The 124,111-nt window shown below is 39.2% G+C and overlaps 2 protein-coding genes across 2 annotated transcripts; one reads left to right on the forward strand and one right to left on the reverse strand.

The window, feature by feature from the left end:
- Window positions 1-14,084: 14,084 nt before the first annotated feature.
- HS2ST1 (heparan sulfate 2-O-sulfotransferase 1) lies at window positions 14,085-93,060 on the reverse strand. The gene is made up of 7 exons (XM_035537517.2): window positions 92,774-93,060; window positions 34,160-34,398; window positions 27,832-27,917; window positions 25,390-25,528; window positions 22,432-22,529; window positions 20,950-21,107; window positions 14,085-18,721 (listed from the first exon to the last, which is right to left on the reverse strand). The coding sequence occupies exons 1-7, from the start codon at window positions 92,895-92,897 to the stop codon at window positions 18,495-18,497; spliced, it is 1,071 nt and encodes a 356-aa protein (XP_035393410.1). The 5' UTR covers window positions 92,898-93,060; the 3' UTR covers window positions 14,085-18,494.
- A 339-nt stretch (window positions 93,061-93,399) lies between these two features.
- SELENOF (selenoprotein F) lies at window positions 93,400-115,150 on the forward strand. The gene is made up of 5 exons (XM_035538270.2): window positions 93,400-93,792; window positions 95,533-95,700; window positions 104,643-104,706; window positions 112,293-112,342; window positions 114,110-115,150. Exons 1-5 carry the CDS (start codon window positions 93,400-93,402, stop codon window positions 114,239-114,241), a joined length of 807 nt encoding a protein of 268 aa, XP_035394163.2. The 3' UTR covers window positions 114,242-115,150.
- The last annotated feature ends 8,961 nt before the right edge of the window (window positions 115,151-124,111 follow it).

Genomic DNA, 124,111 nt, shown 5'->3' on the forward strand with positions numbered 1-124,111 from the left:
GGTTTAAACTTTTTCGCCTGCTTTTCCTTATTCTTCCTTTTCCTCCCAAACAATCTACGTTGGAATTCATAAATAAAGACATATGCACGTTTGGAGCACGTTCAGATCAATTATCCCACATCTTTTTTTGGAGCTGGGAAGAAGGTATATTGCCTAAACGCTAATGCCTATGGATCTTTAATATTAATGTGATGCTCAAGAGATAATTACTTCTCATGAACCGGAATGAGTCTGGCCAAAAAGGCTGAACACATCCAAAATTCAGCTGATTTCAGTGCAGCTAATTCTGGTCGAGGCTTTTTCTCCCCCATTGGACATACTGCCAGATGTAATAGAAATAAGCCCCACTGAAACTGGCTGAGGTTACGTATCATATTCTGATTGGTACCAGATTTGCCGATTATTGGAGAGTTATTTACTAAAAACAAAAGCCCCTTAAAATACCATTATGCTTCAGACATAACTCCCAAAGAAGTAACAGTCCTTCCCAAGGAGGACCCTCATCAGATGGATGTAAACCTTCTGCCCTGGCACAGGATCCCAGAGGGAAGCGAGAGGAAATCACTTCTACAACCCCTGCCCATGGCTGAATGAAAGAAAATGCTGGCACCAGTGGGGCTTCTGGAGAAAGACGAAAAGATTAGGTTTGGATTGAACTAAAACCTAGGAGCAGCAGACCTGTGGCTGTACATTTTGAGGGCAACATGTAGGGAACAGCAGGGTTCAAAGCTAGAACGAATAAAGGTTTCCTGCAGCCTCCATCACTTTACAGAGAGGAGATCTGGCCTCCGGTATCAAGGCGCTGGAAGGGGACAGCCCTCGTGTGCCTGGCCTGCAAAGAGATGCTGAGCTTGGCTGGTGGGTTCCTGGGGGGTTAACTCCTGTAGCCTGGCAAATGGCTGCTTGCCATGGGAATGCCTTGCAGAGAACTGCCCAAAGCAGGGCTGGGAAGTGGGGAAAGGAGCTCTCTGGCAGCCCAGCTCTGTCCTCACTCCTCCATCCTGCTGCGGATGAGTCATGTACAGAGCCGGAAAGGCAATAAATGCAAACACATGGCAGTCAAAATGGCTTTCACAGAAAAGAAAACACTGGGCTGCGGCTGATGTCGGTGTGCAGCACGGAGCTGGTCCCTCGTGGGACGGGCACCGCTCAGCGCGCAGCTTTGCGCAGGCGCCCGCTGCAGCACGAGGACTTAGGAAAGTTTCCTGCCTTGCCAAAGCTGCGTGCCAAGGTTGGGCCGAATACCTCATTTCTCCATAGCTGTGTTTCAAATGTTTAAGTTACACGGTCCTGCTTAACCCGAGGAAGGCTGGGAGAGGGAAAAAGGCAGAACAGCAAAGGTAAAAGGCAATGGTGGCTGCCATAGGGGAGGGGAAAGGAAAGATCTAGCTGGAAAGAATACATCTGTCATCTTCTTGTATTAAATACAAATATACACCTAAACGTATAGGCTACAAATTCAAATCTGGGAACATCACACACTTGTCCTGTGCCACTGTTATTTGGCTTCCTTACACAAGTATTGTGTAATGGTATGACCATATTCTCACCTTTCCCCAGCACCTCTCTGCAAAGCAAGGCGGCAGCTCAGACACACGGCGGTGGAGCAGCAGCTGAGGCCCTGCTGCAGGACCTCTTCCTCCTTTGCTTTGGAAGAAGGCTTTCGGCCCAGCAGGTCTGCTCCTTCTCCGAGCAGTGCCCCTGCAGCTGCTGCTGCTCTGACTGCAGTGCAAACACACCTATACAACATCTCCACAGCTTGTATTTTGGTAGTCTGACAGCACCTCCCCAGTGAGTAAAAGGGGGAAGAAAACGATACTTTCAACAAACGCTCACCAAATTTGATGGGACAATGGAACAAAAATAAAATAAAATAATAATAAAAAAATAAAATCACTCTCTTGGCAGACATTTTCTACTTTCCTCCCAGACCGATGTGACTTTTTACAAACCATGCAGGTACTGCAGCTTCCTAAAAGGTCCTAACAGTTTTTCTCAAAGCGTTACTGGCCAACATAATGATTTTTACCATATTCCTTTACAGAGGCACACCGGAGCTTGCCATGTGTTCTAATGTCTTATTCCTTTTACCACCTAGGAAGGCCTTCTCATAAACAAAGAAGATGCCCTGTTTTAATACCACAATGTGTCAAATAAAACTGTCATGATTAAGGATACTCACAGAACAGGGCCTCAACTTTCTAAATGCCTGAGTGATAAAATATTTCAACCCACTAGTAGTAGGACTTAAAAACTGAGAGGAATTCAGTACTTATTCCCATGAATACTTTGCATTTGCATAGAATCCTCCAGGATCTCGGGCTCTTATTTGATGACGAATCCACACACATTGCAGGTGTAAAGGTGGAGGAGAGCAGCCAGTCACGGTGTGTTTTCTTAGCATGAGGCAAGATGCTCTGCTCAGCTTTTGCATAATGATTCAGCCATGATTTTAAGTATTCAATTCTACTTGTATGACTTCTTAAAATTCCCTGCAATATAATTATACTGATGGGAATGCAGAAAGATAATTGCTTTTAGAGAAAAGTTTCTCTTTTGTTTCACATTCATCTGGCTTCCATAAATAGAACAAGAGACCTTGAACAGCAGCAATATGCATCCATGTGTCTCTAGCTATTTATTTACAAAGCTAGACCTTGACAAATGTAATTTGTTCAATAAAATTAAAAAGGATGCACAATAATTCATTTAGACAAAAAGGCTTGAAAAGGAACGTCACCGGGAGCGTGCCTCATCACTGGAAGTGATCAGCTGATTCCTGAAGAACTGGCAGATGCTCTCCTTTTGGAAAGCAGCAACAAGGTAGTACTTAGGAGAGGACAGCAGTGAGCTAGGAATCGGAGCAATTCTTTATTCAGGCAATAATTATACAAATTAGATCTATGAAAGCCAGAGAATGACTGTGCCTTGAACCCTGTCTGTGTGCATAGAACAATGGAGAAATTAATAATTAAATCTATTACATATGCTCGTAACTCAGCACAAAAGATACTTCACTAGCTCTAACAATTCTGCATTTTCATTTGAATATAGCTTTCACACATTTTTTCTCATTATATATGTATTATATTTTAAATTTAACAGCTTATTTTGTTGCCTTTATGTCTTGAATTAATAAGGCCACACTTTAATGCACTAATGTTGAATAGCATTAGCATGCTTTACAGTCATTACTTGGGGGAAAAAAAATCCCTGGTTTCCCAGTGGTGAAATCAATTTGCCCATAACTTCCTGTCTCTCATAATCTCTGCTAGCATAACTCGAAACTTTGTGCCGCTTTTCCTACAAAAAGACTTGTTTATACGTTCTGGCTGCGGACAGGGCAGGATCTGAAAGTGAGGCTATTCTGTAAGTTTGCACAAACAGTTCAAGAACAGACTGAAATCTTTTCAGCCAGTTAAAGCAATTAGCAGGCCAGATACACCAACCGAATGCTATTTCCCTTACAAGAAGTAATTTAGCCTCAGAAACACAGATGGCTCCATGGGTTCTGACCCAGGATTATTTTCGTTTCGGCAGGCGGCGGGACAGCACCCGTGGCGCACAGGCAGGCAGAGGCTGGAGGCTGGAGCCTCAGCTGCAGCCTCCAAACACCAAGGCTGGAGGGAAGAGGAGCTAGGGGAGAAAAACACCGAGAGGCTTCCTATGTAAGAATTACCATGAGTTCCTCCCAAGTCCTGCTTCCTAGACAGAGGCTGACTCCAGGCCCTCGCAGCCTGCGGCCCACGCAGGCCCTCTGAAGGCTGCCAAGTCAAATAACGCTAATTGCATTACAGATTGCGAGCAGAATTCGCTGTTCTTTTCAACTAAACTGAAGCCTTTCCATTTCCATTTTGTTTGGGGATTTAAGCAGCGTGCATATTCCCACCGCTGAGCAGGATATCGGGTTAGGAAAGGGGTGGCAGTCGCTCGTTCAGAGACCAAAAGCAGATCTGCAAACTTGAGAAACCAGAGAGGGGAGCCGAAGGAGCACATTAGAGGCTGCCAGCTGTGGAAACAGCCGCCTCGGCGGAGCCTCGTGCCCCTTGCACGCGCAGCCCAATGGGGTGGCTGGGCCCTGGTGTGGGGAGTGGGGATACTGCTGGGGCTCAGCCATGGCAGGTGCCCACAAACCTGCTCCCCGACACAGGGCAGCCGCATCTACAATGATCCCCAGGGCCCCTGGGGAGGGGGAGATCCCCAGCAAAGCAGCCACCTCGGGGGCACAGCCACAGAGAGCGCTGCGTCCCGCAGCAATGTACACAGAGTGACTTCAAGCTCTTGGTAGCAACAGGACACAAAATTCCTCCCATTCCCCAGTACTTTTGGGGACAATTTAAAAAGGTTTAGAAACTTCAGTAGGAAAAACAGATGCCTGTATTTAACTTCAAAACGACATCATCCCATTATTTCCTCAAAAATCTGTAGTAAAGTAATGCACGCATGTGTCCCGTCTCTTTTTGCTTAGCTGCACATGTCACATTCAAAACCCCCTAACGCTACCCGGTCTTGAAGTACTTTGCAATTATGAGGCTGGCTCTCACTATTTGGCAGCTCCAAGGAGAAATGAACTCCAGCTCTTGGAGAGAACTGAAATTTTGACAAACCTCTCATCATTCTTTCAATATGGGGATTCTCTACCCCTCTCGAAAACCTATTCAGGATTGCTCACCTCCCTCCATCAGCTACAATGCAACACACATTTCGCGCCGCAGCATCCCTTTCATTGGTGTCTCGGCTGAACAGAGATGTTATACTGTCATGCTTATTTAAGCAGAAGGGTTATCACTGCTCCTCTGTACAACACTATATAGCTCAAAGGTGCAGTAAGAAGCCAAGAAATATGCCAAAAAGCTTTGGGAAAATAAACAATGTCAATTTGCTCCTCTAAGTATCATCATGACAAATTTACCGTGCGGCTAGTGAGATAAAATGCAGCACTTTAAATACCTAAACTAATCAATAGAGAGAACCAAGTGTGCAATCCATTTTCCGAGAAGGGCAACCTTTTAAGGTTAATTCTTCATTCATATAAATACAATGCAAGGGCCATTATTTAACTTCAAGCGGCCCTTCATTATAGCAAGGCAATTAGGCTCACTTTAGCGCCAAAATTAGCCACAGAAAGCCAGCAGAAGGTTTTGCTTCGAGTAAGGCAGAACCCGGGAAACAAGAAAATAACGCTGGTGGGTTTTTTTTTTGCTGTCGTGTGGTGCCTCCCCCCCCCCCCCCCCCCCAAAAAAAAAAAACCACCCACCCCGATGCGGGCCGAGGAGTGCAGTCCTGCCCGCCTCGGGCCGGGGCGGTGCGGCCGGGGGGAGCTGGCGGCGGCCGGGCCGGGCCGGGCCGAGCCGTGCCGGGCCTTGTGCGCCACCTAGCGCCGAGCCGTCGCCGGGTTCCACCCCCCCCCCGGCCCGTTTCTGTCGCCCTTTGGTGACAGTTTTGGCCGTCAGGGTGGCCTCAAAGCGGCACTCGGCCGGGGCCTGGCGTGGCGCAGCGGCCACATGCCCGGGGCTGCCGTGGGCACCGCGCCGCGGGTGTTGTTGGCCGGGTCAGCCCCTGGTTAGGCCAACTGCGGAACCTTCCAGTGTGCCCTCAGGGGAGCTGCTGGATTTTGCCCTGCCACCATTTTCCCCTTTATAAAACAAAATTAAGTACGTTTTTTAACCATAAAGATCCACTGCTGTTCCCATTACCATTACCTTCAGCTCCAAGTACTCCTGCCGTTCCAACATGGTGCCCGACCTCTGTCCCCTCACGGGCTCAATGCAGCACTGTGAGCCTGCGGCCAGGGGCAGCGTGTGGCCTCCACTGCTCCGAAGGGCCACAGCTGTCTGCCACGGGCAGAAAGATCGCCCTCTCCCCATGAAAACAGAAAGGCTTCTTTGGAAGGGGGGGCATAAAGCAACAGGCAAGGAGAGACGGAAAGACATGGGTTCACGCCGAGGTTTATGAGGCGCGCGCTCAGGCTATAAGACTGGATGCACGGCCCTGCAGAGGGACCCCAGGATGGGGCACAGCCATGGTGCACAGCAGGCTTTACGAGGGGCACGGCTGTCAGCAGGTGATAAAATGGCCCCGTGCAGGAGGGCCAAACCACGGCCTCGCCAGGGAGCTGCGGGGGAGGGACAGAGGCGCCCATTTACCTTGACATGTTTCTTCCACACGAGCCAAGCTAATTGCACACGTCAAAAGGAAAAAGCAACACATGGCTTTCGTCCGCTCCCGATAAGGATCAGATAGGGCTCTTCCTGTCTTCTCCAGCAGCCTTTCCTCCCGCGTTGCATGCAGAGGAGGAAGAAAATACAGCTTTGAAGGTTAGGTAATGGCCTAATTAGTGCAGAATTCCATCCCCAATGCTATGGCCCTGCCCTCTTAAAGCACGGTGCTGGGTCAGGCTGTCAACTTTGGGTTAGCGCTCTCGTGCGGTTAGCACACCCCTAGTAATATGCTCTTTGGCTTAACGTGGGCCATTTGACACAGAGGTTTCTAAATAATTGCAGCAAGTGCAAAGCAACATATGTCAGTTTTAAAGTTATTGCCCTGTAAAGGGCACCAGCCCCTGTCCCCTGGAGATGCAGCAAGCTTTTGGAGGCCACAAGAGCAGCTCTCCCCTGCAAAAACCAAGCTGCAGAGCTGGTGATCGTGTGTGCATGTGTGTGTGAGGGGGGAACAAGGACGGTATGACAGACAGCACTTGCCTGTGCAGCATGTGATCAGGTAGAGTTTAAGTCTCTTGCTTGAGAACCCCCAAAAGCATGCAGTGATCCAGTGGGCACGTAAAGGCCTGCGAGCATCGGTCCCAAAAGCAGATGTGATGCTGCAGCACTCAGCTTGCATAGCAGCATATTTATGGCATGGAAAGTAAGGGAAAGTATTATGCCTTTTGAATACTGTGTGGCAGGGACACAGGTACCGCTGGGCATGTTTTTAGTTAAATATAGGCCTGAATATACAGCATAAAATTAAGTTTTATTTATTTAGTGTTTTATTTTTATTATTTTGGCATGATCTCAGTCCAATATCTTCAAGCTTTAATTTTGCCGATGCAGGGGGTGACTCTTTCAAAATGAAAAGAAGGTAACCTGTCTTTACCCTGTTCAACGTTAGCAGAGTTTGGACAAGAGGGATGTTGGCCTGGAAATGCAAGCGGGCAGATTCCATACAATGCACTGTTTTTTGTCTCCCCAGTTCTTCCCACCTGTTGCACATACTTCACCACAAGGCTATCGCAAGCATTCGCTGAAGAAGATTCTGAAAAACCACTGCTCCCAATGACTACAGATGTCTAAAAGGACCTTTTCTGATCTTTATCCCCTTGGTTATTAAAGGGCTTATTACAGCAGACACATGAAGAATGTAATCGTGGCAATTCTTTCCTCCAATCGCACAAAACCACAGAAGCAAGACTCAGATATAGGGGGAGGAAAAGGCCCAATTGCTGTGCTCCCTTCCCCTAGCATTGCAGCACACAGCTGTTTCTGTTCTGACCCTTTTCCAAATGAGTCAAAGGAGTTAGTTCCAACATTCACAAAGTTGCTGTTTGTTTCTTTATTTTTCACTTCCGGCACTAGAACTCTGTTTGGAGTCTTGGGGAACAAGACTTGTACCCTGGTACAGCTTCAGCCAGCAACAGCAAGCTCAAGGCATCTGTAACCTGTGACCAAAGGGAAAGCTGCAAGCAGAGTGCTCCCCAGCACCCACACCTGTTCCTTGACCCTTCCCACTGCCTGAAACATGACAGGCAAGTACAAAAATTAAATTCTGTATTAAGACATAAATTATGTTATTATATTGAAACACTAGAGGTTAGTATACATTAATTTGAAGCATTAGTCATGCCAAGGTAGAAAGTTATATGAGGGGAAGGTTAGTGAACAAACGGGACGAGCCCTTCTGCAAGGGCTCGGGAGATCTCAGTTTAATTCCTAGCTTCTCCACAGTGTTTTCACACCGAAGACTGCAAGAACCAAAGGCAATTCACCTACACCAACATTCTTGCTCTATTCCCAAGCACTGCATTCCTGGATTAGGAGTGCAACAAAAAGCCTGTTCCCCCAACCCTGCTGTTACTTTAGCATAGTATTTCAATATTAAAACACTACAGCAGGCATACCCCCCAGGTCAAGGCCCTGTTCCTCAGAACCATTCAGTTTGCTGAACCCAGTGGCAAGCAGAAGGAGCGATGCAGCTGGCCATTCCCTCCCCTGTGCGGCACATCCCTGCTGGAGCACCAGCGGGCCCCACTGCATCTGGGCCAGGGCCGAGCCTGCACGCAGGCAGCAGGGAGGATAAATCCCACCCGTGCTTCAGTGCCTCACCTCCAATACAGATAACTACTAAGTTTTCTAACAAAAACACTGCAAAGGATAAAGAAGATGCTATTCAATGCTATCTGGTAATAATCAGATATTATGGCAGCCACATGCCAATACTGCTTACCAACACAGGCTTCCTTTTGATCTGCAGCACTATTGATTTATGTGCCAATAAATTTATTTGTGTGCAATAATACTAACACGCTTCTTACACCAAGTCATCTACAACAAACAAGAATCTGTTGTACTGCTCCTGACAGGAAAAGAAAGCTCTTACCTGATGGAGAGACTTCTCTCTAGTGGATAGATGATGATGACAACAGATGCCCAGAGAGGGACAGAAAGACAAAACGCACAAGATACAGGAATTCACCTGCATCTATGTTAGTCTACTGGCTTTGCACGTGCTGGGTGAAATATCCATCTCTGATGAGTAACAACAGGGAAGATGCTTAAACTTCTCAGTTATGTGCTGTCACCTGGCAGACTGGTAAATCATCTTTCCTAGAAGCAGACGTCAATATTCCACAAGTAGCCTCCCCACTGCTTTTCAATAGGTAAGCCTTTGCCCAGCAGCCAGTTTTGCTCATACGCTGCATATCCTTCACAGAAACTGGGGGGAGGAGGAGGAGATGAGCAAATGCTGCTAATAAAACTTACCATTTGATGCATTTCTTACAGAAGGCTGATATATATGCAACTGCAGCTTAGAAACCAAACTGCAGAACCCTAAGAAACACTCCTTCTAATCTGAACAGATCTTCAGAGTGGAAATCTATTGTTTTTTTGAAGTGATGTGTGTGGATTTTTTGCCCCAGCTTTGGGCAGGTGGAGAATTTGGCTTTGTTTTTCATTTACATTGCTTTAACAATGTTTCTCAAAAGTCCTGAAGATTTTGTTTTTTTTTATGGCAGTGACATCACACAGAAACCATCTATTTATTCCTTTAGGGTTCCCCCTCCCCCCGTCTGATTTGGGAGGAACAGCAGATTTTTTTTTTTTTTGATTTATATGGAAAGAGGAAACCACCCTAGGCAAAAAGTCTACAGTCAGCAGAAGCAGCACTTTGTCTTCAAAGTCTTAGATACAAGACTCCCAAATGATTAATGTTCCTAACTCACATTTTTCTTGCAGATGTGATTACAAAAGAGAATATGTAGAGGAAGTGATTTTTAAAAAATTGTTGGAAATATATTTTCATAACAAGGAGCAGGAGCAACAGAAAACAATTTTCCGGCTGGTTTTAAAAGAATAAAGTCAACAATTACAAACTCAGATGCCAGGCTGTGGGCAGATGTTACTACTTTGTAAAACTAGATATACTGCTTTCCTTGAAAGTTATTAATATTTGCTCAACGTGAAGAAAAAAGTTAGATAACTACATTAATCTAACAAATATCTAAATTTGGCCTCCACATTTGAAAAATAGACGAATACTGTTATCGCAATACTGTTAGAATATCTTGTATGGCTATGATACCCAGTTCCCATTTCCTAGTCATTTACAACATCTTTGGACTAGACAGTAAGACTTCCAGTTATCAATCGTTATTTGAATCTGGATAAACAAAATGAGACTGTCATGGAGGAGGGTCTACTACCACTGAATGGATCAACGCAGCATACAGAGAAAAGCACTTTCTTTTGCTTATCAAATTTCTTCAATGAATGTGAGAAAACAGAAGAAAAAGAAAAATGAATTTAAATCAACATGCATAGGCAAAACATAAAACGCTGAAATATACTCAAATATCCATCTCAATATCTATGATAAACCACATCAGGATTTCTCCCTCCTCTCAGTCACAAGGTACACAATTGTCTTGGAAACCGTGTGGTAAAGGAGCAATAAGCTTTACTATAAGGATCTTTCATTGGAGAAGTATCTTTCAAATTTGTTTCTTAGATATTAGAACCAAGTAAAACCCAAGCTGCACTGCTTAACAAATGCTGAGAGGACATTCAGATACACAAAGAAGCTGGGTTTTGAAAGTGCAATGGAGCACCGACCTGCCTAGGCATGCTTTGTTCCTCCTGACTACTGACAGTGTTTTCAAACTTGGCTTCCAAAGATGCCTTTAAATATGACTTCTCCAGTACAATAGAGCAATGAGAACTATGACTGTATGTGTGTGGGCACACACACATACATATAAATATGAGGACATTCCTGGACAGGTACATTGGAGATGAGGGGTTACAGAACCAAAACAATGCTTAAAGCTACACATGAGCCAGCTGCAAAACTTTTGTTAATAAAACTCATTTATTGCAGTCTGATTCTCAGCTTGTCATGCACTTGTCCTGCACAAAGACTAAAAGTAATAAATAAATATGCAAGCAGAAGTTAGATACCTTTACTGGATTAAGTGACCATCAGATGCATTGGGCAAACTTCCCCAATGCTGTACGCACGTTCAGTAGTGCTCACAAGCCAGTTCGGCACAACATGTGAGCACTGCCTCTGACACACAGGACAGGGAGCGCTGCTGCCACCACTACTCTCAAAGGTGATCCTGAGTAAACACAAAGTTTGATAAACTCCCCATTGGAGCGTGACCTCATGTCTCACAACAATACCTGCGAGATAAGACTTGTCCTTTGCAAGGCTTGTGAATGAATGAAACCTATTACGCTATCTCCCAGAGCCAGCTGAGAAAAGGGAGAGGCTGAATGCAGATGTCATACTCTCATACATTTTTCCATCCACTTGGGGAAAAAAAAGCATTGACAAAGAACGTTCACTGGGGTGGGGGGTACTGACATTTTCCTGTTTTGCTCTGTTTTTAAGGGAAAAAATCCCCAGTTGTCTTAGGAAAAACAAAACAAAACAACCCACATTTGTTGAAAAGTTTTTGTAGAGAAAACATTGCGTATGGCAATTTGTGCTGAAAGTAAACCTCAGTTTTCCAACCATCTCTCAGCAGTAGCATTTAGTATTAACAGATGTCTGGCTAGAATCCCTGAGCTCATTCTGAATGGACACCAAAAAAAAGTGTAATTTTTGTTTCCTGTAATGTGAGAATAAGATGCTTTCTCCCAGACTTCATGGATTTGACTTCTATTATGCCATTACTGTCCATTTTATCTTCGAGATGCGAGGATCTCAAATGAAGAGCATACAAGCCTCCCGGGCAGCACAATCTGTTTTTCCAGATCTATAGCTTAGCATTTAGAAGTGCTGGAAGTAGGCATTTGGACTGGGGTTATAAATAGGAGAGATTTTATTCGTTGGTGCACAGGCCTTGCTTATAATAGCAGTAGCCTTGATGGTTGCAACCTTGAACTCATTAATTCAGTCTAGGGAAGGCACTGAAGATCCAAAGCAGATAATTAGGCCAAAGATAGCCATCATAGCTGAAAACATTATGACGTCTACAACCTCATATAATGGTTTGTATTTCTGCCTGCACTTCCACTCTACTCTGTACCTATTGTCCTCACAGATGCACATACACCCTTTATTACCATACTGACTGTGTTACAGAACTTTTGCCCATATATTCAGTTATCATTACACAGAGGCAGCCTTGACAAAGCCAGCCTATAACTGAACAAGTCTCCAGCAGTTGAGCATTCCTTTTCCCCTTGCCAATTCTCCAAAGTCACGCAACATTTTAAAAGTTATTAAATTCTAAATAAAGGAGATTAAGGATGCCAAATTCTATTCTGTGCTAAAAATTGCAATCAATATTTGTCAAGACAATAATGTCTTTAGGGCCAGAAAACCATTATTCTCTAGACTGCCTTTTTTTTTTTTTTTTTTTTTTTTTTTTGGTAAAGAGACTGTTCATAATATTTTCCAGTCACTGCTGCATCAAACCTAGAAGTTCTGGTTGAGTTAGAGCATTTAAGTTATCATACCAAATTGGGTATGTTTCTCTCTCAAAACAGAAAAAAAAAGTGTTTTTTCTTATTAATACCAAATGTGTTTGAAATACAATGTTGTTTTTTTAGTTGGAAAAAAAAAAAAGATGAGTTCGTACTACTAGTGGGGTGAAACATTACACGCGTCTACCAGCAAGGCAGCAATCCATTTCTTAAAATATTATACGAATGTGATACCTGTATGCTTAAACTACAACCCCAATTCCCACCAACCACCTTTTTAATGTTTTGTTCTTAGATCTTTCTAATTTTTTATTTTTTTAAATAGGGAGATGGGTAATTGTTCTTTGTGCAATTATTGACATCCATGTTTGTTATGAGAAGGTATTGCCCGCATGCAGCAAATCAGACCGGTATTCAGGACAAGCCTTGTAAACACGTAGAAAGTGGGCAGAGAATGTTTATCACAGTATTTTCCATTTTTATGAGGATGCAGTTGGTTATTATGACAAGGTGAAAGGTCTCAAAGCCTTCATTTTTAGGCCACAGGTGTTCTTTGTAGAGGTTTTTTTAATAAAGAGTATTATTAGTCCTTTAAATTAGCTCTTATTGAAAGTTACCACATCTGCGTTATGTGGTAATGAAGCCAGGGGGAGGTCATAGCAGGGGACTTGTGCTTGAAGAAAACATCTGGACATTGCTTTGACATTCACTAGCAACTTCTTGTATTTTATTAAGTAAGGAAATCATACTGAAATCAAATGCAAGATTCAAACAATAAATAATAAAATGAAAATACAGGACCTGCAAAAAAATCTAGCTTTGAACACGAAAACCTCTCCCTTCTTTCACACCCGTCTCACGAATTTCAACTGATGCGATTAATTACCTGTGCAAATGGCAGCATCGGTTAAAAAAAAGGTTCAAGCAGTACTTACCTCATACCTGTAAGAGCATTCTGTCTTTCACAGGAGAAGCTACTGTAATTTTAAATAAAACATTTTTTGTATTGTAAATTTTTGGGGCTGCCATTTTGTTTACTTCATCATTTTAGGAAGAGGTACAGTGACTGTAGAATGCCCTGTACCTCTAGATAGGCCAGGCAATTTTTTCCATTCACTTCCCACTGGCTGATAGGAGCAGAAACCTTGTTTTCCATACAGCAATTACACTTATCACTTCCAGTGATGGAAATAAGGAAAAGTCTACTTGCAACAGAAGTGGGATTTAAGGTCAGCAAAATCCTCAAGTGGAAGTTGCTGAGTAACTGCATGATGGTTCTTAATCATCAAGGCTGACAACTAAATATTTAGGAACTATCACATTAGGAAACTTGGCCGGGACAGACAGTTGTTCAGCTCCATAGTGTGTACAGCTAGGAATGTTTATAGGGTGATGTTTATAGTATGCATCAGAAATCCTAAACAGTGTCATCCCCATGCTCACTACATTTTCTTGTTTTAAGTGCTTGTCTACAAATGCAAACCACATTTCTATTCCACTCAAGTTCTTACACCATGCTCATCACTGCAGTAAGCAAGCATCTTCCAGCACCACGGTAATCAGTCATGTCGTTTGTTCTCTCAGCCAGAGACACACGAATGCATCAATTCATTGTTTTAATGCTAATTTTCTGCTCTTACAAATCTCAGTTCTAATATTAAGGAACTTTTCATTGACACTTCCAGCACCATGTATACCCACTAGAAATTTATTATGTTTCTGGCCAGAAAGCCCAATGCAAATTCTAAAGGCTTATAAGTATATTTGGTTGTAGCTATATGAAATTATTGCAGATGAACTGCGCTGCAGCTCACCCCTCCCCTCCAGAATTGCAATCGCTGCAAATGAAGTTCACAATGCTGCATGACAACATGTTCCAGAAAAAGATCCTTTCATGTGAGTGTGACATACAAATATTAAGACAGGACATCAGACTCTTTTTTTCCCCTTCCCACTGGGTGTTTTATTTTATAGCATTTGCATTAGGTAATCAACTGAAACACTTCAACAACAGAAAGCTGGCAGCATAATAAGGAAAAATGGAGATTATTTCTCAAACAGCTGTGACAAAATGGTTTCAAGTCGGAATAGTATTGCACAAACGAATCAATTTACGGAGGGTGAGAGGGAGCAAACATCTTCAACATGGATTGTGAGGAAAAAAGGCACTAGTCAGCTGTGTGTATTTAAAAAGAAAAAAGTCATGAAGCACAATCCATGTTTTTCAAAATTACATTCAGTACTACTTTAGATATGCTCACAAACCTGTCTTTTTTACAGAAGCTACAGAAACCTGCTGATGTAAATATAAGACAGTACAAGTGTATAAACATTTATAATTATGCTCCAGAAAAGTCTTCTTGAAAAGGGCTCTTTCTATAAATACTGCTGTAAAGGTTACATAGTTGCATAGGCTTACAGTAAAGGGTGCTTCCATGCAACTCCGTAGCCCTACAGTTTCCTTAAATTTAATCTCTAGTAGTCATAAAATATGCTCTAATTTTGAAGAGCTTCATTGGCAGTGCACTTGAATCAGCTTTTTCCACTGACTGCTTAAGCAGCACAGTTCAGACAGCGTCATCACATAGCTTTCGTCACAGACACAGTTAGCAACACCAGGTAAGCCTAATGGAAAATGTTAACAGAATTATAACAGAAAATAACCGAATTCTCCCTGATATTAAAATAGGACTGCTCTGAGATCATAAACAAGGAAATGTGTATTTCTGGAAAGTAAAAACAGCTAAGTATCTCCAGAAAAGCTAAGTACCCACAAAAAGGCATTTCAAATGACCAGGATGGACTGCTGCTTCCTTCGCCATATTGTAGAGCTACCAATTTTCATGCCTGTTTGAAAATAATGCCATGATCAGCATACCATTAAGAGAGACCGTATGAAAACAAACCCAGAGCAAACAGAAATGTACACGTAGGACACTCCACACCCTAGCATTTTATCTGCCCACAGATGCACTAAGAAAATAGGAGTGAAATTCTTGTTGCACGGATGCAGGATTATTACGGGAAGGAGCCAAAAACACTGTTGCTCTCCCATCAACACTGCCCAGGAGATCCCAAGTGCTCCCGGCATGCTGGGGTTATGGCTATGTAGCTGCCAGCACAGCTGGTCCTAGTGCCATTACACTGACAGTCAGGAGTTTCAACAGGGCTAGAATTTTGCACAAAATCTGAGCTTTAGTTTTGTACAAAAAGTACAGAACCATGTAACAAAACCTACTCTCAACTACATATATGAGCATTTCAGCACCTTTCAAATGAACTCAGCCCAGCAAAAAGCAAGTCTCACTCCTGTGCAGAGACTACAGTGACTTCAGTTCAGAGATCTGTGTTCAGGAGGCTGCATAGTAAGTTTACTGATCATACAGCCTGCAACAACAACAGTCCATGTATTGTTGCTTTTCACTCAAACTCATTAAGGGAAAATGCACAAGATAAATTCTGTTTATATACTGTAAAATGTTTTTAATATCAGATTGGATTGATTCCTTTTCTGAATAGAAGATGAGCACAGCAAGTTTTTGAAAAATTTGTAAGTTTCCTTTTCCTAAACTCTCTGCTTTTAGGAAATCAAAGATCAATAGTTCTTAATTCAAGGGATTCTAAAAAGTTCACAGTTGGCCAGATGGTAGCACTACATACAAAAGTACAGTCTCAATTCCTTTCATGTTCCACAGACAGTAACATTTTCAGAGTACATCTAGAATGAATTCACCTCTCCAACTGTAGCTAACGTTAAAAAAAAAAGTCTTAAACTTTTGTCTCAACGTGGTCAGTTCACAGCAAAGAACAAGAAGTAAATAATGTGTGTTTACTTATATGCGCTATGAAAAAATATATTGCTCTTAGAAGTAAACAAAAATACAAATTTTTCTACCATTCCTGAAGCCTTATATTTCAGAAATCCTTAATCCGGGGCGGGGGGGAATACAACTTTAAGAATTGCTTATGAAATAGAATAGGTTTCTGTAGGCTGTACTGAAATCAGTAGCAGCTTTGCTTATTTTTTTTTTCTTGTGAATACAGAAGTATTTGCGTACATAACTTTTTTCATTACTTAGATGAACGTTGTATGTTTTTACTTAGTAAATGCTTCCTTTCTCCCAGAGGTGCTCTTCTGAAAATTTTAAAGAAGACTCAAGAAGGTAACTTACCAAATCATACTGAAGGAAAACAATGTAGTCAAAAACACCTAAAATAAAACTATCACCTAGTAGATAATCTTTACTGGGTTTATAAATATTCCTCTTATTTCAAAAAGGCTACTGCTTTGTTTTAGAAGTTTTTATATCTCCATTAGCTACTTCTTGTGTACAACTCCTCAGCTCCTTCCTTTAGCTAGAAACTGTCTTCACGTGTGAACACATCTCATTCCCAGGCATGTTGGCATTATTAATGACGTCAATAGACAAGAACTAGCACAGGAAATCTTATGCATGGTTCACACTATATAAATGGTAAGCTACCAGAAGGAACTTCCCTGATTATTTGGGAAGAACAATGAGGTCTATTTTTAAAATTCAAAGAGAAAATTCAAGAAAACAAAGAAAAGGCAAGATGTACTTGATAGTCTGTCATTATCCTGTCTGTAACTGGACTGTTGCTTTTGGCTGCAGACACCCAGTTCACAGACCATTTTCCATTTCCTTTGTTTTCATTACAAGAACAAGCTGGTTAAAGAAACTCCAGTTGGTAATTTTAAACTAAGCCTTCAGCATCATCCCTTAGGAATTAAAACCTTTACAACCATTTTTTACTTTGTCTCCTCAGTGCCTTCCCCCATCAGACCCTGTGCAAAGCACTTTAAGAAAAGGCAGGTGTAAGATGTGTAAATACTCAGATCTTTACGAAAATTCAATAGGAAACAAATTCTTGTAGTTCTCCACTGCCATTTGCTATAATGCAGTGGCCCCAAACATCTGTTCTCAAGTTTCAATTTACTTGATTTACCAGGTGTTTCACATTGTTAATAATGGCAACTCACAAATTTACAATAGTCACATAAGGCAGTTACATAAATACAATTATGTCAAGCTCACTGCATCTTTCTCAACCAGACTACACATCATATTTTTCTTCTTTTCCTCTTAACATAACAAAGGATGACAACAACATTTCTGTAAAGAGAATCCCTGGACAACATTCTAGTATTAAAGTCATAGAGGTCACTGAAGTGCATTTCTGCAATGTCCAACAGTTAATTCAACCAGGAAGTACATGTGATGGTTTTTTTTACTTCACACAACCAAATGGGTGCAAAAAAAAAAAAACAAACCCAAAAACCAAAAACCCACTTTGAACGAGTTACTTTAAACCTTTTGGTCCAAATACATAAAATAAGCAGTATTTACAGCATTTTACTCTTTTTGTAAATGCAATGCTTTAAAACACATTATAAAGCACCTTAGTAAAAATATTCTACAGGTAAAAGTCTCGAAGTAGTAGGAAAACCCTAACCATACCACAGCTCACTAATGGAGTCATAATATGGATTCACCAATACCTCAGCTTACAATTACTACAAAGAATCCATGGAGAAACTTTATATTGAATTTACTATTTTTATACCACTGTAAGCATCAACTAGAACTGCAGACAATACCAACTTTCTTTGCAGTTTTCCCAACCTCAGTCAGGGGTGGTGTGAATAAAAAACCAAAAGAACTCGCCCCTCCCCCCCACTGCTCTGATTCTTTAACTTTTTACAATATTAATTTGAAAATGATGTTGTTTTAACACTAATGCTTAGTTGTAATTTTTTAATAAAACCACATATATAAATATGGGCAATTCCAGCAGCAGCATTTCTCAGCAGAACATGATTAACCATCCCAAATAATATCATGTGACATGATTCACAAAAACAAAGCACAGATGTCAACCAGTTATTAACACTACTCATATAGTATACAACCAAAATTTCCATGTTGAAAGCTGGGAAAAATGACTTCCTCTTCACAGAAGTATAAACAAAAATAAATTGCTCTGAAAATTAAAGAGAGCATTAACAGAAGCATTTTTTGTTTATATTTTCAACTAGAACTGCTGTGTGTTAATTGCTCCAAATTAAAGTGTAGATTTCTTCAGGTAAAGGGTATTAACTCCCACTGAAAGTATTAGTTAGATAAAAGAAATGAAACTTTTGCTTCTGGATTACCAACATGATTAGTTGGTATCCAACGCCCCGGAGGTGATCCACAGCCCACTTTTCTCAGATCTAGAGAGAAATGTCTTGGAGGTCTACAAGCAATCTAATTTCCATGGCTGAGGACTGTGATGATGATGTGACCAAAGATTTAGGTCCATAAATCTACCAGTACTGTGTTCTTAGTTTGATTTAGGGTAAATCTTTTCATAGAAAAAGTTTTGAGCCAGAATATACAATTCTCCATCTTTTTCCCGAACTGCATGTGCTCTGACGAATTGAAATTGCTCCAGTGCAAATTCATAGAACTCATTTTCCATTTTCCAGATTTCAGACTGTTGTAGCTTGGCAATAGTTTCTTTTGTGGGAAGTTTTTTCTCAGTTGTTTTCCTAAGATGAGACTTCTTTCCTAAATGCAAAATGAAAGCAATAGCTTCACTTTAACGTTCACGTGATGAAAAAATGTATACAGTCCTTTTATTTACAGAGTTTTCACACTCTCAGCACACTGATAAACTGCATTCGAAGTGACACAACTTAATCCAGAATTTATTAACGCAACATGTTGGGCTGGAAAATTGCAGTCTCTCACTAAATGTTAATGAATTTTGCAACAGTTCTTTCAAGTCTTTCTTCTTACTCTAATAAAACCAGGGAATGAACATTTCATTTAAGGAACAAGATTACTCCACGTAATGTACTCCAAGCACAATTAGTCTTTCAGAATTTATTATTTAGATGTTAATATGGTATCTAATGTTAAGAGTTTTATAAACTGCAGAGCCAGAGACTTAGGTAATGAGACAAAGATGACCAAAATGATGAATATATTTTCCTTAAGAAGTGCTATCTGCTGTTTTATATTAAATTTGTCAATAGTACTTATCTAGGGCTTGATGCATCAGTTCCATTTCTACCATTTGCAGAAAGAAGCCCTACTAATAAGGATCTTTTCCTCATCATAAGTTGCATGGCCAGCTCACAGAAAGGGATCTACCTGTATAGCAAAAATCTTACTGTGACCCCAGAAGTACTTGGACCTTTGTATCCCAAGTAAACCAATGGTTTGGGGAAACAAGATAATCTTGGAGAGAAAACACTTCCATATAGGCAGGAAGAAATAAATTCACAGTGAACCTAAATCTCAAATATTGTGTGAAGGACAGTGGTCTGTGAGCTGGAAAAGGTACAGAGAAAGGAAACAAAGCCAATCACAGATGTAAAACAGTTTCCACAGAGAAAAGACTCAGGTTAGAATTCTTCAGCCCCACCACCTTAGCAAAAAACAAAACAAAACAAAACAAAACTTGGAAAAGACTGCGTACTACTGTTCTCAGATCCTTCATAAAGGAATGGGGGGCCTCAAATGGAACTACACGGTATGTTCAAAGCACAAGCATGTTTTGTCATACTAAACTGTAGGCTTTTTCAGCTTAACTGTGGAACTTCCTGTCACAGGGTATTGTGGCAAGTTTAAGAATTTTTTAAAAGTCAGTTGATGGCATAAAAACTCTCCAAAGAAATAAAAGTTATCCTTCAAAGTGCATTTTACTCATTCTTCGGAACTGAAGATAACCTATAGTGATGACTATCATGTACTTGCCCTGTTCTTACACACTTTTGCTGACGTTTGCTGGTGACCACTGCCAGATACCACACACTGAGCTTTAAGTATTTAATTAAGTATTCATGAGCCGTATGGATCTTCAGTCTGACCAAGAAATCCTATGATACACACTGTGTAACAGGAGTCGGAGTTCTCCAAAAAAAACCTTCATTACACTCACTGTTTCTGAATACCACGTTTAGCATTTTTAAGTTAACTTTCCCAGTTATTGAGATACCATTTTGCTCAATCTGTCCTGACCTTCCTTAATGAATAATTTGCCATACTGGGTCAGAAATCCCAGGTTATCCAGAGGGGGTCTTCAAAACATCTTCTGCATGATCTGTGACTGAGTTTAAGAATGCCTGAACTAAAGAATAATTATTTCAATTTTTGAAATCACTTTGATAAAAGCAAATTTAAGGAAGCCATCTGAACAAAAAATGTTTCAATTTTCTTGTTTAAAACTCATTTTTCTTCCCCTTTGTCATTTGAAGATCTAAATTTTGATCTTGAACACAGGTGCAGACAAGATGAGGGTTTTTTTTCCCTTTTTGTTTTAAAAAGAAAATGCATTCAAATCAAAACTGATTTTATGCAGATAACAAGGTTGCATCGAGAACAGATAATTTCAGCAGGACTTCTGAGGAAATAAAAATCTGCTACTACCAACTTAATGTAACTGAAGTCCCTGCAAGCCTTTTCAAAAATATTCTGACAAACACCTGCTGCAATTTCCTAAATGTATATTTTGAGCTTTCTGTGATTTGCAAGTGTAGCATACCTACAAAACTGCCCTTAGCCTAGTCTTCAACATTTACAGTTTATGTAAGACAGTAAGACACTTGGGTAGCCCTCAAAAATTTGTATGGAGAGTTTTCTTGGAAGAATTTCTCTCTTCTGTAGGGATATCAGTCAACGGAGAGGCAAGCTTGGTAGAGACTCAAAACTATTCATCTAGGTTTAAATAATTCACATAAAAAAGAGTGATAAGAGCATGAATGGGATATGGAAATCAACCATTTAAATACCTGTCCGGTACAGTTCTGTGGCACCCCTGAAGAACCGGGGCAAAGCTGCCTCCAATAACATGATGAAGTCTTCAAGCTCTTCAGTAACTCCCACTAGGAAGTATTCATTAATCAGGTTGTACTTGGCTTGTTCCAAAGCCCATCTACTTCCCACATTCCTAAAATGGCAAATAACAATTACGGCAAGCTCTGATGTCAGCCAGCAATCCTTGGTCCCTAGGTGGAGATCACTTCATACATAACAGGACATTTGTACAGGAAAGGCAAGATTCATTTCAAATTTTAACCATTTCTGTCTTCATTTCCCTTTCCAGTTTCTCTTACCTGTGTTCATACCTAAAACATCATATCTATCATATCTAAAATTTCACTTCTCTAGTTATTTTGAATAACAACTTATCCATTTAAAGAGCATATATGTACATGGTTACTGTCTCTATTAAGGCAATTTTTGGAGGATTTTCTCCACTTTCACATTAGACACCAGAAATGGTTCTGGTAAGAACGCACCTTCCTTTTTGCATTGTACAAGCATAATTCTGTACTAGAAAGTCATTGCAGTTAATGGGAGGACTTCCCTATTGAACAACAAAGACAAAAATTAAACTGGCATTTTCCTCCTTTCTATAGCTCTAGACAGGGTGAAAATATAGGCTCAGACATATTTCTTTTTCCCTGCTTGTTCACCTGTATGACCAAGAGGCACTGAAAGTTCCCAAGTGACCATTTGCTTTGCTTATGCTTAAATTAATTCCATTTGGATGAACAGTACCTGTGACAAACTAAAACAATTCCCCTTGATTTCACTCAGAATCCATCATATCATTTGTGTGTTTTTGTTTGTTTTTAATTTATCATCATTTTCTCTTTTACATAGTACTTGCATGTGATTTGTTTTATGTGACTAACCATTTTTCCAAATTAGGGTTTGCTAAACAGTTCTTTAAAGCCTGTGCCATTGTTATAAGACAAGATGCATTGACAGATGGACACTATTTGCTTTTGTTTCAGTTTCTACTATGTATCATTGACTACTGATGTCTGGTAAACGTTTAAGTAGATAAATTTATCCAGATCTCAAATACTTCATTCTCAAAAAAAACCACAACCAAACAACAACTCCAGGAGCTTGAACAAAATATCTCCACTCAGAAAAACAGATATTGTAACCTGACATAAATGAAAAATGTAAAGATCCCAAATCTACAAATAATAATTTTTTAAAACAAAATTAAGTTTTTCCTCAGAACACTGCTGATGCAGAATCCTAACATATTGCTTGTTTAAAGGACTTCAGTACTGCTTCAGTAAAAAGCATTTTGAGGCGCCTTCAAAGAAAATACGTAATAAGAAGAATTAGTAAAGTACCTTCTGCTACACTTCATCCAGTCCCCCAACTGTACTACATATTCAAATTCGTTACACTTATATTTCAGCGATGATATACTTGACTAAGAACTTAAGCCACGTTTATCTCCCTACCAGCACTCGGAGCTGTGGCCACAGAAGAATGGAATTTGAAGCCAAAGTTTCTCCGGAGCACAGTCTGAACCTCCAGCTGCCACACATTCATCGAAGGTCTGGAACAAAGACAGACGGAGCTGAGCTTTACAGTTGGGTATGTGTATCACACATACCAACCTGCTTAGTTGCTAAACGTAGTGGGGACACAGAAACACAAGATATGACGTGAAAGAATGAAAATAATGTTTTCAAGTCTTGCTATTACAATATTTTATTGGGAGGACCTACTTGTCTAAATCAAACTACTATTCGGAAAACCTTTTATAAATAGAGGTAATCAACAACTGGATCCTACTTGTGTCCCCTGACAAAGGTGCTACATCAAAACTAGCGAAACCAGTCAATAAGTGTTGGTATTGTCATTTTTCCCCTCACAAGAGAAGTTACTAAAGATATGTCAAATATCATCGGACTTGCGTAATACTGGAACAGCTGGATCTTTAGAGCACAGAACACTGTGCCTTTTGTGTTTTAGATTGAAGTCTGTTCTATTACATTTTAAATATTATGACAAAGAACTGATGTTTCAGAGGCAATCAGAAGTGAAAGCAAGTTGTTCACTGGGTAACAGAATATTCCAAACAACATGGACAGACAGCTGTAGCCACACAGAGTTTCAATTACAGCAACAGTTACAATAAAAAACTCCATTAGCATTGTAAAGAATGTGCAAGTATTTTACCCAGCCACCATAAAATGAGTAATTATGATATTTTTAGTCATCATATGAGCTACTTATCTAGACTTATTTTGAGGTAAAGATCCTGAGATAACTTGAAAAACTTAATGGTGTGAGGCCAAAGCAGGAATTAACCTGTAGTCTTGCTCTGCATTGCACTTTGAGTTTCAAATAGCTGATACATGTTACACATCACACTTGAAGCACAGATTAACAAGGTAAACAGGACATGGCTTTCCTAGGTATGCTTTCTCTAGAACAGCCCTCCAGAGAAATTCTAGTCTGATCTACCATGATTATTTTATAGCATCAACATCACCTAGAAACTAAATCATTTAAATGCACCTCCTAACTTATGAATGTACATACTAAATATGAACTGGCACCTGTCAAAAGAAAGACTTCTTTGCTTATGCCTGGAGGTTATTTTATAGTTAAAGTGTGTAAGAAAGGAAATAATTTTTAAATTAAGATGAAATAGGAGAAGTCCCCTTCCCCACTTCCTCTTCCGTACATACCTTGACTGCTCCATCCAGAAACTTTACCTTAAGAAACATTTTACAGACTCTGTTCTTAGAGCTGAACTATAACTTTTGAAGTACGGGGGTTAGAAAGAAAAAACTCTCCCATGTACATTGTGATCATAACATCATAAACAGAAAATTATTAATGCAATGCATTAATGCATTACATAAATAGGAATGAATTTCAACTTCTTCCAGTAAGTTAGAACTTAAAGCACAGTCTAACCAAGCAGTAGTACTGTGGATTTTGGTTTAATGTTTCCCAGTGACTATTTACCAAGTCTGTCCAAAATATAATTAAAAACTAAAACAACACTTTTAGATTTCATTATTTTTTGTAAGTATTAAATTCTATAAATGGCTTGGACTCAGCAGCATGCTGAGCTTTCCACCCCACTCATTTCTATCAGAAAGAAGTTCCACTGGCCAAATTATGCTCTTCATGAAAAGGAACAGAGTAGGTTATGGTAGACTGGATCCTAGGTCTCTTTTTAAAAATGCTTTAACAATACCATAACATCAAATCATCTCTCTATGTATTTTAAAACATAATTTAATTTACTGTTCTGCTCGAAGCATTCCTCCGTCTGTGCTGTAGGATGCTAGGACAAACTGAAATGCAGTAGCAGAAGATGGCGCCAAAACCTCAGTAACAGAGGAAGATAAGTGATGTGTAACAAGATCAGTGTAACAAGAGTAATCAGCAGCAGAAAAAAAAATAAAAATAAAAAAAGAGGAATGGTCCCTACCCAGGATTTAAAAAAAACACCATTAACAAGGGGTAGTGTGGGAAGCATGCAAAATGATTAGTTACATTTTCTGGTAGTTATGGTTTTTATAGACATATGCACTAAGATGTAATCAATATGATTTTTCCTTAGTTCATTACAAAAACAAACAAACAAAAAACATCATTTAAAAACTATTGCCATTGAAAGCTTAAAAATGGTTTGGCTCTGTAAAGTATAATCCATGTCCACCCCACCAGCTTCCACACTGCTCTACCTGTAGTCTCATAAACTATATTAATCTATTTAATACCTTATTTTCCTTCCTGATTTGAAGAAAGTCCAAAGCAACATGATAAACGTCTTACTGTAAACCATTACAGTGGATGTGCAGATTTTTTTCTGGAATAATCTTATGAGCCCTAAATGAGGTTACAGTTCTGAGGTTGTAATGGCAATCAAGACTTGAATGTGCTAACCTGAACTACTCTTATAGCCTTCTAATACAGATAGAAGAAGTATAGAAATATGATTCATACTCCACAGCTTTCAAGAAGACTCTATATATTTTCATTGTAATATTTACATTAAAATAATAAATTAATTGGGTTTCTAGTGATAAATAAGATAAATGTCAAGGCCAAATCGTCAGCAGTTCCACAGCTTTTGGTGGAAAATGTATCTAGCTTAATTTTCAACAAGAAGAGTATACTTAGTGTGATACTTGCATCTCTGGATACTGAAAACAGTAATTTAATTTTAAACAAATTGCAACATAAAGCTAATTTATAGGGTTACAAAGAACATAGTCAAAGCTACATTCTGGTCCAGTACTTACACCAAGGGGAGATCATAACTTACAAAGCCACCACCATCACTAATGCCGATACAAGAACTTGTATTCAGCTTTTATCAGTACATATTTCTTAAAATGCTTTCACATTAACTTTGGTAAGAACAACACACAGAGCAAAGTGTACTTTACCTTCTTATCTCCCTGTTTTCGCCTTCGTAGCCCTGGTCTGTAATCATCTCCAAAGCGCAGAAAGTAATAATAAGAAACCAGTCGTTCTATAGGGTCTCTTATGACATTTATGTAAATGGGTTTCTTTTTAACACCAAACCTAAAGTGAAAGAGGAAAAAAATGTCTTTTAAAGGTGAATCAAAGTTTCTCATCTAATACCTAAAAGCCTGTCTCTATAGGTACCTGTCTCTAGATGCCTGTCTGAGTCTTCTACTGAAGAGACATACAACTGAAATCTATATATAGTGCAGGTGCTGGTGAGAGGAAGTTTAATGATTCATCTCACCTCTATATCCAGTGCATGACATGGATGTGAAAGCCAGTTCAATTTCAGTTTTCTTAGTACAGTGGTTGATTATTTATTTAACAAAACAAACAAAACTGAAATATTCTCACACAACAGATACTACAAGTGTTTATACAACTACCCTGACTCTAGAAATGTCTCAATCTAGCGGCTGCATGTATGTTAATAATAAGCAGACAGGGCATTCAATACTGAATTCCTGTCTCCTACTACCACTGCCCTCCTAACCCATCCTGTGCAATGAGCACGGAGTTTTCCTGGCAGGGTTCAACTTATCAGCGACAAACTCTGACAGAAGGAAGACAGAACTCTGAGCCCATCCATTACCCGGGCTGATTACTTGGACGTATGGCTATGCTTATTAAATAGGAGCCTAAGATAGTATCTGTAACCATACTGATTTCTCTATCACAGACAGAAAAATGTTTCCTCACACATTTACCTAAGCTAATTTTTACTTACTGTGGTACAAGCTGGAAGCTTGATGAAATGAGTTCATAAGCTCATGGGACACACGAAGAAGATTTAAACCACCAAACCTGTTTTGTACACATGCCATCTTTCAATAAAAACCACAAATATGAAACAATAAGCTGTTGTGGAAAAAAATAAATTGTTTGGATGAAAGGACAGCAATGTACACAAGGATAATGCAGTCCTAGAGGGAAGATGCAGATGAAGGAAATCTGTGAAATTGCTTAGATGCTTTCTAGATATAAAATAATTATTTTAGTTTAAAGACTTCCGGTATCTGAAAATGTTTTCAGCTTCATCAAGTGAACAGGGTATAAAATAACATTCATTTTTGATTCATCTTTGCTGTTCCAGAAAGCTGTTATTCCAATAGGAGATCAGTTCAACGGTTTACTCATGTTTAACTTTTAAAGGCAGAAGGGAAGCTAATGAAATTTGATGCATTTCATTTTATTGGTAGATTTGCCATTAAGACTTCTTGCCTGGTACTTTTTGTAAACTTCAAGCTTTTACTTGGTGCCATTGGTAATTTTCAGTCACTACTGTAGCTTTTAGCATTTTCTATTATCTAACCTACTGTACTGGGAAACCATGAAACTCTCACTTCCCCTTTTCATTCTCTATAATAAAAAGCTAGAATTAAAAGTTAAGTGTACATGACAGAATGAAACGTTGAAAGCAATGACTAAAAATTAATTTTCTACATGAAAAAAAAAAGTATTTTAATTAAATTAAATGTTCTAGCACACACAAACATATCATTACTCAGGACTGACCAGCAACAAGAGGTAAAGGTGGTGGTTCCTATTGTTTGTGCAGCAGCAGAATACGCTCAGATCTAAAAAATCCATTTTCAATTTTAAGCCTTTTTCCTCATACTACAAGTCTGGGATGAAACACTGCTAAGCAAAATTGAATTGCCAGTTGAAGGGGAGGTTTCACAAGACAAAGTTACTCAGGATCACAGCTTTAGATCCAGAAGCAAAAATAAGACAAGAATAGAAACACATGTGAGCAAGAATATAGATATGATCCTTCAACCTTTGAAGTCACCAGGAGGTGATTTCTTTTAAATTAATTTTAGAAGTAGTAGGATTAAACTCCACAAGAATTATTTCTATGCTTTTTACAGCAAGTCGGATTACTATAGGCCAGAAAAAAATGCTTAAAATATAACTTAATATCTTGATAAAGTGTAAAGGGATACTCTGAAAGAGAATAACTACATAACTTAAGAAGGAGGTGTCATTACTTGATAGAAACATATTTTAGAACAGGTATCTAAAACTTCTTGGAATGGGAAGCCAATCACTTAGGTAGAACTACCAGTGTCCCAGAGAAAAGTGAGAATTTTCAGCAAAACAAACTGACATTCAGCCACGGAATACTAAACCTAGTATACAGATAGTTTTGAAATATGATTCGGCTACGTGTTATCATGCAAAAAGACATGAGAAAACTGTGAAAATCAAACCAAATACTGCTCCTCCTAGGAATTTCAGCATTGGAATTTAAAAAACAGCAGTTTTTCATCACTAGAGGGCAGTAATATCCCAGATGGAGCCAAGCAACTTATTTAAACTACTATGCCACTCAACGGATAAATCCATGGGTAACATACTTTGCAAAGTCCAAATAAGATACGTGTCCATGGTAAAATCCTGGTTTCATTTCCTTCCAGGAAGTCACGTTCTTCACAAATCGAACCTGTAAAAGTAGACAGAAGTGTTTCAGTACACCTGGAACACATTAAGCTTTGTCTAACATGGTGGATTTTTTATTTTTTTATTTTTATTTTATTTTATTTTATTTTTGTTCAAGTAAAATCTTACAATGCATTTGAAGAGAAGGGTTTTTTTGAATATTACCAAACAATTTGTGCAAACTAAAAGTTAGACTTTTTGCAAGCATATAGATGACTAATTTTAGATCATCACAGTTTAATGATCTGAAGCTAACTAAAAGCAGAATACAGCAAGCAGAAGATAAATTCAACAAAAGCTACCACAACAATATTAACAATGCAAACATGTCATTTTTTGTTGGTGAATCTTATCTGTAACTTGAAAGGAATCCAGACTTTTCTTGACTATAAGTAGAAATGCAAGTATACCTTTGATGGAATTGTTTGGCTTGTATTCCGTTCTTCAAATAAAAGCATACCAGACTTACAAGCATATTCTTAGACCTATTTTACTGGGATATAAAAAACAAATCCGATGGTTCATTTGGCCCCCCTCCCAAAATGCAATGCATGAGTAATCCAGAAATTTTGTAAATGTATAAAGTGTAAATTAGATCTACAGTTTATGACCTTGAACAGTTCTCATAAATCTAGCGAAACTTCCATGTTAAGGCATGAATTAGGCCTTAAACAAAGGCTGAGAAAAGAGCTACCAGCAAACTTCACGATAACTAGGAACAGCTTTGCATTTCAAAGATAAAAACAAAATAAGATACGTGCCCCAAAACAGAAAGTATGATTAAATTAAGTGGGGCATAGAAATCCTGATGTAGCTTGCCTTTATTAGGTAAGAAGAATATTTTAACATCAAAGAATTTAGCTCTGAAAATTATTTCAAAACTAGTGAATTGGATAACGAAGAAAAAATGATAAATTTGTACTGCTTGAGTTGTAGTACAATGCTACACCATTTCTGACACTAAGAATTAGAAGACAGATGTGTATTACCTGTACATCTACACTATCTTTTTTGTTCTACAGTGACACAGATAAGCACAAAGATACTGAGACAAAAGAGTCATGAAACAAAAGTTGGACAGCTCACAACAACATGCTAACATTCTCTGTGAAGTGTAATAGTGCCTTGAGACATCTAATAAAACACTGACCAATGAAGATTTTAAGAGGCAAGACTGGCCTGGTACTGCTTCCTCACACGTGCAACCTTGCTGTCTAGGACTTAGCATGGCACTTGGTAATTTACCTTTTTTCCCTCAAACACTGGCTCTTGGACTCAGGTGAAATAAACGGATACCACTTTTTCCTAACAGGCAGTGCTCATTTTTTTCAGTGCACAGATTTCACAGTCTGAGGCATTTTGCAATTTAAACCATATATTGCATAGGAAAATGGTGGCAAGTTTACCTGAAAAGCTCCGCATAATGTTATGTAATGGCATTTCATAAATTGCACTGGTTTTCTGCCTCGTTTTGTCTACAGCACGAAGTATAATATATCTATATGACTTTGAATCCAGTCAGACTACCTATGCTACTACTGAAACAAACCCAACTTTCATTGACTATACCTTTTTTAGGATAAATGACAAGATATTTTCAGTGGAGAGCCTCGGCTATGAGTATTTCTATACCTAGGAAAGAAGTTTCTTAAATGCAGAGTACACGTTATCCTCCCTCCCTTCATCCCCAAGCCCCCAAATGCTACAGCTGGTTGATACAACTCTACAAGATAACCAGTAATGCTACCTATTTTGTATAATCCAGCATGCAAATAAAGCTTATATTTCAATTACACTTCCATTGGCAAGTTTTCTGATGCACCAGCTAGATTTCAGTTTGTACTAGACTAGGCCTAGACACAGGAAAATGTTAACTGCAAATTCCCAAGGGTCAGTTCTGTCAGTCTCTGTCAGACCTCCATACCACCATCTGCCTTCTCACCTGAGATGTGCCAGTAACAGTTTTTTCAGAAAAAAAAAACAACAAAGTTTAAAAAAAAAAAAGCTTTGTCTTATGATTGCTTTGCTAATAATTTTTTATGAACACAGGGTTATTATAGAAGAAACTGCATTTTATGCTGTATATCAGAGACCTGACTGGATGTTCTAACCTTTTATTAGCTTTAACACTAACACCAGGGAAGCTACGAGAAGGCTAAGAAGGTTTTATATGACATTTACATCTGCCTTAAGATATTGTCCAGCTACACACTGTGCCCCTGAGAATGCAAGTTTTTAACACCTCTACCTAGCTTGCAGGCAAGAGATTTTTTCCCCCTTTCCCAATACTTGCACCATTCCAAAAATTAGAAGCATTCCAGGTCCCAGGTAGCCTAACGAGTCTGGATTCACACATTTTTAGGGCAGAGAAGTATACTGTTTGCTGATTCTTACTGTCAGACACGATCAATTTTATTTTTCTTTTCAGGGCTTAGCAGATACTGGAGCTTTCAAGAGACCAGGCAAGCTTCTCAACCTGCATCCAACTGAATAAAATTTGAGGTTACTTTGAAAGTTCAGATAGAAGCGAATGGAATTCCTGTGAAGTTGTTTCATGGTGCTTTTATATAATCAGCTACAAAGTTGCTCCACAGCCTTTAGTAAGTGAGAAATCAGCTGAGTTTCACTGAATTAAAAAGTCAGATCAAACGTACTCTGGGGGCGTAAGATGTCCTGAAAGGTAAGTTAAATGCATTCAGTTTCTAGGACGATAAGAATTTAAAGCAAGTGTCAGTGAGCTGAAAGAAAAAAAGGAAAAAAAAAAGACCATACTTGGTCTGGGCAACACGTCCAGGGGACTCTATGCATGCAAACCGGTGTTCTGGTCATTACCCCGTGGCCCGGTATCATGTGGATGTTTGCACACTGAAAATTCCCCAGCTTTTCCCTCCATTATATTATAGATCTGTCAATTGCTAAATAACTGATTGGATATTACAAATAGATGGGGTACGGCTACCAGAAGCCTGGTAAGGACACATGAGAATTTTCCATTTGACCTGGGAAAAAGAAAACTCTCAGGAAAGACTGCATACCAACATGGCGTCACCATTACAAGAAACACCAGATTCAGATTTCAAGACCAAACACGATGGGATTACTAAATCAGAATCCTTCCGTAGGCAGGCACTGGTAGCTTAGCTATCCAAGTTGTCGTACAGGCTGATAACTTGCAGCTACCTCCAAATTAGAGGGCCAGGACCACTGGAAAGCAGCGAGCAGCACAGGTTGGCTGAATGCCATGAGAAACCGCAAGCAAGCTCAAGGCAAGGGCAGCTGAGAAGCAAGTTTATGAGATGAAGAGATGGGAGTTCACCAGTCCTGCCATGGTAAAGCCACAATACCTGACCGGCATGAACAGCTCTTCCTCAGAAGAAAAAAAATAGAAGGAAATACAAAGAAAATAGAAGGAAATGACCAATGTGCTGTAGTGGACACTAGTATGCACTCGGCCATCTAACTCGGAGAGAAAAGTTCCTAAATGTTCAGCACCAGATGACGGCACTGCCCCTGCTATCTGACCCACTGCAACCTTTCTGTTGTTCCACTTTTGATGGTCATTGAAACCATCAACAGTAGAGGAAATACATATTACTAAAGTCAGTATGAGTCTGGTATCCTCTGAGAGGTTACTGTTTTAGAATACATTAGGAAGAAAGACTATATGCTTTCAGCTGTCTTTTTTTGAGGAAAATGGGGAGAGAAACTGCAGGAGATATAACAACAAACTACAAACAGCAAGTTGAGGTAGTGAAATGTGGGATAATCATACCACGTTTTCTGTATGTTCACAACAAAAGTACACAATATGTACGCATACCCTCTTTTTTCTAATAATATATCAAGAATACATGCTGAAAGATAGAATAACAATTTAGTTTTAGATATGTTAGATGACACTTCTCCATGTAACAAAAAAAGCTGAAGTCTGCGTGGCTGGTATGCCATCCAGTTAGCCATAACAAAGGCATACTTGTATGGACAAAACACATCCGTACTGAAACATGCAAGCAACAAATAAATTCCAATCAAATGTTTTCTCCATTTTAATGAAGGCAATAGTTTTTGTTACAGACCACGGAGGTCTGAAACGCAACATGGTAAACGTGGCACTGAGCTCGCTGCAAAGAAAAGGCCCAACCTGTAGAAAGCGGGGCAGTTCACAGGATCCTGCTTTCAGGCAAGCTGCAAAAGAGAGAAGGGCAGCTGGGAAAAATTCCATCTGAAACTAAAATGGATGTGTTAGGGACTCTTATGGGATTATCTCAAAGCAGCTACAGTTTATATTTGGAGTGGATTTTAAGTAGCTTTTTTTCCCAGATTGCGTTCAAGAAGTAAAGGTTTCACAGATGGGCAGAGAACTTAAAATCTGTAACAGAATTAGAATAGCTTGGAAAAAGTACAGCAGAAATAGTATATACCAGAGAGCTTACTATTTTACCGATTTATTTATGTCAGCCTAAGACAACCTTCACCTTGCTCAGGGAGGTTTTTGGTTTTTTTTAAACAGAAAGTATCACTGATAAAAACAAATTTGCCTTTGTGATGTGTTCATGTATTTTACTAGTGGTATATATACACCTAATGCACTCAACTCAGTGGGACTGGTGAAGGCGGCATGTGAATATGTCATGCATATCCAAGCCCACAGGGAGCAAGCACACATCAGCTACTACTCAGCACCCTTAACATCTCCAGAATTGTGTGTTATGACTTGCAATGGGAAGTTGCTAATCATATACACAACCTACCTCAATATACTAAAGAAATGTTTTTTCTTTCTTTGAAGAACTATGTAATATATAAAGCTTTTCATTGTTAGCATCTCCCAGTTAATGACCACTGAAGAAGAGGAGTATCAACTGTCTAATTAACAACATGAATCACCACTTTGGACAATAGCACAATATCAAATTAATTTAGAACTGCCAGTATTGTATACATGCCCAGCATTGAATTGATTTGATTATTCACAGAAACAGAAACTGCAGTTGGAAGTGCAGTGCTAAGTGTGATTGACTTGAGCAGGATTTTTCAATTAAAAGATACAGGCTTGTTAAATCTTTTGGAATTCTCTCTGCTCTTGGTGCACAGAACTTCAGTACTTGTTCTATGCAGTGGACAGGACTACAGGGTCGACTACCAGATTTACTCTTAATCTCAGTAACCATGTATCACAGTACCACCTGCATATTTTAGGACATATTTCACAACAGCAAGAACCCAACAGTGACACGACCTCGCTTCCATGAAACAGGTCTCCAGTCCCACCCCAAGCACACTCCGTGTCCTGGATGCTGAGATCCTGACCTCAACCTTTCTCCCACATACAGAACTGAGAGTGGAGGGCCCATTACCATCTGCTTCCTCCTCCTCCAGACTACAGCAGCTGCGCTGAGCTGCTCCTGCCTGTAGGCATACACTTAAAGGAGCTGGAAGCCTCCGTGCTGACATGCTGCAATGCAGAACAGCTCCTGCTGCTGCTGCATGTCAGCTTAAGATGATCAGCATACAACCAGTAGTACATACCAAGAGTTTGGCAACATTTACTTTATGGACAGGGATGAGGACATAATGCTGTTTCAGACCTCTGACTTAGGTTCCCTGAACCTGCACTCATGACAAGCAGGGAAATAATTATATATATTAAAATTAAAAAAAAAAAACTTCCCTCCCTCCCCCAAAGCAAAAAACAGCGGACTGTCACGAGTTTAGTTAAGAGCTCAAAGTGGATGCCAAACAACCCACTTACAGTGGCTCCTTACAGCCACTTCTTTCTACCTGTTTTTCATCACCTGTGAGCCCTGAGCAAAGACAGCAGCACAGCCATGACAGCACAGCACTTGCACTACACAGAGAGGAGAGCACTTAAGACTGCATTCACTGCAGATGGAGATAATAGGCAAGTATTATTACAGAGCCAAAAGGCAAACCATTGACAATACAATAAACCACTACACACAATTATAACAAAGGTCATTACTGCCTTAGCCATGTCCCTTTTTACCTTCATTTTTCTCCTGTGAAGAGGTACTTACCACCTCCAGTAGCTCAGCAAAAACCTAAACCTATTATTTAATAAATATTATTTTCAACAAAGAAAATATAAACATACTAAAATTCATTTATATGGGAAAATGCGACAGAGAAGCCAACTCCTTCAGATGATAAATGGGTACAACAGCAAAAAAAGTTTTCTGCACTCTCTCCTTGTTTAACAAAAACATCCCAAATGCAGCATCTTACCTGATCTTGCAGAGACATAACAGGATTATTTTTGGTTGTATTGATATGTAGAACGTGATACTTGTTCTTTGCACAAAGATCATAGGCAATATTTGTGAAGGATGTGCTGGCAGTCTTAGGTACTCTGTTGTAAATAATCACCACATCATCTTCTTCATCCAGTGTCACATCTTGTCGGGGGCCATCTGCTGTATGACGTTGTTCTATTTCTCTGACTTCATGTCTTGCAATAGCCCTTTCTGTTAAGGATGACAAATACAAAATTTCAATGTAAAGACTGCCAATTTTGAAGTTCAAACCTTAGAATGCAAATAACCTGGTGAAGAGCAATACTGCCTCAGCAATAAACACTTGCTGTTATATATATTTCAGACATGTAAAGCAAAAAATCTATGAAATGTACAAATGATAAAAGGTGACTTAGTCTGACAAAGACTAGAAAACAGTATTCTTAGGGAACATGCACCATATTCTATGACTCATGTAAATGCTACTGAATATTTCCTTTAAGGAAAAGTGTCTATTATGTGAATTATATTATGTGAAATTATATTGTCTATATGAAAATGGTGACATTTTGTCACAATGGTGAAGAAGTATCTCAAATAATTTCTATAAAATATCTACTATTTAAAAACTATAATAAAAGGAATAACTCAAGCAACCTGGAGAATATGAATTTTCCCAAACCAGTAGAATTACTAACACTACAGATTTAGTCAATTAACTCTATAGAGGCACTGGAATTCAGATGAAGCCAACATTTTTGATAGACCAGTTAACACAAGCCCCAAGTGCAAAGCATTACAATCCAATAAACGGTTTTGCAAAAATTCCATTGGATTTATTGATTTCAAGTTCAACAAGAATATAAGCGATAGATGCTTATAAAACAGTGAACATTAAAGAGAAAAGTGATCTCTCAATATTGAAATTCATTCAATACATAAAAAGGAAGAAATGTGGAAAAAGCAAGCTATGGACAACATTTTGGCAAGGTGAGTACATGACAAACCATTTTTCCTTTTATACAAAGGGCAACACTGAGTAACTGAACACTGCTTCAAGTGCTAAAGGTCTATTTGTAAAATGAGTATCAGGCTATTATGGCATTTTTTTGGCTACTGAATATTAAATGCTTTATACTGATTCAGACACAGATTTGTTCTGTCCTAGGTAAGTATATACTTTAATACGATTTGTTATACACATATCAAAGCATCTTTTCTGATTCACTTACTGTGATACTGTCTTTAATAATATATTCAAGTAAATCTTTGATGGCCAACAGCGCACACTGAAGTCAATACTACAAGAGTAACCTGTAATTCTCTGTGTTATGTTCTTATGCGGGATGACACTTAGCACCAGAAGCTGTTGGCCTCTACTTCCCTTGCTTCCAATAACTCAGTTCCTTGTATTTTCTTTCACCGCATCTCTTTAATTATAACATAAAATCACTTTAAAACAGAATCATTAAGCTGTGAACACCACTAGCCTATAATCCCACATAAGTTGTCTTCAACCACAAACTTCCATCTGTCTGAAACATTTCAAAGCTTAAACTTTCTCTCTCATATGCTCATATCTCACACCCCATAACTAAGTTACATCAGTATGAAAATGTTTGTAGAAAATGCTTATTGAGCGTATCTCAATTTTCCACATGACATCTGTTGCTCCCCACTACAACAGTCACAGTTTTTACTCCTTCCTTTCTCATTTGATACCTTTCTCATCACTGCTGGCAAACCCCTGATTTCGGAAAGATGAGGCAACAGACTCAGGTTTCATCTAGCTGAAGGTGGCTACAAGAAGAAGCGACTGGCAACTCCTCTTCCTGCCAGTAACTGAGCAGAGGAAGCATTTGGTATGGGACACACATGGCTGCATGGCTGCTCGGGGCTACATGGATACTAAATGCCACCTAGAGAGGCTGAAATGGAACATTTCGTTTGTATTTCTACACCAGAGTCATACATCTCAGGCAGATTTGAATGATGATTGCACAGAACTCCAGTGCTGATGCGGCTGCACGGTACCACGAGGAACTTCCAATTTATATGCAGTAAGCTTATATATATAAAAGTAAAAAGGTGCAAGAAATGGACAGGATTTTCAAAAACAGTGATGAGAAATATTCCTCTATTGAGATATTTGAAACCATGATGATTCGAGAATTAGTGTGAGAAGTGAACTGCAAAGGCTATGGCTACGATACAAAAGACATGACTAGATGCAAGCAGCAGAAAGGCTGCTTGCATACAATCATCTTAAAGCCCATATTGTGTGAGGGGAAAACAAGAACCTATGAAAGGACAACTTCCACAAATATGAAGTACATGGTTCTATTATCAAAGAATAAGTAAGTTTTAAGCTTCAAAGTAACATGAAAAATAATTTTTATGACAAAGAACTGAAATCAGTATGTTTTAACATTTTTTCACATGTGAAAAACAGGAAGAATCATAGAATATCCCAAGGTGGAAGGGACCCATAAGGATCATCGAGTCCAACGCCTGGACGAAGATGCTAGCTATTTATTGAATATACTTGAATTTACTAGAAATCTCTTTAGATGACAACCATGCAAATTTAATTTTCTTTTTGAGAACTTTTTTACATAGGATTGGACTGATTTCACTGAATGCAGTTTAAAAAGTCAGGTTAGGTCTTTATTTCCCATCAGAAATCCCATGGACAAAATGATGTTCTACAGACTCACTGTTTTCATTGCATTCTATTTAAAGCTGATTTTATAAGAAAAGCGGGTTTGCAAAATTATTAAGAGATGTCTAAACTGGATTAAGACTGTCCACACTAAGCAGCATTTAAGCAAGTGGTATTTTGAATACAAGACAGATTTTCATGGTAATATAATGGATGATAATTTAAAGGTATAAAATATTCTTTCTCACTTTTTTTTTTAATTTAAATTACTGCACCTTTAGGTTCACTGAATGATATCATTTTTATACAGCGTGGAAAAATGCTGTTCTGTCATGTGTTGTCCTACATGCAAACTTTCATCAATTTCTAAGTCAATTTGCACATGGGCAGTACCATACATGAACAGAAAACACGAAATACCACAGTCAGATGCTACCAGAAAGTAGCATACAATGGGCGAGTTATGTCTTCTCCTCCTTCATCAGAAGTACTAATAACAGCATTCAATTTGTACGCCACCACCAACTATGGAAAAATTTGAAATGATTTATTTTCAAGATCTCTGCCCTTTCAAGTCAACAGTTTGTCAACAGGTTTTAAAATTATTAACACAGGGAGAGATATGGACAGACTAAGTTTGATTGCTTAGGCCTGTTTTCTTAGGATCTTGTCTAACAAAAATCTCATGTGAAAATGCACTAGACCTATACATTTCAGTAAAAATATATTGAAATGAACAATGTTGAAATAATTACACAAACAAATCACTGATCATAAACAGTTTGTCTATATACCTTGCACATTAAAACAGACAAATGCCTTTGAACAAGTTTATTAGCATTTACTGCAAATCCAAGTGTTAACTGCATACAAACTAATATCTTCCCAAACAAAACAGAGTAGCACAGATCCTATCAACTTAAATGTTAACAAAACAAAACACTTCAAATTCGTCTCAATTTTCACTAAAACTCCAGAACCTCTTAGGTATTTCTTAACAAGAAAATCTGAAAATAACAGAAACTTTTCTTTCCTCTATATCTTAGCCTGTATCACTTTTGATCAAGAATACATTTTGAGCCTTGCTGACTGTCAAAGTGAAGTTAACCGAGTATCTGGAAGAATAATTCAAAGCATACCACCCTATGCTCTTTGTCCTCTGCATCTGCTTTCCTTCTGCATGTGTCCATGGATATTATGTAGGTTCTCTTTTCAGTATGTCTTGTGTGCATGCCATACTTCCTTGTGAAACCTCCCATTCAGATGAGGAAAGGTTCAGTCTTGAAATAGTTTTGAGCTCAGCAACCTTCCAGTGCTGCCCAATAGAATAAAAAGATATGGACTAAACCTCAATGCTGACTTGATGCAGAGGAACTGGACAGCTAGATGTGGCAAGCGTGCTGGCACCATCTCTGAGCAAACAGTTGCTGTGTATCTGTGGCACTGGATGCCACTTCAAACCAATAAGCAGCTTTCTTCCAGTTGGGAACAATATTGAAGCCAGCTGACCTGGTGTCTCGGCTTTGTTTCCACCCAGCTCCCAGGCCAATTAGGCAAGCAGCTGGTAGCCTGAGGCACCGCGCAGCTCTCAAGCTGTTTCACTGCCCAAAAGCTGCACTAAGCACTTCATTGGCCTGAATACTGAACCAGAGCAGGATCAAAAACCTGCTCAATATTGACTCCATTCTCCTCCGATGAAGAATGAAAACTGAAAAATTATCCATAAAAATGAAAAATGAAAAATTATCCATAATGACTTAGCAAACTTCATGTACTGATTCACTTTTCAAATTATATACACAAACCATATACACACGGACCTCATCCTCCACGGAAATGTGGCTGCCTGTGGGAGCTGTTCAGCAGCACACTACTTTCACAAACCAGAGCACTGCTGCTGTACGTGAATATGAATACTTAGAGGATGGAGAGGAAGAAAAAGAATCAATAGTGCTATGACAATTTGTGGCCATGGAGGATTTGTGTTACTAGAGCCAATTAAAACTACAGGAAAAATATACACTGAATTAATATAAAAACCCTAAAGTTAAATGTGTTGAAGGTATCAGTAACAACATACCAACTCTTCCAAAGACCTGTAAGAACACTAACTCTATTCTGCTCTAATTTTAAGTCTTACAAACAGCAGAACCATTGCATTGGTTCTTCAGCAACTTCATGACTTAACTACCAACGTGAAACCAAAGGCTTGCCCCAAACACTTCTACTTTCCATTCCTCTGTAGAAGTACTACTTCATGAGGCCTGCTGCTGGATGACAGTTCACTGCTTCCAAAGGCAGCTGTGGGTGAGGCACGGGGAGCATCAGGACAGAGCCGGGACACCTTCCTGCCTGCTCCAGGAACGGCAGCGCGCTGACACCACTCCAGGGGACTTCAGCTTCTCTCAGGTTAGAGCAACTCCTTGCAACTATCGCTAAGTGATCATCCTTAAAATTGTAATGAAGATTCTGACCCCCATTAACATATGTAAATAAAGATTTTAGAACCAACATTAAGCAAGGATGGCAAAACACTTGCTATTTGATAGAAATACAAGCTGCTAGCCAATTTAGCACAAGAGTGAAGCAACACAAAGGTACACTAACCCCCACCTTACCAAGTTTTTATTAAGAAAACAAAAAAAACTGCTTACAAAACGTCAATTTCAGTCACCAGTGGTATCTGACACAGTGACAGCCCAACTAAAGCACACTGCCATCCTTGCACAGAGGCTAGCTGGTACTGCTGAGCTCCTCACGCGCACACTGCCGCCAACCACTTCAGATCCTCACAAATTTTGCTTAAAGGTACCATCTGGGGAACCTGTGTACCACGCTTACGGAAATCACTGCTAATGCCAGGTGCCACAGCCCATAATTTATTCTAGTTAAAGATCAACATGGGCATTTTGCTTTCTTCTTTTCCTAGATATTTTTCTGTGCAGGTTATGACTTGCCTAATTAGAGAAGTTTTAACCCTTAAGACCCTAAATGCACTTCAGTCAAAAGAGACCATTGGCCTCATTTGCAAATCTTACTATTTTTAATCAGTCTAAGAGATAGCCGCTAAAAACTTTAATGTTTGTCTTAACAACAACTCAGATCCCATGACAGGCTCAGCACATGTGCTCTGGGACCAGTTCTCACCTACAGAAAGTGAAGAACACGTGCAGAGCACACACAAGAATGGAAACAGAGCATAAAAATTAAAATAACTTCTCTGGTACTACTTCAACTACTTTAGGTCAGGTTAAGAAGACCCACCTTTTCCTACTCCTTTTGATAACTCAGTTGCCTTCGTATGGAGAGATTCTAATAACTAATTTTAAAAATCACATTCCAGCTTGTTTTCTCCAGTAAGGCAAACAGAAAGGAACAGGTATAAAAACTTCTCCTATAAGAAGTAGTAATTTAGCGAACAATTACAACTCGCTAACATTACCGATTTCTTTTTTCTTTAATAGCAGTTAATGCATCTTGAGAACAGAAGGAAAAAGAACAGTCCAGACAGAGAAGAATTGGTTTCAGACTCCAAAAAAGGCACATGGTGCTTCACTGAGCTGGTTAAAGACAAAACAAAACGACAGCAAAATGGAGCAGCAAGGAAGCAACTCCAACAAGGCACTGAGATCATTAACTAAAATCTAATGCAGCAGCTGTCTGAAAATTACTAGTAGCAATGCTGAAAAACTTGCTATGGTTCCATTAGCGTTTGATACTTGTCATTTATTTTCAAGATAGCATTTTTGCCAGGGCTTTATTTTGAACACGTAAGTTGAAACACACTGAGTAGTGTGTGACATTGTCCAGGGTTTGATACTAAACTAAAAACAAAAACGTTTAACCAACTGTAAAATCTCTATCCCATATATACATCCAAGCTGGTTTCAATACCTGAGACTACTTCTCATTTTTTCTGTAAATTTTTGATATCCTTACAAATGCAGTTGATAGTTAGAGTACTTCTAGATTAAGTTCTGACTGTGTATTTCTGTTTATATATAGTAATATATGTATTAGCATATGTATGGCCTTACATGTTTCTTACAGTTTTCTGTTAGGCAGAATAGCCGAAAAATGAAATTTAGATGTTATGCCAAACTTTTCACTACATAAAACACCAAGTTTTGGGGTCTCTATAAGGAAGATCGAGCAATCTGTTTATTGCACTCATTCTAAAGAATCAGAGTGATTTCAGTAATCTCAAATGACAGGAGTGATTTTCATTACCTTGCACGCTCTTTACAGCAACACAGAAGAACTGAATAATTTACAATGGAAAAGACTTCTGAGGTTGGCCTTCACCACTGTTGGCAGACTGTTGACTCAAATTCAACTTGTCTACTTTCCTGCAAAGCGCTTTCTAGCCCAGCACATCCAGCCTGTACTGTTCCACAGGCCACTTTTATACCAGGTGCAAGGTTTTGTGCTTTCTTTTACTTCCATGAGGCTCCAGTCAGCCCAGCTCTCCAGCCTGAGTGCCCTCTGAGAAGCAAGCAGCCCTTCACCCAGAATGCTAACCATTCCCTACATCTCAAGTTGCCCCAGAAAGGGTGAAAGCCCATGCAAGGCCACAGAGCAAATGAATTTCATTTACAGATCAAAGCTTAGATACCCCATCAAGCATGACTAATTCCAGAAAAAGTCTGCCTTCTTAGCAGATTTTCTTGTGTAATAACATTGAATACTACAGGAAAAAAGGAGGCTTTGCTCCTCCAAACATGAGATTTTGAAAAATTTACTAATGATTAAAAAGAAAAGTTGCATACTAAAAGCACACCAGCTGTAACTTGACCTGTAAATACAGCAGCACCACTACTGCTCTGGAACGCTACAAATAATAGTAGTTAAAAAGTTACATAAAAAAATACAGAAACATTTTAGGCAACATGGTGCAGCAGTAAGATTTAAAAATAATCAGATGTCAAATAGCTCCATTAACTCTGCAGCTTCAGACTGTTTTGTTTGACACAAGTGTTGAATTCAAGTTAATTAATTAGCATGACAGCAAACACAACAGAATCATAGAAGATCTGAGTTGGAAGGGACCCACAAGGATCGAGTCCAACTCCTGGCTCCCCAAAGGACCACTCCCCCAAAAAAATAGATACCATTCAGCTGTTTTTCCTCGCAGTCACCTGCAATTTCAGGTTTCTTTAGGATGAAACAGCCTGATTAACAGATAAATATAAAGAGAAAGATGTAACCACATAAGGAAAATGTTTGTGGCTTTTCAAAATCCCGAGTGCTGAACAGTTAAGAAGCACTGTGACTACAATAAATGCAGCTAAAAATACTTGCATATCAGGGAGTTGTTCTCTAAATACAAACCACGGTTTAGTACATAATGGAAGGGCCTGCTCTTACCTAGTGTCTTAATATTGTAATGCAGGCCCTTTGGAGTTAGCATGAAAACCTAATGGAACTGCTTTATACATGGCTATGACTGTCAGAAGTGTTCTGCTACACAAACATGCATGTCACTCCTGCAAGCAAAATCCAATTCAAAAAAAAAAAAGAAAGCAAGATCAATATAGATCATCTGACTCCATTTAGCAAGAAAGGCTGGAGACAGTTTATTTTATACAAGCTTTCTCCAGACAAAATTATTTACTTTTCCTGAAAGGGTATTGTGCAGCATAAAAGGAAAAAGGATCATTAAACTGTCTGTTAAAATCATTTAGGGACCTATATGTATGGACAATGCTGTATAACAGTAATTCACCATCACACTCAATAAACCTAATTGGAAAGATATACTGTTATTTCCAGCATATTATACTTATATCCCTGCTTGTCTTTGCACTTCTTGGCTAAACTAACGTGATGCAGAAAATAAAATATTGCCAGTTGGTCTAACAGCCCTGAAAAAAATAGTGAATAGCAAACAGCGTTGCTTTCCAATCAGAATAGCTGATGTAAACATTTTATTAGGAATCTTACTAAGTTAAAGTACCAAGAATAAGCTCATGATAATTCTATTTGATACCAACCGATACACGAGGATATGTCCTTAAATAACACCAGATGCATACAGAACGTTTACAATGATAAACATAATTGCTGACCTTAACATAGGTATAGAATTGTGTAAATCCTTTGAAAAAAAAAAAAACAAAACAGAAATAAGTCTGCATGCTGATGAAGCCCACTGTTGTTAAGTCATAAGAGAATGAATTTTAATTACATTTTTAAAGGCTGGCTAGATAAGCTTTTGATTATATTCTTTGTTTTCTGTGTGAAAACCACTTGCTCCTGTTAATTTCATTTTAAGAACTTCAATTTCATTCTGTACTCTGGTTGCTTTATATACAAATGAAAAGTACCTCCTATTTTCCTCTAAAATCTGCAAAGAGATTTGCTAGCCCATATAGCTTAAATATCAATATAGTAACAAATACAGACAGCCTTATCTTTTATTCTAATCTCATACTGCCAGCCTGAAGCCTGAAGACTTCATCTCACATGGCGATGAAAAAGATAAGCATGAACAAAAGTAAGCCTAACAACACATAGACCCCTCAAAGAATTACATTTCAGGAGCCTCAATCAAAGCCATTTTAAATAAATCCAGGTACAAGAAAAACACTCTTTGAATTAAATGCTGAAACTGCAGGGAACACTGAATTAATTAGTTCCTCAGCTACCTCTGAAAAACTCTCCTTGCTATGTCTGATACCTGTGTGAAAGACCTGGGGGTCCAAGCCAAACTCAGGCAGAATTAGGAAAACAAATGCATGCAGCAGCAACCTGGTTCCTTTCTGAATAAAATAATCACCTGTTTTAAAAACAGTCCTTCACCTCTGACTTTCAGAGGATTAAAAGGAGCAGTGGCTCAGTGAACTGAAGGAGTCGGTAGAGGGATTTTCACAAAGGAAATCTTGCAAGTCCCCACATAACGTCCCTCCCTGGGCCTACCTGGGAAGTTCAGTTGGCCTCTCGTGATGGAAGCCTACATGAAATCCCCAGGATTACTTACAAACCATGCGTGAGGGAACACTTGTGACATCTAGGCAGCTAATGCAAACCTCCCATGCTCATTCTCTCCACGCTAAGGCAGTGGCAGTCACACTCAGTTCAAACATACATGCAGAGAAATAGCGCTACCATAGAAGCTCTTTGTGGGAGACATCTATTAGCTAAAGCAAAATTACACAAACGGGCTTTACCTAGTGCCACCCCAGAGCGATAAGGAGCTCCCTGTCCTTGGTAAAAACAGGAACAGTCCAGAGCTGGCGAGGTGTGTGGTGAAGTGGTTCTGTACAAAAAAGCTTCCTGCTACTAGGAGAGCCAGCTGCTCATTGAAAGCCTCTGGGCGTTAATCCTGATTTACACTGGATTAAGCTTTGCAATTAAAAAATAATTATTTTCCTACACACGAGAAATATTTTCTTCTCCACCAAATCGGTTCCTTTTTGTACAAGGGTGACTACTTGATGAAAATTTGATTAGAATAAAGAGGCCAGCAATTCACTCGCTGAATCTTAGTTGTTGCAAAAAGGTAAAAACAGTTCCAGTCTCTTGCTCAAACCTTTGGTCCCACATCAGTGAGGGACACAATAGGTAGATTTGAATCCATCAACCTCTAACCACCCATCCCGACGTTAATACACTGTAATTAGTCATTATCTGAAGGTACATCAGCACAGAGCTTATTAAAAATCGTAACTGCAGGAAGTCAGACTGGGTAACGTAGTGCCACTGAAACAGAATTTAAAATTTGCTAAAGGTATCTTCCCAGTAAGAGCAGAAAAAAAGACATCAAGATTCTCTTTTCAGTATTCCAATTGAAATACTCTTTTTATGAAGGCCTCTGGAACAATCAAAAAGCTAATTTAGCTTTACGTATCATTTTGTTGGCATTTTGTGCAGCCTTTCCATAGCAATTACACACAGCATATTAACGGCTGAGTGATCTTGGCAAAATAAAAAAAAAAGGAAACACCCACATATTTGGTCAGATTATCTTCTGCAGATATTAAGACTTCAAATTGTCAGATTTTATTTTATAACAGCAAAGTAATCCGCTTCCAACAATAGTCGATAGCCTAAAATCTAGCATTAACCCATTTCTAACATGGCTGAAACTTGTAGGACTCTATAAGGGAATAATCCATTTGCTGAGAAAGAGAAATACAGAAAAAATGTTTTGAACTGTCAATACTGAGCCACTTAAAATAGTTTTACTTGATTTGAAATAATATACTAGATGGTGAGCACAGACAGGAGCAGCAGTGCTATATCTATTCTTTGAAAAAAAGATTTGATGAAACTTCATATTATTACAAGACTAACATCCAGCCCATATTCCCAAAGAAACAAGGTCTGTGACCTGCAGAAGCAGGCCCTCTCTCCAGAGGTACAGGTATAGCTCTCAGGTCAGCTCTCCACCAAAAAGGTGTAGAGATGTAACACTTCCTCTCTGTGCCAGCGCTAAAGCTACCGAGGAATCATGCAAAACAAGCTCTTGGCCTTTCTTCTTCACATCTCCACACGTGAACCCCAAATTGCCCGAGTTTCTTCTGGTTTAAGTCTCCAGGAACTCCAGAAGGTTTCCATATGTATAATTTGAATTTGCCATGCTGTTATATTAAGTCATGATCCTCAAATTCAGTTAATCTCAACTACTTATTTTTGTGTCTATGAACAGTAAAGTCGAGTAGTACATTTTTATATCAACAAGCTGTAACCATATAAGGATTTTTTTTAAGTATTTGTTGGCAATTTAAATAAAGCATATGTGAAAAAACATGCAAGCTTTCCTTTTTATTATATGAAATGGAAGTTACTACTCTGGAGTGCTAAGTCAGAAAGATGTTTTAATCCAAATTTTGTAAGGGTTGTGCTATTATAAACTTCTGTGGAAAGATACTGACTGATATAGTTTTTTGTATGATATCTTATTTATTTGGAATACTTCAAAGCATGAAATACCACTGGTCAATTTTGTTTCCAGGGAGATGACATATTGCCTTCCAAAAACATGTCACTGAAGTTATTCTTCAGCGCGAAACATGAAAATGACTTTTTGGACATAACACAGACTCTCTGGCAACATTGTTGTATAAGGAATAAAATAAATAATAAAAAAATAAATCAATTCATCATCCTCAGCAATTTTTATTTTTTTATTTTTTAGCTGTGGCTAGAGAGAGAACTACCCATATATTAATTACCAAGTGCTCCTTTCATGTTCATGTGTTGGCCCTGCGCTGCAGAGCTGACAGCCAATGCCATCTCTCCAGTTGCCTCTTCCACAGGCCCGGTAACATCCCACAGAAGCAGCAGCACAAATTTCTCTTACTACTGCAGGGAATTTGATAACTATCTCGAAACAGAGCTCTACAGACACCATTTCATGTTAGTAACAGTTGAGGCACGAGGCTCAGCAGAAAAGCGGGGCAGAAGCCGAGAGGCGTTATTTGCTTATAATACCGCTTGGTTCAAGGGAAGCTCCAGGAAAAACGATGGAAATGTTCATAACCCCCCTCCACCTCCCCAAAGTCACTGTTCTAGGTCCACCCCAAATACAACTCGTGTCAAGTTTTTAAGGTTATCTTCATCTCCTCATGCCTGTCTCCCTTCACTGGACTTTTCTTCAATGAAGAAACAACATTGTCCCTTCCAAACAGGCAACACAAGGGAACCAAGCAGCAGCGTATGGGGAAAAAGAACACGGGTTAGGTAAATTGGGGCTCAGAAATGTCGCTGACAAACTCAAACTGTTTTGTAACAAATAATTCAGCATTACTCTATGGCCGTTACAAAGTAACATCTGCCTACAGGTCTCCTTCAATAAAGCCATTGCTTTATCTCATGTCTTCCTACATCTTTTAGTGCTTTGCCACATCACCTTCCCCTCAACCTTTCAGATAGTTATAGCCCTTCTCATTCACTCATGGCACCTTGCTAATCATCATGCAGCTCTTCTCAGTTTGCCAGGAGTCATTTAGACTTACAGTGACCCACCTGGACACAGTAAGGATCACATTTCTGCTGCCTTCTCCCAAACCCTGACATCTACAAATGCCTTTTAAAGACATACAAAAGCCACATTGCTACTGCACATTTTTCAAGTGCAAAGACACTTGGCCTTTTGATTCGAGTTTTTTTTTGTTCTTTTCCTTCAATACACAGCTTTATCTTTCAAAAGGAAGACAGACTTGGGCTACATGTTAAGTTGCAAAAACTTACCTCCCTTGTTCATAAGAAAATAATTTCTGAAGTCTTTATTATTTCCAGTTCCCAGATAAAAGTAACTTATCATAGTTTCTGAACAGCCTCCTCAAAACGTTTTCACACCTCCTTTGACACCTAGTTCATATCATGCTATCTTCTTTCTTCTCAGGAAGGAGAGGATATCATGGGCTGACAGCAACTTGCAGGATTAAAACTGACATAGGGTAAAAATTCTCACTGTTTCAAACATCACCATATCAATGTGAAGATGGGGGTCACTTCAAAACAAAACTCTGTATCAAAATTGTTACAGATCAAGACTTTGCATCCCTGTACACTGCTAGCCTATGGCTAGTTGGGAAGATAGGAATAGTCTTGCAAGACCTAGCTGCATCAAAAATACTTAAATACTTCCTATCATAGAGCAGAGCAGTTTTCCAAACAATATGAAGCTTCCATTAATTACTTGAAAGAAACCCATGTACTTTTAGACATTGGCTCTTTGCAAGTACTTCGCATTCCTCCTGGATTAAGTGATTAACACCAGAAATACTCCTGAAAGTATTTCCGTTCATATTCTTTGAAATCTGAACACCAAACAAATACAAGTCTTGGGCCAAACAATACTTTAATTCAAGATTCTCAAAGTACTTAAATGTTCATGAAGTAAGAAAAATCGCAGACAGGGCTCTCAACATTTAATAAATGGAGAAATACAAGAACAAACAATATGCCTGAGGTCACAAGAACACATTGCAGAGCCAGGAAGGAAAAGAATATATATCCCTTCTTCACTAGTATACACTTGTTGGCATTCCCCCCACCCCGACTTTTCTTCCAATGATTATGGAAAAGGTTCCCTTCTGCAGTCAATGTTACAAGCCTGCAAATTCAACAGGTAGCAGAAGTTTCACCTGATGTTGTATGTGCCACTTAAAAATAACCTACTGAAGTTCCAGATATTTTTCATGCCCCATAAGCTGTTTTAAACCTGTTCTTCAACTGTGGTACAATTTCTGAGACATATTAACTTCTAAAAACTACATTTACAAATATAACAAAAAACATATTTCAAAATATAACACATTTCCAAACTGACTGTTCCTCTTGAACAAAAAGCAGAGCTGCCACAGTTCTGTTGTGCTTTTGCCTCTTCCAACAGCTTAGAGGTGGAAAAAAGCTGTTTTAAGCATTGTGGGGGTGGTGTTGTTATTGTTTCGGGGTTGTTTGGCTCTCTCCTTTGATGCAAAGGAGTTTCACACTGCTTCCCTCTAAGGAGGCAAGCAGGACTGTGCAGCAGAACACAACAGACTATCTCTGTGCATCAGAGGAACGATGTCGCAAGAAGCTCTGATGTGACTGGCAGTGGTGGAATTGACAGAAGCTTAATGGGGCTGTCTCGCCCTAACAGAGCTGTGGGAGTCAGACTAGCTGTCTCTGCACATCTGTTGTGGATATAAGCATTTGAGAACAATCACTGCTTTCAGCCCAGATACTAACTCATTCAATATCATCATCAAAGCAGTTGAGTCCAATGGCTTTCATTTTACAAAATGATAGACCAGTGCTCCCTCATGACTGCATACATGAATAGTTCCAACTTCAGAGCTGAAGATGGATTACTGCCTCGTTCGCTGCAAAGGTTCACCCTGTGCAAAGCAGACAGACACAGGAAACAAACCAGAGGAAGTTATCGATCTATCTACACATATTTTTAGCTGGATTGTTAACGACTAAGTTGCAAACCTTACAAAAAATCGTATTTATGCCATTAAAGTGTTTGCAACAGACTGTCTTGGTGAAAGGAAATTCAACATAGATAAATAGTAAGTTTCTTTTTAGGGAGTAGAGCACTAAAAAATAAGTAGTTAGGGTATTATAAAGCTAATCCCCACTAGAGGGAGCAGAGTTATCCACTCAGAGGTACCTGCAGTCCAATCCTGAAGTCACAGCAGCCTGGCTCATTTAACACACAAGGCAGTTGTCCGTAAGTTAGTCCCGAGCAGATAAGTAGTATAACTTTCTTGTTAATTATTCAGATTATCATTGAAACACGAAAGATGTAAACTCACAGGAAGTAAAGATATTTAAAGACAACTTGATTGCAAAGCAACAATAAATTTACCATTTATCACAGCACTACCCATCCCAGGTCTTCAAAGATGTACAGTCTGTTGTACAAAAATCAAGACTGACATGTGATGAAAAGCATGAAAAACAAGGGTTCCCCCCCCCCTTTTTTTTAATTTGCCTTCTTATTTTCCCACCATATGGATATACGTGGTTCCCATTACCAAGTCTTTCTTCCCAGCTGTGAAAGATGGCAACTTTCATTAAAAAAAATATGCTGACACACATCTTTCAAGAGCTAGTGCTTAACGTATTCATCAATTACTCTTAATACTTGAGGAAATCACCTGAGTTGTCAAAATTAAAATGGTTTTGGCTACTCTAAATGCTCTTTAACATAGTCCACAGTAGTTGGGTAACACACTGCACAGATCACAAAAGTAAGCTACAAGGAGATTTTAGCAACAGTTTTCTATTTCTACTGCATATTTTTTCCTTCACTCTGAATTTAAGAATGCATTTTATTTTCTTACTCTGCCATGGTAGTTCAGCTATACAAACCATTTTTTCCCCAAAAACATACTGGAACTAGAGACATGAAGCACTATTTTAGTTAATTAATGCAAACTTTTGCATCAAGGAAGTTGTATTTAAAATGAGGTAGTTAATTTCAAAATTAAATGAATCACTCATTGAAAAAATAATTATGCAAAACAATCACTTTAAAGCCTATCTCCTGCTATCAGACATTTCTATTGGGCAGCAATCTGGACTGCATTATAAAACACCATTATATGCGAACAGATGGAAATCATAAAATGATATTTAGCTACAGATTTCCTGTCAGAAACTTATATAAAAAGAAGGGGCGGGGGAAGATACACTCAACTTTTTCCATTAGCCAACGTCAAACCACTGAAAAAAATCAGAGGAATCCATGTAACGCCTATGACACAAAACCTATTTTTAATCCATACTTTTTACAAATCACTTATATGTAGGATAGGCACAAATAAGACTGGTTTCACCTTTAAGCACACAATATACGATCAAAACCACCCACCAAAGAACACACCTGAAAATGCATTTCAGTTGCATTTAAAAATGAAGACTTCACAGGTCAAATCTTACTTCTGTCTGAAGCTCAGTGGAAAACAGTGAAGCTCTGCAAAGCTTCAGATTGCCACAAGAGCTGAACATAAGATCACAGCCCAGAAACGTACTGAACTTCTCCATTATCAGCTGTAATAAACTGTCCTGGCTAGAGTAGGACACCCATTGTTTATTTCATTCAGATATGAAAGTTACTCAAGTTGCAAGCAAAGATCCAGATGTCTAACTAACTTAGCATGAAAATAAACTGCTCCCTTAATTTAAGGGCAAAGCACTATCAGCTCTTGCAATCAATAAGATTGTTTTGAAATAGTCTTGTCTTGAACTCCATTTAATCAGAACCTTTTGCTTTATTGCCAGGACTTTAAAAAGTAAATATCAATGCTATGGAGGTACAATAGAGAGATCATATAGAAAGGTTGCAGTAAAAATCTAAGTGTCAGAATAACAGCTGATGAACATGCCCTCCAAGAGGAATGTGGGGGTAAGGGAGGTAAGGTAGAGAGGTGAAGGTTGCTTAACATACCTTATCAAATAGATTGCATGCTATTTGTTGTGAGATACAACTCTGATGACTGATTTATACTGAGCAACTGATAAATAGATAGAGAAAGCTACCTGAAAATTAGCAAACCTCCAAAATACCACTCCACCAAGACTTCAGAATATGTTAGGTACTATAAGAATGTTTCCTTTAGCACATAAGTCAATAGCAGCAGAAGTATTTTGGTCTGTACACTGAATTCACTATTTTCTTCCAAGACTCACCAACAAAAGCTTTTATGTTGTTTTTCCATACTTTCACCTTCTTTAATTTCAGTTCTCTTTCTGCACAAACACAATACAATGAAAGAAATGTACAGGCTTCTCTGTTTCAATAATCTTAAATACAAACCAACCTTCAAAATCACTGATGAGCTCCAAAAGGCTTTAAACAACACAGGGCTTTACTATTAACTACACCAAGCTAACAGGGCTTCAAGCTCATCCAAAACAACATTCCTAATTTCCCAATCAGCGTGGTGAACACAGGAAGCCAAACCACATTAAATAGTTTGACCATGGGGAGGACGGAAAGGAATTTGAGAGAAAAATAGTAGACAAGTTGGCTACGAATTAGAATATGCTGTATTACTCCACACTCCTTTAAAAGATCAACTTCTTATTCTAAATTTTTCACTTGTACATACAGACACATACCACAACATAAAATATAAGAGGTCTAGGTTATTTTGATGAAAGCTGGGAAAACAGTCTATACAGAAAGTAAACCTGGCAGCCTACAGATATCTCAAGTTTACCCTTGGGAAGGGCATCGACATTCTCTAATATATGTCTGGACCCAGTTAATAAGGCTAGTCATTTATAATTAACAATGTTCTCTTTATTTTACATGACAAAGCTGAATAACAACTCTCCCCTTACCCCAAACCAGAAAAAATGAGTCCTAGACTTTATTGAAAAACACCATTAAAAACAAAAACATAGTTCTAGCAAGCGAAGATAGAGGAAAAAAAGCAGCCAGCAAATCACTGGGAGAAAAAAAAAAAGTGGGAAATCATCTCAAAAAGCAGAAATATACACATAAGTAACCTGCTGAGATGCTAGTACAATGAAGGCAGACCAGATGCCTTCCCTGAGGTCTAACCAGGTGCACCAGAGTTAATGAAATAGTGCTCCATTAAAAAAAAAAAAAAAAAAAAAAAAAAAAAAAGCAGTAGTCTCAGAAGCTTTTAAAGTTTTTTAGATAGCTTTTAATAGACTCAAATGAATACAGGACACAGTAAGAGGCCCAAGAATCCCATCTTTCAACCATCAGTCTTATGCAATCAACTGCCTCAGCCTTTTTTCTGTGGTTGTTTCAAAGAAAAAGCACAAATGCTTGCTTATTAAGCCTCAGGAATTTGAGGGGGAACAGACATTTGCCTCTCTCTATACAGAAGAATGATAGTCTTCATCTATCTTTTTTATATAAGGCAGTTGAGATAACATTAGGTCTTGTCTTAATGGATTTTGTTTTAGTATCTTCCAACTCAGAAGTAATACGGCTTGACATACAAAAGGCTCGTGAGCAGGCTGAAAACACTGGGGACATCACTTTAGCTCCCCTTAAAATCCCTGCCATTGCAAACATCTACTCTACAGAATGTACCTATTTCTATAAAAATAATCAAGATATCGGTTTGCCTATTTATTAGAGACTGAAAAAAGAAGCAAATATAGAAAGCCATTGCTCTGTTCAGAGAGACTACACTGGCATTCGCAATATATCAAAGTGAGGAACCAGAGGATCTTTCAATACACTTGGTATTTGTGCTGCCAGACCAAAATAAATAAGTTTTTTGATTGCAGACCCCCAAACTAAAGGGGAAGAATATATCATCCAACTCCTTTCTCCTCAAAGCTCCATCACTGGGAAGGCAGAATATTTACTTCTTTACAGAAATCTGGAAGGCTGTAAGTCACAGAGCTTGCTCTGCCACCTTATTCTGCTATTAAAATTAATGGAGCAAACATCACTCACAAACTGATGAATATGAAGGGTGAATTTACTTACATGGAATTCCATGATAGTTTTTAGCAACTTAACTCAGATCTTCCATTATTTTACCCTTTTTTTTGTTGTTGTTGGGAAAAAAAAAAAAGATCTAGTGCTCAATTTAAGTTCCTCCAAAAACAACAACAAAACACGCAAAATATTTCCCTGCTATCAACATCAAAGACTGCTTAGCAGTGGGTACACCATTAGATCAAGTACTTTGTCATACAGTCCACAACCACATTTTTCCAGCTGCCAGGGCCCTGTTGCATTCTGTTCACAGCTATTGGTGTCTTCTCCAGCACACCTTGCCACCCTTCACTGGCTTCATTGTAAGCACGCAGCCTTCACCTCTTTGGCTTCCGGCATCAAATCTCCCTGGTATTCCCCTCGCTCTCTGCTCCTCATCCAGCACGCTGAGGCTCCGGCTCCTCTGGCTTAAATACCCTCAAATGTTAAGGAGCCTGAAACTAAGTTGCTGATGCCTAGTTGCTATTTACACTTAAAATGAAACAACAGGAATAAAGTAGCTGGATGGAAACGTTCTTCTTCGCTAATATAATTCTGTACCTATCTTTGCTGAAGCTGTCTGCAGATTAAGATAATGGCAGTTGCAAGAAATTTCCCCCAGGACAAAAACACCTACAGAAAATAAACAAAAAAATACACATTCCTGCAGCTGAGAACAGCTTTGTTCTAATTCACATTTGACAGATTCTATCCTGTTGCCAACATTTGCCACCTCACCATTAATTTTCAAATGTTTTGTTAGTTTTTTTTTGTTGTAGTTTTGATAATATATGTATGCTTTCTGGAAAGATTTCACCTTCACTCTGAAGAAGCTGTGAGCGCTATTCAAACAAAAACCACTCAAGTTCTTATTCTTAAGCTCTCTTACGTATGTCAAGATCTGGATAATCACTACACTGGCAAATGTTTGTTTCAGTTGTATTTGTTTTTTGCTTCATGTATTTTTACCCATGTATTTTGGTTAAAAATTAAAAGGAATGCAAAACTCTTGCATTATAATACAGGATAAAACACTGATGTTGTAAGCATGCTGATAGATAACATACAGACTAGATGTTTGAAACTGGTACTTCAATCATAGCTTTTCTATTCCACTATTCCACAAAATGAAACCAACACCTTGACAGATAAAAATACAAGAATGTCAAATGAAAAGAATTTTTCACGTTCTAGACATGCAATATTCAGCTGCTCGAATTGGTGGTCTGTAATTATGCAGTACACATATAGCATACTTATGCAAATGAAACTTATGCTAAGTGATCAATTTCTTCATCCTTCAAGTGCAGAGACCCAGCGGAATATTTAGTGACATCAAAATCAGAACTTCCTCTGAGTGGAAACAATTTTGCCAGTAAAAAAATTAAATAGTGCTCATGTATATTTGAAAGAATGAGTTAGAAGACACTAGGCTTTGCTTTCAAAGCGAGACTGCTCAATCATGCTGCTGCCTTCCTTCCTTCCTGAGGAAAGCCTGTTCTTTATATCTGTTTAGAAGCTATTATGTATCTGCTTGTGATGCTCTTCCCAGCAGTGAATGAACTTAAAGACTTCCCAGAGCCTTCGAAGGTTCACCACAGTGAGCTGCTAATTCATTTCAGAGGGAACCTGGAACATGAAAACATTGCAGTTCCTCCTTGAAACAGAAACACCGCCTTATAAACCAGCATATTCTTGTTATACAACTTCACTATATACTCATCATCATACAGTCACACACTCTGTAAAATCAAAACCAGTAGTGGCCTTTACAAGGCTACTCATTAAATTCATGCTTTACTACCAGTGTCTGCTTCTATCAAAGCATTCGCAGCAAAGGTGCCGGCAGAAGTTCAGTGCCTTTGTTTGGCTTGCGACAATTCCCAATGTCAGCACAATGTTTGCCAGCTCCTTTGGCCTCTGAGTTACTGTACAGACCAGCTCTGACATGGCAGAGAGCTGAGGGAAGCTGAGGATAGGTACACTTTTCCAACAGCCACATCAAAATACACAGCAAAATTCACCTACTGTGACCAAAGAATGATTCTTAATTCGATCCTACGATTTTTGCCCTGTCTGGGCAGTAACAGTGGAGGTGAAGAAGTTCTGAGAGAAGGATATTTTCCTTAGGCAGGCAGCTTTGACAAATGCCAGACAGAAAAAAAAAAAAGTTTGGGATAACAAAAGACAGATTATTTGTGTAGCGTAAAGAGAATCAAGGCAAAATTTGAAGTTTTCTCAGTAAATCTACAGGCTCTAGTCAAACAAGTCACAAAGCTAAACTTACCACAAAAGGATGAATATTAGCAAGAGAAATAAATTGTCTTTACTTTGCTACTAACCAGTATTAGTTCCTCTTTTTTCCTGCTGGTGTCTTATACTTGTTCTCACAGATAAACAATTTTTTCCAAAAGAAAATAACTTGTGTGAGCTTACCACTGAGTAAAAGGTGCAGCCTAAGGCTACATGTTTTAACACTGATAACACATGATTTATCTCCGTGAGAAGCCGATAGAAAATGGTGGTTTCTACCTGTGAGAACAAAGATCAAGGACTGAGTTTCTTCATACAGTCTGCTTGTGATTTTGACGACAATTAAGAACTGGGAGACAGTTGGACTCCTACATTAAATGACACCTGATTCCAGTCATATTGGAACTACACTGACATTTCAAAGCAGGTCTAGAAGAACCATTACAGACACAATTATTGCTAATAAATTCTGTTACAAAAGCTCTGACAACACGAGACTGTGTTTCAAATGACTTGCTAAACACCACCTAGGAATCCCTTGCATAAAGTGCAACAGATGATACAGTGCATTTGTACTTCTGCTTATTTCCCTCATAAGCTGATTCTTTCGATACACCCGAAGACATACGACAAGTCTTTGCAGTTTTACTGTTTGCCACTGTAAAATGAGAAAAGCATATTTTACCTTTCTCTTCTTTCCCCCCTAACAGAAGCTTCTCTTCCCCCCAGTTCTAGGAAAGTAAACTCTAACTTCTGTAGCGTCAATTAATAAAGCACTGAGACATACCAGGCTCTTGAAATAGAAAGCAAAAAAACAATTACAAAGCTACATATATATATATATATATATATATGATTACATATTACATAATCAAAACAGATTGCCTATGACTGCTTTTTTCTTTTTTGACTGAAGTGTTACAATATTTTCTTGTGCTTCTTTTCATCCGCTTGAATACAAAATAATATAACCAGGAACAGAAAAAGAAACAAAAAGATCAGGCAATACCACTGATGAAAAATAATTGTTTGTAACCATTTTTGTTTCTTTACACTCTAAGAAAAAATCTTTAAAGATGTTTTTAAGCACTTGTTATTCTCTACTTCCAAAGATGAAGTAGAACCAAACTAGCAAAAAAAAAAAAAAGAATTATCGTTTCATGAATAGCTAAAAATGGAAAGTGATCATGTAAATTAAAAAGGTTGAGAAAGATTAGGGAAAGTTCAGGTATGATTTATGTCTGGAGAGGAAGCAATAGGAATGAGTTATAAAATATCAATCTATAAAACATCCTAAAAGAACATTTAATATAGAGCTTGTAGAAGGGATAGTTAATATCGGTTTTCACTGTGACAGCAACTTGTAGTTTAAACTAGTTGTTAAATTTGTGTTAGATATATGCATTCACTAAAAATTAAATTTAAGTCCTGCCCTTTTCCAAATACTAAGAACAAGTGCTTGATTAACATTATGTAAATGCATTCCCATTTTGATCATGACCAAGCAGAAAATGTTCATTAAGATGCAAACACAATATGCTGAGAAAGTGTCAGTCCACTTCTTTTGCAAATTATTCATTAGGAGTCAGGCACTACATTAACACAATTAAATTTCTGCAACAATAAATACACATAGATTGGAAGCTTAATGCAGGATGAAACGCTGAGAACACTCACATTTTAAGACCAACTTTAATATACTGCTACATAAAGTTTCATGACTGGTGATGGTCTGATTTACATTTTGTGAAATAGCATATTAGAAGGCATTTTTTGGCTCTTCCCCAGGACTGCTATTCATTTAGTCAGGTTTGCAAAACATCTGCTAAAAACTGCTGCATATTTATTGTTTATTGTCTAAAAAATGTACAACTACTACTGCTACAGTTAGCTTGTTTTAGTCTGGCATCTATACCACATTGGAAAACAGAAATCAAAACTAGCAAATATACTAGCAGCTCCACAATGATGGTATTAAGTTTTTGTGTTTGCAGAGCCTCGCACTGACTGAACGTAGAGAACCAGCTCCTTCCCCACTCTTCCTTTCAGCTGCCCTCCTGATTCTACAGCTGGGAGAGGAGCTGGGTGAATGCACTTGGCAAGAAGTTTACTCCTTGCAAACTTAATTCCCATCTCAGTTTCTGATAGCTCACACTGCTCGATTGCCCAACTCTGTTGGTAAAAATTTCTCTCCAGATCTACAATGATTGTCCCTCTTTGGATCACCACAAAGGGCTGGATGCTGAAATGGAGCTGCTCTTTCCTCCCTAGAATCTGCTCTGGTTTCCTCTCCTTCACTTCCGGTGAGACGGAAACATCCCAGCACAGCATAATCACCAAACTTCGAAATGAGTGCAACTATGTATTAAATAAGTATTGTCCTCAAAGCAAGGAGAATGTTTTTAATGTTGAGCAGGGCCTACTTCACAGAAGTAGTGAGAAAGAATAACATAACTGATGCCAGGAAAACTTCATTGCATTTATCTAATTACTTGCTTCCAAGCTGGTGCACTCCTAAAATGAAGGATTTTCTGTATATATACATATATATATAAACATAGAGAGGGGAAAAATGGAAATATTTCTAAAAAAAAATTTAACTAGTATACAGTAGTCCTTAATTTGACTGTTGTGTCCAGAGCATGTAGGGTACTGCTTTCCTGTACCTTACGAGTTTCTAGAAGGACCATGACAGCCACACATCTGCCAAGAACTCTGCATGACTCCAGAATTTATGGACTTAATCTCCCAAAACCCTTTGGAGATAGGAAGATGTTTCTTTCCATTTTATAAACAGTGTTGCACAAAGAAAGAAACCATTTATGTGCACAACCGACAGAATTTTAAACTAGACTGCATCAATCCCTGAGCTCAGACTTTAATCATGGCATCAGTTTGACTTGTAGTTCTTGTAGCCCTGAGTGATCCGAAAGAGCAGCTGATATTTCAAGAAGGGCCTCCTGAAATCCTATTCAAGTTAGTTTCTCAGGATAAAAACCTCAGTTGTACAACAGAAAGAACATTTTATTTTCTGTTTCTTCCCCAGAAGTATATTCTCAAATAGCTAGACAGGACTGGTTTCACAGCAGTATCACCTCATGTCCTATTTTGCTACTAATACAGTTCTCTAATATACATAAAATTATGTGTTCGGGTACTTGACACTGAAGCAGCTAGATTAAAAGGACACACTGTGCTGTCTTAAACTTGCATACTGCAGACAACCAAAAGAGTGATGAAGCTGAGACTCAGTGCAGATAATTCAATTATGTTATTACATGAAGTGCAATATCTTATCAAAACCAGTTAAGTCACTGAAGTCCATCCACTGAGGATGACAATAGACATCATATGACTATCAGAAAAAAAAATAAATCATCAAAAGTTTACCTTTCCCTACTAATTTCTCTGGTGTACTTCATATTAGACCAAATGATATACCTGCCAGAAAAAAAACAACAGGTGGGCAAGTGTTCAGTCCCTGAAGCATCACGTCTGACAAGAAACACTGTCCAAAACAATTACACTTCTATAGTTAAACTTAGCTATACTAATTAGGTATCTTGAGACAAAAAGGGTGGCTGGCTTTCAAAGAGATTATTAGCAAGGGAGCAAGTTGCTAGCACCCACGGAGACAAAAAGATTGCCACCTAACTTAATGAAGGGTTGGCAGGAAAAAAAAGCAATAAAAATCAGTGCCTTTATCAAGTACAAGGTTTACGGTATTCAAATGGATTTTCAATTTTAGTTACCAGACTTATCTTACCTAGATATCTTGTAGTTTTCCTTGAGAACAAAGCCCAAGATATCAGCGATACGGTATCACATTGCAATTGGATGTTCATGTATCAACTATTTGGGAATTCATCGTGGTATTTTAGTCTCATCAGCATGGATTCCATGTGGACAAACAGAATATTAGATTAAACAAGATACACAGTTGTGACTGTACATACACAAAATTCATGTGCTTTGATGTACTTTTCTGAGCGACCCCTGAGACCCGCAAGCTTTACACGTACTGCTCAGGCAATGTCTGGTACCGCCTGATGGATGCTGCTCTCTACCAGTAATGATTTAGTAGAATTGTCAAGCTGTTTGAAAGCTAGGTGAAGGAAGTTTTGGCAGATTCATTCAAGATGCAAGTTTCCCCTCCCCATACAAGAAGTAATTCTTTTTTTTTTTTTTTTTTGTTTTAAGAGATAATATTAATTGGGGAGTATGTGACTACCAGGTATGTATGTACATAAAAAGGGCTTCTTTACCTCTGACAGAGAATTTGTACACAATATTTATTTAGCTTGCTAAAACAGCAAGCTTTATTTCCATGAAAATAAGACTTTGTTAAAAGAAAGTAAGCCAAAATTACAAAAGGAGAATGTCAGCAGTATTAGCCTCAAAACTAGATGCAGCAGTACCTGAGAACATGGCTATATTGCTCAGCTTGTTTTGTGGAAGAGGTAGCTTTATAGTAGCAGGTTTGCAGTCCTTTGTAAACATCCCACGTTTTGGATTCAGCTCATTACTGCTTTGTTTTACCATTTTGATATTCAATGCTAAAATTGATCTTAAAAGCCTTCAGTCAATTTTTTTGTGCTTCTGGAGGTGAAAACAATTCTTTGTATCTTGCAGTTTCTATGGCCAATATTATCTGTCCATTCTGTCACATACACACTGTGATTTTCTTCTTGGCAGCACTGTGTAGACTCACATTCTAAACACTAAGCATTAGACTCATTTTAAAAAATGTACATACCATTGTATGTTCACTTTCACAGAATTAAAAACCTGAATTAAGCATTTTAATAAAAAATAAAACATATCTAATACTGACCACAGTTTATCATGAATCAGTAGGTTTAATTTGAAAGTATTAACCCATAATATAGTCTATTCGGTGAAACAAATAATTATATAATTAACTAATCAGTTTTAGAAAATGAAATCATAGAAGTCTAAGGTTCTGGAAACACATGCTGTCTCTCAAACCACATTATTTAATCATTCAAGATACTCTAAAGTCTAGTGCCATAACTGAGGAAGATGACCTGCTCCACCTGCTCACAGATTCCATGTTGGCTTCAATGCCTACAGGGCTGGATAGCTCTCACTGCTCTGTGGAGCCATCACTGTTCTAACTTGATCATCTAAATTAGTGTTTGAAATCAAATGCCCCAAAGTAGTTTTTTTCCCCTAATATCCTGCTGTTTAGAGGAATGTAGAAGCACATGACAGCTTTCCAGACTGTTAGGTTTTCCTACAATCCTGTTAAGAAATTTACAAATAGTAATCAATAGTCCCAGCGCAGACCCAATCAATGAGATCAAGAACTGTAATCTATCTAATTGAGAATTACATTACCTATAACTGGCAGTCTGCACATAATTACCCATTTGTTGTTTAAAACAAATGCAACCTTGCTGTAATGGCTGCCATCAAAGAGCATACTGCCTCTGTCTACGCTAATCAACCCCAGTTGACTTTAAATACTACAGAGATATTAGTTACATTAATGTTCTTTAATTGGGGGGTTGATGGCATTTATAATGCACAATACCAACAAACCAGCACAAAAACAAAGTTGGAAGTAGTGCTATAAACTGTACTGATTTTTTCTGGCAGCAAAAAGAAGCAGAGCCGGTAATGTCAATGTAAAAACCAGGCCTTAATTCACCACTATTCTCATGAGTAAATAGTGTTACTACTAGTTTGCTGTACATTTTAAAGTAATGGAAGGTACCTCAAGGAAAACAGCAAGCATTATAGCACAGCTCTATTGATGCACCAAAGATGCATGACAATGTATTCTGAAATTTTATTAAAATTTATAGCAAAACAGGTCTCTCTTCACATCTCATTTTGTGCAAGAAATATAGCAACCTAACCTACCTTTAAATTCTTAATAGAGTTTTGGATTATAAGTGTTACGATGTACAAAATACGATCTGAATGTTCTTATTTATCTCTTCTTCCCTGACATGAATGGAAACCTGGGTAAATATTTCTATTTATACCCTAATCATTTTTAAAAGATTAAAAAAAAAAAAAAAACTTTTCCTGGGCAAATCAATTGTGAATGTGTCAGCAGAAAAAGCTGACTCTAGCTCTTAAATGGAAATGAATTCTAGTTTATAAAGTAAAAAAAAAAAAAAGTTGCCATAAGAGGCAGGGATAATAGGCTACTCATGTATTTGCAGCAAATATCCAGAACATCTGTTTCATAAATATGTTCAAACCCAAGCACTTAGTCACTGACCAAGCAGTTCCCTATCACGCTGTTCACCATTTCAATAAAATGGTATCTATAACCATGAATTGTAACTGTTTCTCTCTTCCTTATTTTCCATTATGTTTTTTTTTTCCAGAGATAACGTCAATGATTTTTCAATATTTTTTTTTGTTGTTGTTGTTCCCTTGTGTCATCTTTCTTTGTTTTAAACCAGCAGACTAATCTCCAATATATGCATTTGGATGTTACTGTGTTACAAGAGGGGGTAGGAGAGATTGATCCATACCAGTCGGTCAGAGAACTAAAGTGGCTGCAAATCCAAGACAACTGTAGTCCAGCTAGACTAGAACGAGGATGCCCAATGTTACATTAGCTACCAGTATTGCAGCCCATAGGACTGCACAGGATTTATCACAACCAGGTAATGTTTTGAAGCTACAGCTTTCCTTGCCTAAAAGGAAATTCTGTCCAGAACTCTGAGATGACATAGTACTTTAAAATAAATAAATAAAAATAAAAACACTTATCTCTCAGAGCCCACAGGTAGCACAGGCACATCTTGAAGAAACAACCTGTGTAGTTTGCTTAAGGATTAATTTGTTTTAATCATCTGGTTTCAATGAACTATTTTAGTGGGTGTTTGAAAAATGTTCTCTTCCAAAAAGAAAACATTGCAAGAAATCTTGAGTCTGCCTAAAACCCTTCTACTGCCATAAAGAAAATCTTACAGAATGAACCAAATCCATGGTTTTCATAGTTTTTTTGTTTGTTTGTTTTAAAAATATCTATGGGTAACTTAAAGGTAAAACACACGAAGTAATTCTTGATAAATGGATTGCTAGTCACCATCCCTGGAGGTCTTTAAAAGATGTTTAGATGTAGAGCTTAGTGATATGGTTTAGTGGAGGACTTGTTAGTGTTAGGTCATAGGCTGGACTAGGTGATCTTGGAGGTCTCTTCCAACCTAGATGATTCTGTGATTCTGTGATTCTATTTGCAATGAAAATCAGTAGCAAAGCAACTTCCCAAGGTGAAGGGTAAAAACATTTTAATTAAGTGGTGGAAGAAACGAAGATGGAAAACGATGGTAAATCTGAAGTGAATAGTGAGTACAATGCTGTAATGTTTTAGGAAACCCAACAGGTGAACCCTGGTTTTTCAACTGAAAAACCCGCAGTGTCCTATAAAAGCAGACAGTATATACATCAGACTATTTCCAGATTTTTTTAATTTTTATTCTTGTAACTGAATGTTGAGGGACATTCTTTGCTATTGTTACACAAAAGCAGATGAAAACAAGCCAAATAACATTTGATTGTAAGTACTGAGGAAAACCCAAGTTCTTTCAGTAAAGCACGCATTAGAACATCTTCAGGATCACTAGCACCATAAACAAATAACAAAATACATTTCCTATTCAGATGAACATACAGCACTCAGTCATACACTTTTACAGGTCAAAGGATTTTCTATAGAGCTAGTGCTGAGAAATATTTCTGAAGTACCTTCTCAAATACGCCTGTCTAAGTCTATATGTCCAACTGCACAAGCAAGCTGTCAGGCCATAAATAAAGCAGACTATTTGGCAAGCTATTTATTTATTTCCTCAGACGTTGTTCATACTGTTGCATTTCCCTACACAGTAACCTGAAATACCTTTACAGATGTAGCACTTAAAAAGGAAGGATTATGCAAAGTATCAACAGGTAAATCAAGTGTTTTCTGCTTTTAATGGGTGTTGCAGTATCCATAGACATTATAAAGTTTTAAACCCTGAAAAAAGACTGATGTTTGGTTTGAGGGTCTTTTTTTGGTGAGAGTGGGTATCAAGTGTGCATAAAGAAACCACAAAGACCACTTTCAACAGCTGCAAATTCCAGATACAATCCCTATAGTCCTCTATTTTTACTGCTGTCATAATTGAAACCTTATTTATTAAGAAGTACAGAACTTCAAATAATCTCAGAGGCTTAAAAATAGTACAATTTTAATCATAAGTAACTGCAAGAGACACTACCAGGTGCACAATGCAAAAAAAAATAAAAATCTGTTCAAGCTTGAAAAATGTAAGATGGGATGGACCTCTGTAAGGAAGGATAAAAACATTACTAATCCCCACAGCTCAGTCAGTATATCAAGTCTTGGAAATTGCAAGATTCAGACTCAAGAAAACCAGAATGGTCTTAATTGAGCAAGATACTACTTGCTCCTACAAATTCCAAGTAATTGCTAAAGCAGTTGGGAATTGTCATGATGAGGTGTGTCCAGAACATAAAAAGTCAGTCCTCAGGTATATGAAGTGTTAGATACTTAAATACTAAGCAGTTGTAAATAATGCAAAATAGACTGCATTAGGCTAGCAAGCCCAATTACAAGCAGTTTTGCTTGGAAATGCTGATTAGAGCAAAATGTCAGGCACGAAGCACATGAAGAAAATGTGTGCTATAGTAATCAAGTCTAAAGATGACAAAGATGGATGCCTGCAGTTCTGTTCAAATCCTCAAAGAAAAGCTGCAATCACTTGGCCAGCTGGAGACAAATATATTTTCCTGGCTACCCAGGCTATCCAAAGAACAAGCAGTAAATCTCTTCCAACTCAGCCTGCAGTTCACCTTCACAACTGAAGGCCTTATGCCTTTCAAATCAAATCGCATTTACCAATCCTGCTAATTTCTTCAGCTACTGCATCTTCTGCCAAAAAATGACATTGTCTTTACTGAAACTAAAGCACGTCAGCTAGCTTTCTGGCTCCCTTTTTTAGGTACTGAGAAGACAAAGAACGTTCAATAAATAGGTGAAGACTATTAGTGCAGCATCTCTGCTGACCTCTCAGGCAACAGTTACCATGACAGATGCAGATATCCATGATAATACACAGAAATGCGTGTATACTTTTTCATCTCCTTCCTGCTCCCCCTGCTGTGAGATGAACTTCTTCATAATTTCCTGTCCTGATTTCTGGCAGCGTTACCAGAAGCTAGCTTCACTCTATGTCAAAGTATCTATGTTCTGAGAAACAATGACAGGAGAAGGAGGGGGGAAGATGACGCAGGACAGGACACAACAATAACGCACAATAGCACAAATATTTAAATACCAACCACATTCTCCGCTGCTATCTTCTGTCCTCATGCCTCTCAATACCATTTTTGCTTCCCAGTGAAAGAAGCTCCTGGTTCGATTTACCTCTGTATCATACCAAGACATTACACAGAGGTTGGAACAAGCAGTAACAAGGAGGAGCTGAATATGCCTAAGTCAGCATTGCTGCCAAAAATAATGTACGTCAAAGTACATCACCAAAACGTCTACAACACTGAGGACTGAATAAATAATATGTCTGGATTCTAGACTGCCATTCAGAAAGGCAACATTGTTCTCAAAGCTTGTTCGTCTTCAGTGAAATGTGAAAGCCAACTTGCACAATACCTGAAAACAGAATGTAACAGTTAAGATGTCTTAACTAGAACAGCTAATAAAAATAATGATTTTCCAATAAGATTGACATGTCAGGTTTCCTGTGACATGACTCTGCATTCGGTGAAAAGCCTTACTAGAAACTGACAATGATTTCATGACATGAGTGACAAACATTTTAATGGGAAAGTAAGCAAATTTCAGTTTTGTATTTCAAGATGCCTGTAGCAGTACTTCCTAAAATTAGAAGTTCTAAACCAGTAACATATAGTGAAAGCAATTTTGCAAGCTACATTTACTTCTCCTAATAGAAAAAAACAGCTCTTCTCAGTGTTTCAGAAAGGGAGGAGAACCCAGTTAGACAGCACATTCACCAACTATGTGCCCCGGGAGTTTAATTCCTTATTGAGCTTGGATGTCTGTCTGCAAGTGAGATAAACATCTAATCCTGGACTGTCTGAAGATACTGCTAATAACTCAGTTTCCAGTTCAACATGATAATTCAACACATGAGTAGTTCCATTCATTTGTACAAGACTATCATCAATCTTCGGTTTCTGGGACATTCTTTATCACTTGTTTTGATGATGCAAATTTTTTTTTCCCCATGATTTCTCATAGAATTGCATGGGTCACATCTTGTCCATTAAAGTAGTGTCCTTACAAACTAAAAAGTGTTCTAAGACATCTATGTGAATACACCATAAAATGGTTATAGAAAAACACTTTGATTGTAAAAATCAGTGCCAAGTCTGTCCATCACTGCCAAAGCAGAGATGCTTGGTGTGCTTGTAAAAAACAAACCATCAATTTGCTGTCATAAGTATTGCTTGTGTAAACAGCAAGGCCAAAATTCACAAGTATAAAACCCAGAAGTGCCATGCACTTCTCTGTTCTTAAGCCTGTAGACCAGCACCTACTGACTCACTGAAGTTAAAGGATGCTGGATCACGGAACAAATCCTACCTAATTAAGGAAATCATCAAGTTCTATCTGCACAAACCTAATACGCAAGCAATCACTTATTTCTATCAGAATTTCTTAGGGTTGCTTCCTTCAAATTATAGACCAATGTTGACCCTACAAAAAAAATGTTCCTTACACTTCTTAGCTCTGACCTCTACCAGCAGTTCCTTACTTCCTTTCCTCTGGAAAAAAACCCTCACGTTTGAGGATCGCGTGAGCCCTCCCTGAACAACGTTGGCAGGGCCAGGCGAGCCGGCTGATATCAAAGCAGACTGGGACACGTAGACACACGTGACAGCAAACGGGCAAGGTGACAACCTCCAGCTGGGCAACAGTGACATCTGTAAGCACAGCAAGATGCAGGGAAGGAGCTCTGTCCCAGGCCCAAGGCCTCTCCTACATTAGCTACATTTGCACCTAAGACTTTTGTTTCACAGTGTTCAAATTCTGGCTGGAAGCCTCCGTAATGATAAACACAAAAGCTTGAAACTTTGTCAAAATGCATGCAGGAATCACTGGTACTGTGTCCTTGCTTAAGAAGAATGCACCTTTTAAGTACTCGTGCACTCCTGAGTGCTGCTGAAGGCATGTATTTAGGCACTGCCTTCTCTCAGGGCTGAAAGGAAAATGGGTCCCCTTCTCCTGAATCACAGCTGTGAAGGTGCCTTGTAATTTACTCCATATTCCTGCAGACTTTGTACCCTACTTTTAATTGTAGAGCTTCTCACTGACACCTGCTGACACACACAGAGCCCTGCATCTGGTTAATTTATACGCATAAAGTATCTGTGAGGACCACATACCTATATACCTCCTGTTGCTTCATCTCCCCCACATACACATCATTACACCTCATTGAAATAGGAAAACCACTTTCATGGCAGGGTTCTGGCTCTTGACTAGCTGCCCATATCTCTGTTTCAGTAACTGCAGCTAGAATATATGCCCTATTCTGTACAAACACAACACAATGTCTCAAACACGATATGATGTGTACAAATCAACATTAATAGTCAGCAATACTCCATGTGTTGCTTATCATTGAGTCGTATCGTAGCCATTTAAGAAAATTATGCTAAGATTTAAGCTAGATTTACAAAATCTACATGAGAAGTGTCTTTGTTATGCTAACATATCCAATATTTAAGATTTTTTTGTTGTATTTATCCTTTATTAACTAGGAAATAGTTTCTCCTTCACAAACTTCCAGATCTCAAACATTTTTTTTGTGCTCACAAAAACTGCTATGTTCATTGCTACCGTAAATGAGTGTTTGATTAGTCAGCATCTATAATATCAATAGAAATAAAATTTTCCATTAAGGAGTTGCTGTCCATGTTATTCCAGTTTGGATCTAATTATACAGAACCTAGATACTTGAGCCAAGAGAAGCTGATCTGTCCTCCATGAAACCACCTGTGCAACCTGAAAGGGTCAGCAGGGAAACTCACTTTGAACTTAGCTAAGAAGCATTAAGTTAGGAAGAGCTCTCTAAGGTAAGAAAAAGTCACTTAAAACTAACTGAACAAATCATAGTAAGCAAGGAACTGTTTCATATTCACACAAACTCCTGTTTACTAAATTGCATCGAGGGAGAAAATATAATCACAGTGAATTGATTATGCAATTATGATATGATTATGTTGCGTTTTCCCTCTTGGTACAATTTAGTAAGTGTATGTTTATGCAAATGTTAAGCACTACTCCACAGGTAATGCAAGTTACACTTTTTTATCTATATATCTTTACTGGAAGTATCACCAAAAAACAGGATTCATGAGTGCACATTTAATGCTTTACTGTAGCATACTATTTCAAATACATATGATTATAAGAAGTGATAAACCCTCTAGGTCATTACTATTACATGTTAACAAATTTGTGCTTTCTTTAAGTGTATGGTATATATATTTTAAAAATCAGAAATTCACAAGTTTGCCATAAATGCAACAGCCAGAAACGCAGAAAGACCACAAAAGCGGAGCCGAAAGGATGAATGATGTATTTTAAACTACTAAAAAGTTTACAAAATGTTTTTTGTTAGTAAGTCTGTCTGGTCTTAATTTTACCCATTTTGGTGAGACTTCACTAACACAAGAAAAATATGGATTGTGAATTGTAAAAATTCCTAATAGCAGTCTGACTGACAATACGCAAGGTTTGTCAGCCATCCTCAGTAATACTCTGCTCCAGGCAAAAATCATTCTTTAGGAAATGCCTTCAAGCCACTGCAATTCAACACTGGAGTCAACAGCTGCATTTATATAATTAAAATATTATGAATAGGAGAAAGATATGAAAGCCTTTGAGGTACAAAGGGGAGTAGGATGCACAAAGAAAAAATTTGTCAGGAGAAAAAATGTGATATGCCAGAATAGCAGTATGTTATGAAAGAACTTGGAAAAGGAAAAATGCTGCATGTACAGAGCTTTGGGGATAGAAGGTTCAACCCAGTACAGTAACTCAAGCCCATCTGTGCTTTCAGAACTCAAATATAATGCTAACAGTCTTGTCAGTGGTAATTACTTGTCTCTCATCAACCCTCCTCACTTGTGAATTAAGTTGGGTGAGACAGGATTTGTGTCTTGTTAATCACTATTTAACCATTTTAACAAATGCACACAAACTCTGTTTAAATACTACTTTCCAAGGAAGTTTATCAATTATATATGCATTGTTCAAACAGAACAAAACAGAACAAGATCAAAACAGAACAAAATGGATCAGAAACTATCCTCAAAAGACATTTTGATCTATAAAATGGAGCCTGGAAAGCTAGTCATGAAAAGTCCATTTTGAAATTTAGCAAAATGCAATCTTTTTTTTTTTTTTTTTTTTTCCAATTTTTGCCATTAAATGAAAACAACCAACCAAACAAACAAAACAGAAAAAAAATGATGGTTTTCTATAGAAATACTTGTAGAATTGTGACAGATGACAGAGCTTGCAAAATCTAAAATCCCTACATTGCTCAGAAAATATGCAATTTTGCTTTGATGCAATCAAACGCTTATAGAAATTGAGGAAGGTCACCTGGACTTGGCATAAAGAAAAATTGAAATGAAAGGTAATATTTTCCAGTGTATTGATTCTGAAAATAGTCTTTAAGAATTCTGTTTCTGTGACGTCTATGTTCAAGCTGTGATACATCTGTAGTACTTAAGAAACCAGGAGAAAAAAATCATTTGGGTGGCACTTTTTCCAAGAATGCTATTTACAAATGCAATTTCAAAACCTGATTCATGAGTTAAGACTTCAATGACAAAACTTAAAGCATACTCAGTTATCTCAAGTAATAACTAAAAATTTAACTGTAAAACCATTTCTCAGGAAATACAGCTACATTTCTAAACAGATCAATGTCACGTAAAAAGCTAAATTAAAATTTCTATTGCAATCTCCATCTATAACTTGTTAAAGAGGATGCTCTCACTGGTAACGTGAGGCACTGATCTAAGGAGAATGGAGATAACTGGCATTGACCACAAAGCTTTTCCAAATCACAGAAAACAGGAGAGAATCTGTTGCTAGGCATTTGCTAATATTTTAATGCTTTCCCTGCTATTTATTAATAGGGTTTTAATCATGAATTCATTTTGCAAATTTCTGACCAGAAAATCTAACCAGTCACTTCACATGCCCACACTCTGACTGTGAAGCCTTTCTCTACCCTCACTCCCTAATCCCTCAAATAAGCAGTTAGTGATAAAATTGCCTGAATGTATTTGAACTTTCCACTGAGCACCCAATCCAAAGCCCAACGCGCATGTACCTTGCTGTTCCTTCAGCCAAGGGACTCTGCTCCCAGTCTTGCCTAGAGTTCCCCGTCAAGCCTTGAGGGATATCAGTTAAATAGTAAATAGGTCCATGAGCCAAGCCACGACCAAGCAGGTGCAAAGCTCCTACCATCTCTACCAAGGAGCACTACCTTTGGCAGATGGAAGGTTAGGCATGTGGGGCAGCAAACCACTTAAACCAAGGCAGCACAACCCATCTGGGACTGAGTCAGAGCCCTTTTTTGAAGGAAGGCCACCAGATTTCTAACCACACAGCTTCTATCTCCTATGCTACATTGATTGCCAATCACTGCCAGCTCAGCTCTCATGGGGATTTATAACAGTTGGAAAGGCTAACTCGTATCACCAGGGAATTAAATTTTCTTGAATTAGTATTCCAGAAATATGATGATTAAACTCTATTACTGCCACTGAGATACTTTAATATAAAGGAGCCTGAGCAGCAAAAAAGGAGTAATTTTGTTATTATACAGGCTGTCCTAGAAGAAAAGATTTGCACTCACCAAATCAAAGTAGTGTCAACCAGTTACAGTAATGGGGTTATTGAAAGTTCAATTACGTTTTAAGAGTTTTCATGAATTGTTACTTCTTAATTGTGAAAAAGGACACTTTTTTATTATTATTTTTTCAAATTTTTTTTTTTGTAGTAATAGTTCTTTTGTTCACCAGAAGTAAGGTTAGTAGATTACCCACTTTATAATTTTAAACTAAAGATGTTTAAATGAGACTGGAGACTAGCCAAAAAAAAATGACTTGAAACATTTGCATCAGTTGAGTAAAATAAAGCTTCTCTGCTGGGTAGCCTGCATGAAGGAAAATGACTTCCAGATGGATTTGGTTAATCCACCCTTGATTTATCTCTATGTCTGGGTACTCAAAAAAGCATAAACAGTAAATAATCTTATCAATTTTCTGTTCTAGTATCAGTCTAAAATCCAAATTCAACTGGAGTTAAGTGCAATAAGCCCACTGTTACAACCCTAGAGTTACACAGAGCTGGCAATACTTAGGATAATGGTTCACTCGCTTCACTATCTTGACCAACCACGGCCAAAACTCACTTTTCCTATTTTGTGAAGACATGTGCTACTAGCATCAGTTCAGAGGGCAGAAAAATCAAATTTCCATGACTCAAGTATAGTGCTACTATAATAATTCAGCTTAGCAAAACCTGCAGATCAGAGCTCTCATCATCCCACGTCCCCAAACCTGAAGATAGAAATGCTCTTATTTTCCATGTAAACCTCCTCTTTGCCAACGTGACATTACTTCTTAGTTTGATGTTGCCATCTGCAACATGTCAGGCATATCAATTAGATGTCATAAAGCATGCTACTACCATCAGTGCGTTTTGTAGGCAAGTAGCTGGGAACAAGCAACACGCAAAGTTACAAGCGGATACAAACATAAATAGCACCTCCCTGGGGATCTATATGTGGACCCCAAACCATCCTAGGAATCGGGTTCCCAGACTCTGAACTTTAGCTGTGCACGGGTGCTGTCTTTATGAAAAGAACTCTTTGGCTCAGCAACAGTTGTCATGGAAACAGCAACTTTGATTTTTAGATCTCTGGTCTATGTGATATTTCAGCCATATGTTGCATGCATTCAACTTCTCTGCATATTCCTCCTCTTTAAAACCAAGGGAATTAAGAGAAAGCGATTCCAACGTTCAGGTAAATGCATGCAATGTACTTCTTGATGTGGAGAAATATACTTGCAATCTATAATAATAATAAAAATAAAATTAAGGTATCATGAGCATTCTTGATCATCAGTTCTGTTTTTCTTTCTCTCCCCCAAACAGTTCCATTAGCGACAAAACTGCATTTGAAGAATTAAGTCTCTATTTTCCTGATAACATCTATGAGATGAGCTAAAGCTTGCTTCTTAATATAGCAAATTGCTTGTTGTCCATTACTACGCCATTAAATGTCTGAGAGGTTCCAGCAGCAATGACCAAAGGGGTATGGCTGGGCAGAAAGCAAGCTCTCCAATCCCCCAGTCGGCCTGTGCACACACAGCCTGGCACTTTGCAGCACCCTGGGAGGCACAGCAGGTACGTTCTTGGACTGAAGGCACTCTGATGCTACAGGAAACATCATATGCACACGTTCTTCTGAAAATACCCCCAATATCCAGTGACATACAAGACTGAGCTTCGGTCTTCATTCCAGAAAAACAAATAGTAAAGATAGCAAAGTAGCTATCTTTTAGCTATTTTTTTTATCTGCCTAGCTTTTAAAAACAAATAAATAGAACACCACAATTACTCACGTACTTGGCAAAACATTCCAGATTGCCTACATTGCCATATTTTCAGCTTAAAAAAAAAGAACAGAACTATTAGAGCCACTCTATTCCTTCATTACCCACAAGATCCGGACAGGCAACCAGAGACAAAGAGCACCCACACTTCTGCTGTGCAGGGTGCCCAATACAAAGTCCCAACCTCGGTCTGAGCAAAGGGCACTGTAACAGTATTTCTTCACAAAACAGAGATCACTTTCTAACAAGTTGGCAATCATTTTCTCTGCTACAATCAAACTCTTCACATAGAAGGCATCAACATAAATACCTAAGCAGTGATTCTAAAGGTTTCCATCCAAAGAAATGGTAATTCATTCAGAATAAGTGAGAATCAAGCAAACATTAATGGTCAGTATGGGTAAGATCTTTTGCAGCAGCTGATATGAAAACTACTGCAGGTAGTTCACAGCTTCCTAGATTAAACACAAATCCCACTGTCACAATGTATGTATTTGAACTTTGAAGAGATGCCCTTGTTTTACTTAGCACATTTTCATTTAAGAGGCTCTTTCTAATTAAAACTACATAAATAAACCAGACCCAGAGGACTTTGGTCTTTTGAACTCAAATGCTATTAGGAAGCATTCAGCATACTCCTAAATGAAGGCTTCTTCACTCTAGATTTCTTCCTCCCCACTCCTGGGGATAAGTAAGCAAATGGATCAATCAATGGTGAAAAAAAAGACAAGACAGAAAGTTACTTTGCCATGGGAACAAGTCTTAAAATTCAAAATAGACCACTTCCTCCTATTTAAATATAAATGCAGTGTAAAGCAGCTGCTACAATGAATGACATGTTCTCAATGTAAAACTACTACCACGAGGGTTTCCAGCCTCTACTGTGTGACAATATCAGCTACAGAACAGAAATATGAGCCTCACACCGCTGTATCCCAGCTTACGCACAAGACAAACAGAAGTCAGAACACAGGCACGAAAGAAATTGTTGCTCTCTTCTCAAAGCAAGGTGATGAAATTTCAAACATGTAAGGCAGTCAAACAGCATAAGTATTATTTGTCAGCTATCAAATCTGAAAAGCCTACCTACCTACTCAAGGAAAGCCGGGGAAAACAGATCTCCTTAAGGAAATACAAACAAAAAATACCTAAAAGATTAAACTTTAAGTGAGCGTCTTTCTCTTTCGCTGCACTACTACAAGAACAAAGAAGAACAACATTACCTTAAGATTTGTTATTTATTCCACCAACACACGCAGAATGTATTCCATCATTCATCCCCAAATGTGCTCAGTAATATTGCAGTCATAACAAGGAAAATCCATGCAGTGTTTCAAATAAATACTAAATTCACACACATTGGAACACCCTCCGAATGCTAGTTGGACATTCAAAATTAGGATTTTTTTTCCAATTTGCTTTTATGAAGAGATCGTTCTGAATCTCCAAGTGTCGTGTGGACAACCCCAAAGCAGTGCAGTTGCACAAATATAGCTCCATGCAAGCTCAACGACACCGGCTTTGGACTGGAACCAGAAACTCCATACTAGATATATTCACGGTACTTGATAGATGGCAGACGATAGATTTTCCTACCAGTAAAATAAATCAGTAAATACTGCAAACATCAGCACTTCAGAGGAGTTTGGAGGAAGTTTAAGTTATGCTTTCATTTCCATACTACAAAACCGCATTTCGATTTACACACTAAGTTTCTAGTATCTAGCAAATAAATTGAAACGGAGTATTTTGGGGCATTTTTAGTTCAGAGATAATGTGATAAATTCTCAGTTTACAATTTCATATAATGCTACTGTTATCAGAGGCCTATCTGCTATCTGATTTCAGTAAAAATTGAAAAACGTAGGGGCATGGCACCTGGCTGACACAAGCCACCGCTTCAGTCAGATCCGCAGCTGCGCAATGCTGCCGGCCAGCCACAGACCCAGCCGGCCCGGGGATGTGTCGGGAGGCAGAGCTGGGGAAAACACCACAGCGCGGGGTGGGAAGGAGGCTGCATCTGCAGCACTGCTCGGTATTTCTGTCTGCATTCTGAAGTGGATGGCAAAAAACTATTGAGAAGGTGCAGAATTACTGTAAAAACGATTCAGAAAGCTACCTTACGATGAGAGGCTCAGGGAATTCTGTGTGTTGAGTTTTTCAGAGATTGAGAGGTGAGATGATTACAGAATATACGTAATTCTGCAGGGAAAAACACCGCAGGGCAGGAGGAGAGGAGTGCAGAGAATCGTTGAGACAGAACAGCAAACCAAGATCCAGTAGCTGCAATGTGTGACCAACCACGGCAAAATTTCAAAAATAAAAATTAAAAATGAGGCCTTGTTTTGAAGCTGTGAAAGCTTCCAAAGGTCATTCATAAAGGAGCAAATGAAATGTTCCATTTTGTGAGGATATGTTCAAGTCAGGATTGGATTCTCTTCTGGAAGAAATGGACCAGCAAGACTTTAGCAAGGTACCACTTGATACTTGAGTGACTGATGACAAACAGAAGGTCCGGCTAAGCAAGTCTTTAGTTGTCTTTTGAAGAGAAAGCCATGAATCCCTGCAAAACTGAAGAACTGCCAGGCAAGTCCTTTGTATGAATGGGACACCTAAAGGGACAAGTGGAATTTAAGAGAAGTGGCCTGGGGCATACATCACTTCATGGGCCTTAGTGGTTCAGGCTAAGGCTCCATCTAGCCCAGTGCCCTGTTTCTGACAAAGGCTAATGGATTTCCAGAAAGGACAAAAAGTAGGTCAAGGTCATAACTTCCCAATGTATTTACTGTTGCCCACCTACTTTCTACTTTGTAGATTAATGAAGTTTTAGACTAACAACTTTTCTACCCCTAGCTTGTCTAACCACTTCAGTAGTCATTCTGCACTGTGGCATTGTGTCCTACAGTCCACCACTTTTGAAGCCAGCAAGCAATAGGGTTTTTTTGATCATCTCTTGCACTTGTACGGTAACCATTCCTTGCTCATTTTTTCCATACTACTCATGATTTTACAGGCTTCTATATTTCATTCCCCAACATGTTTTCCAAAGTCTGATGAGCCTTGATCTACTCAATCATTCCTCTTACAGGAGATGATTATCCCCAGCATTCATATATCTTTTCCAACTCTGCTATAATCTTTTCCAAGATGAGGGCAAGAGAGGACAACGCAGAAGAACTGACTTGTGCCATTGGATACAACATTTTCATTTGGTTCTTGATTTGTTTTTGAACAGCTTTCAGCATTCCACTGCAGAGTATTGTTCTAATGTTTTCACAGAGCTACCTTCTGTAACTCCAAGACCTCCTTCTTCAGCAAGTACAGCTAATTCAGCATCTAACGTATGTAAATTTAGGATTGTTTTTCTCCAGCTACATTTAGATAAAACAAAATTGAGCTGTAACAATCACCCAGTCACCTAGCATTGAGTGATTCTTCCCCTGAATACTTATTATTGTCAACAAACTGTCATTTCACAATGCACAATAAGCTCTAAAACAAACAGAAAAGTGCCTATCACAAATTCAAACCATGAATTAATGCTACTTTCAAAAAGTTAAGTACCAATTCTAATCACAGTCCTCAAAGGATTCAGACTATTTTTTCCCAGCTAGTTAAGTGGACAGAAAGGCTTTAAAAATATCACATATGTCATTCTTTGCTACCATTCAGCCCTCCCTCAGAAACATGAGAAGGAGCAGGAATCAGATGGAAAGGAGACACCTGCAGAGATCACATCATGTGCGCTTTTCTTAAAAGCCCACACAGACCCCAACACCCAGTAACTTTAACTACCCTACTTCAAAATGTTAAAGCAGTTTCCAAGTGATTTTTTTTGTGTTTTGCTTTCAAAGACTTCTTCAGAATTCCAGCTTAAAGACAGGTGTATACACAAACTGCAAAAGCATTCCCTGTGTACTACCCTATCCAGTGTGACCGTATCAGAAACTTAAGAAAACTAATTGCAGAAGAAAATTGATTAGTCTCATGCAGACAAATCAATTTTGGTGTTAATAACTGTCTACTCCTCAGAAGACTCCAACCCCCCCAGACAAACTAACCCTGCTATGTGGCATTAAAGACAGACAGGGCAAGCAGATTTTTTACTATCAAAATTTCAGCTTCAAAACCTTCTGCTATTCAATATGCAAAGCAATTTTACTTGACTATATACACACTCTGCACTCAAACAGTGCTGAGACTGCGCTATTTCAGTTAGCTCAGAGGTAACACTGTCCTCCCTAAGTGAAGGTGGTGCAAAAACATACTACAATTTCTCCTGTGATGAACAAGAGAACAGCACAACTGCAGTAGCAAAGGGGAGGGGGAGGAATAGCAAATTCACTAACTCCTATCACACTTCAGTAAATCTGTGCCTAACATGTCCTTACATTCTGCACAACAATACATCTGCGTTGTGCTTTATGGCTCCTTGATAACACAACTTTCTGCAAGAGTTTATATTTCACCAGAGTACATCATCGCGAATTCATTTCGTTTCCATCCATTTGTGACATTATTAGCCAACTGTTTTTTCTGTGCATTGGGTAATATAACACATGTTGGACACCTAAAGTTTTCAAAGCCTCAAACCATCTGCTTTATAACTTTTAAAACTTAAGCCCTTTTCCTGGTTTAAATTTCACTATAGCAGAATTTATAAAATATGGTTTATGCAGACATTTCTACAGTTATTTGTTAATTTAACGTTAAATTTATATTGTGTCATTTCCAAAATAGAAAAATCTGTTCAGACACTGTAAATTTAACAGGGTGTTTAAATTACTTAGTCCTAAGTTCCTATTCCTCCCTAAAGCCGAGCGTGAACCAACTCAGACATACTTCAGTAGTCTATCTATCGTCACCCCACAAATTGTTATCTTTAAAAAAAAAAAAGTGTTTGTACTATTGTATATCCAGTGCTGTAACTTTGAATGACTAGGCTAAATTAGCTTAAGAAGATATTTGTTACTAAATCTTGTGTAACTCATCTTTAGATCCACTGACAGATTATGAACACATTGCCACGTTCTGAAGCAACAGGCTTATGACATTGGAGGAAAGCAACACGTGATGCTGAAAAGCACCTGAAATTCTATTTCCACGTAGTAAAAAGCGTCTGTTTAATCTGACTTTCTATACTTCCTTTGTTTCCTGTACAAGACTTAAAAGTCTTTCTTACAATTTTTTCTCCTTTTTTTGAGAGAGTGGGAAGCTCTCTCAATGGTAAGTTATAGATTGTTTTTAAATAAAAAAACTTTCCACATATTTAGTGTAACAGCAAGGCCTTGTAAAAACAGCTAGCATAGTTATGAGGAATAATATGCAAAAGCTTTTAAATTCATCCTCTGGCAGAGAGAGGAGGAGAAATTGTCTTGTCCCTTCTCTGGGGGAGATAGTTATAAATACAAGAAAACTTAAGAAAACTAAAGTTGAACTAACAAGAAGCATGTTGATTAGTTGGCCTGTGATAAATGGAACATCAGGATAAAAAGGAAACAAGTCTGCGTTCACGTAGGGGTTACTCAACATCTCCTCTCCCCCATTACTCTATTCTGGAGCAAGTTGATGGTATGCTTCCAAGAAGCATGACTAAGTAATCACGGCTGCAGAAATGTGCTAGCCATTCATACAGAAGTCAGTGGAGTTTTCCATTTCCAGCATGTTATAGGGGATTTTTAGAAGTCCCTCACTGACTGTTGCAGAAGTTCCAGCAACAGAAATACTGCAGCAAGTTTTCCACTTAAATAGTAGGGCCATACATTGTCATTAGAGAAGGAACACTTAAAATATGACCTATTTCAGCTCTGTGGTTTCAGATCAATATAGCAAGTTTTCAAGGAAGGAATAAGACTCCTTGAAAGACCACATTTCATCTTTGCAGACAGGGGAAAAAAATAAGAAAAAAAATCAATACATGAGAGGTTGCTTTTCCAGAATGTTATGAAATGTTATCATCTTACGAGCAATTTTACACATCTTTTCTGTTACCAGCATCATTTACAGTATGCTGCTCTCCTTAGCTGATTGTATTTAACTTACTGCTGAGTAAGTGGTATTCGAGCTGCTCACAGGAAGAAACCATGGAAGTGTCAAAGCAGGTTATATTCTTCACATGGCCAGCGAGCTCCCAAGACTGACAGAGTGCTACTTATTTAAGGAACAGGATAATAAGCATTAACACATTTTTCCATGTACATGTTCAACATAGGAAAGTCTTTCACAGTATGATTTTATTATGAGGTACTGTGTAGAAGTTATATACTGTCCCTGAAACGTAGTCATCGGTCTTGTGATATACGTGCTTCCTCCTTTGAAACATTAGTTTAACAAGCTTAATTCTAATTAAGCTAAAAAGTATATAACTAACTCTATGAAGGTTTTATTTCAATGCCTACTGAATATAGCTTTAAATAATTAGCAAACCACATGTACTAATGACCAAAATATTTGAGAAAATCATTTAACCCCAACTATAAAGATTCTCTCAGCGCTAGGATGGGTGCAGCACTCCATGTGAAGAAATTGCTTTATATTCTGTGTGATGCACTAAGGAACAAACAGTACAGAAAGATTCATGCGCCTCTCTGAAAGTCTGAAAAGTTGTTTATTCAAGCTAGCAGCTCCTCCCAACATCCCACAAAAGCCTGTGTATTACCACATACAAACAGGCTGGACAACAATTAAGATAATTATCTAAATGGAAGAGTTTCCCTGTTTTAGAGGGAAAGAGATTGGAAGTACAAAAGGAAGGAAAAAAAGAATGCCAAATGTCCTATTAACATCATGTACTTACACCAAATGATATATTAAAATTACCAAAGACCAAATATTAGGTCTTCTTATATGACCAAATGTCCAATAAATAATAGGAAATGCATTAAGCACATCGATTTTACTTTATAACATGAAGTTATAAAAAATACAAATAAATATAATATCAATAATAATAATATAAAAATATAAATAAATATAAATTTAAAATAAATAAAATATTAATAAAATATAAATAGATAAAAATAATACAAAATAAATAGAAAAATACAAAAAATATAAACAAAACAAAAAAAAACTATAAAGAACAGAAACAGTTACAACTTTGTCTAGCAAGGTGCATGATGCCACTTACAATTACAAACTGACGTTAGGTACATTTACAGAAATGGAAAGCAACGGAAGACAAAACTTCCAGCTTGCTGGATATGGCTCGGGATGTTCAGACATTTTGTGGTAACTTCAGCTATCATCGCATCATGACCAGACCAATGCTTAAATCTGCTATAAAACTCAGCACTTCAGAAACATGCAGGTGAGCTGTGGAACAAATACCCAGGCAGAAACCAGCTTGGAGAACCCAAGTTCATATCTTCGAGGGAGGCTGCAGAGGGCTGAGTAAGCATACTGGCTCATTCAAGCCTAACTCAGGCGCCTTTAGCAGGGAGGCTGAGCAGTTCTGTGTCAACTGACACAAGGATACTGGTATGGTTTTCTATCCACAGCAGTATTTCTTACATCTGGATGAAGAAACAACAAGTTTAGCCTTGAATACACATACAAAGAGCGGGCTTTTTTTTTGTACATTTACAAGTTTATAATGTGACATGCCTACAATATATGTATAAAGGACACAGAACAAGCAGATTGACTGTCATTTCTGTGCTATGGTGGTCCCCAAAGATATTTTTTACAAATCACTTTCCACCTGAAACATGAAGACTATTTCCATGTTTGTTTCCCCCATACAAACCAATGAGGCACATCCCTGGGGCTCTGTAGATTTGGGGAGCAGAGGCAGAAGTTTCACAGACCATTTATGTGCTCAATGACCATCAGCGACCCACACCGTTGGCACCAACCTTCTCCCGTCCTGTCACCTCTTGCTTTGCTATGAATCATCTCAAGACACTACAGCACCTGTTTCTAGTACAGACTCTGTAAAAGATGTGGGAAAACTACTTTCCCCAACAGACTGTTTTATTTGACTGTTACGCCGTGTTACAAGGCTGCACTTTATAGTCTGTAAAAGTTGTTCTGTTCAGTCAGTGGTTCACAAATTAACCTGTAAAATGGCAAAAAGCCCAGTAAAAGGGTTCTTCATTCTCACATCATAGCCAAGATTCACAGAGCATAAAAAGGGGAAACCACCACGCAAAACGCAAACGAGGAAAGCCACATGCACTTTGTTGATCCACTGCCTAGACCACTAGAGGCAAAAAGATCTTAAATTTTCATTAGAAAATGCCACTCCAGCAGATGGCACTAATCAACTTCTTTTTGTATGTTCATTTTAAAAACAACCAAAAACAAACAAACCCAGCAGTTACCTCTCTGCCAAAACAAAGGTTAGCTCTTCCGCAACCAATTATGAAAGACAGTATCACTGCACAGTGTTATTCCAACTATTATAAAATTAAAAAAAAAAAATGCTGCTCAAGACTGCCACCCAAATTATCAATCTGTGAGCCTACCACAAAGTTCTCAGGCACCAGTGAGAGCCAATTTTTCTAATCAATCATACTTATAAAAAAATAAAATCAAAAGCACACTAAATTTACCTGACATAAGTCTGCAGTTAAAAATCATATTTAGACTAAGCATCTAGTCAGTGCTTTAACTATTACCATACACAAAATAATGTTTAGCCCCATAACAACAGTTCTAGTTTGAAAAAACATCTACTTCACTAAGCATCATGCGTGAGTGCTGGAAGTTAGGACTTATTAATAGTTCTGCAACAGTAAAGTGCAATTTGGGAAGATTTATTTAGATCAGACCGCATCTTTTATTCAAAAAGAATCAAAATATAACTAGTCTTTACATTCACAAAAACAGTACTGCTATCAGTGCAGCAGAGCACAATGAAACGGTTGCACTAAAACGTGTAATTATTGCAGCAAGACCAGCCACTATTTGGCCAAGTGCAAATTGTTATTTGTTTTCTAAAGAAAATGTTAGACAAACAAATAGCCACAACTATCCAAGAACACTTCTGGCAACTAATTAATATGCTCCAACATATATGCAAAGAGTTCTTGAATGGCACACCTCCAGAAAAGCCTTGTCTCGTAACAATTTAGGTGCCATATTTTCCAAGGATTCTGATGTATTTTTAGCTAATTTTCACCTTGCACTTAGGTAAAACAGGAAGCTGCAATAAGCTTAAGAAAATAATTACCCTCAAATCATCAAATTGTGTCTGCCTAGAAATGGCCTAAAACAAGAATTCTTTGCTCTTATACAAAACAAAACAATTAAAACCCACGTGAGGGCCTCCTAGGGAGGAGACCAGGACACAGCACAACCCATCTGCACACGCTACGTGCCCACAGTCAATCCTGAATAGCATGCAGTTGCTTAAAATCTTGTCACCACAAAATGCCCTTCGTTAAATACAGCAAGAAAAATACAAAGGCTTGCTACCTAAGTTACAAGGCAACAGCAAGTTTAGTCAAGTTTGAGACCAATGCATTTCCAGTCCTTAACCATTACACTGTTTTGAGCTCCTCAAATACCTTGTAGCAAAGGTTTTGAACAACTGAAAAAGAATGATCCATTTTTATGGTTTTATGTCTGTACTCAGTTAACCCTTATCAGCTGCACAAGCTTTTAACTATCTGGTAGTTCTGCCTGGTATGTTTTTGTGGCATCTAGACATTTTTCTATAGAGAGAAGCCAAATATTCGTGTCTGTTTAGCACACTATCTAATTGGGGAATCGGATATAGCAAAGGTTGAGGAATTAACGGCATTTGCAGAGAGTCTGGAGATTGTGGGAATCCATCAAGGGCAGAGAACTCGTCCAAACCAATTCCTGGATATCTGAGAGGATTTCCAGATAGGTTCTCTCCCCATACTAGTCATCTCCAGAGTGCAATCTCATTTTTATGTTCACATGCACATCCCGAATATCTATTAAGTAAAACAAATGTAGGAACAACTACTGTGCTGCACTTCCCTGCTGCTATACATGTACTTAACAGACTTACCTATCAAGTCAGATATGTAGTAGGTTATCGTCAAGCTCAAAAATATATGATGTAAGTGCTATTTTTATTCCCACAATTTTGAGATGATAAAACAATCAGAGGAGTTTATCCTCTGTTTTCCAACATTCTTTTCTGATAACTAAGATTGTGATCTCATTTAACATTTAAAACCTTTTCCCATTAACTCCAGCAGTACAAATATTTTGTACATAAATTTTATAGCATCAGCTTAAGAAATATGTTGACTACATCCTGTTACTTACCACAAAAGAGTACATGCTTTTAACTGCACTTTTAACAATGACAAAAGCCTCCATCGGCCAAAGAGTGCATATATGTAAAACTTGTACATAATCACATCCAATGTCTTTGGAAAATATAGAAACTGCATTCAGTTTCTTAGGGCTTCCCCCCTCCCCATGGCTTAGAATGAGAAAATAATGAAAAACTATCAGTATCTACATTCTTCCTTCACACTTTTTTTTTTCTTTTTTTACATTTTATAAATTATTCACATATCAGGTATTTCTCTTTCCCAACTGTTACCCTAAGAATACCTTGAACCTGCACTATACAATCGCACATAAATAGGCACATTAAACACACAGAAACAATGCTTTGGATTGCTCCAGTGACCACAAATGTTTACAGAAGTGCTCATACGAACATGTTAGCAAGGCCATGATTTCAGAGCATGGTTTGGAAAACACACAGGAAAACCAGAAGAGGATACACATAAGCGTTTTACTATTTGATATATCATTTCTTCTTGTTAAACCAGTACCCCAGTTTTACGTTGGGTTTTTCAAATCAGAAAGGACAGGAGGGTTTAATAGTATGGTAGAGGGCACCATCAGAGGAATCAGAAACAAGTACAGTTTCTAACTGTTAAGCTAGGCAAAAGCTAGTCTTGAAAATAAGCATATTCCCCAGCACCGCAGGCCTTTTTGTTGGGATCAGACAGGCTGCGGACAGCTTGCACATGCAGAAGCTGCACCGATCTTCACACACACAACCTTTCTACTACTGCTCATTTCCCCTCTTTGAAAGTTCATCTTCAATGTTCTCTTTGAAGCCTGACCACACGCCCACAAGACACATTTGCCCTTAGGCCAAGTGCCTCATGAATAACTAAGAAACCTTACAATCATCCTCTCCCACTTTTCTCTGGATTGGATGATGGGGTTATTTATTGTCCTTTCCTATCCAGAAGTAAACACATGCCGTCTCTTCAGCTGCTACAGCTCCAAGCGTGAAGCATTACAGTGAACTGAAACCAAGAGCGCTCCAGGTTCATGCTCCATGCCCTGGTCCCCGCTGGCTGAGGAGCTGGGCCTGCTGCTGCTCCCAGCCTGGCTGGCAGTCGGACGACAGCCTCCCACGTGTGCCGGGAACAACAACTGAAGTTCCCGCTGATAACTTTGACAGCTCATCTGCCAGACTTCTAAACTTCCTGCCAGGAGCTGCGACTTGAGAAGTGCTCTTACACATCTCCATGACTGACAGCGATTTACTGCATTAACCACTCCAGAACCTCTCCTCAAAACTTTGGAATGAAAATGGTTCCACCTGAACTGCATGAGGCGCTTTTTAACCCTAATGACTTGACCGCTGAACAGTTGCAAAGATAAAATTCAAGTGTGTACTAGAAATAACAAGTTATGAACACTGCAAGATTTACATGGAGGCTCAGACAGGTTTTTCTGGTCATTCAGCCTTTACTTTTGGCTCAGAAAGCATGTTTGTGAGTAGAATAAATACCACTAGCCAACAAGAAAGAAGAACTAGCGTTCTTGTACTTGTCATAGCAGAAAATACCTAGGCTGCTGCATACATAAACACACAGAGTCCTGACTTAGAAGTATGAATCAAGCAGTGTGCCAGAATTTTGAATATATATATATATATATATATATATATAAAATAAGCCAGATCAAGTAAAAACATGAAGTACCCTCCTGCTGAAGAGAACTTGAAGCCTCAAACAGGTCCAATTAAAAAAGAGGAGATGCTGAGAGTTTTAGCTTTGCTCAAGCTAGCAGCAGCTGCACAAGTGGCACGTCAGTATGAACAACTTAGAGGGGAAAAGGGGGAGAAGCCCAGAGGCATACAGAAAATAAGACATGTTTTAATAGTAGGAAGATAGTCAAAACATAAAACATTCTGATCCTACTAAATGAAAATACTCCAAAAGGCTACTTTGTAGGCAAGACCATTCTCCAAAAAGCAAATATACATTTACTCTTGAAATGCTATTTTCGTAAATGGTATGAAGTTAAAAATATTCAGTCCAATTCTACTTCACACACTTTGAAGTAATCAAATTGGACAGCAAGATCTAATCGCTACCTCGTAAGAGAGCAAACTATTTTTTAGGCACTTAATCTTCAAAAGATTGCCTTGTTGGCAGCATCAAAGGTAATACAAAATAGTTAAATTATCTGAAAACCTATTAAAAACAGACTAAATTATTTTCAAATAAGAAAGAACTCAAATAAGGAATTGTAATTTTCTTCTGACTTTTTTTTCTTAAAGTAAGTGAAAAAATAAGCGGGTCAAACTACAACCACGAGATGTTCAATATTCCCAAGGGCAGTAACTTGATTAAGGGAAACCATTTAGTGCCATGGTCATCTCAGCACAGTTCATACAATAATGTATCAAGAATAGTATGCAATTATAGCTATCCTGCCAGGAAAATACCTTTTAAGAGCACACAGTGTTGAAGGCTTACTGACAAATCAGATGCTGAAAAATCTTGGCTGCAAAGTTGTCAATGTGAGTGCAATTGAAATAGGAGTCTAACTATGAAACACTTCATTCAATGCCAGGATACAAAAGAATCTGATATTTTGACTGTTTCTAAAAACACAGATTTTTTGTGTACCATTAACAAAACTAATCTTCAGAGAGTGATCAAAAATCTTTCTAAAAATATAACAGTGTTTTGGTCAATAGACAAGGTGCAGTATTTTTGTCTTCATGCTTCAGCATGGGAATAAAGCCCTATGAGTTACTACTTTTACCACAGACAACAGAAGGATGTGACTGTCCTCAGCTTTTGTAAAAATTCACCCGTGTTCTGAAGGAATCTAAATCTTGAAATTAGATCTTGCAAAAAGTTATTTCCTGCTCCCCAATTTAAATCTGCCATTCAAACTCTAAAGGAGTCAAATCTGAGACTGCTTTTGTTTTGTTCTGGTGACACAATTTGGTCTAAGCAATACATCAGAATAAGATTGTCATTTTCACATCATACTTTGGTTTAATTCCCTTTTGCTCTGAATTTGTAAATCCTTCTCAGAATTACATGAATTATTTGCCCCTGGTCATAATCAATTCCAATACAATACAATCAATTGCTGGTTAATGTTTTGTATATTACAACACATTGCAAATACCACATACTGCAGAAACAGACTTCTACTATTGCAAAGTCTCCTCCAAAGCACCCACAGAGTCAATGTACAGAAACACAAATATTTCAAAGAAAAAGCAGATATGCTATTTTTGCAATCTTTCTGAATATGTTCAACAACAGCATATCCAGAAAAGAAGATAATAGAAATACTGAAAATGCAATGATACCCAGGTACAAGGTTCAGGAGAAAAAAAAAATACAATTCCATTAGCTGGATTTCCCTGTCCACTTTTTAGAAGATCATAGCAACAAGCATCGCCTCTGTTCAGTTGTTCATACCTCCAAGTTTCTTCATGCTCTCAGCCTTTTTGTACCTTTTTCAAAGTGAAGTGAAATAGTACTGACTTTCAATCCGTTGTCTTCAAAAGATCGGCCCTATACTACGACATGAGACATATATAGATATATATTTCTCTGGCTCTGTGTATATGTATTTATTGTAATTAATATATATATTCCTTACTCTCACTTGTTTATGTTACATATATATATACACACATACCTCTATATATAGATATATAAAATAGAAAAAATATATATTTTGAGAGGAGAAAATACTAGAGAAGCAAATGGGGAAGACATGCATTTTTAATTTAAGGAACCTAAGATCCGATCCCCACACTCTTTACAGTTTTACAGCAATTATGCACAAGGTTTGCATAAACACTTCAAAATCATCAAAAGCTGTTTTATCAAAACAGCACTTAAGTTTTACATATGTTTCAACACAAATTAGTATGCAGAATTAAACAGCAAGTTGACAAAAAAATTGGATGTCAGCTGTCTGTCATTTTCAACTCCAACCAGATATACAGAGAGAATGGACTTAGAGAAGGCAGATAAAGACCGGGCCCAAATGATAGATAGCTTCTTTGCAAATACTTTTTGTAATTTAATTATCTTATTAATTCTCTGACTGCCCTAGACTCCTAGCTACTCACGATGAATTTTATCGCTACGAGAAGGCTTGAATAATAATTACAGCAGTAACGTTACTGGAGCCACGATGACACAGGGATATTGCGAAGTAAGGACAACACTAACGCACAGAACACTAGAGACAATAAAAAAAGACACAAATGTAGTTTACCTTCCTGCAGACAAATTTGCAAACGATACCTCTCTGGTAATAACATGCTCTTAATTTATAGCCATAGGAAGATAGAGCATAGCAATTAATGCACTCCTGGGGAACACACAGATACGGAATATGAAGCCAGACTGACACTCAAGGGCACGACCCGCAATGACACCAATGTCCTGACAGCACATTCCTGTCACAAAAACACACATGTACGTCCCACCTGAATGCTTCAGCAAACACTGAGAATTTCTACCTTTAGCAAAGAGCCTGGGCATACCAACTACAACCTGCACTGGCAGCATTTCTAATAGAGGCAGCGACTGCCAGGAATGCCAGACGGGGCACCGCGGCTCTCCACAACTCCCCAGGTGGAGTGGAGGAGTCAAGGGCTGCAGGGAGAACTGAGCAACCCAGTCCCAGGGAGGGAGCAGGCCGGCCTCTCTGCCCTAGGAGACCCAAGGTTGCTCTCAATGCCGCCTTTCTCAAGCTCCTACTCTCCGAACCCAAAGGTTTTAGGGGAGCGGTTGGGTTAAACCCAACAGATTCGACTGGCTTGAGCCCCACACAAAGCTGGGTTTGAATGAGATACTGCCTGCCCGCCACCCAGCCAGCCACCAGGACAGACTGCACTTAAGTCTGTACGTATTTACAAAAGGTTGCAGCCAGCTGGCCACGTTTCAGATGCCCCTCAACATTGACTCCTTTCACTAAGGCTTATCTTTTATTTCTGGCTGAAAAAAATAACGCAAATACACGCAGCAGTTCAGCTGTTTTTCTACATGGCTCTTTCATCATGCTTGCTAGGTCTGTATTTAAAATGTATAAGCAGACAAATGGCATCACATTTCAAACAAAGCACCACTATTTTAACACTGCTTTGACAAGGTTTAAATACACGTCAGATAAATGACAGCTATAGATTGCACGCAATTCCATAAAAAGGCAGTATTTTGACCCAATTAAATACTCCATATGCAAAAGCCATCTATTTCCTGAAGAGGAGCAAGAATTTCAGGAAAGCCATTCATTCCTAGAACACAGGCTAAGTCTGGACAGAATAACTAACATGAGTGGTGACTCACGACCGCCAGTCAGTAGGTATGGAAATGACTCGTTCATGAGCATCTCAAACATCCCTAGCTTCAACAGCCAGGGGCTATAAAAAGCTGTGCAAAAAAAAAAAAAAAAAAAAAAAAAAAAAGGATAATCCATTTGCAAATATGTATTTTTCTGAATTAAGGAAGAAAAAGAAATCCTAAGACTTCACTTCAGATGTACACAATAAACTGGAGAGGACTGTTTAACCTGTAATGCTAATTCAAAAGTTTAAGTAATTTAACAGGAGATGTTTGGAGTGTATTTTTTGTTAACATACATACATGCATATACATGTGTCTGCACATTTGTGTATATATACATACAAGACATACGATCACGCAGTTTTAATTTAGTGAAGTACTTGGGGTTTTGCTTCTCTGGTATTTGTTTGGGTTTTGCTTTGCTTTAAGACAGTTCATTTAATGATAATCTCCAGTCAGAACTAAAATAATAATAAAAAAAAGAGTTCCTTCCAACCATGCAATTACAAGGGTACATTGCAGACATGAACATTTTAGCTACTTCCTCCATGATCAGAAGTAGAAAACAGACAAGAAAAACAAAGGCAGCATTGCCATAGCATTACACCATAATACCATGCTTTTAGTTGGTTTATCACAGAGTAAATAGAGTCATTAAAAATGACTTTTTCTGATTTCCAGTAGTTGCTACCACTTTTACATGCCCAGTGCCAAGCACACTGCTGAAACCAGTTAGGTACTTCAAACAACCCAATCTCCCTTCCTACGTGGGAAAACAATCACGTAGAAGAGCAGGATTTAAAATCCTTTAAAGACTCTCTCTTGAGTTTCTTAGCCTTGAACCGATTCCCTACTTCACAGCTGCCATTACTGAATCCGTAGCACTGCGTTAACTCAAAGAGCACGGTGCCTGCACTTCTTTGGCTGTCCAACGAGCTCTTTCTATCCCAGGCTGTAGTCATAGCTCCTTCCCAGGATTTCTGTTGAAGATGGCATTACAGGTCTTTTTGCTCTTCTATGACTTGGTACATTAAAAAGTAGCTTACACAGACATGTGCTGGCCCAAATCTGACCCTTTCCAACGGAGAACCTAGAAAGAGGCCATGCCTTATCTGGTGACTGCCTCATCCCCTGCACTACGTGGCAGGAGTGACCGGAGCTGTGTGTCTTATCTCGTTTCTCAAGCCCATTTCATTTCTCAGAACTGTCCTCAAAATATCTTTAACACAACTATTCCCTGGCCAGGTAGCAGGTGCTATTGCAAAGAGTTATTAGAAGCAAAGACACAGCTCTCATCACATCACTAACTCCTTTTCCACTTAAAGCATGAGCCCTGCAAACCAGGTGCAACAATATGAAAGTTCCTCATGTGCAGCTCTACAAGAAAGGAGAAAGAAAAAAAGAAAACCCAACTGTGCCTCTGTTTTATTTTCTCTGCCAGAAACAGAGATATCAGAGTGCCAGCAGAAAGGGGTGAGATCAAGCCTCAAAGCCTATTAGCAAGTCTGAACCGTCTTGGTACGTGCTGGAGAACATGTGCTGAATTAGTCAGAGTTCAGACATCACCTATCTCACAGAAAAAAGAACAGCACCAGCTGCAATACTTGTTCCCAGTAAAATAAGTAAATATAAAATTGCAGACATAATAAAATGAATATCACATTTATACAATTGCTTTACTATGCATCTTTCAACAGGGTGTACAAGCATAGCATGGGAGGGGGGTAAAACTTACTCTGGAAGGGTCTGAATGAAAGGGAGAATGGTGAAGGGGAACAGCAAGGGGGGTCTAAATGCAAAAGGATGAGGACACTGGCAAGGCAAGGCGCAAGAACCTTTCGCTGCCTGGAGAAAGCAGCATTAACGCTCTTATTTCTGGAAATACTACACACGAAAACAGCTTCTGAAAGAGTGCCTCAGGCTACTCAGAGTAAAACAATAACTGTTGGGCAACAGAGCTATATTTAAAAGAAATGCTAGGAAACTATTTGCATAGCTGTGTGTAGCCAAAACTACCGACAATCATTAACAACTTCTAAAAATGAGGTTCAAGTATAAACAATACACTAAAGAGCACGCATGCTATATTATAAGGGACAATTTAAGAAATTTTCCAGGTGATTTTCCAAGCACGCACAACTGGCAAGCATACTGACAGTACATTTTTTTCCAAATTAAGTGAAAAAAAGCCCGTTATTTTCAACATCCCAAAACAGTACATGCTCTTATATTGCTAGAAAGCATAAGATTTAATTGCTGAGAAGTTAAATCATTTAACTGCAAAGGAACAGTGGTTCGTTACGTACCTGCACAGTGCTTAGAACAATACTACCCAGCAGAGCCACAGGTGCAAAGTAATGGATGAAAGAAAAAACTAATGCAACCTGGCAATCAATTAATCACCAATTACATTTATTTTCCTTGGCTTAGAGAAAGAGCCTTAGCCTTTCAAATTATCCATACACTTACAAGAAGAACAAGAAATTAATCCAAAATTAGTACAAAATTTCCTCCAAATGACAGACTTACATATACTGAATTCAAGGCATTAAATTGTCAGATGTGATGAGCCTGAAGTTTGTTTAGCACTTAGTAGAAGAAATACTCCCACCGTACAGCTGGCCAGCATTTAAACATGGTCTGAAGGAATAATCTGAAACATAATAAAGTCAATCAATCCTTATGTTGCTCAGACCAAGTCTGTTTTTTAAATCCAATACATAAGTATCACTAAGTAGCTAGAAGATAGCAATATTATTTCATTTCCAGCGCACAGCAGTCACCCTCCGTGGTCAGCTATGCTCGCCTTGGCTGAGCAGCCCTACAGACTGTCCCTCAGGAAGGCACTGTCTTCCCGCACCCCTCATTCCAACACCGAAGTGCTTCCAGTACTTGCCATTGTGGAATACACCACGTTTAACAGAACTGGGACGGGCACCAACTTCCCTCTTTGATTCCTTCTCCCCTCTGCCACATCAGAGGCTCTTGGGCAGGGAAGGGAAGAGGTGGCTGGATCACTTTTATGATCCAGCTCGCCACAAACACTAATGGCAACACGGGAGACAGCCCAGCACGTGTTTGATACTAGATACATTTAAACCATAGGTATACATAAGTATAGCTGCCCCTGCCAGGCTTCCAAAAACCAAAGGGTATGGTTACACAACACCCCAGTTCCACGAACGGTAGTGCAATCCTCAACATCTGCCTTCCACGTGCAATGTTCCCTGTTAGGGCCACACAGTCGTATAGCTAACGGGCAAGTCCATACGCTAGGCTTAAACAAAACCACTGCAGTTGTGACAGCTTGGTCTGCAGCAACTGCCAGTTTAGCTGCCCCTAATGTGTAAACTTGAAAACAAAATGAAATGAAAGATTAATAGCCTTAGGTACAAATCTCACCAAGTAAGTACCTGGAATAGGGTTGTGACAGGGCTGTGTTTGTGATCTCACCACTACAGGCTACTTGTAAAGAGCTTAAGAAGACCAAAAGCTGGAGAGCTACAATGAATATTTTGATTTTCTTCATTTTTGATAGTTACTATTCATATCACAAAGAAACACATGGGTTTTACAAATACATTTTAAAACAGTATTAGGACCACAATTTTATTAGAGAGAAAAATGCAACATAAGCATTTGTGATGGTCATTTGCTTCTCTCTCTTAAACTTCTCAACTTAAAAAGAAAAAATTCCCAGGGTGACTGAATTCTCTCTATATAAAGGAATCGCACGTACAGGAAGAAAGAGGTTCCCTTACTTTCTTCCCCAGAAACACACTCCAATTTCTTGTTACAGGCAGGTTACCAACACGTTGCACAGATACCAACTCTGTGCACCAAGTGTTCAGTACAGAACCAGGAGTTACCCTTTTGTGAAGGCATTGGAAAAAACTCTTTTGATCAGAAAGTACGACTGAATAGTTGCTACTAGAACTGCTGATAAGATTGCAGAATTAGTTTATCTGCTATAAAATCCAAAGTAACTCTGCTCTCCTACTCATAGCCTAGCTCTTACAACTTCTTTCCGGGATGACAGCTTATCACCTGACATTAACGCAAGCCTGCAGCACTCGAAGAGCCCGCTGACACACAGCCGAGGGGCCAGAGCCCCTCTGTTCCATCGCTGTGTCCGTGCTGTTGTGCTCCTCACACGGCCGCGGTCGCTCCTTAGGAGGGCAGGGGGAAGGACAGCAGCACAGGCCCGTCGGGCCAGCCAAGGAGCTTGGCTCAGAGGAAGCCATTCCCCATACTACAGCTCTGTGGTAATGTCACAGACATAGTCAAGTGATTTCTGCAATGAAACACTAACATTTGCTAGTCTTAAAATATGCACCAGATACGTAAACAGGGAGACATTCAGCCAGCTAGAAGCTCTTTAACAAAGCATACGTTCAAGTTCAGAAACAGAACCCACGTTCAAAGCTGCCGCAGAAAGCCCTTTTTCCCCTCCTTAGACAGGTTTTAGAGAATCGCTGGTAAGATGTTCACAAAGCAAATCTTTCCATCATACTTTTAATGGACACTTTACAATAGTTTTCCCTTCTCACAAAATAAAATCAGCAGAACACAGTAATTAGATGCTTGCACCACAATTGCTCGAGCTCTGTATTTTAATCCTCTAAACATGTAACTTACATCCATTGCATATATGTTAAGGAGGAAGTCTCTCCAGCAAGAAGCTTTATTCTCAGATGGCGTTATGTTGATCCTTTCAACGCCAGGCGCTGGATTCTCCTAAAGTACCGCACGCTGCCAGTAATGGAGGCTCTGAAGTTGTGGGCACCAACCCGTTTATAACGGACGGATACAAAACACCCCTGAACCCTGAGCACTTCCACCTGCTTGAAACTGCCTGCTGATTTCTTCCACTCTCCAAATTTTTGTTTACAGTTACCGGGGTTATGCCCCGGTGATAATCACCACGCGACTTCGGGTGGAAGATGCGCAGAGCAAGAGCACCCGGAGCTCAGGCGAGTCAGGCGGTGCCGTTGGCAGGGTCCCTTCCAGCCCCTAAGACCCCATTCCAGAGAACACGACGGGAAGGGCGCGCTGAGAGCCAACACCCCGGCGGCACCCGCTCCGTTTGACACTCGGTTCCGCTGACCGGCTCCGTGCGGGGCTCGGTGGCACAGCCCCCACACCGCCCAGACCCGCTCCCGGCTTTAACTCCCACGACGTGCGCTTTCCTCGAGGCGCTGGCGGTGCGGGTGCCTCAGGGGAGCCCAGCCGGGCGGGAGGACCGGCAGCGCCCGTAACCCAGCCCCCGCGCGCACCGGGCTGCCGCCGCCCCGCGCCTCCAGCGGCTGGGTGCCCGCGGCCCCGGGACCCTCCGGGGCACAGCGACCCCGCGCCGGCGGCCCCGGCCTCACGCCGCGCTCCTAACGGCGGCTCTGCGCCCGCCGGGGCCGGCACCCGCGGGGCCCCGCCGAGCCCCGGTGCCCCGGGGGAAGGGCCCGGGCCGCCGCCTCCGGGGCCGGGCCCTCCCTCCCCCGCCCGCCGTCCCGGCGCCGTCCCGGTGCCGGTGCCGCTCACCCAGCTTGCCGCGGGACTCCTCCAGCTTCTGGATCTGGTTCTCCAGGAAGAGCACGGCCACGCCGAACGCCAGCACGGCCAGCAGCTGCAGCTTGGGCGGCACCATGATCCTGAGCAGCCCCATCGGCGGCCCCGGCGGCGGCGGCGCCGCAACCCGGGCTCACGACATAACGCGGGGCCCGGCCCGCGGCGGCGGCGGCGGCGGCAGGCACCGGCCGAGAGGCGCTGGCGGAGGCGGGGGGGCGCGCACCGGGCCCGCCGCCCGCTCACATCGCCCCGGCCCCGGCCCCGCCGCGCGGCGCCCCCGGCCCCTCCCCCGCCTGCGCGCGCTGCTCAGCAACCGAACGCCCGCCGCCCGCCCGCCGAGCCCCGGCGCCCCGCCCCGCCCCTCGCCCTCCGCCATTGGGCGGGGCAGCGCCCGCCCCGCCCCTCCCGCCGCCGGATTGGCCCCTCTCGGACGAGGCCGCGCCCACCGGGCAGAAGGTGGCTCCGCCCTCTCCGAGGGCCCGGCTCAGCGCGGTCCCGCCTGCACGCGGGGCTTCGCGGCTGGGAGGGGTCTCGTGAGGTCCCGCCCGCCTGCTCGGTTCGCATTGGGCGCGGGTAGAGCTGTGCTCCGGGAAGGAGCAATGCTATTGGGCGGCCGGCTGTCAATCACCGGCGCTAGGGGCCTGTGCGGCGGTTGGCCGCAGCTTTCCGGAAGGGGAAAGGACCCGGCTGCAGGGCTGTCCGCTCAGTGCCGGGCTGAGGGTGGGAAGATCGCCTCGCGTACCCCGCGGGGAAGCGCGGCTCTGAGCACACCGAGCCGGCCGAGACGCCGCCTCCTCGCAGAGCCACCGGCTGAGCGGCTTCTCCCCGCCAGGCCGCCAAGCCTCCTCCTTCCCCCATCGGGCAGCGCTCCGGACGCCCGCACCGGCTGGGGTCCTGCGGCGGGCCCCCGGCGACGCTGGCAGGAGCGGGCGGGCTCCAAGATGGCGGCGGCGGAGCGGGGCTGGCTCGGGCTGCTGCTGGGGCTGCAGGCGGTGAGCGGGGCGGGGGGGGGGCGGCTCCGGGACCCGCCGGGGGCTCCCTGCCCGCTCCTCGGCGGGTGGCTGCGGCCGGGGCTGCTCCGCCTCGGGGCTTTCGCCGTTTCGGTGCCCCAGGGCGCTCCCCGCCTCGGCTCCCGGCATGGGAGATGGGGCGCGGCCCGTTCGCGGGTTGGGTTCTAACAACTGCTGTCAAGGCAGCTTGTGTCGGTTGTTTTCCGGCCCCGGGGAGACTTCCGTTACAGTTAGCGGTGTCGTCGTTATAGTGTGGTGCGGTAGTGAGGGTGCTAAAACAGAAACAGAAACAGCCGGGACACCCAGCTGCTTCCTTCTTGTCCGGTGCAATTGGGACCCGTTTTTGCTTTCCTCCTGTCATGTGTGCAAGTGACTTTGTCAGCGTCCTGTAGGAAAAAGAACAAGAGCTTTTTGGCTGTCAAAGTAGAATAATAATTTCAAAGTCATTTTCTATATTTTATGCTTTTCTATACATTTTTTTTTTTTTTTAGCGAATACATAGAAACAGTAATGCGGTACCTGTATATTTTTCATTCTAATCCTTAAAATTTGCTGTCACGTCAGTGCCATGTCTGTGCTTTGGCTCTGGGATGGCCGCTTGAGGGCAGGAAGTGGCTTTTCTCTCTACCTTAGCCTGGGTGCGTTGTATGTATGTTACACTATGGGTGAATGAAGGAAAGTCCAATTTGCTGAATGAGGAAATTTAAGTTTTCTTCTGTAATCTTCTATTGGGCCAGCATAATTCTTTTGACTCTTGCTCTGTTCTCATCTGCTCCAGTTTGTTGATAACCTCTTACTGTTCTCTGAACGCAGGGATGCCTGCAGATCCTTTTGTTGGAGTTTGATCCCTTGTTTTTTTCCCAAGGTCGTTCTCGCAGACTGAGAAGCATCTGGGCAGCGTGTCTCGCTCAGTTCCCTCCCTCCCTTTTCTCTCTGCCCAGTGTGCAGCTGGAAGGAAAGGCTTTAAGCAAGGCTGCGATAAGTCCCTGGGCAGGGAAGTGAGAATGTGAAAGCAAAAGCCAAATATATTACTTAAGCGCTGGGATAGTTGGTAAGGTTGTTTTGGCTGCTCACTAAAAACAGAACTGGTGTCCTACGCAGAAACCATGTAATTGACTCACCTATGTTAATTGACTGTTGGTAAATCAGAATTGCAGGCTTTTATCTACACTTTCACTTTTGGTATGTGATTTTTTCCTGTAATAATGCAAAAATGAAATTAAAACCCTACTTGTGTGCATTGTTGAGCAGTTTGGTCCACTTCCTCACTCCCTGCTTGAGCTTTTCCCAGGCTTGGCTGTTATATTTTTTTTTTTCCAAGTGTGTTTTCAGTGATAGGAAATCGACTGAGGTTGTTTTGCAAAACATGTGTTAGAGAAGTGTACCTGTGTGGATTTCAGTTGATTTCCTATGTTTTTTTCTATTGTTCTTTCTTTGGAGCTAGCAATGGAAAGACCCTGGAGTTGTAGAAGTGTGCGTGAAAGTGGCAGGTCTGATACCTTGAAACACACATGTTGTGAATGATGTCTAGAGGTCACTGTTAGTTTTAAGACCATTCCTCAAAATAAGGTGGTGGTTTGCACTTACGAGCAGACTGTGAGGTGGTATTATAAAATGGTCACCAGAGACTTAATTGTTCTTTCTACTTGTTAAGGGACTTAAAAGCTTCCTCTTTAAAACAATTAAGTTAATACTAAAGTATAACGTTGTATTGATTTTCAGGTAAATGTATATGGAGCACAGTTGTCATCAGAAGCCTGCAGAGAACTGGGCTTCTCCAGTAACTTGCTCTGCAGTTCTTGCAACCTTCTTGGGCAGTTCAATCTAAATCAGTTGGATCCGTTCTGCAGGCAGTGCTGCCAAGAAGAAGCTCAGCTGGAAACCAGAAAGGTGGGTTCTAGACTAAATCCTTTGTAGAATAATTTAACACAAAAATGTTTTTTTTATTTTTTTTAATTTCTAAATATATGAGAATCTCGATTATAATCTGAAGAGGAAAATGCAACATACGTATGGTGTAGATTTGCAGGCTTGCCATGCTGCCCTACAGTAATGTCCCAGTCTGAGCAGGGGAACCTTTGGTTCTCCAACAGCCCGTTTCTATTTGCAAAGTAACTACTGGGAGCTGCGTGCAGCTTCTTTTGAGTCGAAAGATGTATGGGATTTGGAGAGGACAAAAATAGAGGAGAAGGAGCCTGGAACTGCTGATCACAGTTATTGTATGGTCTTTGAGCCATACGCAGTATGATGGTCAGGACTGTTCCGTTCAGTCCCCAGGAACAAGAGGCTGCTGCAGCCGTCAGGTCAAGGTCAGCTCCTGCAGGGGCAGGAACCTGACAGAAACAGGACTGCTGAGCTGCTGCACTGGTTAGAACAGAAAGATTGGGATGAACGCTCAAGAGTCCGTGCTGTACTTCAATCAGAAAGGCTAAAGCAAGACCTCTATTGTAACTGGGGTACGTAAATAGCTATCTTGCCTAAGGTGTTGAACAAGAATAAATTTTTACAGAACTCTTGAAAAGAACGCATGCTTTTAGATACATTTTAATTTAAGGGTGCTCTAGAATGCATAGAACAACAATCAGCAGGAAAGTAGAGATCTCAAGGAGAAGAGATGCTGAAATTATTTTTAATGGCTAGGAGATAGCTAAATAACTGACAACATGGAATTAATCTAGCAGGCTTCTTCTGTCAATTAAATTCAACATAATACTAAAAAAATGTCTGTGCCTATGATTTTTAACAAAATCACTGATTACAGTGTTTAGATACATTAAATACCAAGAAGCAAGCGTTTTGAGATTTGAGGAAAGTTTAATTTCTGGAGAATGCTTCTGTTCTTATAAATATGTATGTATGTATCTATGCATGCACACACATACAAAAGCTGAAAACTCTGCAAATAAAATCTAATGAAATGTACTAAAAAGGAGTGTAGAAATGGGAAATAGTCTGCAACTGCGCTGTGGTTGTGTACTGCAACCAGTAACAGTAGTGGTGGCATCAGCAAGGCTTCCTGTCCTCACATGAGAAGCAGGTGCTTTTATTTGTTCAGGTAATGTTCCTACAGCTTATGTAAACAGTTGTATAACATTCTTCCAGTCTATGTAAAATACATCACAAGAACCTCTGGATCAGAATAACTTGTGTTGTCATTTGTTGGGGAAATAAAGTAGAGGAGGTATATTGCATTTCTGTCAACGTGAGTTCTGAGGATAGAAATCCGTCTTAATTTATTAGTAATTTATTCAAAGACGTGACTTACTTTGTATTGTAAACACTATTGCATTAAAATCCAAGTTGGATCAAAATAAGAAGAGAATTTAAATTGATAGATATTTTTCTCATTATCCCGAATCAGACCTAGATTTCACACTCTTTGTGGATAATCACACTTTTGTGTAAGACTAATCAAGTACTGTTTTGTGATCAGGGCTTTACATTAAAAAAAATATTTGCAGTCTCAAAACTTTTTCCGTTTTAGTCATGCCGAATGTAGTAGAACAAAAACCTTAAGGCTGGAAGGAATCTCAAGGTTGCTCGAGATATTCTTTCACAGTGAGCTGGAATCTGTTGGGTATTCACAGGAGCCTAGAGATGGTATAATCTAAGTTTGCTTTTTCTAATCTATTTGTGTTGGGTTACTCAGTTTCATATTTTTTGCTTGTGCTTTGTTGCAAACATGAGTAATTTGCTGCTGAATAGAAATACTGGATTGTTCTATCATTATGGTCGAGTGCTAAAACACAGCATCTCTTCTAACGTTCTTTTGAACACTATTTCAGAGTGTGGAATTCTTTATATGATTACATTCATGCACAGCCACTGTTTGAAAATCTATTGTTCATATTTACTGCATTTTTTAAACTTGTACAGAGTAAATGCCCCTGAAGACCAGCCAGTGGAAAATTAGTATTGGGAGTTTTGAGCATGAATATTAACATCTGAACGGATTATATTCAGAATCATCACATTTTGGATTGACTTGTGGTTTAACATACTGCTGCTTGCCATAGGTGTCTGCATCTGGGCTTACGATTTTACTCTAAAATCTTTATTCTACTGGAAAGTTGATAGTTAAGAGTGAACAGATGTTAAAAATCTTAAAAGTGTTTTTCCTTACCTTGCTGCTTGAAGAAATTTGTTAATCTTGCACTAAAAACCTGCATCTAGATGTAAGATATCTGGCTGATTAGCAACTTCATATGTTGCTGAGTTCCAGAGCAGTGGTGCTCTGGCTTTTGTTAATGCTGTGACTGCATGCTTGAATATCCTCAGAACAGATGAACCTTTTTTCTGAACCATGATTCCAGTACATGACCTAGCTTGTTCATTATGTGAGCAGATATTTATTACCATCATGTGGCAGCATGCTGATTGTCCATGTTAAAGACAGACGTGCACGCTATTAGATATATTCTAGGACAGACTTTAGGATATGCAGTTAATTCTCCTTAGAAGTATGTGGCAAAGGTTAGAAATCAAAAAAAAAAATTACTTCATTGCATGACTTGCACCTGTGTTTTAAGTGAGAATTTAAAATTAAAGGTAAGGAGGGATAGCATGTGTATCTGAGAATCTTTATGCAGCATCACTGCGAAGTATCTACGCCCAGTCCTAAAATACCTCGTGCTGAGTAGCATCAGGGCAACCCTGTGTGAGGTATGTTTGTGGGGTTCGGTTCTTTTATATCCTTGACAGATGTTTATTAATCCTCATTTTGTTACTGGTCCAGTATTCTGTGAATTGACAGTGCTGAAAATACCTGCGAGGTGTCCCTGTTTCCCACTACGTCTTAACTTCTGCTGCCATCTGTCCAATGAAATATTTTCATTGCTTCATAACTTTACTGTAGGTAAAATGGAAAAATTCTTTTGGTTATTTTCTCTACTTCTAGAGATCTTTGTATTCGGCTGCAGACTAATTCAGAAGCTAGCTTAAACAGTATTGCTTTAGACAGCTGCAAGTTTTAAGCCTCAGTCTGACAGATGCAGAGTACTGCTGGTGTGTAAAACACAGAAGGATGAAATGGAGGTGAAGCTAACTGTGCGTGAAATTGTAGTAGCAGGAGAGATTGTCCATGTTTTGCAGTAGCTGAAAATAGCTGCGCTCCATCTGCAGCTTTGCTTATGCTGTGTGATCATTTCAAATGTAGCTATAAGCGTATTCCATTAATTGTATATTGTAATCTTAGATTTATCTCAAGAACGTGTGTCAAAATCCAACTTGATTTTAAGAATTAACACTGGGATGAAACCTGCAATCCATTAAATGTCATAGTTGCATTGCGCAGGATTGCCACAAACCTTAAAAGTCATTAATATTTGTAAACGGAGCTTTGAAATATATTTTGCACACTAACACCTTGAACTCAGCACTTTAAATTTCTTTTGTTAAGTATTTCTAATAGTGTAATGCTGTGCAGTTTGCTGGCTTACATCAGCTGTAAGCAAAAGTTGGACAGGAAATTTCAGACATTAAAATGTACAGCATAGACAGAAAACTGTTATTTCAGGTGCATAGGAGACGTGTTACCCATGTTGCTACTTCCAGTGTGTGATTCCACTGTAAAACAAGGTACACGTTGATACAGTAGTCTTTGTGCATACCTTTGAAGTATGCACATACTTTTTAATATTACTTTTTGCCCAGCTTCCACTAGATGTAACAATATACATAACTAAGATATTTCTGAAACTTAAAATGGATTATTATGCCTGAGAGAAACTTACCTTCTTTTGTTTGGCTCACTTCCACTGAAGGTTCATTTCTTCAGACAAACTAAGATTAAAGGCATCCATCTATCTGTAGCAGGAAAGCCTTACTGATGGGAGAGCTCTTTATAGACTTACCAGTGAAAAAGGTGATGCGAGGGAAACAATAAAGGTTAATTTGCTAAATGTGGGTTACAATTGTTAATGTGCATCTGTGCTGACAAATGGTATAAGCTTAGCTAATTAAGTCTGACCTGCTTCATCTGGGTACCCATCTAGATAAAATGATTGACTCCACATTTGATAAAACAACTTCAAAAAGTGCAGTTTCCAAATAAATTAATTGCACAAAGTCAAATAAATAGTTATTGATTTCTGTTCCCAATGTTTTCTTTGCAGCTCTCCTAAGATGCTTTCTGTTCTTATAAAAGCAGAGATTCTCAACAATAAAAGAGATGTTTAGGGATTTTACTTCTAGAAGCAAGTAGATAGTTATGTAGCAAAGTTAAACAGCATATTTCAAAGTTGGAGCTTAAAAACTGTTCTCTGTCTACTTTTTAATGTTACCTATTCACTGGGTTCAAGTAGGCACCTGTATATAGGAGCCCTTCTTCTGGCACCCTTATCCTCTATTCCACTTTGCCTTTGTGCCTCCACTGAAGCTCTACAGAGGTCTAAATTTATGTAACTGCTCATTGCTCAACTTCTACATTTTCTCTCACACCTTTGTTTCAGATTTCTTGTTTACCTGGCCTTGCATGAGACCATTTCAGAGAGCAAAGTTAACAATCATGATCTGGTAGGAAGAGAAGTTGTTTGTGGGCTTTTGGGTTGTTGGTTGGAAAGTACAGAAATGTTTACACAATACTGCATAGAGGAGCTTGTTTAGCACCAAAACTGAAATCTTAGGTGGAAAACACATTTTCTGTATGCTGAAGTTAGTCATAATAATAATGTACAACTATGATATGTACATACAGAAAAGAAGAAAAAATTGACTATCCAACCTAAAGCAGTGCTCAGAGACTTTCCTGGTTAAGTTTTGAAGACTTCCAAGGATAAAGATTCTGCAATCTTTCTTAGTGACTTATTTCAGTGTTTAAGCATTCATGATTTCTTTATCCTTTGGAATTTCAATTGCAATTTCTCTTCCTACAAATAAATGAGAACTTAGATTCTGCTTCAGAAGAACAGATGTGTTCAGAGGAATATGCCTATACTATATATATATATATACATACATACATACATACATACACACACAGCAGATTGCATTTCAAATGAACATTTTATTTATACCTTCTTGTAGGTAGGAAGACCATAATGAGCACACATAAGGGTCATCACCTCTCTTTTTTTTTTTTAATTTTTATTATTATTTCTATTTTCATATAAAAAGCCCATCTAGATTTTTATGTAGTGTGATTCTCAGTAGTACTAAGCTATAAGGTAAATAATGTTTTAAATATTGCCCAACAATTGCAGCAAAGAGATAGGGGATAAATTCTCCAAAGGAACTATTTTTCCTATGTGTTGCCCAGTTGCGCCACACACACACTGTACTGTATACCCCCTAGTCACAGGAATAGCAGTAAGTCATGTATAACACTTTTTTGACTATTTGATTCTTTGTTTCCAAGCTGTTATTTAGTTAGGCATTTCATTCATATGATAATACGTTGTGAATGAGAGGAGTCTCTGTAGCTAAATTTACCTATGACGACACTTCAAAATGATCTTTATGTAGCAATGACTTTAATGGCTTTCTGCATTACAGAACATTAATTCATAATGTTCCTGGCAGTGAGACTTTCTGGCTGCTGCTCTCTTAACCCACAGATTCTTGTCAATTTTCTGTCTTGAGGCAAGGGGAAGACTAGAATAACTTTGAAAACTTCCAACTGTCCATACAAATATCCCGAGTTCCCTCCCTCATAGAAGGTAAAATACTTTATATGTTGGTGTATAATCCTTTATTTTAACTAATTGAATTTTCTAGTAAAAAATACAAGTGAACTGGTAGTTACGAGAGTTCAGGAGAGACCAAAAGAAACTTGCACCAGTCTCTCCTCTTTGTGACCTCATTTCTCAGGAGAACAAACACTTATAATAACGTAATGTATTTTACAAAACTTTGTTGTCACTTATGCTGTAACACCATATTATGATGATCAAGGAGCAGTTTCTGTTAAGTACAATTTTTTCAGTTCTATTTGATTTGATTTACTATTTGGTTGTAAACACCAACAGTTCTATGGCAGCTGCATAGCAGGAACATAACTTTTCTTTTGTGCAGTTTTTACTCTGAGTAATTATGATTATGATACAGTACCTATTGATAAATGAACCACTGCCGGAAGTTTGTCTTGTAGAAATTACTTCAATTCCCTTCCAAATACCAGGATAAATGTTATTTTCTTTCAACTAAGTCAAGGTTTCTTGTTATTAATCAAACACCTATTTTAGTTGGACCACTAATGTTAATGGAACAACTATTTTTACAAAATATTTTTACCTAACACTGTCGTTATGTAAGTGGTGTTTTATTATGTTATAATTACCACTTACCTTTATTGGGCATGTCTGCCTTAATGATGGTGTGGTTTCCCTCATCTCAGCAGTGAAGAGCCATCTTTATTACATCAGTGTGAACTATTACAAGATACTCATGTGCTTACAAAAAGCTTTTGAATGAAATTTAACTCAAGTCGTAGCTTTGTAAAAGATGAGGGAAAAGTTCGGTCTTTGTCACAGTAGCCTTTGAAAGCATCCTGTTAGAATGCTTTAAAAAAAAGCGAAGATATTTTTATAGATACAGACATGAGTCAGCATGGAAATCATAACAGTACTTATTTGAGACACCAAAATGGACACCAGTAATAGTTTTGAGAATCTTTCTTTCATTGCTTGCAGTACTAAACTCACTTTCATGAACACTAAAACAAGTGAAGCATTATTTTAAAATGAACTAACTTACAAGTTAAGCATTGTGTAATGAACTGACTCGTCATATTTGTATGCCTCCGCACTGAGTGATACATGTCATTCTTGGGAATGCTTGAGCACAGGAAATGCCTTCACAAGGGAGTCTGGCGGACATCTGCTCTGGATATGATGGGGTAGTAGCAGTAGGAGATGTGAACAAGTATTCTTTTTGTTGTGGGCTTTCTAAGTGATGCAAATAAACCTGGGTTTCTTGCAAAAGACACCTTTGTTTAGAGTTATAAATGAAGTCTATTTATTTTATTTTATTTTTTTATCTAGCCATCTAGACAGCAGCTGTTTGTGCCAGCATGAATCTGAACTTTTTTGTAGCAGCACAGTTGGGCTTCAATTACGGCAGAATTATAAGCTCAAAATATAAGCATCAGTGCTTGAGCTGTTTTCTTTGCTAAACTTTATTTCTATCAGTTATTGGATAGGAGTTACAAAGTGAGAGTATTTTGTAATTACAGTATGTCCTATATATTTTAGATTCCTGCAGTGATCTTGCTTCCGTAGAAATCCCTGTTTAAAAGGAAGAAATAAACTGGAAGAATTATTTGCAGTAATGAGAACTGAAAAATGCTCACATTACCATTTGGTGCACTTAGTTCTTTGTGCACATATAGAAAATAATTAGTTAACGGAATGTCTATCTTTTATCTCTATTGCATTTTTCTATCAAGAATTAGCATAAAGAAACTGTCAGTATACAGAACCACTGTAATTGTTCAGTGCCTTAGTGAACGAACAAACTAGCATCTGAATCTAAGATTGCTGATTAAATGTTTTTAAAAGAATAATGAATGGAGACAGGTTAACTGAAATTCAGAATCTCACTGTTCAACATTTTCTCCATCTTTGTAACTCCTCCATCTTCAGACTTCCATGGTTTAAGTCCAGAGGAAGTTAATTATGCAAGATGGTATCTGAGATTTTTATCAGTGTTTTTTAAAATCAAAATATTTATTTTGGGGTGAAAAATAAGCTTCATAAATGGTATTTTTAATCTCTCAAGTGTTGTTTCATAGCAGTACTGGGTTCTAACAGTCAAAGCTTTTATCTTAAATCTAATGTTTACTGAAAAATTTGAATGTAGTTAAGTGAATTCCTGGGATAAACAGATAATGCAATGTAGTATTTTTAGTTCCATTTCCTGTGGAAGTAATGATTAGTGATTGGTTCAGGTCAGGCAAGAAGTCGTAATTTCCTTGCAAGTGATTAGAGTATGTCATGTTCTAATCATGTGTATTTAGACAAATAATGAGTTGAACCTAAATTCAGAAGATCCATATTCTGAAATGCAGATGTACTCCTGACCATCCATAGTGCCTGCACAGATGGGTGATGAAGTTTTAATAAAATTGTCTTACTTTGAGATTTCAGTTGTCTGGTTTGCTTTTATGATTTGTCACTCCTTTTTCAGAAAGGTACTCGTTACATTTCATAGTGAAAGCTTATTTTCGATTACATGTATCCACAGTTCATATTTTAAATCAAATATGAATTTTACTTCATTTCAGAACAGTTGTGTTTTTCTGTGTCTGAACTTGCACATTTGTTATGAATGCACCTTCTAAAATAAGAGCAGAGGTCTTAATTTTATACAGAATGTAATGAATTGAAGTAAAAAATATTAACTGAACTTTTAACTGTTAACCTATAAGCAGTAGGGGTTTCACAGTTAGAAGGATGTGATTTGGAATACAGAATTGACAACCATTTCTATTAAATGCCTAGCTTTACAGAACGAAGTTCTCTTTTAGTAGCAGGAAAAATCTGTTGCTAATTTATATTGAAGATGCAGCAAACTATAGAATCAATTGCATGATGCAGAAAAAAAAAGTTTAAAAATGTGGCAGTATACAAGATTAATATATTTTTTTTTAATTTAGATGCTACATTGTAAAGAATTGAAATGAACTTATATTTGGTTTTAATCACATTGAATTTGAGTACCTTGCATAGCTGACTCTAGTGATTGCCATCCAAGTGAAGCATCAAGGTTAGCCCTGCCTTATGCTCTCCTCAAAGACAAATAGATTAAGTATTTGATATTGATCCTCAAATTGATAAATAAATAAACTAATAAGTTGTATTTTTAATGTTACTAACAGCTTCTATATATTTTTACAGCTTTACGCAGGAGCTGTCCTAGAAGTATGTGGATGAAAATTGGGAAGGTTCCCTCAAGTCCAGGGTAGGTAAAAAGCCAATACTGTTCTTTAAAATGTGAAATACTGTCACAGCCGAATGACAAAATGCGCTTTTAAGTGCTTCTACGAGTAGTTATAAATTTCATATATTACATCAAGAAAGTTGCATTGACCTGAGACTCATGGAACTGGTCTCCAGTAATTGATAGATGAAATTATATAGTGTGCTTATGGAACTACTTTTTTTTTTCACAGATCCTGCAGTATAATTGTTTTGTCAGTGACAATCAACTAAAGTCAATGACAATCAACTAAAGTGAATAGAATACAGCAGTGTAGAAGGGAAATCAATACCATCAGTGTGTGGGGGGAGGAAGCTGCAGGAAAAACCTCTGTGAGAAATTTCAACCTGGAATTTTGTTATAAATGGGGAAAGAGCTTAGGTGACAGCAGTGTTTTTTCAGTAATGAAGTTCCTAATACTGTACTTAATATCAGTTGGACATAAGGAAAAAAGACTGATCTAGCTTTAGAAATAATGCACAAAAAGCGCATCTCCATCTATCATGGCCAGTACTAGTATCACCCCATTTGAAGGCTAATTGATGAACAAGAAATAAAAGAATTTTAAACCAGGTTACAATTAATCTAAGTTATGCTGCTTTAGATTCTCCTCCTACCACCTCTACCTATACACAGTTCTGTTAATTGACCACAAGGCTAGAGGAAAGATACTTTCTGTTTCCCACTCTTTAAAACACCAAAACAAGATCAGGTTAAATGGCTTGTACTACTGAAGGGTGTGTAAGGAAACTACGTGTGTTAGTACAGGTAACCACGTTATCTCCATGTCCATTCGAATGTGGTAAACTTAAAGACATTCCCAACTGTTGTTATGGATGTGAATTTGTAACAGTCAGTGCTCTTTGAGCTATAGGTTGGAAGGAAAAGGTAAGTGTGATAGTCTGACTCCAGCCAACATAGACACAGACACAGACACAGATTTCTAGGTTGGAAGAGACCTCAAGATCATCGAGTCCAACCTCCGACCTAACACTAAGTACTCCACTAAACCATATCGCTAAGCTCTACATCTAAACGTCTTTTGAAGACCTCCAGGGATGGTGACTCCACCACCTCCCTGGGCAGCCCCTTCCAATGCTTAATAACCCTTTCGGTAAAGAAGTACTTCCTAACATCCAACCTAAAACTCCCCTGTCGCAACTTTCGCCCATTCCCCCTCGTCCTGTCACCAGGCACGTGGGAGAACAGACCAACCCCCACCTCACTACAGCTTCCTTTAAGGTAACTGTAGAGAGCGATAAGGTCGCCCCTGAGCCTCCTCTTCTCCAGGCTGAACAAGCCCAGCTCCCTCAGCCGCTCCTCGTAAGACTTGTTCTCCAGACCCCTCACCAGCTTGGTCGCCCTTCTCTGGACTCGCTCGAGCACGTCCATGTCCTTCCTGTAGCGAGGGGCCCAAAACTGAACACAGTACTCGAGGTGCGGCCTCACCAGAGCCGAGTACAGCAGGACAATCACCTCCCTAGACCTGCTGGCCACGCTGCTTCTTATACAGGCCAGGATGCTGTTGGCCTTCTTGGCCACCTGAGCACACTGCTGGCTCATATTCAGCCGACTATCAACCAATACTCCCAGGTCCTTCTCGGCCAGGCAGCTTTCCAACCACTCATCTCCCAGCCTGTAGCTCTGCTTGGGGTTGTTGCGCCCCAGGTGCAGGACCCGGCACTTGGCCTTGTTGAACTTCATACAGTTGGCCTCAGCCCATCGGTCCAGCCTATCCAGATCCTCCTGCAGAGCCTTCCTGCCCTCGAGCAGATCGACACACGCACTTAGCTTGGTGTCATCTGCAAACTTACTGAGGGTGCACCGGACGCCCTCATCCAGATCATCGATAAAGATATTAAAGAGGACCGGCCCCAGTACCGAGCCCTGGGGGACACCACTTGTGACCAGCCTCCAACCAGATTTGACTCCATTCACCACAACTCTCTGGGCCCGGCTATCCAGCCAGTTTCTAACCCAGCGAAGCGTACGCCAGTCCAAGCCCCGAGCAGCCAGTTTCTTGAGGAGAATGTTGTGGGAAACGGTGTCAAAAGCCTTACTGAGGTCAAGGTAGATCACATCCACAGCCCTTCCCTCATCCACCAAGCGCGTCACTTTGTCATAGAAGGAGATCAGGTTTGTCAAGCAGGACCTGCCTTTCATAAACTCATGCTGACTGGGCCTGATCGCCTGCTTGCCCTGCAAGTGCCGCGTGATGACCCTCAAGATAATCTGCTCCATGAGCTTTCCTGGCACTGAGGTCAAACTGACAGGCCTATAGTTCCCCGGGTCTGCCCTCCGGCCCTTCTTATAGATGGGCGTCACATTGGCTAGCCGCCAGTCAACTGGGACCTCCCCCGATAGCCAGGACTGCCGATAAATGATGGAAAGAACATCATGTCCTACTGAAATATTTTTCCTGTTGGGTTTCCCTTAAAAAGAAATTGCCGCATTATAAATGCTGTACTGTAAAATTAATTCCTATATTATATATGTTTTCAAATTGTTCTTTATAAACCAGCTCTTAAATATTTATCATTCCACCAAAGTAGAAAACTGAAAACCTAAGTGGCGAGATTCATAGGTGAAGCAGTATCTTATACCAGCTAACACAGAAAATGTAACAGTTTTTGGATGACATGCATAAAGCTAAGGCCCTGCAATAGAACACAAAATTAGGTGGGCCAGTGACTAACCTAGAGTATTTAAGTTGACTTTTCAGTGGCAGCGCTGTTCTGTTCACAATGAGAGAAGAGATGACAATGTCTAGACTCCTATGTTCTTTCCAGTATGTTTAACAAAAACTGTAGTAGACTGTTTTTCTTTCTTTCATTGACCATTTCTTTCACATCTTGGCATTCTCTTTGTTCATCAGGAGGATAATTCTCACCTCACTCTGTATGACTCCCTTAGTTACACAATGAATGTGCTCCCAGCAGATGTAACAAAGTCCTTCATCCTTGAACCATGCAGTATGTGACTACGTTAGATCTTCTCACTTCAGTCAGCAAGCACTCTGTTGTACTGCTCAAGTTCTGCAAGTGTGAGGGGATTCTTTTAGCGAATGAAATGCAATGTGTTATGGGGCTGTACTTTCATGTAAGACCACTTATTTCCTGGTTATTTTTCTCTCTAATTCTTAAATACTGGTCAAAGAACTTTATAAAGGTCCAGTCATCTTAAGTCTTTCATTTTGTAAAAAAGTTAGTAAAACTCTTGCTAAGAAATGAAGGATGTTATGGTAGGAGATCTGCATTTTTTATCATAATCTCAATCTTTTATACAAAGATGATTACAAACATACAAACTAAATCAATACTTCAGATTTAGAAATGTCTCTAGCATTGCTACTCTTGTGTTACATATCTTGTGTGTTAGTAGTAGCGTGCTTCAGTTACTCCCTGTTACACATTTAGTCTTTCTTAATTTTGAATTTTTAAAATCAGTTGTATATACTGCAAGGTTGCACAAAGTACCATGCAGTAGCATGGTTTGATAAAATATTAGTCTTTTGAAAAATACTAATAACTCATGTGCTTCCTAGTGGTAATATTTCAATATGTGAAACATTTAAATGCATCATTAAAAGACTTGTAATATTTCTCTTATTTATTGCCAATGTGATGCTGAAGAAATGGCTGGTTATGACTTGTGCTTTTCTAGCATTAAAATCTGAAACCGATATGATAAGGACAGTAAGTTTTTAAATCTCCTCCAGGCCTTTCTGATTTGAGGCTGTTACATTTATTCTGATGTGTGTGGAGATAGACAGGGTTAAAAGTGCTTGTCCATGTGCATAGTTTGAAAACTAGTGTGAGATTTTACTGCTAATGCATATTGTCTCTCATTCCGGTATTAACAGATGAGTTTAATTTTTTTCTCCAATAACATTTTGTATTTTTCCAATTACAGATCAAGCAGATCTTTTCTCCTAAAGCAGGAAACTAAATACTGTGAATTATTCCACATGTGTTGTGTAGAGATCCTTGGTAATCTGGATCATGTCCTTAATATATAAAAGTAGATAGTCAACTCTTTTTTCGTAAACTTTAAGCCTTATTTATCTAATGCGCAGACCTGCAGCTTAGTATGGTGAGATGTGGAGTTGTGCCCCTTTGGGGTCGGAAAATTTTCTTGCAGTACATCCTATCTCAGAGAGAGCAGCACAGGTATGTGCATGCATATACATAGACCTGCAGTTTGGGCATGAGCAATACTTCCATTTCTCAGTAATCTCCATTTAGGATTCTAGGTCTTATTTCCAACAGACTAGCTTTCACAGACTTTCTCAAAACAAAGGGTGGTTTTTGTGTTGTAGTGTATTGACAGGCAGACCTTAGATCTTTACAAGCACTGTTCAGTGGTAGGTAGTACCTGTCTTTGCAAAAAGTGTGGCACTGGGTAGGCTTTGAAATGTTGATACTTACCTGATCCTTCTCTCCCTTTCGTGCGCACACAGGATAGCCGTGGAGAAGTTCATAGGCTGTCTTGTGCTCTGAAATGTGACCTTTTAGTTGTAGTCGATTGGATGGCAATCATGTCTGCTCTGTAGGCTCACCTCAGGGTTGCCTTCAAACAGAAGGCATATGGTTTGGTATTGCATGTGTTTTATAACAGCACAAGGTGAAGTGATTTTCTTAACGTTATGTGACAGGACAGTTGCAAAGCAGGCAGTAGAACAGCTTTACTTCTAGTCTGGTGTTTAATTCACCAAAACATAGTGTCATTGCACCAAGCTCAGAGTTCATCTTACAGAAATCAGTGGAAAATGCCTTTCCTATTCACCCATGGATGGATTGTATTAAATACTTATTTCTCCGCAGTGTGTTATTTGTAAAGCTGCTATGGGGAGAGGAAAATTGGAAGTTAGCTAGGATTTTAGTATTAAACATCGAACTATTAAATGGTGGTGTAGAGGTGTGCAAGTAGCCCTTAGACATAGGCTCGTAGGAAGCAATAACGTTAATGTCAGGATAGAGAGGGGAAACTGTTGGGGCAGTGCTGGAGGTGGTACGTGTGCGCTGTATCACAGGGTAAGCAAGCAGCTGCATGTCACACTGTGCACTGTAGCTGCCTCTGACTTCCTAACCCCATCAGTTCCATTCAGTGTCTGCGTATTCAACCTAGAGAATGATTTTGTGAAAGAGGGGGAAAAAAAAAAGCTTTTGACAGAATAATCTGTATTTTTAATGCACGTCAGGATGCTAGTTTCTCAATTTAGCTTCCAAAATTGAAAATATAGAAATTAAGTTATTTATATAGTGAGTGTTATTCTTTGTTGCATCATAGAAATTCAAGTGACTAATACAGAAAGTCACTATGATAAGCATTAGAAATAAATACACCATTAATGGAAAATGATTTTGTTCTAGCTGTCTAAAATTTCAGGAAAAACGTTCTGTAGTGCTTCAGCTTTCAGAAGATTTAGACATTTGACATTGATACGAGTGTGCAATAGCTGCTTTTAAAGTGACAAAATGTAATACAGACTATAGAATACTTTCTGCTTCCCCCTAATTCTGTTCACATTTCATGCGAGCTTGTTCTCTCTGACACTGCAGCCAGGGAGCAGCCACTCATGTCCAAATGAGCTTTCATCTGTCACTCTATTAACAAGTCCTCACACCTGCTAAAAGCTTAAAGTGCTGTAACCTAAGTTAACCCCTGAAGGCTATTCTTGAATATAATTGAGTTTCACAGTCCAGATTTGCTTCTGAAACTTTATCGACTTTACGGTGCTATCTTGCCATTTCTCTATAAGTTGTGCAATTAAATTCCATATACTAAATGCTTCTTAAAATGTCCTTTCCATATGAAGTCCTAGACAGTGATGTCAGCTTTAGATTTAAATTGAAAAAACTGTGGGGAAAAATCCCCGTGGAATAGTTCAGTCTGCTGTGGACTTGAGAAACATCTTTGCTGCTTTTTTGCAGTTTACTACTAATGACAGCCAAGACAATTAACAACTCAAAAGGACGTGAGAAACACTGAAGTTGAAAATGAGTCTGAGTTTAATCAGAACTGAACTCTGGTGTATGAGCAAGTAGTGGTTATTTAGTGCTATTTGAAATTGTTCTATGAGTACAGCTTGCAACATGACAAAGTACAGTTCCACAGAAAGAACATTTTTCCCCTTCGGGCATCTACTATAGCTAGGAGCTTATTGTGCCTTTAAAAAAAAATTGTTTACGCTGTGTAGTGATTGGTGCAGCAGGCAGAGTATATGGTTTTGATCTGTACCAGGAGCACAGTGGAAGAGGGAAGAAAATAAATGTCACTGTATATACATAGTGAGGAAATGTTAAGGTAACTGTCTTCAGTAATATAAAGAGAGGTATAAAGATGTCAGGGAACATCTTTACAATTATTGAGGAAAGTACTGCATTTCACAAGGCAGCATGAGACTTCAGTCCTGAGGTTGCACTCATCTTCATGCACCAGCTGGAAGCCCTGCAATTCACGAGAGATTCATTGTTGTCTAACCTTGAAAAAGCAACTTAACATGCAGCCAGCACCTCCGCAAGAGTCAATCCATACTGACAGCGTGCACACTTGGGGAGACTCTGCTGAGATACCACGGGAGCGTCCTGGCTCCACTTGATGTCAGTACAGATACTAAATTCAGCCTGGAGCATAACTGGAGTGTAAGAAGGAGAAATAAAGACTAAATAAATTTGAAATACTTTTAGAACTCAGCTATTCATTAGGCTAAAGTGTTTGGAAGTAGAGGATTGTGTTCATGCTTTGCCCTGAAATAAGTCATGTTGTGAATATTATTTTTAAAGTTAACGTTACCACAAGGAGGGCATTGTGCCGTAGGGATACGGGAACTGTGCTGCTGTCAACAGCAAGTGCTGACAAGCCCTTCAAGTGAAGAGTTTGTCCATCAGCAGGCCAGCTCAAACCTGAACTTCTCTCCATGTAGCTACATGACAGGCCATAGAGTCCCTCTTGAAATTCCTAAAGGCAGTCAGCTTTAAGAGCAGAGGAGTTACCAGCTTCTCTTCTCATTTTCTATTCTTGATTTCCTGCTGTTTTTCAACATGCAATCTTGGAGATCTCTAAGACAAAATTATTCTTCTTGTGTGCAAGAATAACACCTCTGCCCACAGTTTCCTCTGTGCCCTTTCACACACACTGCTGCAGCTTGTGTGCAGTCTGCTGATGGTGTTTGTTTCATATTTAGCCTCCCTTACAAAGCTTCAGCCAGATTTTGATTACACTAACAGTTTCCCTCTCATTTGCGTTTACATGGGCTGGGCTTGTGAAGACCGTCAGTTGTACATGCAGATAAATTTATTTTTTTTAATTTAATGTTCGCGCTAATGTTCAATGAAATTTCAAGCAAATATGAAGCTAGTTTGGAATACTAGCCAAATTAGGGTTTTCCTTAGGCATAATGTTAATATTACTAGTTTTGTGAGGATATTGAGAATTTTACCATTAGAAATTACCTTCTAAAGCCTCATTCCAGAAGAAATACTTAAGGGAATACTAGTTTGAATATAAACTTACTCCATGCAGGTGGAAAAGTTTGATTCTCTTTATTTCTTTTCTCCAAACTCTAGCTTTTGTCAGGAGTGATAAGCCAAAACTCTTCAGGGGACTGCAAATCAAGGTGAGTAGTAACGTAAGTTTTTTGTTGTTTGGGGCGTGGGGAGGAGGGATGTATACTAAGAATTAAACTTAGTAGAAACAGACCTTTTGTGGATTGTTCCTTATTTGCTGATCAAATCATCCTTCAGGAGGGGATGTATATTTGTTTTGCCAGTATAAATCTTTACAAGCGTCTGCTGCTAGCACTAATTGGCTTATTGCTAAGTAACTGGTACCAATTATTTGTTGTCAGTGGGGCTTTTTCAGGGTTGTTTGTTTAAATCCAAGAAACGGTATATTGGAACCCTTAAATAAAAACAGATGTTAAAAGAATGTGAGGAATGCTTGTGTTCTGACCTGACTGTGGATATCTTGTGTTCAGTTGAGCTTGTTCTGCCATACTTTCAATTCCTTTTTTCCTCATTCTGTTCTTCCCTCATCTTCTAATGGAGCTGAAGTTTCCATACATTCAGAGATTTTTAGTTTTCTCCTTTTTCTCAGATCTTCCTCAGTATGTCTTTGATTCTTCTTTTCTTTAGTCTTCAAACATCCAGCTTTAGACCACTGCATATACTGAACGGTGTTTTTTATGACTGGTGCATAGGCAACATCACATAAGCTGCACTGCCTTAAGCTTAAGCAATTTTTTTATTTGAAGATCTAGTGTAAAACTTCCTCTTAAAATCCTATGTGAACTTCCAGCATACTTCACAGATATACGTCTCAATTCTCACATCCTTGTGCTCCCATCTCTCTTCACCAAATGGCACCATCTGGAGTCTCTTCATACTTACGCATGGCTGCAATAAGTGATTTGTCTTCTCAGCAGCAGATTCCATCTAAAACAGATTTCCTCTCTCTGTCTCATGTATTCATGTCTGTGTGCCCTCCAATTTCTTTCAAAAGCATTCTCTCCTTCTGCATGTATGAATGTTTCATTTTTATTTTAAACTCTGGAGCTGCATTGAACATCAAAGCAGCTTAGCCTACAATTGGTATGGAGCATTAACAGGAAAAATGTGCAAATGTCTGGTATCTATTTTACAAGAATTTTGGAAAACCGATTAGAGGTGCTGCTAGCTTCATTAAGTGAAACCAACTAGGTTAGGTCAGTAAAAGGGTAAAGTAAAATACTCCTAGTGAACTCCTGTTTTCTATAAACTTAAATGGCTAGATCCTTCCAGTGCTCTTAAAAGCTTTTATTTGCATTACGTATTTGGGGGCTCAGTTTTCACAAGTATTACGTTACTAGCTAAGCCTATAGGCAGACTTTGCACTGTAAAATTGGCCAGAAAATTCTAAAGTGGTTAAAAAAAATAATCTATTGATTAAAAGAATCATTCAGCTGCTTGATTCAAAAAATCAAAATTTAGTAACTTAAAACAGTTAAAGTACAATACCTTCGTTCAACATAACGGTTTATGGCATTATCTCACTGCACATGCATTAGTTTGTGTGGTGGGCCAAGGAAAACAAGTAGTAGATGTTTGACAGAAACATCTTTTTTTTGACTTGTTCTTCTACTGTCCTCTCTTTGACATTGAATGTCAAAAAGTTGTAAATCTGAACTGAAGCTGCTCTTTACCCATTTTATTTAAGGCAAGTAACTCTGCTCCAGATCTTAAGGTAAACGTTTACTGCTCTTAAACTAATGGTATCACTCTTCTGGACTTTTTTTTCTACTCTTGATTTGACATCTTAAACTGATTTAAATAAATTGGGGAGGGATTTAAAATGGAGAATACACTTCCCAACCCAGAGTAACTGGCTTATTTCTTTCTTTCTTCAGTATGTGCGTGGTTCTGACCCTGTACTAAAGCTGCTGGATGACAATGGGAACATTGCAGAAGAACTGAGCATCCTCAAGTGGAATACAGATAGCGTGGAAGAGTTTCTAAGTGAAAAATTAGAACGTCTATAAATCACTGCTTTTGGTTCCTGTTCCCTTTTCATGTCTTCTCATGGTAATCATCTCAGATGAAGTGAGCTACAATTGAAAAAACATTCCAGCTTCTATGTTAATTTTAAAATATCTATTGTGCTGTACTAAACATCTTGTAATTAGAAGGGGAAGCTTCAGAACACATCTGACAAGTTGACAAACAGAGTAGCTTGTCTTAATATATTTCAGTTCTTAGTGCATTTATCACCAATGAAAGGCTTTGTTTCAAACTTAATTATGCAAATATCACTTTGTTATAATTAGACCTGTTTTTACAAATGCTCTAAAAAACTAAAGAGCTTCAAATAATTGAAATGGTTACCATGCTCTTTGCGTGCTGCTCTTTGTAAACGTGTCAGAACCAAATGCAGTGTAATGTCTCCCAAAGAAACTTGACTGCTAGTGCCCTCTTCTTTTTGTATTTGAAATGTCCTTTTTATAAAAGCATTGTTTACAATGACTATCTAGTTCACAGGTTTTGAAGCTGATGGAGGAACTCATGCTCTGGTACAGTGAAACATTTAGTAAGCACACTTTAGTGAAGACTACATAGAAAACCCGTGAGGTGTATGCAAGTCAGATGTCAGGTGTGCTTTACATTAAGTGTTTTGCTTCAGAAAACATGAGACAGAAGGAAAGGTTTTTCCAGGCTTGCAACTTTCACAAGTTTATTCTATCAAATGAATTTATAAACTGTTCTTTTAAAATGTTTTTCCTTTCACATTTGAAAATTATGTAAACAAGGAATATAGATAGTATGTATGTTAGTAAGTCAAATCTATTATGACTTGTCAAGTTTTTTTCTCACTTAGAGTGAATAAACAGGGCGAGCACAGATAATGTGTTTTTTCTGAAGTTTAATTATCAAATAAATCTTTCCTTTAACTACTTCAGGCTTACCGGTTTTTGGTTGGATGGGTATTATGTTATAGCTTGAATGGGTACTCAGTTTTTCACTTCATATATGAATTTTGTATCTCGAGATTTATTTTCTTTACAGTCTACCACTTTTATTCCTAACTTGAGAAGAAATCATCAGCTTTGTAGCAGAACCAGAACAATAACTTTAAGACTAGAACACACTAAATATCAGAAGTAGAAGCTCTAAAAGGGATTCTTTAGACCTAGCCTTCTGAGTTTTTGTTCCCTGAAATATTTTTATAAACTTTTAGAAGGTGCATACAGCTTGATCATGATGCTATCCACATTCTTTTATCTTCCACTTTTTATCTCTGCCTTTCACTCCTATCCTTACAAAAGGCACTGCTCATCTCCCAGATGATTCAGCGTGGGACAGCTACAGCAGTGGTCACTGCTGTCTCAGCAAAAACAAATGATAAAAAAGCACAAATCTTTGCAGCTGGTGCTAGCTTATCAGTCGTAACATGGATTAATTCTTGGGATGTGTGATGTTGAGTCAGCATATGGGCTGCAGCCAAAACATATGGCACTACCCCCTATTTTGGTAGTAAAAATATGCTGCCATCCACTGGTCTTTTAATATATTGACTATATCCCACGCTTATTCCAACGTTTGCCAACAAGGAATTTTGGTTTCTGCATTGATGACTTACCACGCTATTTTAACAGAGTATTTTAACTATGTCCTTGCCAGCCTCAGAGCTTCTCTACCACTCACCAGAGGGATTGTTCGCTTGGTTTGTTATTTACCAAATATTTCTCTCAGCTTCTCTCCATATTTCTTATCTCAATATGACTACCCAAGGGGTTTCTGACTTTTAACCTACCTCTTCTTTTGATATGTTCCTGCTACTAGCCCAATATGTTCCTAAACAAACTCCTTCCTCCAGCACCAGATCTTTCATTCCTGCACTTGCTTGTCATCCAGTAAAGCAAGGAACTCACTCTTGTGGCAGGCAATAACTACCCTGTGGTAGAAGAGAATGACAGACTAAAGAAATTCTCCTCCAGCATAACTAGGTTTCATGCCTGCAGCCCCAGCTGCCTTCCTACTGTTTCTGTAGCCTCTTGCTGCCTTTTCCTACAGCACTTCTCACTTATTTTCATTAAGGGACCGTAAATGAATTTTTCTTCAGTTTTTCTCCTATATTCTCTACTTGCTGAGTCTCATTCCACATGAGAATCTTGCCTCATAATACAGATATTTATTGTCTTAGCTTAAATCCATGCACAAAGAATAACCCTGTTTCCCTGTATATTGGGAACACATGTAGAGGTTTTCCATTATTCTCTTACTGAGCTGTTGAACCCTGAACCTATTAAATCTGCCAGCCTCTAGCAAGAGCTTAATCACCAGTGCTTCTTGACCTGTTGACTGCATACTTTTGAAGTATCATCTTTACATTCATGCTGTCCTTGTGTTATCCTTTAGGTGATACACAGGTACCCTGGCTCTACAGATGAGTGCTAAGAACATCTAACATTGTGGCAAAATGAGCTGGACTTTGTGTCAAAAGAGGAAGTTGGAATGGGGAATCATTTATTTTGGAAATTCTTAAGTTTCTATTTATCAGTGTGGGTTTTTTCATCCAGTCAGCAGCTGTTAAAATTCAAGAAGCTCAAAAGGTTATTTTGGCTTGTAGCAATTAACTACATAAAATACAAGGCTTAAAGCTCTCATTTAAAAAGGAAGTGATTCATTTTTACTTATAAGCACCCAGTGCTTCATAAAAGACATTCACTCAGATTTATGTAAGAATGATTTAGTCTTATATAACACTCTTATTGTGCCAAATCTTGAATTAATAAAAGGAAGAATAAAAGCAGCAAGTATGCATGACTAAGATGAAACAAAGTGTCCATCTACCCCTCCTATCTTTAGGAGGAAGTAAGACAACTGATCTTGCAGGAGATATCATCGCTTAGAAAAAGTGTTGTACAATCCATTTTGTGCAGAGATACGGTAACGTACATGAATTTGAAGCTTAGCATACAAATTTCTTGAAGGGGTTTCCTGGGTACTTGCTTCTTGTAGCTTTGTCATAGGTTGCTGCAATGTGAACATGAACAGCAGACAAAAATTGGTTTCAGTTCTAAGGGAAACATTCCAACAGATATTAAAACCATGGAAAGCAAATAAGTATTCAACTCGTTCTGTTTTACTGTTTCATCATTAAGATAGAAAAAGAACACATAGCCAACCTGATGAAGAGTGCACAAAAATGGGTTTGTTCAAAAACCCAACCCCCCCCTTTGAGAACATCACTTTTTCCTGAACCTGAGTTTTCAGTAGCGAAGTACATGTTCTATTTCCTTCAACAAGGGAGATTAGACCAAAACTACAACAAAATCTTGCTTGTCACTATGCTTCACTAGCATGGAAGTTGGAATTTTAGAGATGAATCTACTCTCTACCTGTTAAGGCTAACGGGCTCCAATCTAGCTTCAGAGAGTTTCAAGAGTGTATAGGAAGCAACGAGCTACATTCGCTTGTTCTTGCGGTAAGTATAAGGGAGGTTAGACACATTACAAAATTTGTATTTGATAGAGGTGCTTTGAACACTTGACAAAGGAAGTGGACTTAAAAATTTGTCAAATATGCCTGGGAAGGGTCCATCACATGCTAAGATACAGAACACTTGTTAGAAGATAGTTCTATCAAAAACTGCTAAAGACAACACTGTTTTCTGAATTTCTATGTTTTTCCTTAAGCTGTTAACAGTTAAGATCCAACTCAATTATCTTGAACTAAATTTGCTGTCATTTCTAAGAAAAACAGCCTACAGGACAAGATAGTCAAGGAGACGAAGAACAGACAGCCCCGCTGGTACGGTACATTATTGAACAGCTGTGGTTCTCAACAGCAGCTTCCCTCCCAAGTGCACTTATAAAAAGTCTACACAGTTGATAGCTGGAGAATATTCATAGTATATTTTTTTTCCTTATCACTTGTCATGAAGGATGTACAGAAGGAAATAAGTGATGAAATTACTCACCTAGTGAGCTTAGACAGGAGACAAACTACAGAAGCAGAGCATTCATGATTTAAACAGCAACCTTGGCACTAGGCGAACATGGACTGGGTCAACAAGTTCCTGGGTACCTCAGTTATGTTTTAAATGGATTCCTGATGCTGAAAGAGGCTTATCAGCTTTGTTGCTGTCCAAGAAGCAAGGTATTCAACTACGTGTTTCAGTTGCACGTTTGTACACTGAAAGCCTTAACTAAAGCAGTACTTGTGTCCACTAACAGATTAAACAAGACTTCTAAACACTGAGAAATGGAATACGTTTCCCACTACTAAGGCAACCAAAATCAAGAGTTGACTGATTTCCCAATGCATCAACCAGGCACTTCTATTGAGTCATAGTTCATTTTACCTGCTATCGTGCTATGCTGTCAAGCACATTTCTTTCAGAGCTCTTGCAGCAATGCACAGTGGTCGCAGATGACCTAGACAGCCTAATGCATAAGCTCTGAGCAGGCAGTAGCAACATGCCCTCGTGTATTCCTACCAGTAATTTTCCGGTAAATTTCCACCTATTTTCCTTGAAAATACATACCATGCACCACGTCTACCAGTCCAAAGTGGTATTAATGGCATACTAATTGTGCTTCTTTTGAAGTTTCCAGTAACAGTATTTTATCCTGACAGTCTTCGGAGGTTATATATTCCTAACGTAGTTTAATTGTTCTGTAGAAAGGGAATTGAGCCTCGTGCATAGAAGTTCACAGAGCTGCTGGGATGAGCACTCTGGTAAAAGTGGTAAGTTTGAGTAGGTCTTTACACCACGTGAAAGATAGGTTAAAGCACATGTAATTGTGCTTCAGGATGTTTTAGTCTGACTTACTGTACACAAATAAAGCAAGGGAAGACCTGCTGGTTTCAGCATCATTACAAACTATAAATACTACGAAGGGATCTTAAATAACATGGGAGGTGCCAAGCCCATACAATACAGGTGGAAACCACATCTTTGCTACAGCACACTGCAGTTGTGCTTTCAGAGCTGCGTTTTTGCCTCTCTGAGTGTCACCTGCTCACTGCTTTCAGATTGAGATTATGATCAGGTCACTTGACAAAGTTACGTCCTTATCCATTTTGAGAATGCAAAGACACTGTTTGCTCTGAACACCTCCCAGAAGTGACAAAAAAGATAAGAACATTTTATGTTAGAAACGGGGAGGAGGGATAAATAATTTCATAGCGACATTTAATAGTCGGTGTTATGTATTTAGGAGAAACAAGGACGTTAACTGAGGGCAGCATGACAGTAATAACTGAGCAGGAATTTGAACAAGAATGAAGTTTTTTAATAAAAATCAATGGATACTACTTATGAAACTTCATTATCTTTTCTCGTAAACAACTCAGGGTTTCTATTTCTTTAGCTATCCTAAAGAAAAGGGGAGGGGTGGTAAAACCAAGCTAGTAGAATCAAACCACAGAGACTAAGTACTTCTGCTTTGTCTTCATTTTAAGTGCCTGGTTTACTCAGCAGCAGCAGGGAAGTAATCACTCTAGTGAGTCAACAGAGCACACTCAGTTTCTTAGTACACTCTGAGAGTTTCTTAGTTCTCAGTATTCTTCCCAAGATTTTACTCTGGTGAAAACCCAATATAAATCATGCCGGATGGAATGGGAAGGAGTAAATCAATCTTACAGCAAAGCCACAAATTCATCTAAGAATATATTTGCTAGTTTCTGTATAATGGAAGCCCTCAGGAGAGGCTGTGCTGGCATTTGATATACAGGAATAACTAGATAATGGATTTACAGTGCAGAAGTCTTAACATTTCCAAAATAATCCACTAGAGCAGCTTCAAGTTTTTCCTTAACTGTACTTCTAGATGCATCCCTCAGTAAGTTTAATAAAGTTTAATACTATTATTTGCAAGCTTTCAACCCTGAAAAGACACTGGAAGATATTCTCTTGATAACAACCTTTTAAGGTTGGATTTAATTTGGTTAGGTAGAAGCCTGGCTCCCATGCTGAATTTAAAGTGAGATTTTCAGGACAGCATATCGTTTAGTATTTGAGAACAGGGTGCAGCCAGGTGGTTAAGAGATCACGATGTTTTTCCATACTTGGGGCCAGGCTATGGTTAGGAGGGCAATTTGTGTTTTGGTATAGCCTATTTTTTTTAATCCAGTATTAACTTCATGTAATTTCAGTGGAATGATGGCCCAAACCACTGACTAAAGCATTCAGCCCTGAAATATGGGCAAAAAAAAAATTTCCACGTTTTGCTGTCGTAGAATTTATGTAATTTCAAGGCCAAGCATTTATCAAAGCTGTTGCTAGGCTGTAGTCCTTGACTAGGCTATAAATCCCATGGACAAATGCACATTTTTGGGGCAGAAGGATCAACGCAGAACAAGACAGTTAAGATAACTTTTTACTCTGCCTTTCTCAGCGTGCAATGACTTGGTTTCTCCAATACCCACACTTCAGCCTACCCAGCCCAGTTTCTAGAAAGCACTGATCTTCAACGAGGAGAGGCCTTGAGAACAGACATCTTTAACCAGCAGCTCTTCAGTGCTGTTAGGACCCCCTCTGCAGACTGTGTGACTTGTAATGCTGCCAGCTTGTTTTCCCCCTCCTCAGGCTGGCAGAGCACAGCTGTAACACAATGTGACAAACCCTACAATCCCAGCAGCAAGGAATCTGTCACACTCACCTACTCCATAATGACTCAGTCATACATGCCCCAGCATAAGCAGCCACGTCCCCAGAGCAGAGCCTTGCCTCACCAATGCTTTCACCGGATTACCCACACCAGTCCAAGTATCCAGGTTTACGACTTCTCACTTCCAAACCCTGCTGCTCCCCACACCACACACGTACCCTGGAGCCCGGCCATGCTCTGCTCCTGCGGAGAGGAGAATCCCTGCTCGCTGCAACAGCTTGGGCACAGCCAGCGCCACCCAGCTCTGTCCCAAAGGCCACAGAGGGGGCTGTAACAAAGATCCACAGTCTGAATTTCAGTGTGGGGTGGGACAGGCAGACAGGTGCCACCGGCTGTGAGACAGCCCTGGTGACCTCTTGGTCTTGGCCTGGACCTTCACCACCCACAGCAGCCCTTTCCAGCAGGTCCGCGCTTGCACCGGCGCCAGCTACACCTGGAGCCAGGGCCTGTCTGAGCAGCAAGTCTCTATGTACAGAAAGCACAAACCAAAGCAAAGGGTTTAATTCTCAGTCCTGGGTGCAAAGATCTGCGATTTCCTGAAGGAATGTACATCCCTGGAACAGATCAGCCTGTGCCAAGAAATAAAACTCACAGCTTATTTTTGCATCACCAGAACAAAAGGCAGACCCTGCCATCAGGCCAGGCAGGTATTGCTGTGAAACAAGCAGCGCAGGACATCTGACAGCCACAAAACCTAGATGTGTGTACACACAAACAGATCAACTTCAGCCCACAGGTGTCTCCACACCCTTCCAAGGGCCTTCTCTGGAGCCACCAGGGGGTGGCTGCCTGTACAACTGATCACCACACCACCATGTCTCCAAGGCACCACACAGAGAGATTAATGCCAAGCTGGTGCTAAGGCATTTTCCTTCAGTGATCTGAGAGGCAGGATCGTGTGAGGAAATGGGTGTAAGACTTGGCTTTCCATACCTTTTCTATTTAAAAGAAATGCAGCAACAAAGCAAGCCTAAAACAACGTTCCGTTTGCTTGCCCAAGCTTCAGAGCTCTGTATGACTGCAGTTTTAGACATCTACAGCCTCCCTGTGCCCAACCTTTTACAAGTTTACTGACAGATTCCTCACCACTTAATTATTTTATTCATCATAATTTACCCTTGTAACGGCTGGGGATTGCCATAACTTACTTCTGTGAAACTCACCCTATAGCCTAACACAGTCATTGCTGTTGTTCAGCATCTGTGTGTGTACAAGCACTGGAAATCCACAAAGTTTAATAATATTAGAAGCATTTGTTCCCCCATTTCTTGCCTTTCCTGGGACTGGGCACCCACGGGGTCCTGCTCAGGATGGCAGCACGGTGACCAGGACTGGCTCTGCCACCCATGGCCTGTCACAAACAGGCAGTACCGTGACTCTGGCAGTGCCCTTCTCACAGATTTTGTGAGCCTGGGTTTGTTTGTTTTTAAATTAAGATACAGGTAATCATATTCCTCCTTTTTAGCAGGTAATTATTCCTTTCAAGTGTGCTCAAAAGGAAAATCTCTTCACACACTGTGAATTAGTATTCAATGAGAAATTTTACCTCAGCTTCATTTTATATCTTTGGTTATAAAATCAGACTGACGGTGTCATTTCATCCTTAATTCACCTCAAGCTGGAAGCACTGAGGGTGTAAACCAGGGATGGAGAAAAGGGCCTTTTGGACCATGAAGATCACACACGCATGGCAGATACAATGTCTGCACTGGAGCTGCCTTACTCTTTAATAGGTTACTTGCCATAATGACAGGCTTAGTGTACAAACTCTGCATTGAAGCAATCTACACTGAAATACTCTCCGGATTCTATGGCAGGGTTTTCATGTGACCTAGAGTTCACCAGCCAGGTAAGAATTTCTGTCATTAGCACAAAGTGAAACAACTTCAGCTGTATTTGACCACTCAAGGTGTATTGTTTTCTATGAGAGGAATTTTTCTGTAAAATTTTAAGCCTGATGAACACCCAGCCCAGGAGCCACTGTGGAGATGCTGGATGTATCCTATACATAGAAACGTGCATGTATAGGTGGCCCTGCAGTGAAGCATCTGAGAGACAAATTGCCTCCTACCGACCTCCACTTGGTCAGGCACTGAGCAACACCCAAAAACCTCACCCCTAAGGAGGGAGAGCCTTCCAAAGGGCAGAGACTGCCAGCATCATCTCCAACAGGTCTTGTATTACAGGAGCACAGAATGAAGATGCTGGCATTTTAAGTGTTTTTCAAAGTGTGTTAGTTATGGTAATTGCCTGTCTCTGAGGAGAGCGGAGGCTGTTTGCCCATGTGTTAAATTCCAATACTTTTGAGACATGCAAAAGTTGTCTTACTTAAAGCAGTATCATTTCAAGAATAATTTGAAAACTCGGGTAAAAGCCTTCAGCCAAGCTCAGAGATTTGTCAGACTTTCTGAAAAGAGTTTTGACTGCTCTTTGGTGCCACTCACCACCTCTGTCTATATCAGCATGGCACATAGAGGATCTGTACAGTCCAAGTCTGCTCTTCTTATGAGCACAGTCATTTGACAAAGAAGAGTGATCAAACCCCAGAGATAAAAAAAACTTAAGGGTGAACCCCCTTGTCACCAATGTTTATAAACCTTTGTGGTTTTTGAAGTTATAGTTGGCATATTTGTCACACAGATTTTTACCGTAAAATTGTTATGATGGCAAACAATTACAGCAATTGTCATCGAGACGGAATCACCATTTGGCAGCAGTGCCACAGAGTGGTCTAATATAATAAACAGTTCACTTTTTTATCAAGCGGTTATACAGGAAAGCAGCTAGCATATGATCCCATCCAGCAAAAGCCTTACAGATACACATAATCTAAACGTACAAACAAGCCCACTCATATAAACACATTTAAGAGCTTTGGTGAACTCGGATTCATAAGTATGCTACACCTTGCAAGTGCAAAAAACAGAAATATCAGCATTTTTTGAAAACTAGAGCAAATAATGGTTAGATTCAAAATATGCAGATTTTTTCATAAGCTGACATCAGTTCAGCAGAGCAGAGAAGCTGGCTCTGGTCCTCTACAGCCAGGGAAACAGTAGCCCAGAGGGGCTGTTGGAGCAGAAAGAGCATCTGGAAATGTCCAGCTCAGAAGAGCTTCCATCTATGAGTCTCATGTACATAGTGATCAAGTTCTCTGGGAAAATTAAATGAAACTACTTGCCCATCTGCTCAACATTAGACTGGCACAGGAAATATTAAATATTAAATAATTAATAT

The sequence above is a fragment of the Cygnus atratus genome, chromosome 8 (genome assembly GCF_013377495.2).
Source record: "Cygnus atratus isolate AKBS03 ecotype Queensland, Australia chromosome 8, CAtr_DNAZoo_HiC_assembly, whole genome shotgun sequence".
In the NCBI taxonomy this organism is placed as follows: domain Eukaryota; kingdom Metazoa; phylum Chordata; class Aves; order Anseriformes; family Anatidae; genus Cygnus; species Cygnus atratus.

What these genes read in the sequence shown, in the direction of transcription:
- HS2ST1 (XM_035537517.2), bottom strand. Translation starts at nt 92,897, where the DNA reads ATGGGGCTGCTCAGGATCATGGTGCCGCCCAAGCTGCAGCTGCTGGCC. An exon ending in GGAGTCCCGCGGCAAGCTGG is followed by an intron (nt 34,399 to 92,773) that starts GTGAGCGGCACC and finishes CATCCTTAACAG; the next exon opens with AAAGGGCTATTGCAAGACAT. An exon ending in TTATGTCTCTGCAAGATCAG is followed by an intron (nt 27,918 to 34,159) that starts GTAAGATGCTGC and finishes CTACTTTTACAG; the next exon opens with GTTCGATTTGTGAAGAACGT.